We start from the raw sequence: 144179 nt of genomic DNA on the forward strand, positions 1-144179 counted from the left end.
GAAGGTGTCTTTGTACCTTGAGGTAACAAGCTTACCTCAAGGCTTTGTGGTTTTCCTTTTCCTTTGGGGTCGGGGAAACAGTTTTCATTTTGTTCTTTTTTTCTTCTATTTAGGCTATCTTTTGTTTTGCTATTGGAATGGAGGAATTAACAAAATCATGGAGCCGCCTCGCACTCTTAGATGTTGAAGGATCATCTCTTCAGATTAAGGAAGAGGAGGCGGTTACAGACTTTGTTCTTGCAGCCAAGTTCTTGACAAAGAGAGCACTAAACATTGACGCTATTGCCAAAACGTTTACCACCGCTTTGGAGATCAAAGAATGGTTTCAAAATAAAAAAGGAGGGTGACCATATTATCCTCTTCACTTTTGATAACAGAGAAGAGATTGATCAAATTCTCGAGGCTAAGCCGTGGAGTTTTGATAAACACCTAATGGTGCTGCAACGGTTTGACAGGGAAATTGATGTTCTTGATATACAGTTTAACCGGATTACTTTTTGGGTACAGGTACATGGCATCCCGATTCGGTTCAGGACAAGGAAGGTGGCTGAAAAAATTTGTGGGATGATTGGGATAGTACATGAACCAGCTGAGGGTACAATTATGGAGGGGGATGGATTCATTAGAGTTCGAGTAACAATTGACATGTCTCGACCTTTGAGTCGGGGGAGAGTAATTTCTTTGGAGAGTGGTAAAGAATTATGGGTTTCGTTTAAGTACGAGAGGTTATCGAACCTTTGCTATTGGTGTGGAAGTCTTATGCATGATGATAAAGACTGTGAATTATGGATTGCAAGTGAAGGCACTCTTCCATTGGAATCTCAACAGTTTGGAGCTTGGATTCGGGCTCTTCCTTTTGTGCAATCAAGAAGAACTACTATTTTAGTACCAGGTTACTATGACAGGAAGAAGAAAACCAAACCGGTACCATGCTCAATACCGGCCAAACAGCCTCCTGTGGTGGTTAGGCGGGGAGGATCATCACCGGAGATTATAAGACCAAATATGGAAAGTCAGGCTGCCATGGAAAGGGGTAATGACGTTGCAGATTTTCAGGAGCAAAATCAGGTTGGGGTGAATCAAAACTCCACAAATCACGAGCTTTAAATGGAATCAAACCCCTCACATGCAAGTGTGGAGATAAGGAGTGTATCTGCTGAGCAGTTTGAGGAGCAAATCAAGGAATTAGATCATGATATCCACAAATTTGACCCACCACCAGAGCTGTTCACCAAAAATATGTCATGCACGGGTAAGGAAAATGATTTTGAATCTTTGACAATTAATGAGATTTTTGAATTGGGCAGATCTCAGGCATGTGGCCAGCCACTGGATCATTCAGTGCGCACACCACTCTCACATATACCCAATGTATCAAATATAACGGTCATGAACACAACTATGTGGAGGCGCCAAAACAGAAGTAGCACAGGGACAGATGTTATTATGGAAGACACAGTGGGGTCAAAAAGAAGTTCAAGCAACATGGGGAGTCAACCTGAGTTACAGAAGAAGAGAAAAACTGTTTCCCAGGGGGGCAAGAACAACACGAAGATATTGGCGGAGGCTGAATCCTAGCCCCGCCAGAACCAATGAGTCTAATATGTTGGAACTGTCGGGGGGCTTGGGAACCAACGAACAGAAGACCAGCTCGCAAATATGGTGTGGGCAAAAGATCCCTCCGTCGTGTTCTTAGTCGAAACATGGACGGATGAAGCAAGGCTAACTCATATTCAAGATCGTTTGAAGTTCAAAAATAAATTTGTAGTACCTAGAAGACATAAAGCAAGGGGGCTGGTGATCTATTGGAAGGAAGAGCTTGATCTAACAATAGAAACTTTTTCAAAGAACCACATCGATGCTACAATTAACAAAAATAAGGCTGAGGAATGGAGACTCACTGGGTTCTATGGCGAGCCAGATACTCAACTTAGACATGAAGCTTGGGCATGACTACAGAGTTTGAAAAGTCGAAATGCAGCCCCATGGATTTGTGCGGGGGATTTTAATGAGGTTGCAAAACAAGCAGAAAAATTGCGAGGGCGGATTAGACCTTATGGGTAGATGCAAGCTTTCCGGGACATCATAGATGAATGTGGCTTTATGGACTTAGGCTTTGTGGGGTCTAGGTTCACTTGGCATAAACATTTTGACAATTACACAGTATGGGAGAGACTGGACAGGGCGTTGGCGACAAATGATTGGTTCTCAAAATTTCCGGATACAAAAGTCTACCACCTAGACGTGACCACTTCTGATCATAAGCCCCTATGGATTGTGCCGGAGGGGATGGAGTGCAAACAAAAGCGGCCGTTCAGGTTTGAACAAATGTGGATGAGTGAGAGTGGATGTAGGGAAACCATTGAAGCAGTATGGCAGGGGCAATATTCAGAATCGGCTAGGAGGAAAATATTGAAGAAAATTGAAACATGTGGAACGAAATTGACTAAATGGAGCAAGAACAATTTTGGGAATGTCCGGAGAGAATTAGAAAAGAAGCGTAAATTGTTGGCTCAAGCTGAGAGGGTGGAAATTAATGGGGGATCGGTACAGAGAATGAAGAAACTTGAGCAAGAGATAAATGTGCTCATGGACCGGGAAGCAAAACTGTGGAGGCAGCGAGCAAAAGTTCAGTGGCTAAAGGATGGGGATCGTAACACCGCTTTTTTCCACAGTAAAGCATCACAACGAAGTAGAAAAAATTACATCAAGGGGCTGTATAGTCATGAGGGGCAACGGAATACACATCCTGGCCGAATTGCAAACACCATTCTACAGTTTTATCAAGATTTGTTCACTACTTCTAGCCCGGATAGTTGTGAGGAAATTTTAGAGCAGATCCCACAGGTAGTATCTACGGATATGAACCAAGAATTAACTAGGGAATTCATGGCTGAGGAGGTTGAAATAGCTCTCAAACAAATGGCCCCATTGAAGTCACCGGGTCCGGACGGTATGCCGCCTTTTTTCTACCAAAATTATTGGTCCTTGGTAGGTAATGATGTAATTGAAGCTATTTTATCATATTTGAATTCGGGTACCCTCCCTGATTTATTATGTCATTCTTTTATTACTTTAATCCCCAAAGTAAAAAATCCGGAATTTATCTCTCAATATCGCCCTATTTGTCTTAGCAATGTCTTGTACAGGATTTTCTCAAAAGTCCTGGCAAACAGATTGAAAAGAATTCTACCACATATTGTCTCTGAACAACAAAGCGCCTTTATGATGGACAGGTTGATCTCAGATAATATAATGGTGGCTTTTGAAACATTGCATTACATGAGAAATCATAGTTCAAGGAAGGTAGGCTATATGGCAATCAAACTGGATATGAGTAAGGCCTACGATAGGGTGGAGTGGTCATACATGGAGAAGTTGATGAAAAAAATGGGGTTTGATGATGTTTGGGTCCAACTTATGATGAAGTGCAATTCCTCAGCCACTTACTCGGTGTTGATTAATGGGGAGCCACATGGAAAAATCACACCAACTAGGGGGCTACGCCAGGGGGACCCTCTCTCCCCATATTTATTCTTACTATGTACTGAGGGCTTTCATGGTCTACTCCGAAAGGCGGAGGTTGAGGGGGATATAAGGGGTGTATCGATTTGCCAAAACAGACCTAAACTAACACATCTACTTTTTGCAGATGACAGCCTTATTTTTTGCAGGTCTAAGACAGAGGAGTGTGCAAAGCTGTTGGAGATCCTTGCCACGTATGAAAGAGCATCAGGCCAACAAATCAATAGAGATAAAACAACTCTATTCTTTAGCAAATCCACATCTCAAGGAGTGCAGGATGAAATCAAAGATGCTCTTGGGGTTCCCGTTGTTCAACAATATGAGAAATACTTGGGCCTCCCTAGCTTTATTGGTAGAAAAAAGAAGGAAAGTTTTGATAATATTAAGCAGCAGGTTTGGAAGAAGCTCCAAGGATGGGAGGGGAAGCTTTTATCTCAAGCGGGAAGGGAAATCTTGATCAAGGCAGTGGCCCAAGCGCTCCCTACGTATACCATGTCCTGTTTCAAGTTACCAAGTGGTTTGTGTCACGAGATTGAAGCTTTAATCCGAAGGTTCTTTTGGGGACAAAGGGGGGATGGACGTAAAGTCCATTGGATAAGGTGGGATGATCTATGTAAGCCGAAGTCACAGGGGGGTTTAGGCTTTAAAGACTTATCTCATTTTAATGATGCTTTGCTTGCAAAACAAACATGGCGCTTGCTGCATGACAAAACTTCACTGTTCTATCGGGTTTTCAAGGCTAAATTCTTCCCCAACTATTCGGTCATGGAAGCAGCCAGCCCAAGTTCAGCCTCTTATGCCTGGAAAAGCATTATTAGAGGAAGGGAGGTAATCCGGAAAGGAGCAATCTGGAGAATAGGGAATGGAAAGTCAGTGGACATTTGGAGAGATAGGTGGCTGCCCCTCAAGCACTCGCCAAAAATTCTGTCACCAAGAAGGAACATGGGGAGTGAGGCGAAGGTATGCAGCTTCATTGACCAAGATCAGAGGTGCTGGAAGTTGGATGTTTTGGTAACAAGCCTTATGGCATTTGAAGCAGCTATGGTGCGTTCAATACCTCTCTGTCACACAGACCAACCAGATGTATTAATTTGGCCACACAACCCGAATGGAGAGTATTCAGTAAAATCGGGTTACAAATTTCTACAATTGGAAGAGACACACAGCAGACCGGGGCAGTCAGATTATGAGAACTTGAAACCGCTTTGGCAGGCCATTTGGAACCTGGCAGTACCGAGTAAGGTAAAGCACCTGGTTTGGAGAGCAGCAAAGAATTCACTACCTACGAAGCTGAACTTGGTGAGGAGAAAAATTATTGCAGATGGTTGTTGTGAAATCTGCTAGGGACACCAAGAAGACGTGCTCCATGCGCTTTATCAATGCCCAAAGCTTGAAGAATTATGGTCCTTAACGCCGTTATGGAATCATAGTAGCTTAAAGCAAAAGACCTCATTTCTTGATCTTATTGGCAGTATTTTTGTAGAGAATAGAGATCCGGCCTGTTTCTCTATGGTAGTATGGGTTGTGTGGAACAGAAGAAATAATCTTTGGCTTGGGAAAGCTAGTGGCATACTTGGACAGCTTTTCTCTCAGGCCAAAGACAAAGTGAAGGAATTTGCACTGCATAACGCCACCACGACCTCAGCTAGGAGAAGTATACCAGCATGTTGGACACCACCGGGTGAGGAGTATTACAAAGTAAACTTTGATGGGGCCTTGTTTCAGGCAGATGACTGTGCGGGGTTAGGAGTTGTAATACGGAATGGAGAAGGGCAGGTCATGGCGTCTCTTTCTCAGAATATCCCCTTTCCTTCGACGGTCATTGAAGTGGAGGCATTGGCAGCACGCAAAGCACTAATCCTAGCGCAGGAAATTGGTTTCACTAGAGTAGTGCTGGAGGGGGACTCTCAGACCCTCATCACTGCTCTCAAAACTGGTTCACAGGCTTTGGCTCACTTCGGACACATTGTTCAGGATATACGGTATTTAGCCTCTAGTTTTTCAGATGTAAGGTATTCACATGTACGTAGGCAATGCAATATTGTAGCTCACTCACTTGCGAGACGAGCAATCCTTTCCCCTTGTTTACAAGTCTGGATGGAAGATGTACCACCAGAACTTGCAGATGTAATTCAAGCTGACTTACAAGCTATTGAGTAATAAAACGCATGGTATTGATTCTCAAAAAAAAAAAAAAAAAGAGGTCCACCACCAATTTAATATTTATTTAAATTATTGATTATATATTAAAATCCAATCCCTTCTTTTTAAAATAGATAGAAAAGATTTTTATTATACTAAAAATCCACTTTTTGTTCTTATATTTATGGGCATTTTCATTTTGTTTTTGACAAAGTTTCAATATACAGCCATCTAACAAAATATGTTGACGTGGACGACAAACAGATTATACAGAAGTCATTTAATTATAACCAAAAATTATATTATTTAAATAATATTAAAAGTATCACACCCGGCTTTTTTTTTCAGAAACTATCACACCAGCACTTAAAAGGAAAAAAAAAAAATCACATAATAAAAAATAATTTCTTTTTTCGTTCACGGGTTTTTACAATTTCTCTATGATCAAACAGAACCAAAAACTCAAAAAAAAGAAAAGAAAAGAAAATCCCCAATCAGTTGCCTCTCTGTTGCCTACCATAAAAATCCCCACTCAAACACCACCGCAACCCTCCATTTGAAATTCCACACTTTCCATGAAGGTTTTTTTTTTTTTTTTTTTTTTGAGGGACACTTCCATTGAAGTTAAAAGAAAAAACTGTGAAGAAATTTCTCCTAATATGAAAATACACAAACATCTATATCTGTATCCTGATAAAGCTATCTTAAGAACTCTAAAGATTTTAATCTAAAAATTAAGCCTTAGCTAATCAAATTCGTCAACAATGCCAAGTCAAGATTCCTACATTTCAACACAAGCACTAAAAAAAAAAAAAAAAAAAAAAAAAAAGAGGAAAAAACCAAGAATTTACTTTGAACAAGGTAGACCTAAGGCCAAAAAAAAAAAAAAAAAAATATCCTTTGTGAAATATTTGAAAGGCCTCTTCAGTAGTGCCTTTTATTTGAGTGCTGTTTTAGTCACAGCTTGATACAAACTCCACTCCTATTGTGTGACAGATAATAAATTAAGGTATCAAACATAAGAGAGAAAATTTCAAACAATTACCTCTGATTCTATTTATGTAATCAGAAATTGAAAATGAGGAAGAAAAGTACAGACTAATTCTCATCTACCCTCTTTGATAGCCTTACCAAGCATGGTTTTAGAAGAACTAGCAGGTAAATTATCTACGAAACCCACCATGCTTGTACTTTCTGAATGGTCGTAATAGATGCTAACGGTTCCTCTAGCTGCAACATCATTTCTTAAGCTTGTTGTTTCATTAAATTTCCAGTCAGTCAGATATCCAGGCTTTGAGGTTACGGTGCTCACTTCAATATCTCCTAAAAGCATTGCCACCACTCGTGACATTGATGGCCGTAATGTAGGGGATGTTTGCGTGCATAAAAAGGATACTCCCATCACTCGTTTTACTTCCTCCTCATTGAATTCTGACAATTTAGCATCCACAAGATCGACTTCACAGTTGTTTTCATGTAGTTGCCAAGCCTGAGAAAGATACATGTGTTACCAGGCTACATAATGATAATATAGTATATAGGCAGCAACAATGAGCATTCTATTCTTTGCAATGAGTTAATTCTCTAATGGTTTTCAGAATATATATAGTACAAAGGTGGTGGAAGGGAGAAATCCAATTGTTCAAATGTGTCAAGGAGTTCAGCATATTCTGAAGGTATTGGCTGTGGGTATTCTAATTGTCTCAATGAGAACTATATTTTTGTAAAACACCTAGACAAATCCAGCTGCTTTCATGATTGCACACTTGCATCTCATGCATCCATGCATTATAAAGTGCACTCTTGAATCTCAGGTCTTTGTGTGTGTGTATATATATTTACATGTTTGAAATGCTTGATTAGTTAGGCTTCATGTGTTGTTTCACTTTTTGTTTAATAAAAAAAAATTAGACAATGCTTTGTTTGTGTTGAATTACAATTATTTTAATTCCGATGATCTCTAGTCTTCTTGTAGAAATGTGATGTTATGATCATTTTTCTTTTCTTTTACAAAAAATTTATGATGTTATGATGCAGAAATGTGATGTTATGATCTCTAGGCAATACTATGAATAAATGTTATTAAGGTTGTTTTGTGGTAAATTGTTTATATAGCCTATAGACACTGGGAGACATGAGGACCGGGTGGGGGCGGGCAGGAGCGGCCCAAGGGGTTTTGGGGTTTAAGGATGTTTAAAATGAGACATTTTATATATTTAAATTTAATTAAATAATATATTTTTTTATTCAAAATCTATTCTTCAAAATTCTTTAGTTGCAAAAATTAACTTTTTTTTTTTTTTAATGGATCTCTTGTTCAATTGTGAGATGATCATTTAATTTTTTAAAAAAAAAACTTTTCTTGAAAACTTTTTTACTTGTTTATATATTTATTTATATTTTTACCTTTTAAATTATTATGTTGTGCGCAGTACTAGTAACAAAATATGGAGGGAACCCTTTTAAAACTTAATTAATTTTTTCACAAAACATAATTTTTTTGTTAACAATTAGTATATATATAAAGCTACAATGATTAAAATATAAATAAATAAAAAAAAAGAAATTAGTGGACATTGGTATGCATACACTTTGCTATTCTGCCACTTTTTTTTTTCTTTGATAATCAATTGAGTAATGCTACATTTATAATATTTTCACAAAAATTTCAGAACAAATTATATGTGGTAATATGTTATTAGTTCTAATTTGGGTTCACTATTGATATCACTTTTTTTACCTAATGATTTATTGTGAAAATATTGTAAACCTACTATTACTCTAAACAATTTCTTTTTAAGTAATGCTAATTAAGGACAGAAAATTTTCATAACATTTCTTAATTAGCATAACAAAAAATTTAAACTAGAGATTGTGGTGAGTATGAGCCCATGTGTCAATTGGCATGTTAATTTAAGAATGTTGTAAAATTATTATAATATTTTGTTGTATCTACTGCATTACTAATTTTTTTAAATCTATTAGGTAATATTTGGGGTCTAATTAATAATTTTATAGGTATAAAAATATTTCTATTGGTTAAAATTATTGTCCTTGATCCACTTTTTTTTTTTTTTTCGGTGCTGAAATTGTCCTTGTTCCACTGCGGGGCCTTAAACGGCCACTAATTGGCTTAATCATAGGGCCCCTGGGGGGCGGGATGAGGCTTACCCTTTCCCAATCCATGACTAATTAGTATCTGGACTGAAATAAGGAGACAGATTATAGGTCTTGTCCCATGTTTTGCTTTTGTCATTTTCTAATTTAAAATGTGTTTAGGACTAGATTATTGTAGCTTTATTTTTAGAATTTAATTATGATAAAAAGCCATTTATTTTCATCTTATTAGAGAATCAATTCTTCATTTTTCAATTTAGTGCAATTTTGCTAAAAAAAAAAAAAAAAAAAAAAAAAAACTAGCATTGGATAGCTACAAGACAGCATAAATATCTTTGAACTACATTGCATAGTGAAAATAATTATATATATTTATATATATATATTCTAGTTTTCTATCTCCAACTCAAATGACTATGCATGCAATCAAAGAAAGATAACATCCTTCTGTATGCAACAATACATAAAATATATATGGTTCATACCCATTCAAGAAGATATGTCTTTTCTTCTTCTAAGCTTGAGTCTGAATTTAGCCTCCCACTAACAATCTCTAGAGCCACAATGCCAAAGGCAAACACATCGGTCTTCTCTGTAAGGTGTCCACGCATGGCATATTCCGGTGCAAGATATCCACTGAATCAATAACACAATCATTAAATAAAATAAAATATTATATAATTCAAAGAGACGAGGAAACTAGCTAAGCTTTTGGGGTCTTACATGGTCCCTGCAAGGCCGGTGCTTATGTGACTCTTGTTATCATCATATAACTTGGCCAAGCCAAAGTCTGATATTTTGGGGATGAGATCAGAATCAAGCAAGATATTACTGGCTTTCACATCTCTATGTACAATTCGAGGTCGTGACTCCTCATGAAGGTAAGCTAAACCTCTTGCTACACCCAAGCATATAGCATAGCGTGTTGACCAATTTAGATTCAAACTTCTTTCCCCTGTCTCATGCAAGCATAAAAATTTAAACTGCTTACTATACATAAATATTTATGCATATAAAGTGAGATAGAGCAGCAACAAAGATGTGTTCATATACCAAATAATGCTTGATCAAGGCTTTTGTTCTCTAGATACTCATAAACAAGGAGTCGTTTATTTGCCTCAACACAACATCCATACAATTTCACGAGGTTTCGGTGTTGCACAGCAGATATAATAGCAATTTCAGTAACAAACTGGTTCTTTCCTTGGTGTGATGCAGCAGACAGTTGCTTCACAGCAACTACTCTTCCATCATTAAGTGTTCCCTATTTTGCATTGAGTTTCAAACACAAATATTAAAGAAAATAATTAAATGATAAATCGTTACGCATCAAGAGATAATTCTGATCTATTAGTGTATATAGAAAAATGAGAACCTAGCCAACGAGGGAGGGTGGGTGGCTCCAATATATGTAATTGACACTTCTTATCTAATTGATGGCTCAAATACAATCAAACTATGTCGAGCAAAATTGCATCATATATATTTATTTCCAGAAAAATTTACGTGGATAAAACTCAATGTTATTGTTGTTTTGTTGAGGGATGGCTCTTTTTAGCTTGAAATTGTAGGCAAAATCTAACTGTTGTTTTGTTGAGGGATGGCTATTTTTACCTTGAAATTGTAGGCAAAATCTAACTGTTTTTAATTTTTGACTGATACCATTTAAAGGAAAGTATTTGACAAGAGTAAAAACAAGAATTTATGTGATTCGGAAAATTACTTACCTCTACAGTGACAACAGAGAAATTTCACTATAAAAATAAGAAGATACAATACTACATAAGAACACTCAAGAAACCCAAATTTTGATTACACCCTAACTTTCTCTCACAAAAGAAACAATAAGACTAAAAGCTAATTACCTCTCTAATTCTCTATTTTCTTATGCAGCTATAGCCTACTAGGTTATTTGAAATTCTCATACAATTTCCGCACAAAAAAAACCTCTAATATATATACTAATATTAGACGGCTAATGTGGTCTACTATTACAACTTGTATCTAGTTTAGTTGAACGAATTGGGCTTGGCACTTCATAAACAAATGGGCCCACCTCAACAAATCTCCACTTTCGCTTGAATTGATCAAGCTACATGAGCAAACTCCTCCATCGCCCCCATCTTAGCCCTTAAGGGCTATCAATAGCTACAAACACCAATCAAATCCAAGTAATGCTTGAACTTGTCAATTGGAACTGTCTTTTTCAACTTATTTGAGGCATTCTCTTCCTCTCTTTGTGAGTAATCCTTAGCCATTAACTGTATCTTGAATTTTTTTCACCTTCATTTTTTTATAATGCTTCTTTCTTGCAGTATACCCACTTGCAATCAATAGTCTTCTTTCCCTAGGGCAATTTTAATGATTCCCAACTCTTATTCTTCTGTAGTGACCCCACCTCTTCTTCATCCTTGTAAGACGATGGATCTCCTCTACTAGTTATAAGAGTAAAGCTAACCATGTCTTCAAAACCATATCTCTGTGGTGCTTTGTGAATACATTTTTCTTTACCTTCAACAATTGAATAAGGCTCTTCTTGTTACTATTGTGAATTATTATCATTATCATCACCCTTATCACCGGGTGAACTATTCTCGTCAAAGCCCACCTCAACAGTTAATTTCTCCTATGAATTATCATCACATGTCTCTGCTTTATTTTGTTGCAACATAAAGACTTCATTAATATGACATTTTCTTGACTTTCAATCCAATTTAGAATGTTCTCCACTCTGCACATGCACATAAGCTGGACAGCCAAAGATTTTTAGATTCAAATAATCAATTGGTCTACCTGATCAAACCTCTTCTAAAATCTTGAAATCAATAGCTGATGATAGAGATCTACTAATATTTAAAAAAAAAAAAAATCAACTCATCACCTATCTTTTTTTTTATTAAATTTAGACCTATTGGTGATGATAATTTTTGTCACCAAGACATTGGACTTAGGTAACGAATGTTGTTTTGTCACCATATGTGTTTGGTGACGAAATAAGGTCATATTGTGACGAAAAGTTTTGTTACCGTAGTCCACTTTTGTTGTAGTGAATAATGAAGCTTACTATGTTGACTATCTCTGCCTAGGACACCTTAGGCAACCTTACATTCAATGTCATGCATCTGGCTCTTTCTACTAAGGTTCTATTCCTTCTCTCTATAACACCATTTTGCTATGGAGTTCCCTTAACTGTGAAGTGATGAGTAATTCCTTCTAATTTACAAAATCTTATGAATTTTTTTTTTATCTCTATACTCCTAGCCATTATTTGTTCTAAGGTATTTTATTTTTTTGCCAATCTGATTTTCAACCTATGCTTTCCACTTTTTAAATATGCCAAACACATTAGTCTTATGATATGATTCATAAAATAAAATCCATACTTTTCTTGAGTAGTCAACAACGAAACTAATGAAATACTGAGAACAACTATGAGAAGAAACTGAAACTGGACCTTAAACATTTGAATGAATGTAATCAAGAACTCCTTTACTTGTATGAGAAACTATCTTGAAACTAACTCTATGCTGCTTCCCATACACACAATACTCGCAGAAATCTAGCTTGCATGTCTTCACCCCCTTCAATAAACTTCTCTTGTGCAACTCTTTAATAACACGTTCACCAATATGACAAAGTCATATATGCCATAATTTTGTGTCATCAGTATTAGACTCTACTGTAGTAGTGACTACAACTCTTCCTATAACTGTGTTCCCAATCAATCCATAAAGCATACTTACTTTTTTTCCTTTCATCACTATCAAAGCACCTTTGGTAATCTTCATGATTCTACCCTTTGATGAATATGAATAGCCCAAATTATCCAATACTCCTAAAGAAATTAAATTCTTCCTAATATCTAGAACATGTTTGACATTACTAATAACTCCCACAACGCCATCAAATATCTTGATCCTCACGGTACCAATCCCAATAATTGGACATGTGTCAAACCAATCTTTCTTGGGGGTCATATGATATGAGGATGCGAATCTAAAGCCCAAGATTCTGATTGAACATTGTTACCTAATGAGACTGAAAGTAAATTTGCACTAACTTCACTCATTTGATGTTTCTTTAGCAACATTAGTTGATTCTAGGGGCTTCTTTCCCCTAAATGCTCCTTCAACTCTTTACACTGATTCTTGTAGTGTCATTTTTTGTGACAATAAAAGAACTCTACATCTTTCTTTGCACATGATCTAGGCTAAGATTTGTTTTCGTTGGATTTTGACTCGCTTCTACCCCAATTGCTCAACTTTGGCTTTACAATGAGTCCATCAGTCTGAGAACCATCCCCATCTTGCTTCATCTTTATGTGTGACAAAGAAAGCACTAGTCACCTCATCAAGTACTACAGTCTCTTTCTTGTACATCAATAATCAAAATATGTAGGAAGCGATGCTAATAAGAGTAACGCTTTATTTTTGTCATAATTGATGTCATGGAAGCTTGAAAAAAGTATACACCATACTCTCTTTAATGGACAGAAATTAAACTGTTAGTTTCAAGGTAGTAAACCTTAAATCCACGAAAGATTCCTTAAATCCATAAGGTGATAAAATTGAAATCCACCAGAGAAGAAAATTGACAAAATGTCTGTGTTTATTGATAATAATTTGAAAATTGAATTGCCTTTGGTAGCTACAATGCATTTAAGTAGTAAAAAGAGAATCTAGGGTGTCTAGAAACCCTAAGGCGGCTAGGAAAACCTAAGGCGACTACAAAAACATATAAGGCCCTAATTTGGCTAACAAAATTAAAAGCAACTTAAAAGAAGGAAATAAATAACCTAAATCTAAAAAAAAAAAAAAAAATTACATAAGAATGCTAAAATTAAATATTTACAAAAATTAGATATTAAACCATGTTTTACATCAATAATTCACCCCAAAACTTGACAATCGGGTGTTCAACATGTTAAATGTGTTGAGATGCTCCAACAGATATGAACCCTCATTCATATGCAAACTATACAGTTGCTTCTTCTCGTACAACTTGTTCGTTAGATTATTTCTCATATCCTTCTAGTTTTCCCAAATTTTCTTTGCGGTCTTTGCCTCCAAGATGTTGTGAATGATCTCATCACCTAGGTTGAGACGAATAGCGCTAGCTGCTTTCTTATCAATCTCTATCTATTCTTCATTCTTCATCTTTTCCAGTTTCTTCTCCTTCCCAAGCAAGGCCTTATGAACTTTTATTGAATTATTAGGAGATCCTTTATCTGCTTTTGGCAAAGGGAAAAGTTTCCCTTACCGCAAAACTTCTCTACATCATACTTTGTGCTTGACATCTTTACTGTATTTAACGAATTGAATCCTAATCTTACTCTGATACTACTTGTTGTGCAAATAGCACCCCAAGACTTAATCAATAACAGCAAAATAGGCGTAAATTGAATAATAAGCACACACAATGAACACAGAAATTTACGTGGTTCGGCAAATTGCCTACCTCTATGGTGATGACGGAGATATTTCACTATAAAAAAACACTTTCAAAAAACCCAAATCTTAATTGCACCCTAACTCTCTCTCACAAAAGAAACAATAAAAATAGAAACTGACTGCTTCTCTAACTCTCTATTTTCTTATGCCACTGTAGCCTACTAGGTTATTTGGAATTCGTACAATTTCCGCACAACACAAACCTCCCATATATATACTAATATTCTGTAGCCTACTAGGTTATTTGGAATTCATACAATTTCCGCACAACACAAACCTCTAACATATATACTAATATTAGTCAGTGGTGTCCTATTACAACTTGTATTTGGTTTAGTTGACCGAATTGGGCTTGGCAATTCATAGCCACACGGGCCCACCTCAATAGATAAGAAGAAGAAGAAACAAGAACAGATCGGGCCAAGAGAAGCATCCAAAGAAAACAAGAGTAACTGCAGATTAAAAGAAGAACAAAATGACTGTAGTTTTCTTATATGTTAACTAAAACAACTTGTAGTTCATTTGCTTTATTAGTTTTGTTATTAACAAGCACGTGTGATAGTTAGTTAGTAATCACTATTAAACACGTGTTTGTTAGTTTTTGGCTATTAGTTTCTGTTTTCTTCCTCTTGTACTGCTTATGTATAAGCTCTTGTATTGATTTGTTAATTAATCTAACAATCATTTTTACCAAAATATCTTATTGGTTTTGCTTCATGAATAATTTCTCATCTTCATTTGTGTGATTGTTTCGTTGTGTTATCCATACTGCTATTGAATTCAAATAAGTATACACTTGGACTTGATATTGATTAATTGGTTAAAATTAATAGAAAGACGATGTAGGGGTCTATAAATATAAGTTTGAATAACGATAAAAATAAAGGAAGGAATTAATGATATGAAAAACATATGATGTTGCATGCTGTCATCTGTTTGGAAACTGTAATATAACATCTCGAAGCTTTTAATAGATGGTCAAATTAAAGGCACAGACATGGACTCACTCGAGTTCTTAATAGAATAAAGAGTTACCTTATAGACAATACCAAATCCTCCCTCTCCAAGCTTGTTAGCAGGAATAAAATCATTTGTAGCTATCTTTAGTTCAGCGTAGCTGAAAGTGAATGGTCTAGCATCTAGTCCTAAGAGATCTGCAATTGAAACATAAAGACAAGTTGTAATCTGTAGCAACCATAGTGTCTTTAGCGGCTAGAATATATTGGAAGTTGCTCATACCCTGAGACTTTATCAGTACACACACAAGGGGGGCAGGGGAGATAGGGGGTGGGGAATATGATCAACAAGATGCTGCTTGTAAGTACATTATACTCACAGTTCCTGACTGCATGCATAGCAACTAAAAAGTTGAACATGTACCAGCAGTTTCTTCTATTTATGGTTCTTCTAAAAACTGTCCAGTCAGCTAATTAACTTGTATTAATTGTATTGTTGGGGAGATAAAAATCTTACGGCACTTCTTTGAATAATTATTATAACATATATAAACACATTTTAACCCAAAAAGCCTAAGCTTAATGAGTATGTGCTCAATTATGTTATATTAATCACTCATTTTTCTCAATATTATTCAATGTGAGAGACTTCACTCACATGTGTATACCCAACATGTATGACAAAGAGATTGAAAAGGTTTTAGGACAAATTCCTTTATGTAGTTATTGTTTGTAAATAAACATAAAATTGATACACCGGATTTTGTACTAAATAAAATATGCAGCATACAAAGGTCAACTTACCAATGAACTACTGAATTAAAAATATAGAATCACAACCACCATCATTGATGTGCAATATAAGATTTCTGGCTTACCATCATAATCATTGGTTTGAAGATTTTTTCTTCTTCTGGTGTTGAAGAAAACCACGAAAACAAACAGAAAGCTTAATACTCCAACAGCACCAACAAATATAGCCACAATAAGACCAATCTTATTCTTCTTGTTGCCCGAAGGTTTCTTACCAACATTGAGTAAAAAATCTATACAAAAGCAAGGCATGGTCGATAATATAATACTAGTATGTGACTTCATGTGAGGAAAAGCGGTGGTACATCTTCTGAATTGCATTTACAGACTTTTTACTATGTTACCTGGGGCTGGCGTAGCACTGATGGCTGAAATAGAAGGTCCATAAGTACCTATTTCAGGTATGCAGCATGTTCCTTTTCCTGCCCAAAATAGATGGATTTCAAGGTAGTTTTCTGATACCAGAACCTTAAAGTCCTTCTGAACAGCCCGGAAAGAGAGTCCATCGGCCTCTCTTTTTATGTCAAAATCCTTTAAAACAAGATCCCCCTGAAATAAACAAATTCAAAACTTAACTAGAAACACAGACGAGGATAAAAATAATAGGGGGGAAAAAGACACGATAGGGGAGTCTCACGTCAAAGTTTTCATTCAATACGCTGACCATTTGTTAGGTACACATTTGGAGTTTCAAAAGTAACTAGTCTGGTTGGGGTTTTGGAAATTAGTTAGGTAAATATTATAATTAAAAAAAAAACCCACAAGGTCAATTGCTATGAATCACTCAGCAACAATTCAGGGTAAAATTACACAGAAAAAGGTGGATATTGAAATGGTTCGAATCCTTTCAGGTCATGGTTTTCAAGATCGTAAGATTCTATGATACGGTACCGCAGAATCAAATTATTCGTACTAGAATATTACTTGTAAACTAGAATTGACATGAGATCGCGAGTTAGATCATAGGATTGTATAAAATCACAATCCTATACTAGTCTAGGACATACAAAGAGCACTTCCAAAAAGGAGTGTGAGTACAGCCATCATAAAGGACCTTGTTCTCGTGCTCTCGTTGGCCAACACTCTGCATGGACTAAACAATACATTGTGTGCAGTAATCTCATTGGCTCACCACCTACAGCCCAGAACCAAGGACAACATGGTCAAGCCTGACGTTGCACTCTCTTGGCAGCAATAACTAATGACCTCTGCTGCACCTATGATTTGGCATACTTGCCACCTACACAAGATCCAGCTGCCATCTTGCCCTATAAAACAAAGGGGAGCTAACCAAGACACATACCTTTTTGGCTTTTTCTGGGAAAGAATAGAAACAAAAATTGCATAAAAGAGAGAATAGAGAGCTTTTGTAAGAGACAACACCTCGAAAAAGTTCTCTCAAAACTCAAAAGTAAGAGTTTAAGCCTTACTTCACCGTATTTTTTAACCCCTTTTCCTAGGGATTTTCCATGTATATCTCTGTGCATTTGTCCCATTTCATAGTTCTTCTTTCCTACTTTATTTTGCATGTCATTTTTAATTAAGACAACGGTAACCTAAATATACTAGCGTCTACAGTTTAGGTGTTTTAACCCATTGGACAGTCCCTAAAACCTAACTCTTAGGTACATTTGTCATTGTATATGTAAGGGCACATCATATTATGTAGTGATTACTTATTACAACTATATACTAACAAACTTTTGTGAGTGTTTTTCTTCCACCTTTGTATTCTCCCTATTTTAGTAAGAATTCACTCCTGGACGCAGGCCTAATGCCAAATTACTTTAACCTTTATCTTCCCTTGTGTGATAGTTTATTTTACTTTTCTATTCTATTTTATTTTTTTTATGAAAACACATATAACTATAAAAACTTCTGGTATCTTAATGATCAACCTCCCAAAAAAGGATTTGGCTTATCTCTAGTATTTTTTTTAACTAGACACCTTCTTTTCTTTTAAATAACAATGACAAATGATAGTGGGTTTTAATCTTCACCTTTTATATAGTTAGTGAGTGATATGACAATTTCTCATTAAAAAAAAAAAAAAGATTCATTTTTTTAAAAGTACTAGACATAAGTCAAATTTCCCAAAAAACACACATTCTCTCTTAGATTCTTACTGTCGCTTTAAGAGTTTTTATGGCCATTATAATCCCATGCCACGCTGCAATGATTATTAAAAATACAAAACACTTAATGCTTTGTCCAAAGATATATACTTATAAGTATATATAGTATAGTGAAAAAAAAAAAATGTAACAAAATACAAATTTATTTTTCATTTTAAAAATAAACATTGTAATTCAACATTAACAGTTCAATATTAAGGTACAGACCTGGATATAGATATCAAAAACACGCCTCCCAAGACTTCTCCACGTAGCAGAGCTTGGAAAAGCTATTTCTGCAAACTGGAGAGTAACATTGTAGTTGCCATTCTTAAGTCCCAAACCATAGTATCTTAATGATGAAGGAGAGAGTCGAGCTGTCTGGAATAACTTTGAATCTAAAGTATTTGTGAATTCAGAATTATTCGAACTGTTGTATTGATATAGAGTAGTGTAGACCTCTGTTCCCCCCGTAAAATATCCAGCATTGGTAACTGCCCACTTTCTTGTGTTAGTCACATAATATGTAGTTTCATTAAGGCTGTCATTATCCCTCTCATATATAATCCCAGTAGATGAAGTAATCTGAGGACCACCACACTTAATTGCAAACTCAGAATCTGAAACTCGAAATAAGAGAAGAACTTACTGCTTTGTAGGCTAATAAAATATACAAGTTTGCATCACGAATTCTCGATTGTGTTTAGGAGCAAGTTTTGTATTTCAACATTGTAGAAACCTAATTCAAGTCTAGTAGTCCATTACCGAGAAAGTAAAATATAAGCTATAAAATAATGTAATACATTTTTAAGTTGAACATCTATATTAATTTTGCTAATCTTTTGATGCGCTATATCATTCATCTATTTTCAACAATTTCCGTTTCTTTTTTTTTTTTGTCTTTTTTCTATTATTCTTACCTTTTTGTGTATCTTTTTATTATCATAATTATCTCCTTTATAAAGTTTAGTTGTACCTAAAAAAATTTGAAAAACATAATGCATTATAATAGAAGATATTAGAAGAAATGGACCACCTCAAAAAAGAATAATAACATCAATTAAACACATCCTTTAATACTAAAATGATATATTTTTAGAGGCAGAGAAATAAAAAAATACTTGTAAAAATTTCTGCATTTTTTTTTAGAAAATAAATTATTTTCAATTAATTTTAGAAAAAAAAATTATACTTTATGCACATTACAAAATAATTATTATATATTTCCGCACTTCTCGGCTGTTTATAAGATATGCAAACCCGAGCACCACATCCTCTCTCATTGATCACTGTTAAAGGTTTCGTGGCAGTAGTTCATTTCTTTTCTGTTTCTCACATTAATAGATACTTATGATTAATAATTTCCAAGTAGCCCTTAAAAAGGCTAGATCCTATTTTCATGAGAATCATAGATTAGGGATGCTTCCTTGGTGTACTACTTTATCCATATGAGTGTTTGGTAAACATTTGAAGTTCGATCACTATTTGAAATCGTCTCATTGTTTTTCCTCAATAGTCAATACCTACTAGTGCTTTCCAATCTTGCAATCAGGGGTAAGATTTTTAGTTTTGAACTGTACTTACAAATTCCAGAGCCTCGATTGCAAGGAAAGCTCCGTTGAAGACAATTCAATCCTGAAGGAAAAGCACTAAAAGCAGAATAGAAGTGCACATTAGTTATTCAAACAGCTATGCATGATTGATAAATATGTTCATACTTGGGATTAAGATTTCATTCCTATAATGTGAAATAGTCCCTTGGTGATATGCAAATTAACATTTTCCTAATAATACTAACTCATGATTGCTCCATCATAATAGAATCTTTAAATAAATTACGAGTGGTGGTTGTCTACTGCAAGATAGTAATTGCAATAACAAGGAATTACTGTGTTGTGAAGAACATGAAAACCACTAAAAACAAGCAATACAAAACATAGAATTTAATGTAGTTAGACCCCAACTCTTGTAAAGTCAAACTAACTATACCATCAAAGATGGGAATTACAACTACAAAATTAAAAAAAAAAAAAAAAAACCAAATTTATAATTCTCTAAAACACAAACACAGAAAACTTCTCACAATCAGAAAAATTAAGCCAAATTCCAATCCATCCAAAACAAACTCTCAATACTAACTCACGAACTTGATACTCTCATTTTAATAACCTAAAGAAAGTACTAGACATATCTATGCTTGTATTCTAAAAAGACTAGTTAAGTTAAATTGTGACTCAACCTATTCAATTATATAACGCAGTTTGACCTAGTAAATACCTGATGTGGGACACAACATATGCCCACAAAGTACACTTATCAAATCAAATCCATACAATATGAAATATTACAATATCCCCCACTAAGTACATATTAAAATAATATAAATAAAACAATAAAATAATATAAACAACTAATGAAAATTCATTTCACTCTCTCTCTCTCTCTCTCTCTCTCTCTCTCTCATGTGCACCCAATAACCAAAAGTCACCACAAAGCCTAAAAGCAACAATAATCGGATCCAAAGAATAGCAAAACCCACACAAACAGATAAAACACAAAAAAACTACGAATTCAAATAAAAAACCCAAGTTGCCACCACCAACAACCTAGCACCCACCACATGCCAACAATTGCAAGAGAGCAAATCCACGATCTCAACCAACAAGCAACCACTACAACAACTAGCCACAAGAACCACCCACTACAATGAAACCCACCCATGAAGCCTAGCTACGAAACCCAAATCAAAACTCAACCATCAGAAACTAGATCGGACCACTGCCACTGAAATCATATCGGAACCACCACATGAGCCACAAATCATTGTCACAAACCACGATCTACAAGGAAGGAGACAGTGAGAGAGAGAGAGAGAGAGAGAGAATGATTATTTTATTGAAGGAAAAGAGAAATTAAATTTAATGTTTAGCTTGTGCCTACAAAAATCGCTAATAATATTAGTATTGATGGTGCTAAAAAGCTATATTTCCAATTTTAGCTACCAACATCACAAAAGAAGAGCTACATCAATGGTGCCATTGCTAAAAAATTTAACAACCTTGCTACAGTAAACTGCCAACTTTGGCAGTCTACTGTAGCAATAAAGGCAAAAATAAAAAAATAAAAAAAATGTTTATTCCATCCTATCTCTTTCTTTCATTAAAAAAATAGTGCCTCCCTCTTTTCCCTCTCATGGGTGGGTTTGTGGTGGTGGATTGGTGTGGTTTCGTAGTGATGGGTCGGTGTTGGTGTGGGTGGGTTCATCGGTGTGGTTTTGTGGGGGTAGGTGTGGGATCGGGTAGGTTCGTCGATGTGGGATCGAGTGTGTGTGGGTGGGTGGGTTTGTCAGTGTGGGATCGGGTAGGTGTGGGTAGGTTCATGGTGGTAGGTCGGTGGGTTTCGTGGTGGTGGCTACCATTTTTTTTTTCTCTGCCATGGGTTGTGGTATTGGTGATTAGTTGTGACTGTGTTGGTGATGGATTTTGGCTATGGTAGTGGTTGTTGTTTTTTTTTTTTTTTTTTTCTTCGTGTGATATGGTTATAGTTGTGATTGTGGCTGGCTCCTGATGTTTGCGGTGGATATTTTTATTATTATTTTAAAGAATTATTTATATTATTTTAATCAAAGTGGTAAAAAATTAAAACCATTGATATTGGGTGTGTTATAAAGTGGTGTATTAAAATAGATAAAGTGAGTTTTTAATAAGCTTAAAGCTAAAAGAATTTAGCAACATCAATGCTAATGCTCTAAGGTTAGTAGTTTATTGTAGCAAGTTATTAACAAATTTTAAATATAAAACATAGAATGTAGATAGTTTTTGTATTTGGTGTGCTAAAATAGCATTTTGGCTGTTTTAGAACACCCAATGCTAATACTCCTAGACTGTAGTGATCATTTTCCTAATGTAAGGCAACAATTTTTTTTTTTTTTTTTTCTTTCGCTAGAAAACACTAAAATAAGTATTAAGGAGTTTTCCACCAATAATTTGGGAAGAAGATGTGATAGCTTGAGAACCAAGGTACCAAACAAATGAACATTAATTTGTTATGTCTTGTTTATTTTTAAAGAAATGCTATATTCACAACATATTCATAATACTTTCACAACAAATCATATGTGGCAGGTTCTTAAAAAATTACCACCAATGATTTTTTTTGAAAGTATTGTAAAAATATTTTGAACGTAGCACTTTTATTATTTTATTGTAATTATGTAAATAATGAATATTGTATGTGCTAATTCAAATAAATTAGTTTGGATTAAGATGATTTAAATAAGTTATGATTTCTTTTGTTGATAAATTTAAAAAAAAAATTAAACTTTATTTTTACTTGAATGAAATAAACGTAGACAATAAATAAAGGTAGTCATGGCTTTCTAAAAAATTACAAATTGTCAATGTTGGGTTATAGATTGACCCTAGTTAATTAATTCAACTACTTAAGTTGATTAATTAGGTCAAATTACATAGAAATCATGCAGGCACCAACATATCACCAAATAAACTAATATGTAGCGGAAATTAAATGACACAATGATTTGTTGACGAATGGGAAAACCTCTTGTATGGAAAAAGCCCTATTGGGTGAATTTCAGGTCACTATTCCCAAGAATCCACTAATAAAAAACAAGCGGTTACAAGTATAACAAATCTTACCACTATCCTAGCCTATCCCAAAATACTAACCTACAGTTGAACTTTTACTCTAATCCCCAATTAGACTTGATTTTGTAGAAGACTTCTTCCATTGCACGGATCCTAGTACGTGACTAACTCCAAGTAACTGATCGATTGTTATTGGCTGCAAAGTTCTTTACTTCAAGGCACATTGAAGATCAGGAAGCACTTAGTTACAAAATCCTAAGGCGCACAAAATGCAGTAGCTTCTCACAGAGTGTATGAGTTCTCTAATTGAATCTCTGTTTTTTTAATGACTTTAAAATAAGCCTTTTATATGGTCTAGGGTTGTAGAGAGAGAAACCCTAATCATCCAAGTCATTATGGGCCGAAATTCAAATCTGAGAATTCTAAATTCGTAAGTCTCTATAGATCGAGCTTGTGTCGAACTTCTTCATTAAATCTCGATAATGCTGGTATCGAGACTAGTGTCGAGCTTCAATTGCTTTTCTTCACTTGTTACTTGGATCAATTTTCATATCTTTAATGATACCACTTGTAAAGTAAATTTCACATACTTGTTAATACATTTAATCTAACTTAGATCTACCCAAATACAAGTAAAGTGCATCTTGTCATAGAATAAGCCAATAAATAGAAAATGTGACCCTAACAGTCAGCATGCCTTTACTATCCAGAGAAGAAGTAGAGAACTTGCAAGTTCATGCAAGATCTAGCCGTAAGCCATGAAATGCATGATGACAATAGAGGGTCACAAAATAGTGGCAAAAACTAAGGGAACTACAGTTGTAGAAGCGTTAAAAAGCTTTCAAGGATTGCAAGTCAGTGCAACTAAAAAGTAGTAAAAACAAGTTTCAGACATAAAATTATAAAAATGTTGGTGAAAACACCATTATGGTTTTTACATTTTAGGGTTACAGTCAATTTGGTCTCTACATTTTCAACTTACAATCAATTTGGTAGTAGTCAATTTAGTCCATTTTATAGTTAATTTGGTCCCTACCATTGACAGCGACAAACCCACCATGGCCAATCACTCTCCTCCCTCGTCGTTCACCACCACGAGCCACCATCAAGGTGGTCTCCTTGCTCTCTCCCTTTATCTGTACTTTTCTTGGACTACTCATTTGGTCTCTCCTTCAATATGTGATGGTGTGAGGGTTTGAGTTTTTTTATGGTTCAAAATATGTCTTAGTTGTGGTTGAAATTTGGTTTTAGGGTCTGGCTGTGGTGATGTATGGTGGGGGTGGCGGCAATTCGGGTTTGGTGGTGGGGTTGGAATATTGGGGTGGTGGTAATTTGAGTTTGGTGGTGGTGGATCTGGATTAGTGGTGGTGCTAAACTGTCGAGGAGGTGGTGGTGATTTGGGATGTGGTAGCCTAGTGGATCTAGGTTAAGTGGTGATGAACCTAATTGCATGTGATAATGTTTGGTTACCAAAAAATTGCAAGAAAGTAAAAATGAAAATTGAAAAAAGATGTGAAAATCTATTTGGGCATTAAAATTTTGACACGTCAACATTAGGCATGCCAATAGTGCACACCATTAGCCACGTAAATATTTTCTATTAATAAGTTAATAGTGAGAACCAAATTGATTGTAAGTTAAAAATAATATGACCAAATTGATTGCTACCAAAATGTATGGATCAAATTGACTTTAACTCCAAAATGTAGGGACTAAAATGATTTTTTCGCTAAAAATGGTTCATCCTTTATACCTATACACCATTTGCTAAGGAAAGCTAAATGCTTGTCTTTAAAAAATAGAAAGAAAAAAAAATTTAAGAATGTAGAGAAAAGTACTTGGTGGAAGAAGAAGAACCTTGTGGACAAGGTTGGTTCATGGGAGAATATTCTTCCATAAATAATAAATTTTTATTAAAAATATTTTTACTCTATATACATGGAAATGAGTACAAAGAATTAGAAAGATCAACGATGGATATTATGTACAAGAGAGCAACTCTAGAAAATCTGTAATGGAGTTATAGTTAGTAAAATCCCACCCTTGATACCAATCAAACAACAAAGATCTAGTAAACAACAAGGTAAATTGTAAAGTACAACACTAAAATTTATGGTTATTTGAATTTTACGCCCTGAAATTTTAAAAATTGAATTTCACACCATAAAGTTTCATTCCGCTAGCAAAAACAGCCTCTTCGTTAGGAAACTTGTCTCAGCAACTAGCATCTAACATGTAATTTTCTTTGTCACCTAAGCTATCCCAAATCGACGCCATTTCACATAAAATTAAAATCCTTTAAAACAGTCCCCACTATTAATGTAGGTAAAACGTACATTTCGCAGAAATAGAGGTTGATGATTTATGCAACACATTAAGAAACACGTTCCTAAATATTTGGGCATGTTCAGAACCTGATGACTATGAGTGAGCCTCCAATACCAAAAGCCCCAATGCCATAACCGACAACTTAAGCTGTTAGCAACAGCCATAGCCATATTATGCCAACGAGAGCTTGACTCAGTTGGTAAGGCTCGGATGCTTTGTCTAACCCACTTAGATTTGAGTCTTGCTATCAGCAGTAGGCCGTTGGTAGGCATCCACACGAGTTGGCTGAACCTGTCCAACTCTAACGCCTTGCCCAAGGGTTAGTGTAACCTAGCAAACCCCTATTTTCTTTTACCAAAATTTATAAAAAAAAATAAAAAAATAAAAAATAAAAAATATATATATATATACAGCCATATTATAAAAAGATCTATAACATGTTAAGTTGTTAACTGGATTAGAAACGGCAATTTTTGTTTTAACACATTCATCACGGTAAAATTCAACCATTGAAAGATAGCATGGATAGATTTACCTTATGCCTGGACTCTCTGTTGTGAAATAGTTGCCAACTAAATTACTGCATAAAATAGCCAGTAAGATTTCCATGTCAGTTTCATTTTTAGTAAAACCAGAGTTTTCAAGCCTATATTCAAAATTCAAGATTTTTTATGGACCTTAGGGGGACGTGGCATTCCAGAGTAGCAGGATATAGAAAATTAGGAATACAAACAAATCAAATGGAAATCAATCAAATACAATATGATTGCTCAAAATTCTATTGTATTCGATTATTCAGAGATAAATAAACTGTAAAGGAGTTGCCTTTGTATAAGAGTGTAATTACAAGAATGAGTGCTGTACAGGTATGTTTGCAATACATGAAAAATAAATTGGACCTAAAGCCTAATGGGTTAGTACACTAACAACACCCGTCAAACTCAAGAAGGATGAGGGACCAATTTAAGTTTGTTAACTAAAGTATGAAAATGTGCCGTAGGATGTAACTTTGTAAAGATGTCGACAGATGATCTTGTGAATGGACAAAGAGCAGCTTTAGAGAATCCTGATGAAGATGCCTAACAGAGTGGCAATCAATTTCAATGTGCTTGATTTGTACATGGAGGACATCATCACGAGAAAGGGCACGATATTTAGCCTTGTTATTTAAGTAGCTCACTATAAATAGTTTCTTACTTCGTCAAGAGACAAAAATGAGTCAAGGAGGAAACAACATTGTGGACTGGTGATTGCTGGGGTCTCCACCCTAGTCATCATTAGAGTAGGCTCGCAAGACAAGAGAAGACTGAGCAAAAAAGTGCAGATTGTGGAAAAGAGTACCCTTTAGATATCAAAGAATGTGTAAGAGGACTGCATAGTGAGTCGATAGTATGGCAAACATGAACTGGCGCACCTGATGCATAACAAATGTTTAAACAGGTGAATGAGATATAGAATAAGATGCCAACCAATTGTAAATAGAGGGTAGGATTAGGCAATTATTCTCCAGAGGATAGTCAGAAACGCAATAAGCTCGGTTGGATAATCATCAATCTTATTGTCAGTAAGGCCAATTAGAGATAGAAGGTTGGAGGTGTACTTGGCTTGGATCAGATAGAAACAATTAGTAGAGAAGGTAATTTCAAACCCCAGAAAATAGCTAAGATTTCTAAGATGTTTCAACCCAAAGTGTTGATGAAATAAATCATTGAGTTCCTAAATGCCAATAAGGTCATCACTAGTGATGACTATATCACCAACATGTTGAAGAAGCAAAATGGTGTCTTTATTAGTGCAACTAAGAAATAAGGCAAAATCATAAGAATTGGCATAATAGAACAAGTGAGAGACTGTGGAGCTGAACTTAGCAAATCAAGTTTCGTGGAACCTACTTAAGACTGTAAAGTGCATGATGAAGCCAACAAACCATGTTTGGTGGATGAGAGAGAGCAATAGGAGGTTACATATATACTTCTTTACTCAAGTTCCCATTTAGGAAGACATTTTTCACATCCATTTGAAACAAAATCCAAGAGAATGTGAATGGATGAGAGGCGAGCAATCGAAACAAGGTATTTTCATAGTGAATGTTGTACACCTGCATAAAATATTTTGCAACAAGACAATCCTTGTATCTTTCAATGGATCCATCTATCTGACTCTTAATCTTGAAGACCCATATAAAACCAACCATAGATTTGACTAGAGGAAGATTAAACTAGTCTCAAGTATGGTTCTTATTCCGCTCTGTACAAAAAATTGGTTGAAAGCTTAGTTTATCTTATTGTCACTCGTCCAAACATTTCTTATAATTTTCACCAGGTGAGATAGTTCCTGTTTACTCTACAATCGACTCATAATGCTGTTGTCCTACACATTCTTCAATACCTTAAGTGCACTTCCACAAATCGAAGGGCAACTATTAGTTATTGTTTTCTTTCTAATTCCTCTATGATTTCTTGGCAAAGCAAGAAACAAACCCTTGTGGATAGCTCTAGCACTGAAGCAGAATATCATGCCCTTACTAATACCACATCTAAACTCCTTTGGCTTTGATAGCTTCTCAAGGATTTAGGTATGTCCACATCCTCTACCCCTCATCTTCATGAATAGACCAAACACATCAAAATTGATTGTCATTTTTTCTGTAATCATCTTGTCCATGGTGCTCTCTGGCTGCTTTTAGTCTCCACTTAAGATTAGCTTGCAGATATCTTCACAAAGTTGCGTTCTAAAGGATGTCTTCATGCTTTGGTTGACAAACTCAAGTTGGTCTCCCACCGACCACGAGTTTGAAGGGGGGCTATTATGTGTGATTTGGGCTTTAGGCACACTTCAATTGTCTTGCTTAGCCTGAGTACTTGTACTGCACATATATTACTCTTGTATTACACTCCCATGCCTCCTATGTAAGGCACTCTTATATATTTTATTCATTGAGGAATACAATACAATTGATTTAGTATTTATAACGTTTATCATGTCATTTCACATTTTTTTAGTGGGAAAATTTTGTTTTCAAGTCAACATCGGTTGGCTAGATAAAGGGTCTATTTGGTTGGAAGAATGGAAAAATGAAAATATAGAAAATATTTAGTTTTCTATCAACGTGTGTTTGGTTGGAGGGATGGAAAAATTGAGGAATGAAAATTTCTTTTATTTGGTTGAGAAAATTAGGAGGATAGAAAATGTAATTTATATAAATATAATCTTATGTCCTTATTACATAATATGTAGAATATAATTTCTTTGTACTCATTAAATAAGAATTAAGAAATATTAATTTATTAATTAAAATTAATAAAATAACATTTATATATAATATAATATATTAATTATTATTTCTTACTCATTATATTATTTTCCTTTGTTATTATATAAATTATAAAATATAATATATTATATTGCTAAATGGAAACCAAAAAAAGAAAAGAAAAAAAGAGAAGAATAAAATAAAATAAAATAAAAAAGGGTGAGAGATATGAGAAGAGCTGTGCAAAGCGCAGAGTGCAGATAAGCTACAAAAGAAAAGTAAGGAGATATGAATTGCATGGTGAAGGTGGCTAGAATTGGGGCAATTTGATAACTGTGCTGGCAACAGACTTTTCACCCCCTTTTTTTTCTCCAAATTCAAGAGATCAATTTTTGGTGGGTTTAGAGAGAAAATGTTTGGACTCCATCAAAAATTATCTCACTTTTCTCTCCTTACCAAACAATATCAAATCAAATCGTATTTTCTCTCATTTCTTTTATATCCTTCCTATTTTATCTCCAACTAAACATAGCCTAATACCACCCTCACGTGAAGGGACTTGTAAGAACCAAGTATGGGACCTATGGGCCTTGGATTACTTTGGACTCACAATCTATTTGTAGTGGGCTTGAAGATTTCCTACTATGGGTCGTTCTCGGCAGAGAGACTCAAAGCAACGCCCCAGTTGATACTCACTCCTTTACTCTCTTCCCTCTAATTTTCTGCACCCCTTTCTTCTCCCAACTTTCCTCTATTTATAGCCAAGGTTAGTGGGGAGATTGTGATTACAGCCACCGTTAGTGCTACTGAAGGTCCAATACTTTCTGATTAAAGTGGATGTTCAGGTGGGAGGACGGTGCGGCATTTATGATCTTGGAACTTGGTTCCATCGTGCCTGATCATGCTCGGCAATCCAGTTTCCTGTGCAAGTCGCACCTTCCCGGTAAAGGTTTATATACATGACCGGGAACTTTTGACCGACCACCACTTGGACCTCAATACCTTACACTTGTTTGTTTATCAAGGAAGCTTCAGGAAGGGCGCAGGAGAATTGGACCTTTCTAATGGGCCTGTGTCTAAGGCCAGCATAGGACTGGGCCTGGGGCATGCATGGGCCTGTGCCCAAGGACGGCATGAGGCTGGGCTCCGGGCCTGTATGGGCCCGGGATCCAGGTGCCGTACAGGACTAAAAGGTGATTTTCCTTTGGTGCACTATTGATCTCTGAAATTTATCATGTGAGTACAATTATTTCCTTAAATTTTAAATGAATACTATTAATTCCTTAAGTTTAAAAAATGAGCAATGTTAGTTTTTTTGTTAACTGCCATTAATATTAATGCATACGGGCTAACAGCACATTGATGTGGCATCCTTTCAGGTGATGTGACATTTCTTTTTATTAAAATATTAATCTTTTTGTTTATAGTATTAGTGTTTAATTCCTTTTTCTCATCATCAGTATTCAGTATCGCTTCAAGCTCAAAACTTCGGTCACCTACACTTAGACTAGCAACAGAGAGAAAAAGGAGATGATAACGATAATGAACAAGTAATGGGTTTCTTAGAGCATTCCCATCAGGTCTCTCATGAAAAATGTCATTTTAACACATCAAAAACCCACTTTATCATTTTAGCACATCATTTTACAACATACCATTTTTCAGATGTTCTATATTTCAATTCTATACATTAAAATAATATTTCCTATACATTAAAATAATATATTCCTCCTCCTTATCCCTATCACTATCATCATCACCAACGGCCACCACCGGCACAAACACCGACGGCCACCACCGGCAACAACACCAACGGCCACCAACGTCGCCTCAAAAAAAAAAAAAAAAAAAAACACAACCAGAGCGGCAATCAGATCAGGACAAACCCACCGGCACTATCATCATCATCATCACCAATGGCCACCACCGGCAACAACACTAACGACCACCAACGCTGCCTCAAAAAAAAAAAAAAAAAAAAAAAAACACAACCAGAGCGGCAATCAGATCAGGACAAACCCACCGGCACTATCATTATCATCATCATCATCACCAACGGCCACCACCGCAACAACACCAACAGCCACCAACGCCGCCTCAAAAAAAAAAAAAAAAAAAAAAAAACACAACCAGGAAAAAAGAAATCCCAAATCAAACAAACCCACAGCTCAGGCGGCTAGGTCGGCTTCAGGCGAGAGACATCGGCAGCGAGATCGGCTTCAGGCGAGATCGATTTCAGCGGCTTGAGGTGGCTTTAGGCGAGATCGGCTTCAGGCGACTTGAGGATGAGAGATGAAGAGAATGAGAGTGAAGAGGGAGCTGTGGAGGACGACTATGGCTCCGGCGAGATCGGCGGCTTCGGCGAGATCAGCGGCGAGATTGGCGGCTTCGGCGAGATCGGCGAGAGAGAAGAACGATGATGCAGAGAGAAAAGAATGGAACGCAGATGAGAGCAGAGAGAGAGAGAGTCTGAGTGAATAATGAGAGAGAAAGTCTGAGGGAATAAACAAATAATAAAAAAAATAGCATGGCTGTCCGTACCGTCTCATATTTGAGACGGTACTGTAGCTGTGTGCCAAAATTTTTGGCATTTGGAACATCTCATGAGGCTCCTGTTTTGGGGTTTGGTGTGCCAAATGCCAAATATTTGGCATTTGGCACACCTGATGAGAGTGCTCTTAGAAGCCAATGAACAGTGGTCATTATGAATTACAAAGAATTTCTCTATTTGTACGAAAAAAAATCTGCCTTCACTTGAACACCAGGCTACAAAAAACTTTGTTCCTTCTTTTTTATTTTTTTTATTTTTTTATTTAACGTGTGCTCCTCGTTTGCTCACAATCTGTCACCCCCAAAAGATCCAAATCTTAATAATAAAATAAAATAATTTCACACTTCATAAAACCATAAAAACATCCAAAAGAAAGAAAGTAAGATCTGGGGAGTTTTTGACTTTTTGGTGGAATGTTGCTTGAGATGGACAATCCAGCTTGCCTGGATGGGAGGTCACTGAAGAGAACCTGTCAGTGAAAATTGTTTTTTATTTTTTTAAAAACGTTTTGGTGTTTTACATTTTTATTTTAAATATGAATAGATTCTTAATTTAAAATTGACTTGTAAGTTTTTCTTCAAAATATCTTATGTGTCATAGTTACATGTTTGTAAAGATCTTGTAGTAAAAGTGTAAAACTTGCACGTTTTAGTATTTTAATATATAAAAAATGCCACATCAATAAAAAAGAAGACATCAATATTTCGTTAGCCACATAAGTATAAACACTAATGACAGCTAACAAAATGACTAATATCATTAATTTTTTAAACTTGAGGGACCAATAACACTCACTTGAAAAATGAGAGACCAATAACACTCATACGGTAAACTTTAAGGACCAATAATATAGTTTCATCTTTTTTTTTTTTTTTTTTTTTTTTGTTAACTCACTCCGTATTGGGTTGATCTTTTCTTTCTTTGTTGGATACTATGGGCCTTATCAAAAGCCATTTTTTTCCCATTCTTTTGTAGTAATATTAATAACTTTAGCGCTTTGTTTGGATAAAAAAAGGAAAAAGAAAAAAGAAAAAAGAGAGGTTTGGTTGAATGGGAGAAATCGGAGGAGAGAAAATAGGATGATTTATCTATAATCCTATTTAAAAGGTTTCTCTTATTTGGGATTCTCATTTTTTTGGTTAAAAAATGTCAATACACTCTTATGTTTTAGTAGAGACATTAAAGAACAATCTAATAAAAATATAACTCTAACTCCCACTAAAATATTGCTTAAAAAATAGGGCCACTCTTTTATTGATTTTCAAATTGTTTTATTCACTTATAAATTAGATTCTCAAAATAAAAAATTATATATATAAAATAAAATCATAGGTTTTTTTTTTTTTTTGGGCTACAAAATAAACATGTAATATTTGTTCATTTTAATTTTTTGAATCTAGCTTCATGACACTCCTGGTTGTATTAATAGTTCTAAATGCATAATATTAATGAAAAAAATGGGTGAACTTCAAATTGAAATAATTGAAAAATTATGACACTATAAAATTAAAGAAAAAAAAAAAAAAAAACCTCATATCACACGCAGAGTGCATGTGATAAGACTAGTTTGATTGAAGGGTGATACCATTTAAGTGGGACCCAACCTTTTGCCATCACCCCAAATTGGGCCGAAAGAGGAATTCAAATCTTCTGTCCCACTTTTCCTGCTCCACTCTATACTCCACCAATAAAAACTTGCCACGTGTTAACATAATTAATTAAATACTATAATTATTGACTTATTAATATTGCCATTATTAATTAATGATAGTATTTAATTAATTATGTTGACACGTGGTAAGCTTTTATTGGTGGAGTATCGAGTGGAATAGGAAAAGTGAGACAGAAGATTTGGACTCCCGAAAGAGAGGGAAAGAAAGAGAGACATTTCGCCATCACCCCGCTGCCAGTATTGATCAAAACTGGCTAGAACTAGCAGCGGTCCTATCTCGCTAAATCAGCAGTAACGTGAGAGAGAAAGGATAGACCACCACGACAACACACCACCACCTCTGCCCCTGTTCCGATGTCCAGATCATTGTTGAATCTGCTTTGATTCGTGGCTTGAGAGAGAGAGAGAGAGAGAGAGAGAGAGAGAGAGAGAGAGAGAGAGAGAGAGAGAGAGAGAGAGAGATAGAAGAAGAAGAAGAGACAGTTGAAGCAAAAATACAATGCTCTGATACATGGCTTCTTTTTTTCTTTTCTTTTTTTGATATACACTCTGATCCGTGGCTTAAGAGAGAGAAAGAGAGAGGACAAAGAAAGAGAGAAGAAGAAGAAGACAGAGGACAGAGAGAGAGAGAGAGAGAGAGAGAGAAATAGTTGAAGCAAAAATACAATTTTAAAACAAAATTTTAGCTTTGGCGAGGAAAGTGTGTAGCCACAAGTGGCGTGTCACTACTCCTTGCCAAGTATTTTGGACCAATTTGGTGAGATTGATATGTAACTAGACTAGTGCAAATGCTCTAAAATTACTAATATTTCGCATATGAACCAAAAATATTTTATAACTTAGTTTTTTTGAGGCTTAGAGCACTAGGGGATGTAAAAAAATACCTATTTTTCATTTTCAAACACTATTTTATCTATTTTACCAACCTATCGAACGATACACCTACCATCCTAGTTTTTATTTCTACATACAACCCAATAGAATAAATGAATAATATAAACTACCCTATCACTTATTCTCTCCCTTTCATCTTTTTTGTACTTTCATTTACTTTTATATTTATTTTTATGTCTAGCAACCATGAATAGTAGGTTGTATATATACATCCTTATTATTCATGGTTGCTAAATTTTTTACCAAACCACACCCCGGTGAAACTCAATTTGAGCGGATGGTTGTTAAAATAGCAATAGGTGGTTTTACAAACTTAAAAGTACATATTTTTCTTCTGTCTTCTTTTGCATGGTGCAAACCAAACAAATGAAAGATAATATATTTGGTCAGTCTTCCACATGCCTTGGCGGAATTTTTTTTCTAGATTTTCTTTTAATTTTTAACACTCTCTTTCTCTCTTATGTGACATGTGACATGTCTCATCACTTGTAAGTTTAATTATTCAACATTATTATGACAAAATAAAGACAATGAAGTAAGCAATGATAAACATACAGTCGTAAATTTGTTTCGTTGACCCAAGAAGGACGGTCTCCCAGCAGATAATTGTAAGACAAATCACTGCAGGCATAGTATATATAACAACAATGTTAGTACATGGTTGATTCGAAATTGTGGATTCGTAAATGAGGGATTATTCAAGTAACATTGATGCTTTTGGAATAAAATTTTGACACCGTTCCAGTCAAAAAATAAACTTTTGACACTGTGTTATTTGAAATCCAAAACCTCTAATTTTTCGTCTTTTCCCATAATGTCATACTTGTCTAAATATGAGACAAATAAATATTTAGTTAATTTGGTTAATATGTTGAATATATATATATATATATATATATATATATTTTTTCTTGGGTAGATTGAGAGTTTCTTTTTTTTTGGAGACAAAATTGAGAGATTATTTAAATCTTCATAAAATTTATTTTAGAAAGAATACTTTGCATAAATGCATAAAATGCATGTTAACAGAAGACATTACTAACATTATGATAATGGTGACAATTATGCAAAATAAAAATACCATTCAAATATGAATAATAAACCCATAAAAGAAATAGCATCAGTCATAAGAAATAAAAACAAAAAAAAAATTATTAAAAGGAAAATTTACAGTTAACTTAAATATACAATTATAAATTATTGAATAATTATTTATAACATCACCAGTTTTAACCATCAGTTCGACTTTATTCGGACAAGAGAGCCGGAAACTACTTCCTTTTTTGATTCTTTGATTGGTATGTTTTTTAAAATAATAGATAGAAGTACTGAAGGTGAAGGACTTGAGAAAAGATAAGGAAGTGAGAGAATTTAGAAAGGAAAATAATAAATAATAAAAAACACAGATTTGTAGTGGAGGTTAGTGAGTGGATACACTTCTTGGAACTTGTATTTTTTATTAATACCATTAAATGCTTGATTATTTACAGCAACAACATTTGTTTTGTTTTGTTTTTTCTTTCTTCAATAACCAATAGATCACTCTAGAAATTATCTTTTAAAAATTTTGATTAGATAATAAATTTAAAATTTTAACATAATTACGTATATAGTGCGTAATCTTGAAACGGTGCACACCAATACTAAAATATTCTATTCCAGTAGCTAATCTAGAATGATCATTGAAAAAAAATTCAAAACCTTGTGGTTAATACAAATATAAAACCAATAAATTGTTAAAGTTGACCCCCTAAAAATAATTTATAGAGTTGCCATTAGTCTAGAAAATTGGTTTCATCGAGCTAGATGGGTCTAACACCTTCTTATCTTATAACTTAGCCTTCGAAATTAGATCAATGGTTCATAGATTAAACTTTTTTCATATACTTTTCAATTTCTAAATTGTAACTAGGATTGAAGCCATATACCTTTTTTTAGATTGTATTTAGGACTAAAGTCATTTAATATTCTAGTCATTTTTTCAAGTAATGTACATTCAAGTATATCAATTAAAAAAAATGACCTATTTTTCATTATGGTTTCAAATTTTTCCTACTAATTAAAATATGTGGCGACACTAGTGTAAGACTCTTAATCTACAGGGAGATATAAACAGTCAAAACTCTACACTCTTGAAAGGCGTTAGCATGACTCCACTCATTCAGACAAGTTTGGCCTAACTAATGATTTGATGAGTTGAGGGCGCAGTCTCTCATAGAAATACTTTGAGATCAGCAGTTCCCTGAGCCCTTCTAAAAGAGAGATTGAAGATGATTCAATTATTGGAGAAGCATCTCTTCTTCTTCTTCACGTGAACACCATATAAAGCTCTAGGGTTGGATGGCCAATTCCATTGCCATAATGTGGATCTGAAGTGTGTGTTGAAGAAGCACAAGGTAAGAAAGACAACTAAAGGTCATGTATTTAAAATGGCTTTGTAAAACATCTTAGAAAAAAAGAAGAGTAGGAACTGGTGCATTTGTGTAGACTTCATTGACTTGAAAATATGCTTGCTTTAAGGATCCGTTTCCTCTATCAAAGATTGATCAGTTGGTGGATATGAATTCTAGCCAACCCTGGATGAGTTTCTTATACTCCTTTCAAGGATGTACCCTTATTCTCGTCGATCAAAGGAGAATGATTGCTTCACTGTGATGTCATTCAGCTTGAAGAATGCAAGGTCTACATATCATAAATGGCCACCTTGATTTTTGAAGGATTGATAGGCAAGACCATGGAGATCTAGATTGATAATATGGTCGTTAAAAGTAAAATGGATGTGGGGCATCTAGGTGACTTAGCAAAGACCTTTAAGGTTCTCCAAGCTTACAAGCTTCGTTTAATTGCTTCTAAATGCCAGTTTAACATGGGAATAAGAAATTTTTAGGGGTATTTAATGCAACAAAGAAGTATTGAAGTGAACCCTAATCATATTTTAGCCATTTAGAGGCTTTAGAGACTAAAGAATCCCTAGGAAGTGCAAAGACTTATCGAGATTATTGCAACCCTCAATTGATTCATTTCAAAATCAGCAGGCCTATGTTGATTGTTTTTCAAATTGTTGCGTAAATGGAATAAAGACGAATGTGGAGACAAATATGACCAAGCATTCAAAACTTAGAAGAAATATTTATCCACAACACCCATCCTCTCTTCTCCAAAACCTAGAGAGCCTTTGTACCTTTACATGGCCGTATTTGAGCATGCAATTAGTGTCATATTGATAAGAATTAAAGGGGATATTCATAGTCTGGTGTACTATGTGAGTGAAACGTTGAGTGATGTAGAGACTAGATACATGCCTTTGGAAAAGGTGGAATTGGCCTTAGTCCACAATATTAAAACACTGTCCCAGTATTTCCAAGCCTATACCACCATTGTTGTCATCAAATATCCGCTCTGAACACTATTGATTGCTTTAGATTTCTCTGAACAGATAGCCAAATGTGGGACAATAATAAAAGCATTAGACATGCAGTATTAGCCCAAAACAACAGTCAATGGCCAAGTTCATTTGAATTTTGTAGAACAATTCACTTCCAAAACAAAACCGAACATTTCAGAAGCTGAGGAAATCAATCCAAGAGTTCAGATTCAGAAATTCGAACAAGATTCCATTTGAAAACTCTATGTAGATGGGGCATCCAATGACTGAGAAGCGGGAATACCTCTGGTTTTAATATCTCCCATGGGGCTGGTGATTGAATAGTCACTACAGTTAAAATTCCCAAAATCCAACAATGAATCCAAATACTAGGCCTTACTAGCAGGATTACAATCTGGACAAACACTTAGCATCACAAAGCTGAATGTATACTGGGTTTCATAACTAGTGGCCAATCAATTGATTAGGGAGTACGGTACTCGGGATGACTTCATGGCTGCATTTTTAGGGGGAATCCAAAAGGGAAATAAAATAGTTCAAGAAGTTCATTGTCTCCCAGGTTAGCCGAGGATACAATAGACACGTTGATTACTTAGTTACCCGAGCAAACTCGGTGCTAGGTTATAAAGAACTAGGAAACACGGATATATTTGAGATAATTACACTTTACCCACCTGTGGTTTGCCTCTAATTTGACTTGCCTACCCGTAGTTTCAATTTTGACACTTTACCCATCTAAGGTAAGCTCTGTTAAGATTCCGTAACCCACCTCGTTACTTTTTCCGTTAAAACATAAAAAACATAACAAAATCAAAGAAAAGAAGATCAAAAAGTTACTTTTGTAAAAATATAGAAACCTGGCTCAAAAACTTCAATAGAACACAACATTTGCTCAAAGATTAACTTGTACCGTCAAAGACTCAAAATAGCTACTTGAACAACGTTTTTGGTATTCAACAAAGAAATAAAAAGAACATTAATCTAGACTAGAATCACTACTCTCTCTCTCTCTCTCATCCTAACTCTTTATCACCTCTCTCCAATCCTTCAATCTCTCTCTCTCTACGCTTTTCTCTCCTCCATCTTCCACAATCCAGACCCGCAGCTGAGCTCCACCCAACACCGATTATCAAGATAAAGTCACCAACCTAGGGCCGCTGTCACACCACCAAACCCACGAGCCACAGTTCTTCTACCATGGGCAGGGGCGGTGAACTAATAGAGGAGGACAAGGGGTGTGTCTGGAGGCAATGAAGAAACGGGGGCATTGGGAGTGGAAATTGGGGAGGGGCGTTTTAGGGTTTTGCAATTTGAGATATCTTTGAGAAGAGATGAAGATGAAGATGAAGATGATGAGAGATGTGGAGACAGAATTAGAAATGGTGGTTCTCTGCAATTTGCTTCTCTTTGATTTCTTTTTTATTTTTAATTTTAATTTTATTATGGGTTTTAATTTTCTTGCAAAGAGTTTTGAATGGTTTGTCTGAATTTTGAAGAAGTTTGTGATAGAGTTACAGTAGAGATGGGTTTGCTGTTTTCTTTTGAATACTGGTGTTATTAAAACTGGGTTTGTTTTCTTATTTTGCAGCTGCGATTTCTTATCTTCTCATGGTGGGGTCGTGGGGCTTGATTTCTTGTCTTGTTTTTAATTTTGCTTGATCTAGCTACAGAGTTGTTGTATATACAGATGGTTTATTTTTTTTGTTTTACTCATAATTGTATTCGACTCATAATTTGTAGACTTTATCTAGTTCTATTAAAGTTTTTGAGCCAAATTTCTAAAATTTGGAGAATGCAGATCTTCGAGTTCTTTTTGATCTGAGTTTTTTTATTTTTTTTGGTATGTTCTTCATGTTCAAGCTCCATCTGAATGGAGAGAGAGACAAATATCACCTTTTGATCTTCTTTCTCTTGCATTTTTGTGCTAGTTTTTGTTTTGGGAGGAGAGAGAAATAAAACTTGAGCAAAATACCTATTTACCCTTAATTTTAACAGAGGTGGGTTATGGATTAGTAATGGAGGGAATCACAGGTGGACAAAGTGTCAAAATTGAAATCACAGGTAGGCAAGTCAAATTAGAGGCAAACCATAGATGGGTAAAATGTAATTACCCCTTTTATTTAAGGTGTCTTACTTATGTTGTATCCGTGTCATACCTATGTCATAGCGGTGTCATACCGACTATTTTATATTATAATTTTTCAAAAATTGCTTATGTCACAGTGCCATATCCATATTCATGTCCATGCTTCTTTGTCAAAGAAACATAATAGTAGTCCCTATTGCAACCAAGCATCAACCAAGCTGAACTAGTCTTGGTCTTAAGTATCAATGTCGACCAAAGTTGGATAGACCCCCTAGTATCTTATTTGAAAAATGACTCATTGTTCAAAGATGAAAAGTATGACGAAATAATCTAATGAAAGGCTTCGAGGGTCTAGCTGTCATAAGAAAGCAAAATTTTTATCTGAATAAGGTAGTAGTAGATTAGTATTGTTATTTGCTTGTATTTAAATTGATTCCTATATTTTAGGATAGGATTAGTTTCTATGTTTTAGGATTTATTGATGAGGTTATCTCATGCTATGAGGAAAAGGGGGTACGGTTTGGTAGACTCTGCTGGTCACTGGGTATTACCATAAGAGAGAAATTGGTCTTTCCTGGTCGAGTGCTGCACCACTCTCCACATTGGATAGTTCACGCTTGCACCACACAGGACACGTGTAATCCTCCTTTAGGTGTAGCCTTCTCTGTCTTTCTTTTCGCACTGCTCACCATCAGCCTCCCAATCACTCTCCATGCAGCTGGTTTTCTCTCTCTTCCAGTAGAGGAATGGTACTATGTATTAATTGTCCTTAAGGTTTGTAGGGATCCAGGGACGGACCCACGTTGGGGCAGAGGGGGGCAATTGCCCCCCCCCCCCCCCCTTTTGGGAAAAATATAGCACTGTGTACTTAATGTAAGAAGTCATCCTTGACTCTTGAATTTGAAAAAAAAATGTGGTCAAATAAGGATAAATGAGATAAAAAATAAATATAAAAATAAAAATAATAAAAAAAAACTAAAAAATGGCAATAAAAAAGTAAAGCCTATGGGATTGGGAATTATGAATCAAATGTGTGTAGTGGTTAGTAATAAATGTTATTAATTGATAATGCTTGTTTATTGATTTATTTTATAAATTATTAACTATTTTTAGAAAATAATTTATTAACATTAATGTTGTTGTAGCGGGGTATGTTTGTTTGGTTTATTTTTTGGACTAAATTTTGAAACTATAGAGCTATATAATATGGAAATAATGAAACTTTTATTTGAATGATTGATGATGGGAAAATTATCTATAATATTTGATTTTTTTAAAGAGAAAAAATTACAAATAATTTGAAGTTGATAATGCAGCATTGCCTCTAGTGTTGATGTCCCAATTCATGAAAATTTCAAACAAAATTCCAAAAAATTACCACCAATTAAATCAGTATCAAACCAAATTGTGAAAATATGAGATTATAATGTTAATAAATGGGATGGAATTCAACAAAGATTGAGTAGATGTTAGTTCTGATTTTCAAAAACTTTTTTGTGTTTATACTTGCCCCCCCCAACTTCGAATCCTGGTTCCGTCCCTGTAGGGATCAATAGAAATTAAACACCTGTCCATGTACAGCCAGCAACATTCCTCATACTACAAAAGGAAAAGGTTGTTGAGCATCCTAGGTATTAGAATAGCAAAGAAGGGAATAGAGCAAAAGGGGAAGAGATGAATGAGGGAAAAAGATAGAAGTGTATAAAAAGAACTTTGTAAAATCGGTTTTCCAAAAGAAGAAATATGATATCTTTAGGGATAAGGACATTACAATTCTTAATCCCACTGTGGTTTTTCTACCCCGAATCATGGGGTTTTCCACGTAATTTTTTGTTGTTGTTTTTACTCTCCATTTAATCACAAAAATTAAATATCATTTTTACCATTCTTAGCAAAGATGATGTTTAAATGTACTGTTGAGTTTTAGAAGTTCCTTAACATCATTCTTCAAAACTTAACTTGCACGTACATACGTTAAATGTATTAATGAGAATTAAGCATAAAATTAACCCAAAAATGTCCATTTTCTCTCTCGAGCTCAGGAGATTGGTCATCTTGAGATGACTAACTCTAATTTACATTTTATATTAGAGAGTATATCGGAGAATATTGTCATTTCTATATGACTCTTGTGCACATTCTCAGGGGGAGAAATTCTATCTCGTGCACATTCGTAAAGGGAGAAATTCTTAGGGGAGATATATATACCAAGGGGGAGAAGACTTTTGTTTTCAAGAAAACCATGTTTTGTTTGTTTTCTTGTTTGCATTATAGTGCTTTGAGCTTCTGTTAGCATCTATGATTTTCTATTCTCATCGTATCGTGTTTGTGTGTTGGACATGCATACATCTTTATGCTATTGTGTTTTTTTGGTTGCATGTTCGGATGATTATTTACTTTGCTATGTAATCATTGTAGTCATCTCCATATGACTATCATGTGTTTGATCAAGTTGCTCATATGTTTTACATCTTGTTTACTTGATTGCATTTTACTTATTACATTATACTTGTCCTTTTATTACTTGTTTTACCTTGAAGGTCTAATGTGTTTTATGCAAGTGTTTCAGGAAACAGGTATTTGTGTTCCAAGTTTATCACAGATTTTATATTTAGATGTGAGTGAGTTTTGCCATTATTCCTAAACTCACGTTTAAGTTTAGAATCTATTATATGGTGATTTTGTCACGGAATAGCCAAAGGGGGAGATTGTTAAGTTATGGTTTTTCACATAACATTTGTGTTGGCTTTATTCCATGACAAAAAAATGTTGTAATTGCATTAATTTATTTCCTTGTATTTTTTGGGATTTTATTGTATTGGGTTTAATATTAAGTTGGTGAAAAATAAAGCTTGCAATAAAGATCAGTGCAGTTTTGTGACTATCTCGCGAGAAGCTCGCAAGTAAAGGTTCTTGTGAAAAGGCCATGTGTGAAGCACATGATTAGAAGCTTCATGCCAGCTTGTTATTTCACGAGCACTTCGCGAGAAAGGCCATCTCGTGAGGTTTTTGGGAAACTCTCTGCTTGGAGGATTTTAAATATGACTCTTATACTCTTCACCCATATTATATATACCCTTATTACCTACAAAAGTGTAAGCAGACTATTTAGAAGAAACCTCTAGAGAGATTTTTACAATACGCCCACCTTTTAAAAAGAGAGCTACTCATCATTTAGTGAGAAATCATTATAGTCTCTTCTCCTTCCTTCTCCCATTGCTATACATTGAAAGGAGATTTGTACCCTCTCTCACTGTTATACATTGAAAGGAGATTTGTACCCAAACATAACCCGCACCTATTTAGAGTGTAGAGAGTGTTTTGGAGCTTGGTAGCATTTGGAAATTGCCAAAAGAAGCCAGTGAGGTTTGGCGGATGCAATCGGACAGTATTGTAAGATCCAGATAACTAGTGAAGACAAGACTCCAAGAAATCCGTTAGTAGCTGGAGCTTGGAAGGTTAGGCTTAGAGGGTCTTTTTGATAATCATGTACTCCAACTTATTCATTAGTGGATCGATTTCGACTTGGAGGGTCATAGAAATATTTTTTGCCAAGTTCTTCAGTTTTTTTTTTTTTCGATAACACATTCTGGTATTATCTTGTGTTTACATTTCTCTTCCCTTATTTTTTAAGCTTTATATTTATTGTTGCTTGCTTGTGGTTATGGCTTAGAAAGTAGTTCTGGTTATTGTGTATCTTTTACTCTTGTTCTGCACTTACATAAGTTAGAGTAAAAGCAATTAAGCCATAATTTTAATATTGGGGTCTAAACAAGTTATAGTATTTTCACACTAATTGAGCTTTCACATTTAGTAAATTATCCTGGTTCACAACATTTTTTATATCAAAGCCAATGAATCCATCCTGATTCTTAAAAGAAAAAAAATTCAATCGTGTTCTCACCCCACACTATTACACTATCCTCCTATCTACAAACCAAGGAAAACAACAGCCACCATACTTCCTAGGTAGCCACTGCAACACCCAACCAAAAAACAATTCTTGTTTTGTTTGAACGTTACACTTTTGACCCTACCCAAACATCTCCAAAAAAAAATAAAAAAGGATGTATCTACCTAGCAAGAGTGTTAATCATAGCAAACAAAGAATGGATCAGAGCATGTCAAAGATTGTCAACCGAATGTTAGATATTACCAAGGACATGCCCAAAAGCATAGCAAGGGTGCAAGATTTGTGGGATCAAATGATAGAGATCTTAGATAAACAATCCAATGTAATTTTGGAAATCAATGAACAATCAAAAGTTGAAGGATCCAATGAAATTTTGGAGAATCAAAGTGATGTATTCCAAGCATCACCAATAATTCTAAAGAGTAATATGTTGGAGGATGCACCTTCTATACAAATTGTGTTTGAAGATCAAAGGACTAATGAGGTGGAAAAGACGGATCAAAGGGATCTTCTCGTGATTTCGAATAAGCATAGTCTAATTTCACACGTTAAATTTGTCATTCCTGATGAGTTTAAGGATGTGAAAATCAAGGCTTTTCTATTCACAAAAATACTTAAAGAATTGGTGCAAGTATCCATGGTTTGAATTCTTATTCCTCAACTCTTAAAAGTTCGAGGCCAAGTATTCTCTAATCAATATGAGCAAGCATCAATTTTCATATCTCAAAATCTTGAGCATAAGATTCATTTGAAGGGAAATGGAATGTTATGACTCGAGATAATGTGTTGGATAAATTGTTATTTGAATTATAGGTATTTAAATTTAGGCTTAGTGATAGATCTTTATTTGAATAAGGTAGTAGTAGACTAGTATTGTTATTTACTTGTATTCAAATTGATCTCTATGTTTTAGGATAGGATTAGTTCCTATGTTTTAGAATATGATTTTTTTTTTTTTTTGGAGAAAGTGTTTTAGAATATGATTAGTTCTTATATATTTTAGGAATTGTTGATGATGTTATCTCATGCTTGACTATTTATATATGTTAATGCATTAATGAGAATTAAGTAGAAAACCAAAAAACCCAAAAATGTTTATTTTCTCTCTCAAATTTATGAGATTAATCATCTCGAATTGACTATCTTTTATATTCAATAAATTATCTTGGTTCACAACAGCATTTATGGCTGTGAGACAGCTCAGTCACTCACTTACCAAGCAATCATACATGGATACTGATGGCCTAACATTTAGATATATGCCCTTAGCTATGTTAAGAAATGTTATAAAGGCTAGAAATTCGCCTTAAACATCCATCTGCTAGCCAAGAACTTGAAGCTACTCTCAAGCTCTTCAATAGTGTTGTTTACTACCTTAAAGATGTTTGATGCACACACAAAGTAAAGTAAAAATTAAAAAAATATAAGGAATGCAAGAAGTAATGGATCCATTGGGATTCTAATAACCCCACCCTCGTTGCAGGATACTAGGGGGATAATGACCAAGTCTTGTCCTCGTGTAGGGAAGAGCTGGTTATCGTTTAGATGGTGAAATCGTGAAAGTTAACATCCTCGGAATCATGTATTTCCTCCTAACTAGGCCATGCTACCCTTGGTATTCGCTAGATGTGAAAACTTACCCATTTGGGGGACAACAAACTACCAAACTAAAATCGAAAAAAAAAAGGACTTTGAAAAAGAACCAAAGATAGGAAACAAAACGAACTTATTGGATTTGCTAAAAGGGATGAGTGCTCGGGAAGAGAGAATCATTGTTCAAGAAGCAAGAAATGGACTCGAGAGGTGAGAATCAAAAAGTGAAGAATGGGGAGAAGGGAATGCAATTTATAAGAGAAAACTGCCTTGAACCGAATATCAAGAGGTCAACCAAGTAGCTACGTTATCATGGCAGTGAATGTCTCCTGGGAATGGGATAACCAGATAGAACGTTAGGATTGACAACTGCTATACTCACAAATCATGTTTGTCCAATCCATTAAATGGGAAAATACACTGGGATCCATCCTTATGTGAGAGGGAAGATTCATGTATCCGATGTATGATATACCTCTTATATTAAGTAAGGGGTGAGTTAGGTGACATCATCCAAAGAGCAATGGAGCAGGAGGGGATCCGGCATACCACTAGGACTTCAGTACTCCTAAGAATTAGGGCCCCAAAACCACATGTATTTAATCCCAAAACTTTTTTCTCTTTATCCAAATTAAAGGGAAAAAGAACCCATAATCGAGATTTGAAGTAGAGAAACAGTGAAATACCAGCAACTGAGCAACCTTCTTGTGTGTGTGTCTGGAAAGATTGAGTGTCCTGTTTATAATATTCTTTGAGAGAATTGTTATTCCTCCGTCTTAAATGTGGTTCTCTAAAATTGATATAATATTTTTGGTGAGTTTATTTCCACTAACCACTCCAATTCCTTTACAAGATGTGAAGATGAAATACTCGTTCTACACAAATATTACCCTAAAATAGCATAATGCCTATAAGTGATTGGAGCAGGTACAAGGGATTTCTAAATACAAACCTTTTATACTAGTTTTTGTGTTTTACTTTATATTTTACCAATCACAACTTATTGTGTGCTTTTTTTTTTTTTTTTTAATTATTTTAAACTTTGTCTATTTTACAAAAAAAGTCAAACAAATACTTTACAAATTGTGATTAGTGGAACACAACAAGTGGTATACGGGGACATCTTGAATTAGAAAACTAATTATTTGACTAAATGCAAACAATTTTTCCTAACTTTTCTTTTTTAATAAAACAACGTCTCCAGTACTTACATGTAGATGAGAGACCGATTTTTTCGAGTAGGCAGAGTGCCATCTAACTTATTGTTTCCAAGAGACCTGACAATGAAGACAATATTCATCAATACAAAGAGGAATCTGTTGAGATGTAAACATGCTCAGTCAAGAAAATGTGGTACATTACAAGTGAGTGAGAGAACTCATTAGGAAAAGAGAGTCTGGAATTTTTCCTTTTATACTGTTGAAGCTCAAATCCCTAAAAAAAAGATAAGTAATATTATCACATGGGCAGAGAAGTCATTAGGAAATGGTTACATGATATATATAAAACTAGTAGTCTACAAGAAGTGGAATGAGAAGAAGATTTTTAAAAAATAAAATAAAACATTGGTCCTTCATTCGAATCATTTTTTAAGGGTATTTTACTTGTCAAATTTTAATATTGACATCCTCAAAAATTTTATGAGATTTTTAATATTTAAAAAAAAAAAGACTTTATTTTATAATTAGTTGTCAAATTTGTTTTTTCAAAAAAATATATCAATCTTCACGTGTATCCCAATAGTCACCCTCCAATGGGTATTACTTACAACTGTCTCAAATTTTGGTATCCCCCAATATTCAATGGAATTGAATCAGAAATGTTGTTATTCCTCAAATATCTGCAACAAACGTAACTAAATTGTTATACCATATTCTGGAAGGGAAACTAAAAAGGAATGAAAACATATTTAAGAAATTCTGAATCATAGCCCGCTTTCCTGTTGCCTTACAAGACACTTATCGACTTCATATCTTTCATAAATGCCAGTGAAGAACCCCCATTAGACACATCGCTTATCATCCTACAACATCACACATGATATTGTTACTATTACGCATTTGCGAAAAAAAATAATAAACTAAACTTTCTAAGAAATGTAGACACTCACAAGTGTCTCATAGAGGTCAAATTGGAAAACGTTGACGGTATTGGACCTTCAAAAGAGTTTCCTTCAAGCCTCCTATGGAAGAATTTGGGTGTCATAATTTATAAAATTGTACTCAAATTTTTCTTTTTAAGTAGAACAACAATTTTTGACATTGAGTTTGTAGTGTAACAAAAACTTGAGCCTAATTAATCATGATATTCAAAATTGACTTACAAAAAAATAAGCGATGACCAATTCCCTATGAATTCTGGTATTCTGCCTGTGAGTTCATTGTCTGATGCCCACCTGATACCAAACGAAGTATTTCCTCAAACAATTCTCAAGCATGTGAAACTTTTTTCATTAGGGTTTACATTGTACTTGTAATATAAATCTTATATTGTAGACTAGACAAGTATGTATAACGTAAGATTTAATTAAATTACTAATACAATGTAAACTAAGAATTTTCTTTTTGTTAATTTCTAAGACACCCCTTGAAGTTTAAGTGAATTTTCATTTTTGTCCATAAAAGTTTCATTTTTGTCAAATTCATCCTTCAAATTTACATTTGTGATCAAGTTAATCCTCCACTGCCATTAGAAAGCCACCCAATAAATAGCTTTAAAAACAATGTTGTTTTGCTAAGAACTCTATAGCTCAATTGGTTGACATTTTCTAGTGTTTTCTTCTAAATTTTTAATATTACAAAAATTATTACATTTTTTAATGGCACTTTACCGACACGTCTCTCTCTTGTAATTGTCGTCAAAGAAAATCATATGCACTGCAAAACAACTTTGACCAGGCCGACTTAAGACCTAAGCCAGTTAGACCCCCGCTTGTTCCAAAATTTTAAAGGTTTTAATATGTCCATTAAATAGACAAAAGGCCGCAAAATTTTTGTTAAAAAAAAAAAAATACAAAACAAAATCCTATCATTATAGAATGATTACTGATTTTTTTGAATGAAAAATATATATATATATATATATATATGTATATATGGGTATCATATTTTTTTTTTTCTCTATCTCCAAGCAAACCTCTAAAATATTGAGCTAATAGAAATCTAACACTATTGAAATCCTTAACTGTTAAAAGGATGTAATGAGTTTGTTATGAATGTTTCGAATAATCATTGAAAATCTTTCTTACAACTTGTAAAAGAGATTAATAAAATCTAAATAGAAAAAATATATTAGTAATTTTGCTTCTAAAAAAATGAACACGATTTTAAAACATATATATTTGATTAAATAATATATTAAAAAAGCTGCTAAATTTAATCGTCCTAGACCTCATAATGTATTGACCCGACCATGCGTTGACATGGGGTTTGCTACTCTCTCCCAATCCTTCTATGACCTAGACTTACTCCTTTGACCTATGGTCTCTCCACCACGCCAAACACCATCCACCACTCCAAATACCATCCGTCTTAACGAGTTGATTGCTGCAATATAATCTCCCTTCTTCCTTTCTCATCCAATACAATCATAGTTGCCATTGTCGTATCATGTATCATACAATAATGGCAACTATGATTGCAATAGTGCATTGTATTTACTACTCTTTAATTAAAATGAATTTTAGTAATCTTTTAATATATATTTTTAACAGCTTTGACTAAAATTTAGTATTTAAAATTTTTTTAATATAATATTCAATGTTTCTAATGAAAATGGACAAAAGAACTTTCCTGACAACTAAAACAAACTTAAAGGATGAATATTTAAAAATATATATATTAGAGGCGAAAATGAGAATTTATCCAAACTTACAAGGTATAATTTGATTTAATTTTTTTAAAAAAATAATATTTACCATTATCTAGATTTTAGAAAGTTTTCGATGGAGAAAAGTTGTGAGCTAGTTCTTACACAAACTGAAGGTTTTTTAAATTGGAAAATGTTGAAGGAATCTCCCCGCGAAATCCACAACTATCAATGTATCTGTCAAGGTAAACAATGTACATGTAAATTTACTGACAATAATTAAATAATTCAACAACTGAAAGACAAGTCGCAACTCTCAAGCCATTATTCAACTCTCATTTAATTTGCTAACTATATCAAGATTGTAACTCACATCAGAAAGAAAGAAAAGAGATAAAGCAAAGAAGAAAGAAACGAAGAAATGAACTTTCAGACTAAATGACACCAGTGTTGTATAATTGTTGTAGTTCTGTGTTTTTAGTGTCTAAAGCTACATGTAATTTATAATATATTTAAGTAGGAGATGTTCACACGTGGAGTAACTAACTATCACACGTGCTATAACTGTCCCTATATAATTTGGGATATTTTTCTTGGCTCTATTTTTGTATTTAGTCACAGAGATTGTACAAATTCATTCATTCAGTTGAAATCAATATTTTCTTCAACTTCAATTCTCTCTCTAGCACTTTGTTTCTTCTTCAAGATTCTTGTGCTTTCTTTTATGGTATCAAAGCTTGAGCCTTTATCAATGGCGTCAAACACTGAAACTACCTCATCTACTTCTTCACATGGCAAGCTTTCTCCAATGGAAGATCCTTGCAGTCTATTCTTTCTACATCATGGTGAATCTCCTAGTGCGATCCTCGTTGCTCAACACTTGACTGAGGATAATTATCCAACCTGGGCTAGAGCAATGGTAATGGCTTTGGATGCTAAGAGTAAACTTGGTTTTGTTGATGGCTCCATCACTGCTTCAATGGCAGTTACACTTCTCGAGAAGCAAGCTTGGTCAAAATGCAATTCAATGATCTCATCTTGGAACTTGAATTCTGTTTCACCTCACATCAAAGCTAGTGTCATTTACAGAGACACAGCTCTTGCAATGCGGAATGCACTAAAGAATTGCTTCCAACAAGCCAATGGACCAAGAATTTCTTAACTCCAGAAGCAGATCTCCACTATAATGCAAGGAGATTCTACAGTGACAACCTTTTTCACTGATCTTCAAGCTGCTTGGGACCAATTGTTGAATCTCAGGCCTTTGCCAAGCTGTTCATGTGGCAAATGCACTTGTGGAGTAAATGATAAGATTGCACATCTTTATCATCAAGATTCAATCGTGCAGTTTCTCAACGGATTGAATGATTACTATTCACAAGTCAAGAGTCAAATCCTTATGATGGAGCCTATTCCATCAATAGATAAGGCTTTCTCGTTGGTGATCCAGGAAGAAAGGCAAAGGTTTTCAACCTTTAATGGTACTCCTTCTGTTGAATCAGCTGCACTTGCTATTAAGAACTAAGCTTTCAATCAAGGTTCTTCTTCAAACAACAGTAATGGCAAGAATTTCACGGGCAATGTTGGCAAAGGAAGACCTGTGTGCAGCCACTGTGGAAAGCTTGGTCACATCATGGAGAAATGTTACAAGCTTGTTGGATTTGCTCCAGGTTACAAGCAAAAAGGAAGGATTGCCAAGGCCAATCAGGTTATGGTTGATGATGATCAAGGTCAATCTGAATTTGTGCATCAGAATAATCCCTTTCCTTTTACTTCAAAGCAGTATCAACAGTTGCTTTCTCTACTGAACTCTCATGCATCCACTTCTGGTAATTCCAATGATGCTATTGCCACAGCCAATTCTGCTATTTCAGGTAATCTTTGTGCCTCTTTTCAAGATTCTGTTTGCTTGAATATGCAACATTCCATTTTTGCCACAAATCCAACCAATAAAACAATTTTTGGTAAGCAAACTTGGGTTCTTGACACTGGAGCAACATATCATATTGTCCATTCTGTCAAATTATTCACTAAAATCACTAGTTCTGTCTCATCCTTTGTTCAACTACCGAATGGTGAAAGAGTTGTTGTCACACACATTGGCACCATTCAAGTCACAGCTAGTCTAGTCCTTGAAAATGTGTTATGTGTTCCTGCTTTCACTTTCAATTTGATCTTTGTGAGTCAATTGACAAAAAGATTATCCTGTTGTTTCATTTTCTTGTCCAATCTGTGTTTTATACAGGACCTTTCTTGTTGAAAACAATTGGAGTGGGTAAACTACATAACTACCTCAACTTGCTATCTACAACTTCTTGCAAATCTAATTCTGCAGCATCTTCCATTCTAGATTCTGTTTTTGGTACTTTTGTTAATAATGTTTCTGATGCTCCTGTCATAACGAAGCCATATCTTTGGCATCTTAGACTAGGACATGCTTCAAATGCCAAACTTCATGTTTTACATGATTGTATTCCTGATGTAAGCAGTGTTCATAGCAATAAAAATTGTACTCTTTGCCCATTGCAAAACAGAAACGTTTACCCTTTCCTTTCTTAAATCATTTGTCTGCAACTCCTTTTTGATCTTATTCATTGTGATGTATGGGGCCCTCTTGCTAAGTCCACTCATGATGGTTTTAGATATTTTCTTACCATTGTTGATGATGCCACTAGATCGACATGGGTGTACCTTATGAAAACTAAATCAGAATCCAGACTCTTGTTAATTTCCTTTTTCAACATGGTATCCACACAGTTTAACACAAAAATCAAGGCTATTAGGATTGACAATGCTCAAGAGTTTATTCTAACAGAATTTTATGCTAATCATGGAATTCTACATCACCATTCAGTTGTAGCCACTCCACAACAAAATTCAGTTGTGGAGAGGAAACACCAACACATATTGAGCATTGCAAGAGCTTTAAAGTTTCAGTCAAATATGTATGCCTCTTACCTTTTGGGGTGAGTGTGTTTTAATTGCTGTGTACATTATAAATAGATTACCTTCTTCCACTCAAGGCAACAAAACACCTTTTGAGAAGCTTTACAACAAAATTCCTTCCTATGATCATCTAAAGGTGTTTGGATGCCTTTGTTTTGTCTCTACTTTGTCTCACAATTGGTCTAAATTTGACCCTAGATCTTTACCATGTGCTTTTCTAGGCTATCCTTATGGGGTTAAAGGTTTCAAGGTGCATGATTTAGCTACCAAGAAAATTTTTGTTTCTAGGGATGTTCTTTTTCATAAGACTGTCTTTCCTTTTATATCTTCCACATATTCTTCTTCACCTCATTCTACCATCACTTTGCCTCATATTTTTCCTTCCCTAGACCTTTACACTAACCCTTTACCTTCTGTTTCACATCCTATTACTCCTGTCACCACTCCTATTATTGATCCACATAGTCATCCTGATTCTACATCTGTTTTGTCTAATTCTGACTTACCTCCCACTACTTCAAATTTATCCAATTCTACACCTACACCTACACCTTCCCTTGATCCTATTCCTACTAATTCTGCAGACCCCATACTTGCTCCCATTCCTGATTCCACACCTGCTTCCATTCCTGTTTCCCTTCCTAATTCAATTCCTATTTCTATTCTTGCTTCCATTCCATCCTTAAGGAAATCTACAAGAATCAATAAAGCTCCTGCTTATTTGCAAGATTATAAATGCAGTAATGTTGTTCATGCTTAGTTTGATCATTCCAATCTAGCCATCAAGTTTGGTTCCACCTCCTCCATGTCAGGCACTAAATATCCTTTATCTGATTATGTTAATTCTTCTAGTCTGTCATCCTCTTATGCCCATTTGTGTTCCCTAATCACTGCTATTTCTAAGCCCAAATCTTATTCTAAGGCTGTCAAAGATCCTAAGTGGCAGCATGCTATGGCTAATGAGATTGCAACATTGGAATCTAATTAGACTTGGACTCTCACTTCCCTACCTTCTCACAAAAAGGCAATTGGGTGCAAATGGGTATATAGGATCAAGTATATGGCTAATGGGACAGTGGAGAGGTACAAAGCAAGACTTGTGGCCAAAGAATTCACCCAACAAGAGGGTTTAGACTTCACAGACACCTTTTCTCCTGTGGCAAAGATGACTTCAGTGAAGACTTTACTTGCCATTGCTGCTGTGAGGGGTTGGCACCTTATTCAACTTGATGTAAACAATGCTTTCCTCCATGGTGATCTCCATGAGGAAGTTTACATGCACCTACCTCAGGATTTTCATAGGAAGAGGGAGCATTTGGTGTGTAAGCTCAATAAGTCATTGTATGGTCTTAAGCAGGCCTCAAGACAATGATACTCCAAGTTTTCATCTACCATTTTGAAGTGTGGGTTCAAACAATCTAAGTCAAATTACTCTCTGTTTACCAAGAAGTTTAATCAGTCCTTTATAGCTCTATTGGTGTATGTTGATGACATCCTTGATGTTCATGCTGTTGAAGAACTTAAGGTGTTTTTGGATCAAGAATTCAAGCTGAAAGATCTTGGAAACCTGAAATTTTTCCTTGGTCTTGAAGTGGCCAGATCAGAACAAGGCATTTCTTTGTGCCGAAGAAAATATGCCTTGGAGATACTTAAAGATGCTGGGATGACAAGTTGCAAACCTAGCAAAGTTCCTATGGAACAAAATTTGAAGTTAAGCAAGTTTTGTGGGGAGTTACTACCTGATCTTGGTGTTTATAGGAGATTAGTAGGGAGATTGTTGTATCTCACTATAACCAGACCACACATTGCTTACTTAGTACAAAAAACTAAGTCAATTTATGTCCAAGCCACGAAAACCTCATCTGGATGCAGCCTATAAAGTGTTGCAATATCTTAAAGGAAGTCCTGGTCAGGGTATTCTTTTGTCATCCAAGTCAGATTTGCACTTAAAGGCATACACAGATGCAGACTGGGCATCTTGTATTGACACTAGAAGATCCACCACTTGATTTTGCATTTTCTTAGAAGACTCTAATTTCATGGAAGACCAAGAAGCAATCTATAGTCTCTAGATCCTTTGCTGAGGCAGAGTATAGAGCCATGGCAGTGACTACATGTGAAATAACTTGGATTCTGGCCTTGTTAAAGGATTTAGAAGTATTTCATCCAAAACCTACTATGCTTTTCTGTGATAATCAAGCAGCCATTAATATATTGGTGAGAACCCTGTGTTTCATGAGAGAACCAAGCATATAGAAATAGATTGCCACTTGGTTAGAGATAAGGTTCAAGATAAAGTCATTTGATTGTTTTTCACTCCTACTCATTCATAGCTAGCTGATCTTCTCACAAAGGCTCTTAGTGGTCAACAATTGAAAGCATTACTTACCAAGATGAGTATTGTGAACATTCACAATCCAGTTTCTCATCTTGAGGGGGAGTATCAAGATTGTAACTCACATCAGAAAGAAAGAAAAGAGATAAAGCAAAAGAAGAAAGAAACGAAGAAATGAACTTTTAGAGTAAACGACACCAGTGTAGTATAATTGTTGTAGTTCTGTGTTTTTAGTGTCTAAAGCTACATGTAGTTTATAATATATTTAAGTAGGAGATGTTCACACGTGGAGTAACTAACTATCACACGTGCTATAATTGTCCCCGTATAATTTGGGATATTTTTCTTGGCTCTGTTTTTGTATTTAGTCACAAAGATTGTACAGATTCATTCATTCAGTTGAAATCAATATTTTCTTCAACTTTAATTCTCTCTCTTGCACTTTGTTTCTTCTTCAAGATTCTTGTGCTTTCTTATAAACTATTCAAGAGAACAATGTTAAAAAATTCTCATGGTATGTATGCTCGAACTAAATATCTAAAAAATGTGATTGTTTGGCATCAATTCTTTGCAATAGCAGTATAATATCCACAAATCACTCTTGTGGTTACTAATTTACTATACCATATGGCTAAGAAACTGATGTAAGGAACATAATAACTTTTACAATATATTGCTAACATAATTTGTAGTGGTTTCAGTAATATCATTTTCACTTGGCGGTTTATCATTGGCATCGTTTTTATCATACACCAATCACAAGAAACCCACAATAAACCATGTCAGTAATAGTAAAATACAACTGAATAGATTTGCAGCACTAACAGTACTGAAAATGTAAGTCTAGCATTATAATGAGATAGAGGTTGAAGTTGAGTTCAAAATCCATTTTTTCGTCTGTAACTCATCAATTTAAATAAAAAATAAGGGACAATGGCAGAGATCTTACATTAAGTCTAATTTCATTAAATTCCCAAGTTCAGCTGGTAGAGAACCAGTGAAGTTGTTTGGCCCCAAAAACCTAGAAAATCAACAAGTAAAAAAATAATTACATTATGAAACCTAGAAGTTGTCTGATAAAAATAAATAAACCAAGAAATTGATTCTCATTCAGATCATCGAGGATCGTATGAAATGCGGAAAGCAACAGAATTGATATACACTCGCATCAGGGTCAGCACTACTAGATTACAATATTTGTGGGTCTTCTTCGCAACTATTATGATTGTGTATATATATATATATATATATATATATAGGGAAACTTACAATCGTCTTAAATCAGTAAGATTTCCAAGTTCCTTCGGAAGCTCCCCTGATAATGCATTATCCCCAAGGTTCCTAATTTATTAAGCATCAAGGGGGGAAAGAAAGAAAGAAAGTTAGTTAAGAAATATTATATGTACTATGTCCTATGAGTTTCAAATAAAAATCCAGATGTACTTACAGGTTTTGTATTTGCTTTAGGTTGCCAATGGATGGCGACAGTTTACCTCTCATGTAAGTTTTTCCTAGATTTCTGTGAGAAATGGATGAAACTTAGCACGTTAAAAAAGTCAAAAGAGAAATGCTGTGTCATATAATGCAAATTTCAAGGTCTAATCTCAATCCGAGATTACATGAGGAGAGAAATTATTTCATATATTGGAAGGAGGATGTCAGCAATGTCTATTGGTCCTCATATATTGCCAATGAGTTCAATCTAATTGATTAATCACCCATCTCACAATCATCATCCAAATCTATATATAATAGCAGAAACCTTTAAAAAGATGCTACCATGTTAAGAAAAATGATGATAAAAATACTACCACGTATACAATTTAATCTTAAAAAAACTGCACAGTACACCGTTTGAGAGTCTTCGTATCAATCTTCTTTATAAAAACACAAACCCAAACGCCGCATTCCCAGTGAAAATCTGAGAGAATCTGAGAAACAGAGGGAGAGTCGCAAAGAGCGAAGAAAGAGAAAAAACTAAGAAATCTGGAGAGAGAGAAATCTGAGAAATCTGTTTGCCAACTGCATCAAGCCGTAAGACAATCCAAGCCCAGATTCTTACCGGTTGGAAGGATCACATATCATTCTAAACTTAAAGACCTGTTTCAATCTTTGTTTCCAGACATTCTGATCAAGGAAAAAGAGAACTACTTCCCAGTAAAACGACCTTTTTGGTTTTTTATTTTTCCAGAAAAATAAGTAGAAGAAGAAGGCATACGAAGTCGACTAAAAAGAGTTCCCTCTAACTTTTTGGTTAACAATGACTCTGACGGATAATTCTTTCTCTGAATTTTTTTCCTTCACAAATTTAAAGTTAAATTAGTTCTGTTATATGTTTTCAGCATTAAATTAAAAAAAAAAAAAAAAAAAAAAAAAAAACAGGGGAGGTAAAATGGAAAACAAAGAACAGAAACTCACAGGCACAGTAGAGGAAACTTAAGTTTTAGCCGCTGATAATTTGATTATACACGGGAATGAAATGGGTAATTAGCCATAATTTCCCAACTATTTAGTTAGTAGTTCTAGTTACAAAATTATATTATTTACTAGCATTTCGAGTCTTTTAGACTTGATTTTGGCCTATAAATATTTTGGTCTATAAATCGAGCATCAAAGACTCAATTTCTATGCTCTAATTACTTCCGATATGGCATATTTTTCCACATGGTTATATAGAAATCGAGTCTCTAAGACTCGATTTCTAACCCTTATAAGTAAAAACAAATTAGAGAGGAACACCAGAACATCAGAGGGGAAAAAAAAAAAACCAGAAACAGAAACAGAGATCGAGATCGGAGTGGGTGGCTTCAAACCACCGTGCGCGACCCAGGTAGACCCAGGCCGCGTGCGACCCATGCCGCGTGAGCCTAGACCACGCGAGCCCAGCCGTGCGCAACCCAGGCTGCGCGAGCCCAGGCCACACGACCCAGCTCTTTCTCTCCCTCTGATCTGAGTCTTTCTCTGCCTCTAAGCTCTTTATCTCCCTCTTATCTGAGTCTTTGGGATTGGGATTGGGATTGATGTGTTTAAGATTTCTTAAATTTGCTTTTGGGCATTTCGTCTTGTCCATGAGACTTAAAATTTTTTTTAAAATTTTTAGGTTAGAAATCAAGTCTTAGAGACTCGATTTCCAAGTAGGCGCCACCTGGTAAAAAAATCCACATCGGACATGATCAATCCATAAAAATCGAGTCTTTTAGACTCGAGATGCTAGTAAAAATATTAGTTTTCAAACCTTAATTACTAACTAGATAGTTTGAAAAATTAAAATAGTTACCTAAATTCCCCTTATACACAGTCTGAAACTTTCAAAGATAAGATGAAGAGAAAGTTTAAAATTTTTTTATCCAAAGAAAATAAAAGGCCAACAATGAAAGTTTGAAGCACTTTGCATGGATGTTGTGCTACCAACACATTCTTGGAACTTGATCACTTTTCATTTTATGTTAATATTTTTTACTTTTCTTTAGTAGCTTCCTTGGATTGTCCGCCCACTTAACTGGAGACTCTTTGGTTAAGGAAATAAAATCATATAAGAAGTGAGAACAAGATAATATGGGTTAAAAACTTAACATATTATTAGACTATCAAACTTCAATATCTTTATAGGCTTACTTAGAATTTAATATTTTTATTTACCTAAAATTTGTGATTTAAAATATATTTGAAAGATAGATTTTTATATTTATTTGGACTATTTTAGTCAAATTTTCAACTTTTACCAATTTAATATATTTATTATATTTTAAATAATTATTAAATTAATTATGATGTCATTAAATTCAACTTTGATTCGATCTCGGTCTGACCTTAAAAACTTTGAACATTTTCTTTATCCGGTTCGTTAAATGGTTAAATATTTATTTGCATATGAAATATATCAAATTTGATCTTCATTTTCACAAAACATTAGGTATCATATTCACAAAACTTCACTTAAGGCTTTCTTTTTTTTTGAAAAAATTTCAAATCCATTCAATGAGTCTGTCTATTCTTTATTCATTGTTGATTTTTTTCATAGTTAATAGATTTCCCGAGCATCGCACGAGTTAGCAACTAGTATATATAAAACCAAAAACCTCATGTGAGAGAGCATAAGATTCTACTAAGTGACGCATTGTATGAAATTCTTTAAATTTAGACTTCTACCTCATCTAATTTAGAATTTATGTCAAACTATTAAGTAATTGTAGATGCATTTATTTCAATGTATTAATAAAATTCAAAAAATTCATATATATTTATAACTTTGAATGCTTTGGATTAATATGGATAGATCTAAAAAGTCATGAGAAAGGTAGGAACTTAGAAAACTTTTCAATTTCTGACATAGGACTAACTTCAATGCAAAATTGCAAGAGTCGGATTCAATAAATTAGATAACATGATATCATTATTTGTCTCCATATTTGTCCAATATAAATCCTCATTTGTCCACATTTGTCCAATATAATTTCTCTCACAATATCTTTGGTTCCCTTTCTAATAGGTATGTTAATTTCCAAAATATTATGTTCATCTTAAATATTTTGTTTAGATTTTATGTATACGTTTTTATTGATGTGGCATTGTAATGTGTTTAGATTGGCCTTTTCATATTGTGTATCAATTTAAATTTATGATTTTTCGTATGATTCATATATATAGTTGGCAGGGATTTGCAGTATTTTTAGTGTTTTGGCTGCTTTTAGGGAGGTTAAATCGTGATATTAATATGTCACTATGACATTATTGTTTGTGTTGTCATATCATGAAATTATAGCAGTTTTTATAGTTAATTGATTAAAATATCATTCTTTCAATTTTCATCCTATTATAATTATGATCTTAAAAATCAAACTTTTATTCAATTAAAATGTTAATGTGCCTTAATTTTATCTATCATGTCAATTCTGACACTAAAGAAAAGCTATTTTGAATGACATAAAAATTATAAATGTTGAAATAGTGGAGATAGAGACTTTAGTGGCATAAGAAATGTAGAAGTTAACACCATAGAATCTACAAAGCATAAATCATACAAGATAAACACCTAGGAATCAATAAGTTTGTAGGTGACAATGTTAACTGCGAGTCTGTGACTAACCATAATAGTATTCATGAAATTAATAGGTCATAAATAATTTTTTATAAAATTTATCAAAATGCACCACACTTCATGCGAAATATTGGCTAGTAAAACATAAATAAAAAGTTTTATCATCACTACCATTTCCCAATCTCTAGCATAGTCAACCACCACTCACCGTCTCCATCTCTAGCACCAAAAGGATGACAAGATCTGGCTATGAATTGCCATGTTTTCGACACCAAACATCTCCAACAAAGTCATGTAATCAAAATAAAGACGCCAATGTCACAATTGTCCGAAAAACAACCTTATAAACATTGAAGCTCCAAAGATTAGCCACTGACTGTAGGTGTACGGTTTACCATAGGGTATTGCTTTCTTTTTTATGACTCTCTCATCTCTTGGCAAAGCAAGAAATGGATTATTTTGGCTCGATCTAGTAGTGAAACAAAATATCGTGTTCTTGCAGACACCATGACCAAGCTTTTGTGGCTACATTAGCTACTACAGGATCTTGGAGTTAACTGTTCCACTGTAACTCCAATTCACTGTGACAATTTAAGTGCTATTCAAATTGCCCAACAATGACGTCTTTTATGAATGTACCAAATATATTAAGATAGATTGCCACTTTGTTTATCATCATCTGCTTCAGGGAACACTTAAGCAACAATTTGTCTCCTCACTATACATGATTAGTTAGCTGATATCTTCACTAAACCTAGCCTTCTCCACTAGTTTGCTTTCGTGCATTGGCTTCCAAGCTAAACTTAGTCTCCATTTATACAACAAGCTTTTGAAAGGGACTGTTAGAATATAAGCCCAACAGGCTTAGTCCCATTGTTCTAGGTTTTCTTGTACTACACACATATTGCTTGTAGATTGTTGACACCTGTTTAGGCTAACCCAAGCCCAAAGGCCCAATGATAGAAAAAGCCCAAACTAGCTCAAAGAGGGGGTTAAGAAATGAAAACGGAAAGCAATTTGGTCATGCCCCAAGAGCCTAAAAAGTAAGCAAACATGGCCCAAACGGATAGAACACCTTTGAAGAATAGTAGATAAAGCCCATGTCGAGCCCATTGGCCCTCTTTAAGATGAGGGCAGAATATGGGAGGCAACCATAGCGGGATGGCCCTCATTGAAGAATGAGAGTGGTTATAGAAAATTCCCAAAAAGGAAATGATGAAGTAAGGCCTGAGAGGGTCATCCAGCAAAATCTAATGAGAAATAAGAAAGAGGACATTAAGAGCCAATATGATCAACCCAGCAAGATGAAATGTAGCAAGCCCAATGAGCCCACATTATTTCTATACAAAATGAATGAGTGAAAGCTACAAAATAAGGAGTAGCGAAACAAGACAGGGGAGCAACAGCAGGAAACACATGGGAGGGAAGAAGATGAAACACAAAGAACGAAACAATAATGTAATGGCTGGAGCACCACTAACCTATAACCCAGCCAATGCAAGGAGGTGGGACCTACTGCTAGAGAGACTACAGAGGGTGTGGTTTGGTGGAGTGGGAAAAAAGCCTAGTTCCATATCTTGCCAGGACCTTTTTCGGGAGAAACTCTGTTGGGAAAGCATCTTTACCAAAATTGGTAGTAGACTGGTTGGGACTATCTAATGCATGCTAGAGGGAAAAGGTGAAGAGGGACCTAAGGTTTTACCATTTAGGAAGAGAAAGAGTGAGAGAGTTATTCACGACAAAATGTGATTTACACAAAATAAGTTAGAATCTATCGTGAAGTGAGTAGTGGAGGAGAGAGAAATCCTCTACCCACGGTCAAAAGGTAATAGGACTAAACCCATTCACATACAGCCAGAAGGCAGTGGGCACTCTCCTGACTTAGTAAGTGTCTACAGTAGACAAAAGTGTTTAGTGAGGAACAAGGGTAAAAGGGAGAAATAACATGGGCCTGATTTAACATATAAATAGGAATAGTACCCATAAGGGGGAACAACAACGGTATCCTAGGCAACCTAAATAAAAATTGAAAGTGAAACAAGAAAGAAAAAGAAAGTGTGAAGTGAAACATGGGAAAAAAGGTGTTAAGTTATGGTTTTTCACATAACATTTGTGTTAGTTTTATTCCATGGCAAAAAGTATTGTAATTGCATTAATTTATTTCCTTGTATTTTGTAGGATTTATTTGTAATGGATTTAGTATTAAGTTGGTAAAGATTGCTCAAGAAGTTGATCTCGCAACTTGTCTCAAGAGTGGTGCAACCCGCGAAAGTCATATGAAAAGCACATGCTGAAAGCTAAAGAGTCAAGTGTCAGGCTGTATTTCGCTAGTCACTTCACGACTCAAGCCAAGTTACGAGTGACCCGCAAAACTCTCTGCCTGGAAGATTTTTAGTGTGACCTTTCATCTTCTTGACCACACAATATATACCCTCATTATTCACAAAATTGTAAGCAGAATATATAGAAGAAAATCCTAGAAAGCTTTCTACAACACCCACCTTGTTTAGAGAGAGCTACTCATCCTCAATAAAGAAATCCTTGTAGTCTCTTTTCCTTCCCATCTCACATAATTATACCTTGAAAAGAGATTTGTACCCAAACACAACTCATACCTATTCAGAGTGTAGAGAGTATTTTGGAGCTTGAAAAGCATTTGGGATTTGCCAAAAGAAGCCAATGAGGCTTGGCGGATGCAATCAAATGGTATTGCGAGATCCGGATAACTAGTGAAGACAAGATTCCGAGAAATCTGTTGGTAGTTGGAGCTTGGAGGGATCAAGTTTATTTTGTAGATTAGGCTTGGAGGGTCTTTTTGATATTGTTGTACTCCAACTTATTCACTAGTGAATCAATTTCGATTTGGAGGGTCGCAGAGAGATTTTTTGCCGAATACTTTGGTTTCCTTTTCAATAACATGTCTTGGTGTTATCTTGTATTTGCATCTCTCTTCCCTACTCTTTAAACTTTACATTTATCACTTATTCTACTTGCTTATGCATTAGAGTAGTATTCTGGTTTATTGCGCTTCATTTACTCTTGTTCTGCACTTAGATAAGTTAGAGTAAAAACAATTTAAACTATAATTTAAAATTTGGGGTCTAAACAAGTATTAGTTTTTTCAAACTAATTGAGCTTTCAAAAAGAAAAAAAGTGATTATGGCAAAAATAGCATGCATCGCTCGGCAAATCTTTTCCCTTCCTCATGTAACAAACTCACATTTAATTTTGTAACCTTATTGGAAAAAGTAGCTATTCAGACCTATCCTCCAAAGTATGCAACTTTATGGCATCATAGGGTAATAAGGTTGTGTAAGATGGAGCTTGGGCTAAAAAGGTTGTGTAAGATGGAGTTTGGGCTCTTTTTAGCCTACTTCCTGCAATGATTCCTTTTTTCATTTACATCATATCTACCACTCTAACTATGACTAATTGTTGATAGATTATTTGGACTAACATTTATTTCTGCTACTATATATGTATATTCTATGTTTTGGAGTGTCTTATCTAGTGCACAAACTGGTTCCAGAGGAATCCGCAGAAAGATCCAAGCTCAACTCCCTTACCCTTAGCCCAAAAGCGCAAAAGGCCCCTACATAGATCACACGTATTTTGTCTATATGAATTAAGTCAATTTCACACCATAGCAACTAATATGGCTTACTGTACTAGTACTGGTACTAAAACTAGTACAAAAGCACTTATACTGGACATGAGCTAAACTTATGAAAACATCTTTTCATCTTTCTTCTTGGGCAAGATTTTTCTTCTATTTGTCTCCGCCTCTTTTTCCTCCTTACACTAGCAACAAGAGATGCCAATTGGTGGTGAACAAAGGCGTTATTGAATCATTATAGTTAGATTTTTATATGTTGAAAATCAATGCTAAAGGGGGGAGAGAGAGAGAGAGTGTGTGTGTGTGTTAGTAAGTGTTTGGGTCTAATCAAACCAAAGATATAGCACCACTAGTGGCAACAACCAACAACAGTCACTAACAGTGGAAGAGAAGAAGCTTTTCCTTATTTGGCCATAGAGGAGTTTTGAGAGAGGGGGAGAGAGATAGAAGAGGGCTTGAGTTTAAAAGGCACCAAGATGGTGGAGAGTGGTGGCAACCAGTGAGAGGAGCTCGGATCTTTGGCCATGGAGGCCTTGGTGTGAGGAAGGGTTAGACGGATTTACAATTTATGATGTTTGGTATGTAGGTGAGAAAATGAAAACGAAAACTTAAGAAAAACGTTGTTAGGGTCATATTTTTTTATGTGTTGGCATATCCTTTGACAAAACACACTTTACTTGTATTTGAGTAGTTCTAAGTGGTTTCTAGAATATTACGAAGTATGTCTTAAGACCTTATGAAGTGGTATTATTGAAGACATGAAGACTACACAAAAAAATAAGTGAAGAAAAGTTGAATCTACAAGTCTTGATACGTCATCGATACTTGTCAATCTATAGAGATTTAATGAAGCTTAATACCTGTCTCAATACCTCTTTATCTATCAAGCTATGGGATTTCAAATTATAGCCTACAATGTTTGGATTCTAATTGGCTAATGTTTATGGGTTTGTATAACCCTAATAGCAATAGGAGAGCATAAGGTTTGTGTAAACCTAACAGGAATAGGAGGGCTCATTCAAAAAGCTCATTAAGCTCCTATTTAAATAAGGTGGTAGAGAAAGAAAACCCTAGCTAACCCTTGAAAGCTTCATAAGGTTTTCTTATTGATACCCTAGCTTCCTCCTACAAAAGAAAGTGATCTTGCTACAACTCTTATGCGCTTTTGGGTTCTGTACCAAGCAAAGTCTGTAATGTCCTAGTCACCAGAAAAAAAAAAAAAAAAATAGAAAAGTCAAATTTTTTATGGGTCTCACGTGCTCCCACCTACCCCACCCTTCCTTACAACTCATTTTTCACTTTTATCTCTTTATCTCTTTGACTGGCTAAAGCTCCTCACCTCAGCTTTCTTTCTTTCTTTTTCTTCTTTTTCATTTTTTGTGTAACACTCCTCTCCACTGTCTCACACTCTCCCACCAGCACCTCTATGCCACCATCTCCTCCATCATTTTTCCGGCAATGTCACCGGAAAATCCTTAGGAACCTCTAAGCACCTTCAAATCTTTTATTTGAGGTAAATATTTCTAATCTTTTTGGTGGGTTTATATGCTTTTGCTTGAGGTTATTTTTTTAGCTAAACTTTAATAATGACACCCATGTGATTTTTAAGCATTAGAAGTAATATTTATGTGTTTATATGTATAGGTTTTGAATTGGCGGAATTATTTGATGAGTGGGTTTATGGTTTGTGCTAATGATGACTACGTAAGGTTTATGTATGGTGGAAAATTTGGGGGTTTTGAGCTATAACATGTGATGGTTGGTAAATCCAATTTTTTCATTGCTATTGGGTTTATTTGAAGTTAGTTGAAGTTCTAAATTTCTTGTCTTAGAGGATATTTTGATTTTACTTTTATGGGTTTCTTATTGATGTAGTGTAAATTTTATGGAAACTAGTCATAATGTTGGAGATGATACTAAATGGGTTAACTTTATAATTGGAGTTTATGCCTTGTGAATCAATTTGTTGAGAAACTTTGGAAGTGGAATATATTATTATTGATGAGGCTAAATACTAGGCTTGCCTAATTAAGTGTTTATTTGACAATTCCTAAATTGGAGCTAGATATGCTTATTGTGTTAGGTTTGCTTGATATTGTTGAGGTTCTAGCTAATCTCCTTTGGAGCTTATAGAATTAGGCTTTTTGCAGGTTGCAAGATAAGCAGCTTTTTAATGGCATTTTTGAAAAATAATCATGTTGCATAAATGTTGTTTTTGGGTTAGACACACTTTTGGAAACTACCTATGGAAACTATATTTTCCTAAAAACTATTGTGTTGTAATCTTAATATATATATATATATATATATGAAAGTGCATCATATTTGGTATTGCATTTGGGGAAATGCATGAATTGGTGATATGGAAAAATGAGAATCTTTTATATAATCTTTGATAAGGAAATCATGGATTTTATGGTATATTAGAAAATTTGAAGATGCTTATCTTGTCTTATTATGTGGGAAATTGATAGAAAATCTCTTGACAAGAATGAAGTTGAAAACCTTACAAACTTTGTAGAAATTAGATTATTTAAGGTTTTTCTGAAACTACCTATATATGAACTATGTGTTTCAAAGTAATGTAACCTGTGAACTTATGTGATTTTAACACTATGCCATGTGTGATTTCCTGGTGATTACCCGATTTGGTTGCTGTAGTTTTTGTGACAACGGAATCAGATCTAGGTCAATACCCTTTCACTTTGGATTCCCTGCTACCCATGGGAAGAAAAAGTTCTTTGATTGTGTGTGGGTGAGGCTGCTGCCCATAGGACCAAGAGACCACATGCTAAAGAGGTCCTATTTGACGCGCTCTTTCTGCTACCCATGGGGGAGAGAAAAACCTTGAGGGTATAGGTGAGGCTGCTGTCCATGGGGCTAAGAGTCTACATACCAGAGAGGACAATATCATGCCAGTTGTGAATGGGAGGATCCTTTAACCGGTCTATGTGGTAGTATGGTATATTTGTGATAATTTACCTTATATTAGATATTATGACTTTGGAAATTATATTGTTGGTGCTCACAGATTATAGTATATAATTTCAAGGTATTTACTTTGAGAAACTTTGTGTTTCATTATTTAATTATTCTTGTTATATTATTATTATTGAAGATGAAACTTGTATTTCTCCCACTCCCATTAATTATGCTACTTACTAGGCATTAGCTCATCCCATCCTCTAATAATTTTTTCAAATTTATTAACTATACCTTAGGTATGGAGCTTACATCATTGGTGATGATTAGAGTGCTACGTTAAATTTGGAGACTGTTGCTATAAATGGTTGGTGACTTAATCTTGCTAAGTTCAATGATGCCTTAATTAATTGTATTGGAGGTTGGTCTCTTGAAGTTTGTTAGCCTTTGGCGTGGTAGGCCTAGACTCGATGTTAAGGTCCTTATTCTTGATAAGATTGTCACTTTGTGTAATTTAATCAGAGTTTGTAATATATTCATGTATTATGTGGAGACACATGATTTTTAGTTATTGTTTGTAAGTGTGTTATAGAGCTCTGACTTGTAATGTGGAGATTTTAGTATGGTTTTATATTTTTATCCTGTGGAAAAGAAAGGAAAATAAAGATTTCCTATAGTTTGATTTGCCAAAAGGAAAAATCTACAGGTACGCTTGGTATGTATTTCTCATGCTTTGGTACCTTTTGGGTTCGGGGCATGACAAAGTCTCTAGTACTAACAATTAAAGATCTTATTGTTGTTTTAATGTGAAGCTACTGCAAATCAACTTTAATAATCTGTGCAAAGAAGTTAGTTACATACTAAGATTCGTACAAAGGGAAAAGTCTTTACAATATCAAGATCAATTGGAGATTGGCGGAAGGATTTAATTGTAGGTTAGTACTCTAGTATAGACCAAGTTGGGGTAAGATTCCTTGTACTTCTAATCTCTTGATTTTGATTAGTGATTCTTGAGAGTAATGATCTAAAAATCACCCAATGGATTTTTGCCTTTTGAGAGGTTTTCCCCATTAGTCAACAAATTATTATATCAAATATAATTTTTGCTACACTCTAGTTTATTTGGTGATTTGTTCGTGCCTCCACAATTTGTATCTAATTTGACCTAATTAATCAACTTAAGTAATTGAATTAATTAACTGTGTTCAATCTATAACTCAACAAATATAAATATAAAGGGGACTTGGTGTCTAGCGGCTAGTTAAGCACTTAGAGTTTTGGTGTTTATGTTTTTTTTTTATTAAAAAAATTAATTAAACTTTTAAATTTTAGAATAAGTGAAAAAAAAGAAAAAAAAAAAAGAAAAAAAGAAAAAAAAGAAGGGTATTCATTAGGTACCCAACTGATTTATCCATTTATACTCATTTAATTGGTTACCCATTTGGGTCTTTAACCATTTAATCCTTTTTTTTTTTTTTTTTGATAAGATTTAACCCAAATCTTTAATTAATTGGGTTGGGTCAAGACTTACCAAATTAGATGGATCAAGGATGGGTGGATGGATTTTGGTAAAAATGCCACCCCTAAAGAGAGTGGAAGAGAACTTAGAAGAAAAAGAAATTTGAAAGTGAAAGAGGTAACAAGTGGTGTAAAAAGATAACGTATGTGAAGAAATAAGACTCCTGCAAAAATTGGATTCAGGATGGTAGGTAACTGGGCATTAGGCGTGGAATAGAAAAAAAGAAAAGAGTAAAAAGAAATAAACGTGGGGTAGATGTTTCAGGCATGTGGTGTGGTTAAAAAAGAAAAGAAAAGAAGTAGTAAGTAAAGGTAAAAGTAAAAGTAAAAGAAAAAAAAAAAAAAAAAAAAAAAAAAAACTCTAGGAAGAGAAAAATAGAATAGGAAAAGTGTTGGAGGTTTATTTTATTTTATTTTATTTTATTATTATTATTATATATAAAAGGGCTTGGGCCAATATTATGTATGTTATGTAAAAAAATAAATACAAAATTATATTAATGGTCCAATTATTAATAAAAATATATTAGACTTGTAAAAGTTTATTTTGAAAAGATGCGTAGTATATATTATTAAAACCATTTTTTATATATTAATTATATTTATTTATAAAAAACAGCGATAGTTTCAAAACGGTTAAACCGTATTGACTAGTTTCGAAACATATCATTCTCTTGACCAAATTAACCAAAGCAGCCTGTTGTACATAATTAACTCCCTATAAATAGTTCCTTAAATATTTTTACATAGTCTGATACGTAGTCGATCTTTTCGACTTTAAAATCAACAATTCCTACTGAAAGTTCACTAGTCTAATTACTAGAGCTAACTAAGACCCCCAATTTTTAATTATTGCTAAATCCAATTTTAGACTAAACAAAATTAAAGTGGAATACATGTAATTAGTCGATTAATTAAATCAAACATTCAACAATTGCATGGACAAACATAAGCATGCAAACTTATAATGTAAAGGGAAGTAGGGAAAATAATATCAAACTTAAGAAAAAACGCAATGTGTTATTGAAGAGGAACATCGAAAAACTCAATATAAAAACATCTTTGTGACCCTTCAAATTGAAATGATCCACTAGAAAATATGTTGGAGAATAAGGATAATCAAAGAGACCATCAAAACCTAATTTATCCAAAGTACTTGAGCTTTTCAAGATTCAGCTATCAACGGATTTCTCAGAGTCTTGTCTTTACTAGCTTTCCAGATCTTGCAATACTGCTTAATTACACTTCAAGCCCTACTAGCTTAATTTGGCTAAGCTCCAATGCTTCTCAATCAACCTAGAAACACTTAATTTGTGTGTAGATGTTGTTTAAGTAAAATCTCTTCTCAAGGTATAACAATGGAAGAGGGGAGAGGGAAGAGAATAGACTACAAGGATTTCTCTCTTAAAGATGATCAGTAGCTCTCTCTAAAATGTGGGTATTTCCAATCTATGAAATCCTCAATTTGTCTATAGTTTTATATCTGATAGTCTCTTTACAATTTTGTAGATAATGAGAATATATATAGTGTGCGTGAAGGATAGGAAGAGTCACACAAAAATTGTAGTTGTTGGAGCATTTCATGGGTCACTCGCGAGTTACACGCGAAAACGAAACACAATGACATAAAAAAACATTTGAACTTCCATCTTGTGCTCCTCATGTGATCTTTCGTGAGTGTTGTAGTAGGGTGCTAGTCACCAAATCTATTGACTTTAGCAATTCTTCACCAACTTAAGGCTAAACTCAAAACATTTAAACTTTTATCATATGCTTCTCACGTGACCTTTCGCGAGTGTTGTAGGAGCTTGCTAGTTGCCAAATCCATTATCTTTAGAAATTCTTCATCAACTTAAGACTAAACCCATGTACAATAAATTCCACAAAATACGAGAAAATCAATTGATGAAATTACAACAAATTTGTCACAAAATAGAGCCAACATAAACGTTATGGAAAAACATAACTTTACACCTCCAAATCACAGTCTTTGTATCTTCCTCCTAACATGCCACAACTAATCATAAGAAATAGCTGTAATGATTCCTATCCATGATCAGGCTAGCATGCATCTCTCTTCTAGGCACTTATCTTATGCCTAGATGACCTATGTCCGCCTTCCTAGACCCAGGCTTTTCAAGAATGCAAAAAAGGGAATTTCATGGTCATTTTAAGGTCTTTATTGACGGAACCAAATTGCATTCAGTGGCATCAAATACTTCTTTTTCTACCGGATGGTCTGATACCACTCAGAAAAGGGATTATCAACTGAAATATACTTTAATGTATCTTAACAACGCCGGGTTCACTTGATGGAATCCAACTACTTACTGACATCGAGCTGACTTACGCTAGATGTAGTAGTCATCCCAAACCAAAATACATGGTATTATATTAACGAGTGGAGGAACATTACACATTGCTGACATGGTTCTCCTAGCGTGTTTGAACAATTTCTCACAAGGGGATTAAGCTAACCATTTTTTCATGCAAAAGCCATGTAAACAATCATATATAAGGAAGAAGAAACCATACAGATCGGTGAGGAAAGTCAAATTCCATAGTGCTTCTGGGATTTCAGCATTAATATCTTGGCCGAAAACATACCTGTTAAAAAAAAGAAAAAAAAAGAAAAGAAAAAAAAGATAGTAAAAAGCCATGAATGTAAACGTAAATATACTGGAGATGCTCAAAAAAAGATAGATATACTGAAGTTGATCTTTATATTTTGAAGTATAGCTTATGGGTGCTTATTATCATTAATGGGTGATGTGGAATCCCGATAATGTGACCCAATTTGGCGAATAACAAAATGCCAAATCATTTAAGAAAAAAAAAAATTTCTCAACTCTACGTTAGCAAACTTGTGTGTTAAACAAACCTCATCCACACAAAAAATGAAGTGTTAATTACAATAAACCTAAATGCAGTTTGGCTTAAATTCAGTTTTGCCTACTTATGGTTTGAAAAATGTTACTTTGTCTACCTGTGATTTGCTCTATTAGAACTCCACAACCGACCTTTGTTAAAAATAAAGATAAATATTAATTTTTGCTCTCATTTTATATATCTTTCCTTTTAAAACATAAAAAACAAATAAAAAAGAAAACAAAATAAGATCAAAAGTAACCATTTTAATTCCAAGCCTTAATATCAAGGTTTGAGAGACAGGCGAAGGATATATGATAAGTAATTTATTAGATTTTATCTCTCAAACCCATTCAAGGTTTGAGAAGAAACCCATTTGAGTTCATACCATGAATTCCAAAAAAAAAAAAAAAAAAAAAAAAAAACCGAGGAAAGGAGGAAACCCAATTTACAATCCTCCAAAACCAAGTGGAAACCGAAATATTTGTGCCTGAAAATGGGTCTTTTATGAGATTCCAATAAATGGTAGTGGAAAGACATTCATGATAAGAAGAAGAGAGAAAGGAGTTGCAATGAGGCCAAGGCACCGGCGAATGGCAGCAGCTGTATTAGAGAAAGAGAGAGAGAGAGAGGGTTATAATTTGCACGGTACTCCATCATCAAATTCCTACATCTAGGAGACAATGCACCACCAATGCATTTTGGCTAGCTTACGTAGCTTGGTGCTTAGCTTTGGTTGCTCTTATTCACAATATGTGACAATAACATTTATTTAGCTTGGAGGCTTATCATTGAGAGTCCCTGTCACACGCACTTGCGTATGATTGTGAGTGAAAGACAATAAATCTGCGTGGGTTAGTATATGTGTGGTCAGGGATGGCAATGGGGCGGGGCGGGGCCGAAGGATGGGGTCTTCGTCCCCGCCCCGCATGATTTTATCTTACCCCATCCCCTCCCCGCCCCGCATGACGGGGAATACTTTCTCACCCCATCCCCGCCCCTTGGGGCCCCACGAAGCCCCGTCCCACCCCGTAAAACTCTAGTTTTTGTTAATTTGCCCTACAACTAGTACAATTTTTTTAATAAAACCTATTTCATTAATAAAAATATACTTGAAATTACAACTAAATTTATCCCATCAAATCAAATCAATTTTTAGAAAAAATTAAATAATATATCCAAGTGTTTATCAAGACAATCATTAAAAAATATATATATCTATATATATATATATATATATATATCTCATAGTATAACGCAACAAAATAAAGGCAGAAAATCACATTGGGTAGAATAAAATATGCTAATATTAATATGTTTGTTTAAATAGTAGGGTTTTAGGGTATGAAAATTTCACAATTATAACTTTTAGTAACGCGGGGCGGGGATGGGGAGGGGCGGGGTGGGGTGGGTCTAAAAAGCCTAAACCCATCCCCGTCCCGCCCCGTGGTGCAGGGCTAAAATCTTGCCCCATCCCCACCCCACCACCTTTGCGGGGCGGGAAAAACCCGCACGGGGCGAAGCGGGGAGGGGCGGGTTAAGCGGGGCGGGGAAAAATTGCCATCCCTATGTGTGGGTGTGTATATTTTGTTCTGAGTTTTGGCATTGTATTTTGATAGATAAAGTGGGTTTGGTGCTTTCTCCTGTATCTTCCTCTATTTTCTTTGAGCTTGGTACTGATTCTGTTCCCTTGCCTTGAATGAATGAACGAAAGTTCAGTTTCCAAAAAAAAAAAAAAAACAAAACAAACAAACAAAGATAAGGTGGGTTTGTGTATTGATCTGTGTGGGTGTGTTTGTGTTGGTGTCTATGCAAAATCCAAAGACTGAATTGGGTTTTGAGAGCAAAAACAGAGATGGATCTGAGTTTTGTGTCCTTGAGTAAGTTTCTACCATTTTTTCCGATGACATTTTTTGATCTTATTTATTTATTTATTTTTTTGAGAAGAGAAGGACATAAAAAGAGAGTAAAAATACATATTTATCCTTAATTTTAACAAAGGTAGGTTACGGAGTTCTAATGGAGTAAATCTCAGATGCGTAAAGTGACACTTTTTAAACTACATGTAGGTAAAGTGAATTCGGACCAAATCATAGGTGAGTTTACAGTAATTATCAAAAAAATTAAATAGTATAAGTATCTGATAATAAAAAGAAATCATTATGCAGTGGCTGCCAAAGATACTTCACCTACTCTATCTTAGCAAACTTCATGTACTTCCAACTTATTTCTATTTCTTTTTTTCTTTTTCCTTTTTCCTAATGAATAAAGCTTCAACTCTTATTTTCTAAAAAAAATGTCACTCTTATAAAACATAGACATAAAAGAGAGGGACATACAAACTAGTTATGTGGCAAGAAGAGTAATTATCATAAGAACAGTCGCATGTGATATAGGATTTGTAGGCCGCCTCCTTGCATGGTTCCACAGATGACAACTCTGGGACTATCCTCCAATATTCAAATATTTCACTAAGAGCTGTCACTGCAATCAAATGTATAAAAGAATCGATTATAATGACTAAGAGAATTCACAACAGGATAGATAAATGAGTTTTATATCCAAAATTTAGCAAGATATTCTTAAAATGCGTTGCATTATAAGGCTTGGTTTTGGTTGGCCAATATATGAAAAATACTAAAGTAATTGCCCGAATGGTAAAATATTGTAGCTCACCATTTTTTTTTATTTTAAAATTCTCTCTCTCTCTCTCTCTCTCTCTCTCTCTCCAGTACGATGATCTACACAAATTCATGAAGATTGACGATAAGGATGCATGATTGTTTGTCTTTGGAATTTCATGATGGCTAGCAAAGGCAGAGTCATAAATTTTTGTTTGCAAGGTTCAAGGTAAAATTATTATATTAATTTGTAATTCAAGAAAAAATCAAACCACTACATACATACATACATACATATATGTCTCAGTGCATGACATTGAAAAACTCTCTCTCTCTAAATAAACTCTATAGAGTATTATTGAAAAAAAAAAAAAAAGAAGAAAAAAATTATCATAATTACAATTGGGAGACTTTATTCCTTATATAAACAGAGTAGGAAAAGAAAGAAAACAAGTATGTTACTAACTTATTCTAGCTGTTATACAATGTAACAGATTTCGAATTAATTACTAGTCCTATTAAGGAGATCTAACCTTTTAAGAATGATCTTTTTTGGAAAGGCTAATGAGGAGAATGGGGTTTGATCAAGATGGATTGATCTAATCATGGAATGTGTAAGCACAATTTTCTACTCTATGCTTGTTAGTGGAGAGCCAAAGAGGATGATCCATCCTTCAAGAGGGATTGGGCAAGGGGATCCACTATCTCCCTTCCACTTCTTACTATGTATTGAAGGACTGCATGGATTGATTATGCAAGCCACAAGAGCAAAGGAGATTGATGGCTGCTCACTTTGCAAGAGAGGTCCAAAGCTAACCCTTTTTTTTTGGCAAATGATAGCCTCTTTTTTTGTAAGGCATACTTCTAAGAGTGTGGCAATTTTCTCAAAATTCTCTCAAGTATGAAGCCTCATTTGGTTAGAAAATTAATAGAGAGAAGACTGCTCTCTTTTTCAATAAATCCACTCAAGAAGAAACTAGACAGGAGATAAAAAGAGCACTGGGGGTTTAAGAAATAAAATTTTATGAGAAGTATTTGGGACTTCCAGCCTTGGTTGGTAGAGGGAAGAAAGCAAGTTTCAATTACATAAAAGAATGGGTGTGGAGGAAATTGCAAGGGTGGGAAGGAAAATTATTATCTTAAACAGATATAGAGATTTTGATTAAATCAGTGGTTCAGGTTATTCTTACTTATGTCATGGGGTGCTTTAAATTGCCTTTGGATTTGTGCCACTACATAAAAGCACTTATTAAGAAATTTTTTTGGGGACAGCAAAGAGATAACAGTAAAAACCATTGGCTCAAATGGTCAAAATTAACAAAATCTATGCATATTGATGGGCTAGGTTTCAAAGATCTAGCTTTGTTCAATGACTTTTTACAAGCAAAACATGCTTGGTGACTTATGCATAACATGGATGCCCTCCTTTACCGGATTTTTAAAGCTCGTTTCTTTCCACATTGCTCTTTCATAAAAGCTGAGGAGTTGACTTCAGGCTCTTATGCTTGGAAAAGCTTTCTGAAAGGGAGGGAAGTTATCCGTCGGAGCTCTTGCTTTTGTATTGGTAATGGTAAATCGGTCAAAATATGGCAGCATCGTTGGTTGCCCATTAAGCATCCAACTAAAATGGCCTCACCCTTGATAGAGTCCATGGATGAAGCTACAGTGGACTGCTTAATCAATGTAGAAACTAGAGAGTGGAATAGCGAAAATGGTAGATGGGATTTTTGCCCCTGCTGAAGCTGAGCTGATAAAAGCAATTCCCCTATCCCGAGTTGAAGCAGAGGACTCCCTGTTTTCACCACTATCAGCTGATGGCCTTTATAATTGCAAAATGGGATACAGATTCTTAAAAGAAAAGGAGGCAGATAACATTCAAGAAGAACCTCCAGATAATGACAAACAGCTAGGGAAAGGTATTTGGACTATGGAGATTCCAAATAAAATGAAAAATTAATTTGGTTTAGAGAGCTTGCAAAAACTTTCGTCCCACCAAAGGAAATTTAGTTCGCAGGACTATTATCACATACCCAAATTGTGACAAGTGGTTAGCTTTAACTGAGGATCCTTTCCATGCACTTTGGTCTTGCACCGAGTTAGATGAAATATGAGCTGATAGAGATTTATGGGAGGTTCGGTCATGGGAAAGGTTCTCAAACTTCAAAGCTCTTACAACTTGGATTTTGAATAACGGTAAAGCTCCAGACTTATTTGCTTCAATTGTTTGGTCAATCTGGAATCAACTAAACAAGGTTCGCCTCCATCAATCTTGCTTCTCCACAGAGCAAATTGCCCAGCTAGCTAAAGATCTGTTGGAGTACAAAACTGTGATGCCCTCGCCTACAATTCACCCACACAAGCGGCGAGCTAAATGGCTTCCACCACCTCAAGATTTCTTTAAAATTAACCATGATGGAGCAGTTTTCCCTGATGAAAATAGGTCGGGCATTGGCGCAGTGATTCGGAATAATCTGGGGTTAGTTAATGCGTCCTGAGTACAACAGCTACCCTAAGCTTACCAAGCTGTTGAAGTTGAAGCAATGGCTGCGTGCAAAGCTTTAGAGTTTGGTAGGGAGATTGGGGTGGCGAAGGTTATTGTTGAAGGAGATTCAGCAACAGTGGTAAAAGCTCTGAGTTCTAATGATAAAAGATTGGCCTCTTACAAAATGCTAGTTAAGGATACAACGCTTTTCTCTAACTTCTTTTCAGAATTGTCTTACTCCCTTACTAGGAGAGAAGGCAATATAGTTGCATATAGCCTAGCTAAACAAGCTATGTTTTTTCAAGATAGTATAGTGTGGATAGAGGATGTTCCACTCATCACTTCTTTTGTTTAGATTGATAAAGCTGCCTTATGATTCTTTTGAAAAAAAAGTGATCTCTCTCTCTCTCTCTCTCTCTCTATATATATATATATATATAAATATATATATATATATATACGCACACCTTATCGATTTCAATTCAGGAGAAAAATGATATTAACTTTTTATATAGAGTAAATGGTAAAATAATAATTTCATTTATTAACTGTATAAAGAGTGTTACATTTTGGGAGATCAACAATTTAGGATAGAGAGAGTATAACAAATACATTAAGGCCTCGTTTAGAAAGAAGGAATGGAATAGAATGAAAATGAATGAAAAGAATTATTTTAGAATATTCTTCTCCTCCCTTGTTTGGAAGTTCTAATTGAGGGAATGGAAAACTCATTCCCTTGTTTGATAGTTTAAATGGGAGGGAATAGAATAGGTAGGAAGGAACACTCATTCCTCTTTATTCCCTTAAAATCTCAAATTTTTATTCCCCCCGAAATTGGGAGGAATGGGAAGAAATGAAATTAGATTTAATGATTTTTTTATTTAAACTTCCAAAATACCCCTATATATTCAATATTTTATTTTAAAATAGAGGTCTAATAGTAATATTGTCATAAAATGATTCCATTCCATTCCCTCTATGTTGTTCTCAAACAAGATTAATTATATTCCATTCAGTTTCATTTATTTCCATTTCTTTATTTCAAAACATCCAATCAGGATTGCTTAATTTCATTTTATTCCATTCCATTCTTTTCCCTTACTTAAACACATTCCATTCTTTTCCCTGACTTAAATACATTCAATTTCATCCGATTCTCTCATCATCATTCCATTCTCTTATGAACTCCCAAATGGAACCTAAGGGTCCGTTTGGTTGGAGAAATGTAGAAGAATGAAAGGATAGAAAATAGAGAAAGGATGTAAAAGTGAGAGGATAGAAAAGATTTTAGTTTACCCTATTTGTGTTTCTTTATGGCTTAAAAAATGGAAGGATGAAAAAAAATGTTTGTATAAATTTACTTATATGCCATTTATTAAAAAAAATGATGCCCACTTAAAAAAAAAAAAAAAAAAAAAAAAAAAAAAAAAAAAAAAAAAAAAAAAAAAGGCAAAAAAAAAAACCAACAAAAAAAAAAAAAAAAAAAAGGAATAACCCAAATTTATTTTAAAAGAAAAATCAAGCCATTAAAAAAAAAAATCACTTCCAATTAAACCAAAAAAAAAAAGAAAAAAAAGAGCAAAACAAAAGAAAGTACCCACAAAAGAGAAAGAAGAGTTGTGCATGTATGATGTATCATAGCCAAAAAAGAAAAAATAAATAAATAAATAAAGAAGTAGAAGAAGCAAGCATCATGTAAGAGGAGGATGGGGTAGTTCAGTCATTTGATTGCAACTTTTATTCCTCTCCTTCTATTTTATCCCCTAATTGGGGAGATAGAATTTTGACGGGTATGAGAGATAACACCTATATTCCTCCAGTTTTCTCCAATCAAATATCCACAAAAACTAATTTTTTATACTTTTATCTCCTCTATTTTTCATCCCTCTAAAATCTCTCAAGCTAAGCAGACCTAAAAAAATTCAAATTCTTTATTCTACTTTATATTCATCCAACCAGAGCATGATATGTGTTTAATTTTTTTTTTTCTTATATTTAACTTTGATTATTTTATAAAAAAAAATGTCAAATAAATATATGCGGAATGAATACGATACAAATTGTGATGCAAAATAAAAAAGTTGAATGTATTTCTCAACAACCATCTTGAAAACAACTCACCATCTTTACCAATCAAATTAGAGCATGTGCCTAAAACAATTACAACAGTTAATCGACACGTGCTGATCAAGGGCACACCAGCATTGTAGCTATTGCTACGGGCTACGGCATCGCTACACGCGCCATTTAATGCAGTGACGACAACGTTTGATATTGGATTCTTGTTCTTCTCACTTTTAGTGAGACGACGCCGTTTGCAAACACTAAATATGTGGTTGATGAAAGATTAAGAAAAACTTGAAGAGTTGTGGGTACACGTAGCCACTAGTGTGACCCACCCAGATGTGAGTTAAAGTTTGTTGTGAAGGGACGATTGGAATGAGGCAGCTATGGCTAGGGCCTGTGGGGCTTGGTGGTACTGAAAATTGAAGAAGAAGAAGAAGAAGAAGAACCAGATTCTTCTTCCAAAGACTATGGGCCAGTGGACTAGCTTATCGGCTCAGCCCAGATCCAAATGAAAGGAAAGATACTTGCAAAAGAGTTCTCATGAGTTCTCACCTCTCAGTAGTGGTATGTCCCTACTTTCAATAATCTCCTCACTTCAGCCAAGTGTGTGTAAAGCCGAACTGAGATTTGAAAATGATGGGTTGAAATTGAAAGTTAAAAAAAAAAAAAAATTCAATTTCAATTATTGAAAAAAAAAAAAGTTAAAATTAAAAAAAAATGAGAATTTAGTAAAAATTGATGTAAAGCCTATGTTTCAACTATATATAGATGGCATGCATTGAGGGCTAAACCCGGTCCAGTTAACCTCCAGCGGACTGCCATCGGTAATGGGTTGCTGATGTGTTTGGCTGTGGGTGAGAGAAACTAATCAAATCAAGCAAGGATGTATGAATATATATGTGTGTGTGAGAGAGAGAAGTGTCTAGTACACATAGCTGCAATACTTGAAATTGTGACTTAAAAGCACAGAGTTGCATTTTATCCTTTATAAAATGCAACTCTGTTTATATATCCTTGTAAAATACCTTACTGCTATCTCTCTCTCTCTCTCAAAATATATAAATATATATATATATATATATATATATAAATAAGTGTGTAAAATAAAGGAGTGAGATATAGCGTATGTTGTAAGAAGTGGATAAATAAAATAGAAAAATTGTTGTTTTTTTTCTTTTTTTTTTGGTTACTGTGGCTGTCGTTGTTATAGGTAAGATAGAATTTGAAATTATAGTGCATTCCAAATGATTGCTATTTAATAACATGCAGCTAAGATACCATTTGGTTCTTTCTGCACAACACACACTGACACACAGAGAGAGAGAGAGAGAGAGGAGGCGCACCTTCATCTGGATCTGTACGAGGTTCAGCAGCTGCAGGTTGCGGTTGGTATGGCTGGTTCCTGTCAAAACCAGAATAAGGTTTGGTCCCCGAATCATTTGGATATTGAGCGCCGTGAGCTTCCAAAACAAGGCCAAAGATGCTAGCAGCACAAAAGGTTAAAACTAGAATTTGTGGTAATCCCACCATGACTGATGACTCTAAGATGTTGATTAAGAAATCAGAGCTATGAGAAAACTTGGACCAAATGCATTACCAGAGTTGCAAAATATACAAAAAAGGCATCTTCATCCTTTATGTAAGTATATAAAATTAATGCTGCTAAAAAGCTACCAACTTTCTCTCTCCTGAGAAAATGGATTATTATTGTGCAATTTCGGAGAAGTATTCCGTGCTCTGTGGACCAAACAATAATTTTCTTGAGAAAACGACAAAACAAATAGAGGAATCAAACAATCACTGAAAAGCAAAAAAGAAAAGAACCTGACAAAACACAAAGGGGGACAAAACTTTTTAAAAGGGTCCCGCTTCTTAAAGAACCACTAAACACGTCCAGCAATCACAGTAAAAGTATTATTTGACAGGGATGCTGTCGTTACCACTTTTGTCATAATTTACTTAGAAGTTTGGGTGGTGACCTTGTTTTCCAATACGGATCCGTTACTTTCACTTTATTACTTACCATTTGATATATAAGTAAATTATGATAAAAATTGTGATAAGAGTTATACTCATAGAATTTTCTATTATTATGTTTATTATTGGTTTGATTTTTCTGTTATTTTATATTAATTCTGGTCCTCAAGTTTTTTTTTTTTAAGATTTTTATTTTGCTCTTGACGTCATCTAAATGACATAACTTGATCACGTGAATAACAGAATTCTCATGATACACATGTAACCAGCGTTTCATTTATTTTGAACTTTGAAGTAAAATATTTTTCATTTTTTGGTATTTATTTGCAAGAAAAATATAGTTAAATTTGTAAAATATTTTTGTTGAATATAAAATTCTTTATTAAAAGTTGTAAAATATTTTACTTCTGAAAATTTGGTAAAATATTTTCTAAAAACACACAGTTGTTTTCTCTCTCCCATCTGGTTACTAGATTAGTAGTTCGATGGCTGGAGACACTGCTTTAGCAACTGGTGCCAACGGTCTGGTGGCTGGAGACTCCGCTCCAGTGACTTGTGCCAGCAGTCTAATGTCCAATGACTCCACCTTGTAATCGGTGCCAACGGTTTGGTGACAAAATACTCTGCTCTAGTCATTGATGTCGGCAATCCAGTGCCTAGTGACTCCACGCCATGATCGGTGCCAACAGTCAGGTGTTCGAAGACTTCATTACACTGACTGATGCTAGCGGTCTGATGGCAGGATACGCCTCATCAGCGATCAGTGCCGACTATTCAATGCCCAAAGACATTTTTTCAACTAGTGTTAGCGGTTTAATCATTGGAGAATAATAAAAGATTACTTTACTACTATTAGAAAAAGCCAAATTAATGTAGTAATGAATTAAAAAAACAATGTAAAAAAATGATGAATATAAAGAAAAAATAATTATTATTATTATTTTTTCATTTTCTTGCACTTTCTTGATAACCAAATACAATATAAGCAAAAACACAGTAGAAATACCAAAAGTATGAATCATCCAACACAAGTATTTTCTTGCCCTTTATGATAGGCCAAGAATGTATTAACCCCTTATAAAGAATTAACCAATTAATTAGCCAAGTTAATTAATTAATTCAATTTGCATGCAATAAGATGATAGTACAAACAAATCACCAACTAAGTTAAAGTGCAGCGGAAAATAAATTGATACAGTGATTTATTGATGAATGGAGAAAACCTACACAGCAAAAACCTCACTGGGTGATTTTAAGATAATTTTAAGATCACCACTTTTGAGAATTCACTATTATCACAAGAAGTGGTTGCAAGTAAAGAAATCCTAGTACCTTATACCAACCTATAATTAAACCCTTATCCCAATACCTAATTGGACTTGTTCTGTAGTGAAAATCTCTCCTTTAATGCATGACTCCCAATATGTGACTAACCAATTCAATGCGTGAATCCTAGTATACGGCTTACTCACCAACTTGAGAAGGATGTTGGCTGCAAAATTCTTCAGTTCATCATAGGATGAAGATCACAAAACTCCTTGGTTACAAAATCTCACGGTATACAAATACAATGGCTTCTTGAATAGAAAGATGAACTAGGGCATATGTCTCAAGTTCACAATATACTTGTGAAAAACTTTTGCATTGAGTTGCATCAGCTGTGATGGCCCTTAAAACAATCCATTTATATGTTTAGGGTTGTGAGAAAAGAAAGCTCAAACATGTATTCACAGATTGAAATGAAATTAGCTCTGAAAAACTGATTTTCACAAACCACGACAAATAACCTACCTATCGAGCAGCTGTCGAGCATCGGGCTGAAACAGCTTTTTAAACCTTGATAGATACTACCTGTCGAGCTTTAAAATCTAACACTTCTTCACTTGATTCTTTGATAGACTTGCATGACTTTAACACTTGAACTTGAAACCTTACTCCTTGAAGCATTAAATACAGACTTACAAGCAAAGTGCGTTTTGTCAAAGGATTAGTCAATTCTATATTGACATATGTTCCTAACAATGATTCGCATATATCCTAACAATCTCCCCCTTTGGCAATCTGTGACAAAACCATAACAAACAAATTAACATATAAGAGAAGACATAAATCACTCAACTCATACTCATTTATTGAATACAATAAAATCTATTCTAACACAAACTCTTGAAAAATTTTGCAAGAAGAGAGTTCGTGGCAAGAAAACTTTGACAACTTGTATTTCTGAAACACTTTAAACAAAACTCATCACTGCATCTTAGTGTGAAACAGAAATAAAAGATTGCATACAATATATAAGAAGCATGTGCATAAAGAGAAAAAAGAAACAACACATGTAAAAATAGGTGAATAACATACATCAATATATATAAACCCAAATATAAGTGCAATGTATGTCAAATGGTCACAAGACCAATATACATGAGGTAAATGTAAAGAAAGAAAAGAAAATACATAAAAACCTCACTACGTCCCTCATAGTATAAACACTCCCTCTATCACAAAAATCTCCTATACTATCTTTCCCTCTATGTATATGACTACTTTCATATCAAAACTACTCCCCATTTTTGTCACGAGTGACAAAAGGTAAGTAAATCAAGTAGACATCTCATCATCACTAGGCGAGCTAGCACCATCGTCCTTATCAACATTATTACAATCGGAGCCATCATCACTCTCATCTCTAAAGCCGATGGAGATGGAGAGGTATAAGCAGTGAAACCACCCATGATAGCTTGTCGTCATGCAATACGACAAACACGGGTGTTCACTTAACTCAACTCATCACTGAGTGTGTCAAGGCGAGCATCCATGCGCACAAGCTGTGCCATGATGGCCTTGAGAGTCACTCCACCCACAGAAGACAATGGAGCAGAGGTGGAAGAAGCAGAAGAAGCTGGAGGAGTCGCTGTCTCGGTCCATGGCCGCCTCGATTGAAGCTGGGCCTCACTTCGTCTAACGGTAGCAGTGTCTATGACACTCATAACCATAAAATGAGGAGACTCGGGAAAGGAGACAGAAAAATGGCAAAGAAGCCTCGTGATAGCAGAAGAAAAATGAGCTTATCACGAGTCACTGTGTCCCTATAAACATCTATAAAGAATAAAATAAAGTGAGAAGGGAAGTCAATAGAGATGTCCTCTAAGAGGGATAACAAAAATCTAGCACGAGGCTCTGTGATGGAGTTATAGTGCGATAATGGATGACAAATGAATGTCATCACCATATTAAGGAATCTCGGACCTTTTGCAAAGCTTGAGCAAGGGTTGTTTTGATGATCACCCCAAGATAAAGGTGTCTTATAAATTAGAGACAAGAGTTCGTCTTTGGACACAGTCTTCAAAAGATCGCAGCCAGAGTAGTCAGGATGCACTACCCTAGGAACATCTAGTACCTCAGATACAATATCCGGAGTAACTACAATATGCGTACCTCGAACGTGAGGGACAAAATGAGGTACTAAGGTATCAAATCCGTGCATGTTGGAGTCAAACTCCTGTATGATCATGGAGGGACAAGTGACCGGGATGTCACACAATGACTTCCAACCCTGACTGTCGATGGGTCAGTATCGGAAAAATTCGATAGAATGACTTGGTGTTCCGAATGAATGCCTCATCGAGAAAAGTTCTCCGAAAAGTCCTTACAGGCTTTACCACATAGAACTGTACGTGAGAAGGAGTCATGTCAGAAGAAGAAGATGCCTCAAATCGAAGAGGGTTTTGGGATGGAGTGGATTTTCGTTTAGGTACCATAGAGAAACTAATGTAAGAAAGAGGGAGAGAAAGAAACACACAGAAAAGTACCAACAATATCAATATCAATAAAAAAATAAATGAAGGTAAGTATGCATGAAAATGCATGAGCATGCGATATGCAACATAAAAAGCATCATAGGCTTAGCCTAATCCAAACCTACCGGCACACATCATTGCAACAAAGTAAACACACATCTAAAATGCATGACATATTGTTATAATGCAGATGTAATGCAATACATGATGTTTTAAAACTCATTTAAGCAAAACCCAACCAAAAATTTTGCAAAAACCTCATCAATTTTGAAAAACCCCAAAAACTTTTCAAAAACCCAAAACTTAGGTCAAAAAATGAAATGCATGATACAAGAGAGAAATAAGATCATACTAGATGAAGAAAACTTGATTTGGGTTGAAGATCAAGTGGGGAAGTGAAGAGGTTGAGTTTGAGGAGTTTGGGAGAGACATAAGTGAGTTTCTATCGAGAGAGATTGGAGAAAATGAGAGAAATCTTGTGCTGAACCTATATATAGAAAATCATAAAGCTCGATGGATCGAGAGGTGTTGAGATTTAAAAGGTGAGAATTAGCTATCGAAGAGCTATTGAGGATCTGTCGAAAGGTGTCCGCAGCAAAAGGGGCTTGATGGATCGAGAAGTTATCGAGCATCTATCAAGCATCAAGAAACTTCCTCGAGGATCGAGTAGCTGTCGAGAAGCTATCGAGAATTCGATAAAAAGAAGCTAAAAGGGCTCGATAGATAGCCTAGCTATCAAGAGGTGTCCAGAAGCTGTCGAGATTGCTTGAAAATAGTTTTTCAAGAAGAGAAAAACACAAATATAAATGCAATCAAACATGCTACACAACTAAAGATCCAAACAACATTTTAAGCTCTCAAAAATAATCTTTCATCAAGAAAAATTTCAAGCATGTAGATCCAAAACACACACACACACACACAACAAGTCTAACTAATTTTATATTTCAAAAACAAATTAAGACAGTTTAGTGAGTATACATTAACACATGTATTCCTTGTGATGGCCAAATGACATTGTATTTGCACATGTATCAAAAGTAGCTAAGAATATTGCGTATTGTGTGTGAAAAACATTGCAAGATTGCATAAGTATCTACATGTTATGACGATTTGAGATATGAGAAAATCACTTTAACTCACACACAATCATAACTGTTTGATGGGGGCTATCACCTTTGAAGTACATCCTATAACTCCCACATCTCCTAGAAGACACACTTGCAATCATATATAAAGCATTTTGATTCTTTTTGCTTTTTATTTTTCTTTGCATATTTTTCTTTTAAGCAAACCATGCATGAGCATATAAGAGATAGAAAAGAAATACCCAATGATGTTAAGCATTTGACATTCCACTTTTGCTATGCCAAAGCATACAAATGTCATTTCATGATTGGCGAGCAATAGTGGTGAGGTGGTTATTTATACCTTTCTCTTAGGATTTTCTAGTCCTTCCTGTCAAAAAGAGTGATACGAGTGTTAAGTACAAGAGACTACTTAATCTTACTCAACACAAACACGAGCCACAAAGCTCACTTATTTAGTTGTGCATTGAGATGCTCATCTAAGTTATAAGAGATACAAAATTTAGAAAACTTTTTTTCAATGTCCATCCAAGGTACACAAATACCAATGTACACAAACACACACTGTTTTTGTATTTTTCAAATTTTTCAAATTTTTTTATTTTTTTATTTTTATGAAAAGCAAAATAAAACAAATTGAAAAAATAAACAAACAAAAACATGTTAGACATAGCAATGCATAAAACTAGATGCGAATGCATGAGGAATGAGAAGAGATCAATCCATTGAGATAACACCAATGTTTTGGCGAAGGAATTCAAACCATTTGCTATCAAGAGATTTGGTGAACAAATCAACCTTCTAATCATCAGTGTGAATGAACTCAAAAGTGAGAGTATCATCTTTGACAAGCTCCCGAAGGAAGTGATGTCAAATCTCTATGTGTTTAGTTCTAGAATATTAAACTGGATTCATAGAGATGTTGATGGCACTGGTATTGTCACAGTAAATAGTGAGATGCTCTTGACAAATACCATAATCAAGGAGGAGTTTTTGTATCCAAAGAAGTTGGGTGCAACAGCTACTGGCAGCGAAGTACTTAGCCTCTGCAGTGGATAAAGAGATGAAATTCTGCTTTTTGCTCATTCAGGAGACAAGATTATTACCCACATAAAAAACCCCCCCTGAAATACTCTTTCTATCATCAGCATTCCCAACCTAATTTGCATCACAGTACCTAGCTAAGACATCATTTGTGTCCTTACTATACCACACACCAAACTCGGTAGTGGTTTTGACATACTTTATGATTCTTTTCAAAGCAATCATATGAGACTCTTTGGGATTAGCTTGATATCTAGCACACACTCCTACACTGTAACTAATGTCAAGTCTACTAGCAGTAAGGTAAAGAAGACTATCTATCATGCTTTTATAGAGAGATATATCAACACTCTTACCCAACAAATCAACAATGAGTTTAACATTTGGGCTCATAGTGGTTTTAACAGAACTAGCAGATTCCAAACCAAAATTTTTCACAAGGTTCTTAACATATTTAGATTGAGATATGAATATACCTGACTCTCACTGACAAATCTGCAACCCAAGGAAGTGATTCAACTTTCCAATCATGCTCATCTTGAACTCGACTTGCATGAGTTTAGAGAAGCTATGAGCAAGTTCATCCTTTGTTGATCTGAAGATGATATCATCGACATAGACTTGAGCAGCTATCAACTCGCCATCTTCCCTTTTGATGAAGATAGTTTGATAAACTTTCCCTCTTGTGAACCCATATGACACCAAGTATTGTGTGAGCCGATCATACCAAGCTTTAAGGGCTTGCTTTAAACCATAGAGTGCCTTCTTGAGGTACAACACATGACCCAAAAAGTGGGGATCAATGAATCCTTTTGGTTGAGCCATATAGACATCTTCTTTAAGGAACCCATTCAAGAAAGCAATCTTTACATCCATCTGGTAAAGCTTGAATTTCAAATGTCATGTTAGGACTAGGAGAATCCTGATGGACTCTATACAGGCTATTGGAGCAAATGTCTCATCATAGTCTATTCCTTCCATTTGAAAGTATCCTTGAGCTACAAGACAAGCCTTGTTGCGGATCACATTACCCTTCTCATTAGTCTTATTGTGGAATATCCACTTTGTGCCAATGATGTGCTCACCCTCCGATCTAGGTACTAGAGTCTAGACATCATTCCTTTGAAACTAAAGTAGTCCATCATGCATAGCTTCAGCCCAGCTTTCATCCTGTAGAGCTTCCTCAACTTTAGTGGGTTCAACCTATGACAAATAACAAGAATAAGACACAAAGTTCGCAATACATTTATCAACTATACGTTTCCTTAGTGTTAGTTCATTCATGTTTCCCACAATAACTCCAGGATGATGATTCAATTTGATCCTAGAGGAAGGTCATTTCACTTCATGGGATTCAGAATCAGGTGAAGTAGGTATGTTTGCTGAACCTTCTACAACACTTGAAGTGCTGGAAGTACTTGGAGATTCGGGCTCTTGATCAACAATTTCTTGAACGTCCTTGGGCTTGGGAGAAAGAATTTCTTTAGGGATTTCCTCACTAAATTTCTTAGAATTGGACTCTAAAGATTCATCAATAACAACATTCACAGTTTCCATTACTTTCTTGGTTCTTTTGTTGTATACTCGATACGCCTTGCTTGTAGAGGAATATCTCAGAAATATTCCTTCATCCCTTTGGGAGTCAAACTTTCCCACATTCTCTCTATCCTTGAGAATGAAACAAGTACTTCCAAAAATTCTGAAATACTTAACATTTGGCTTCCTTCCCTTCCACAACTCATAGGGAGTATTTTTGGTATTGGGTCTAAAATAAACCCTATTAACTGTATGACATGTAGTGTTGACAGCTTCTCCCCACAAGTTTCTAGCCATATCCTTGTTGTGTAACATGGCTCTAGCCATCTCTTGAATAACCCTGTTCTTTCTTTCTACTACACCATTCTACTGAGGAGTAATAGGAGTAGAGAATTCTTGAGATATACCTGATCTAGTGCAAAAGGACTCCATGTATGAGTTCTCGAATTCTTTACCATGATCACTTCGAATTTGATTAATCTTCAAGCTCTTCTCATTTTGCAATCTTGTGCACAAGGCTTTAATGTGCTTAGAAGCATCAGACTTGGATTGTAGAAGGATAACCTAAATGTGCCTAGTGAAGTCATCTACCACAACCATGATGTATCTCTTTCCACCAAGAGACTCGGTTCTAGTTGGACCCATGAGATCCAGATACAGTAGCTCTAATGGTCTAGATGTAGCAGATGTCTGAGTGTCCGGATGTTTTGCTTTCATCTATTTTCCAAGTTGACATGGTCCACACACCACATTGTACACTTTACTGAGCTTTGGTATCCCCAAGATTGATTGATGCTTAGATACTATTGAAAGATGTTTGTAACTAGCATGTCCCATCCTTTGGTGCCATAGATCTTCATTTAGTAAATGAATGCTATTGCACACAATATCAACATCAGGAATAAACCATAACAATTGTCTAGTGTGCAAACACCACTTATGAGTTTCTTCCTAGACTTATCCTTGATAAGGCATTTCCCTTTTAAGAATAGTACCGTGAAGTCTTGATCACATATCTGACTTATGCTCAACAGGTTCACTTTCAAACCTTCTACATATAGAACATTTGCAATGTCTGGTAGTCTAGGTAGAGAGATGATTCCCTTTCCTTTAATCTGTGATTTGCTCTCATCACCAAAAATGACATTACCACCTTTCTTAGACTCGAATACCTTGAAGGGAGATCGGTCTCCAGTCATGTGTCTTGAGCAATTGCTATCAAGGTACCACAAACACGTATTCATAACCTTAAATGCAGACTTCAACATGAAGCACACTTTGTGCTTAGATGACAGGTTAGTGGGAATGGTGTATTTTCTCATCTGCCTTTTGTGAACAAAGCCTTTAACTTTCACTCTTCTCAGATGAACTCTTTTGCACATTTTTTCATTCTGAGACAGTCTAGTTTCTTCTTTGTCAAGCTGAAATCTTTTTCAATAATCATCATGATAGAATTCAAATAACTTTTAGACTTGTATTTTTTGATACACTCAAACAAGTAGAGATTAGAAAAACAAGATGTATTTGAATACAAAGATATTTTTAAGCAGGTTGCAACCATGGCAAATAGGGGTCAATGGATCACATAGCAAATATTAAAACCTAATTAGAGTGTGCTTGCTCTGATACCACTTGATAGGCCAAGAATGTATTGACCCCTTGTGAAGAATTAACCAATTAATTAGCCAGGTTAATTAATTAATTCAATTTGCATGCAATAAAGTGGTAACACAAACAAATCACCAACTAAGTTAAAGTGCAGTGGAAAATAAATTGACACGGTGATTCGTTTACAAATGGGGAAAACCTACATAGTAAAAACCCCATCGGGTGGTTTTAAGGTCATCACTCTTGAGAATTCACTATTATCACAACAAGCGGTTACAAGTAAAGGAATCCTAGTACCTTATATTAACCGACAGTTAAACCCTTACCCCAATACCTAATTGGACTTGTTCTGTAGTGACAATATCTCATTTTAATGCATGGCTCTCAGTACGTAACTAACCAATTCGATGCGTAGATCCTAGTACGCGACTTACTCACCAACTTGAGAAGGATGTTGGCTACAAAGTTCTTTAGTTCATCACATGATGAAGATCACGAAGTTCCTTGGTTACAAAACCCTACGGTGTACAAAAACAACAGCTTCTTGAATAGAAAGATGAATTAGGGCATATGTCTCCGGTTAGAGATGGCAATTATGCCCCGCCCTGCTTTGACCTGCCCTACCCCACCCCGCATGGGTTTTCCTTGCTCTACAAAGGTGGTGGGGCGGGGATGGGGCAATATTTTGTCCCCACACCCCGGGGCGGGGTGGGGATGGGTTTAGTATTTTTATCCTCGCCCCACCCTGCACTAATAAGGACTATAATTGTAAATTTAGTAAACCCTAAATCACTAATATTTAAAGTGAAACATAAGACATTAGATAAAATATTTTTTATTCTAAACCTACTGCTATTGCTGCTTAATCTTCTCCCTTCTCTATAGCCTATACTCGTTTTTCAATTTTAAGCCAAACTCCACTCCAAGTCTCTAAGTCCAAGACGTTGCTTTTTACTTTTTAGGTTTATCTCATTCCTTTTGTTTTAGTCTTTCTTAAATCTATTTTTTTCAGTTTGAATTTTGGTTCTTTTTTTCTATCTAAAATTAGTATTTTTGTTTATAGCTATTAAAGGAGCACAGTTGAAAGGAAAAAAAGGCTAGTCACTTACTCACTTAGTGCTTCCAGTAGGCAGTAGGTATGTTTCTTATCATGTTCCAAATGTTTCAATTTAAAGGGGCACAGTTGAAAGTTCAAAAACGTGTACAAAAACACCTTTGAACGTTTAGACCCCAAAAAAAAAAAAACAACTTAATCAATTCAAGCAATATGTCAAACAACTAGTGTGCGGAAACTTAACATATGCTATCAAACGAAATTGATTAAATACTATCTAAGCCATAACAGATTAATATCCACAGCAGATAAATAAAAAGGCAAAGATAGAGAGGAAGGAAGATGCAAACACAAAGACAACACGCGATGTGTTATCGAAGAGGAAACCGAAGCCCTCGGCGAAAAACCTCTCCGCCGCCCTCCAAGCGGTAATCAATCCACTAGAAAATATAGTTGGGATACAAGGACAGCAATAGACCCTCCAAGCCTAATCTACCCAGTGCACCTAAGCCCTCCAAGCTTCTTGCTCCAACGAGGTTACGCCGAACCTTTTTCTTATCTAGCTTCCCAGATTCCGCTACTAGACCGTAGCATCAACCAATGAAGATTGGTTCCTTCCTAACTGCTTCCCAGAAATCCAAACAGCAGTCTCACAATGATGATGATGGTGAGAACCTGGTTTGGTATAAAGCCTCTCAAGGATTTGACAATGGAGAGGAAGAGAGTTGAGGAATTTGAAGAGTCTCTAAGGTATAGATTGTGTGTGAATCAATCTAGATTTTCTCTAGGGTTTCTCTCTCAAAATTCTCTCTGGAAGCTCTCTTTCAATCGTGGGTAATAGGGGTATTTATACTGGAGTGGAGAGGAATGTGAAACGTCAGGTTTTTACAAAACAGGGGTGGCTCGCGGCTTGACCTCGCGGCTTGACTAAGTCGCGAGATCCAGTCGCGAGATAACCGTATGGCCAGTTGTCCTGTTTTGTCCTGTAGTGCTCCAGCTAGCATGACTGTTCATCTTCCAGCATGCTTGGCACGTGTGCAGCTTTTGGCGGCTTGCAGCTGCGAGTCACCCGCGAGTCCCAGCCGCGACACTCTGTTTTCTTGCACACTCTTGAGCAAACTTCACTCTATCTCACTCACTACCCTTACATCAAACTCACCTAAATACAGGGTTACTAAATGCTGAATTACAAGCAAATTTGGCACGGAATAAAGCCAATTAGATGGTTGAATAAATTCAACCTTACATAATCACGTGCGGTCGACTCTACATAGACACAATGCATGCCGATCGTGCAAACTTGATCATGTGGTATCTTTCAATCCGATGGTCTGATTTCGAAACCGGACACACTGCTGTAACCGTTAGAATCTCAAGATCATTTTTATGGTATGCAATGAATGAATTAATGCAATCATGATTTTTGGGGGTTCATAGATGGTCATTCCAGTCATCTTCCTTGATTAAATCATGGGTGCAAAATCGAGTGTCTACAATCACATAGATATCAAGACGTTTCCCATGAAGATACAAGTGCATAGATAACAAGTTAAACTTATTAATTCATAAAGCCATTAGTAGGGAGGTACAAGACTAAACATGCATGTGACAATACACAACACCGCCGATCAAAATTTTTGGATTTTATTCTTTTTATGTGTTTTTTGGATTTTTAACACAAAGCAAGTAAAGAATGATAAAAAAAAAAAATAAATAATAACCAAAGCTTTTAACAACAAAAACAATAAAAACATGCTTCCAACAGAGTAGTGTGTGCTTTACTCAATTAAGATCAATTCAAGATAGATATGTAAAACACATAACACACATCAAATTCAAGGAATGATACTAACACTGATGTTCTTACGGAGCAATTCGAACCGAGGACCATCGGGAGGTTTGGTGAAGATGTCAGCCTTTTGGTTGTCCATGTGGATGAATTCAAGACATACGATTTTATCTCCCACCAAATCACGGATGAAGTGATAACGAATCTCTATGTGCTTGGACTTTGAGTGCTGAACAGGATTCTTAGAAAGATTTATGGTGCTAGTGTTGTCACAAAACACACTTATCGTTTCTTGAGGAATCCCATAGTCATGAAGAAGTTTCTTCATCCAAAGCAGTTGAGTACAACAACTCCCAACAGCTATATACTTGGCTTCAGTTGTAGATAAAGATACCGAGTTCTACTTTTTACTCATCCATGATACAAGGTTGTCTCCAAGATAGAAACATTTGCCCGAAGTGCTCTTTCAGTCATCAACATTTCCTACCCAATCTGCATCCAGTAACCAGATCGTTAAAGTCTTTTGAGTACCATAGACCATACTCGGGAGTGCCATTAATATATCGTATGATTCTCTTCATAGTCGTCAAGTGAGACTCTTTCGGAGCTGCCTGATAACGAGCACATACTCCCATACTAAATGCAATGTCCGACTTGCTTCCAGTGAGATATATGAGACTTTCAACGATGCTCCTATACAAATTTGGACTTACTTCTACCCTGGAAGAATCAAGACTAAGCTTGGTAGATGAACTCATGGGAGTGGAGGCATGCCTTTTGGAATCTAGTCTAAACTTCTTGACAAGATTTCTAGCATATTTTTTTGGAGAGATGAATATATCGTCCTTCCTTTGTTTAACTTGAAGACCCAAGAAAATGTAAGTTCCCCCACCATACTCATTTCAAATTCCTTCTTCATTTCTTCAGAAAACTCTATAGCATGGGTGTCTATGGCGGCTCCAAACACTATGTCATCAACATACACTTGAGCTATAAGAAGATAGTTCTCATCTTTCTTCACAAACAAGGTCCGGTCGGCATACCCTCTTTTAAATCCTCTATCTAAGAGATAATTTGTAAGCCGATCATACCATGCTCTAGGTGCTTGTTTCAATCCATAGAGTGCCTTCTTCAATCTCAAAACATGATCTGGGAAATGAGGATCTTGGAAACCTTTAGGTTGTTCAACAAAGACTTATTCATTAAGGAACCCATTGAGAAAGGCACATTTCACATCCATTTGGTAGAGTTTGAAATCCATAATACATGCAATGGACAAAAGGATGCAAATAGACTCAAGTCTAGCTACGGAAGCAAAGGATTCATCAAAATCTACTCCTTCCACTTGAGTGTTACCTTAAGCCACCAACCGAGATTTATTTCTTATTATCTCACCGTCCTCATTGGTCTTATTTCTGAAAATCCATTTGATTTCGATAACATGAGTGTCTTTGGGCCTTGGGACAAGTTCCCATAGGCCATTCCTCACAAATTGATTCAATTCTTCATGCATTGACTCTACCTAATTCTCATCTTGAAGAGCTTCTTCTACCCTTTTTGGCTCAAATTGAGCAAGGTAGCAATGATAAGTCATATGGTTTGCAATAAGTGTGTTCCCTTTTCTAAGACGTAGAGCTTCATCTAGAGAACCGATAATGTTACTTTTCGGTTGATTTTTAACCACTTTAGATGATGGCTTCTTTGAGGTGGACACTTCATCATTCTGGGAGATAGGAGGATGAACTTCCGAACGGGTGAGAGGGCTTGAGGATCTAGACAATGATATTGTCTCCATTCTAGAATTCATGGGAGTAGATTCTCTTTCCGGTGAACATTCTTCCACTTCAACATCTTGGGCTTCAATCTCAACAATAGCTTCTTTGGAGCTTATTCCTTCTACACTATCATCATTTGCTACTTTTGTTATGGCATCATCAATGACCACATTGATGGACTCCATCACTATTTTTGTTCTCTTGTTGAAGACTCTATATGCTTAACTAGTGGTTGAGTACCCGAGAAAGATAACTTCATCACTTTTTGCATCAAATTTTCCAAGGTTCTCCTAATCATTTAGAATGTAACACTTACTCCCAAAGACTTGGAAGTATTTCACTTTTGGCTTCTTCCCACTCCAAATTTCATATGCGGTCTTCTTTGTTCCTACTCGGAAGAATATTCTATTACCAATGTGACATGAGGTGTTTACGGCTTCCCCCCAAAATTTTTAAGGAATTTGCTTGTTGAGTAGCATAACTCTTGCCATTTCTTGATTCACCCGGTTCTTCCTTTCAACCAACCTATTTTGTTGAGGAGTTTTAGGAGCTGAAAACTCTTTTTTGATCCCATTCTTCTCACAAAAAGACTCAAATTTTGCATTCTAAAGAGATTCGCCTTAAGCCCTTTGATATATAGAACATCTTTCAATATAGGTAGCCCTGGTATCTAAATAGTCCCTTTGCCAAGAACTTGAGCATAGCTTCTATCCCCAAATGTTACATAGTCACCAACCTTCTCTTTGAGAGACTTAAACAGTGATTTATCTCCTGTCATATGATGAGAGCATCTACTATCAAGATACCATAAAAAAGAATTGAATACTTTCAAAGAGGTGTGCACAAACAAGCAAGCAAGAGATAAGCACTCTTGATCTAAGAAAACCATCTTCATTTTCTATTCTCTTACTAGATTGAATTCTCTTTTTAAGGTGATCAACCTTGTCACACAATATTCTATTTCTTCTTTTATACTTCTCAATCAATGAATTTGACTCACATAGACTATTGTGTAAGACATGGTTCTTGTGTTCAAGATACTTTAGCATATGAACAAACATTCTAGCATGTTTCTTTGCTTTTAATAACTCTAGGAGTTCATTTTTAGGACAATCTTTAAAAATACTCATAGAGTCATTATCACAAACATTTGCACCACAATTCAACATGGACTTTTCCATAGCTTCATCCATAGCTACAAGGGGTCTAGGATCACACTGAGGATATAAAAATCCGTCAAATTGTACCTGCTCTGATACCAATTGAAAACTCACTTAGTGTATAAAACACTTGTGAATGTTTAGACCCCTAATTACAAATTTTTCAAAGCAAGCTTATATTCAAACAATTGGTGTGCAGAATGATAGATATAAGCAATACCCAAATATAAAAACTACTCTTAACCATATTTTAATCATAACTTAGCAGTAATTAAAAGCAAAAAGTAAGGGATAGAGAACCTTCTCAAGCTTACCGAATCCCGCAATTAACCCATTGCATTAACCAATATGAATTGGTTCTCTCTTGAACTGCTTCCCAAACACCAAGAACCTTCTCACTGCTATGAATTTGGTGAGGTAAGGATTTGGCTTAAGATCCTCTTATAGGTATGACAATGGAAAGGGTAAGAGTAGAGGAATTAGGAGAATCAAATGTATATGATTGTGGATAAATTAATCGTGTTGTTCTCTAGGGTTTCTCTCTCAAAATTCTCTCTAGAACCTCTCTACATTTCGTGGGTATAAGGGTATTTATAGTAGGGTATGAAATGGAATGTGAGAAGTCAGTTTTCAGCAAAACAGGGTATACTGGCGAGTCACTCGCAGCTAGGATGAGTCATGAGTTCCAATCACCAGTTAACAAAATGACTAGACTATACTTTTTGTCCTGTATTGATCTAGCTGTCTTGACCCTTCAACTTCCTACATGCTTCACACGTGTGCTAGATTCTGGCGAGTCACCACTTACGAGTCAGTCGTGAGTTCCAGTCGCGATTCACCTTTTTATGCACACTTTTGATCAATTCTTCACACTCTCTCGCACACAACCCTTACATTATTCCCACCTAAATACATGGTTTCTAAATGTTGAATTACAAGCAAATTTGGCAATAAATTTTAGACTATTTTGGCCTAAAACGACATTTCGAGCATAATTTTAGACCGAAATCAAAAACTAGGCTTCATTGCTCTTTCCACTGATGAGATATACTATTCACTTCTTCTACCAACAAACAAAATTGATGACTAGGGAGAGATTTGAAACCAAAATACAAAATTGATGAAATTCAAAGCAACCAAATCGACGAAACAGTACCAAAATGTTGCACGGCACGAGACAACTATGGAAAGAAGATTTTTGAATTCTAACTTGAGAGAGAGAGAGAGAGAGAGAGAGAGAGAGAGAGAGAGAGAGAGAGATTTTGAGGATCATAAAACATTAAAAGTTAAAAAGTTAAAATGACAACAATTCATGTGTGAAAGATTTTATTGACCTTTGGGAAATGTGTGGAGAGGAAATTAGGGAAAAACTTCTTGAAAGTTCTGACTTATAAATATTGAAAGTTCAAATAGTGTATAAAACACTATGAACGTTCATACCCCTAATAGCAAAATTACCAATTCAAGCTTTATGACAAACAATAAGTGTGCGGAAAATGAACACAAGCTATAAACAGAATTGGTAAACAATCTAAGCCAATTAAAATCACATCCACAGCAGAAAATAAAAGGCAAAGATTAAGGGAAGAGAGATGCAAACACAAGGACAACACATGATGTGTTATTGAAGAGGAAACCAAAGCCTTCAACGTAAAACCTCTCCGCCGCCCTCCAAGCGGTAAGTAATCTACTAGAAAATGTAGTTGGGATACATGACCAACAATAAACCCTCCAAGCCTAATCTAACCAGTGTACCTAAGCCCTCCAAGCTTCTTACTCCAACGAGATTGCGCTGAACCTATTTCTTTTCTAGCTTCCTAGATTCCGCTACTTGACCATAGCATCAACTAATGTGAAATTGGTTCCTTCCTAACTGCTTCCCAAAGCACCAAACAGCCCTCTCACAGTAATGGATATGGTGAGAAAATGTTTTGGTAAAAAGCCTCTCAAGGATTTAACAATGGGGAGGAAGAGAGTAAAGGAATTTGAAGAGTCTCTTATGTGAAGATTGTGGATGAATCAATCTTGTTTTTCTCTAGGATTTCACTCTCAAAATTCTCTCTGGAAGCTCTCTTTCTTTCGTGGGTATAAGGGGTATTTATACTAGGGTGAGAATGGAACGTGAAGAGTTAGGTTTTTCAAAACAGGGCTGGCTCGTGACTTGACTGAGTCGCGAGTTCTAGCCGCGAGGTAACTGAATGACCAGTTGTCCTATTTTGTCTTGTAATGCTCCAGCTAGCATGACACTTCAACTTTTGGCATGCTTGGCACGTGTGCAGCTTTTGGCGGCTTGCAGCTGTGAGTCACCCGTGAGATTCAGTCGCGAGTCCCTGTTTTTCTTACACACTCTTGAGCATTTCTTCACACTATCTCACTCATTACCCTTACAAAAATCCCACCTAAATATAGGGTTACTAATTGCTGAAATACAAGCAAATTTGGCACGAAATAAAGCCAACAAGATGGTTGATTAAATTCAACCTTACAAATATAGTTTTAAAATCTTGTTTATTTACAAGAATACCACAATTGCATTGTTCCCTTTTAGTATAACTTTGGAGTTGGCTTAGTGGTCCATAGGGTCTCATGATATCCATAAGATTCTAGGTTCAAAACCCCTTGGTAGCATCTTGAGGCCATCCCCATGGTATTCCTTTTTGTAATAGCCTAGTGCATGTGGGATGGAGAGACTACATACACCCAGGAGAATAGTCAAATACTTAAAGAGGTCTAAACACCCTCATTTAAATAACGAAATTAAAAAAAAAAAAACTCTACAATTCATTTGTTTTTTATTCAATACTTCACTCTAGATTATTAATTTAATTTGAATAAATTACATTGAAACTTAAGTACTCTTCAGATGTATTTCTTTCACTATAATGATACAAATAATAATAACGTAACATATATATATATATATATATATATCTCTAGTTCATAATCCTGAAATGGTGTAGCAGAACACACCAGTATTAAAGTATTTTGTTCCAGTAGCCAATCCAGAATAGCTTGGTGTAATGGAATTAAAAACCTTGGTCCCAATATGTTATATTAACTTCTCAATTGGACTCTCCCCAAGGTGTTAGCTCCCCAACAAGTCGTATCAAAGTCCACGGTGTTGTGTGGTAAAGGTGATAAGGTATTTAGGGTCCCTTTCTAGTAGGGACAGAGCAAGCCTAAAGGGCCTACACAAACAATCTTGGAGAAAGACCCAATAAAGGAATATTGTTAATAGTTCTAGATCACGGTGAAGTGCGAAGTTCCAATGGACAAGATTGTGGGAGTTAGTTCCCATGGATGGTGTACAAAGGGTCCATGGATGATGCACTAGTGATGGTAAAAGCCCATAAGCAAGGGAGAACGAGTAGGGACTTGGTCAAAAGCCACAAAGAGGCAGAGACTCACGTGTGGGGGTTGGGGGGGAGATTGTTGATAATACACGTGTGAGTGAAGTTCCACATTGAATAAGAATGTCAATAATGAGTGGTTAATATAATGTAGTTCGCCCAAACTCATAAGCTTAAATCTTTGGGTTCAACTAGTGTCCCTATATGTTATATTAACTACTTAATAGAAGCTTTTCAAGCAGTTATCTCCCAATTAGTGGACAACTGGATGCCTTTGATGGTGAGTATTGATCCTTGCTTCTTGGTGGGAGACCCAAGTATGAGGCAATGATAAAAATGAGGCCCTCTCTTGGAATAGAGGATTTGTTAATCTGATCATTGTTGTTAAGGAAGGAGCAATTGAAAGATGCCACCTTGAATCCACCTCCACCAATTTAATCTTCACCAAGCTTGAATGAGCGGTTGAACAACAGTTGCCCTCATTTGTCTGTCATAAAAAATACCTAGGTATGAATTATCCAACACAAGAAAGATTTAAGTAATTTTCAATTTTAGAGAGAGAAAAATAGATAGTTATGCTAGGTTTATTTTTGTTGGATTTGATAGTGTTTTTCGGGGTTTGATTTTGGTGAGGAGAGTGATTTTGGAGAGAGAGAAATTTAAAGACACCTAGATGTGTACTGTTTGGTTGCCAAGAGAGGACAAGATTAGAAGAGACAAGAAAATAAATTATGGGTTCTTGTGCTTATCTAAAATGTTTGAATGTTGGTGAGTGTGATTAATACACCTTCAGTTCTTTTCATGTCGTTCATTCATGAACTCATTTTTCTTTGAGCTTCATTTCTCATACATTATGTGCCTCTTATGCTTCTTTATACTCGTTATTATCTTCATATCTTTCCCTCATCATTGCTTTATTTGGCTGTTGTGGACATTTTATTAGGGTATAATTTTCATAGGAGGAGATGCAAATATCAAGGGAGAGAAGACATCTTGTCAAGGGGTGTTACGATCACTTTGAAAAGACTATGTTGATGGGCTTTATTTAGTGACAAATTTGTATGTACTTTGTTTTAATCATTTTAATATATATTTATGGGACTTAATTGTATTTGAGCCCCTCTACATTTGTGAAAGCTGCATTCAAAGTCTACTTACGACCTTAGGTGATTGACTCTGCTCATGAGTGACACCTGACAAAAAGCCAGGAATAGAGTGTTGATTGGACAAGTCGTGTCCAGCAATATGGTGACTTAGGAAAACTTTTAAAACAAACTGTTTCATAGTAAAAACTTGTAGTACTTACTGACATGACCACATATAGCTCCGAATCCATAGACTCTTCTATTCTCAATTGATATCATACGAACTCTTCGTTTGTGACTTCAAGAAAACCACTTAAATATTTAGACCAACAACTTTGATGTAGACTAGATTGCTTTATGACTTCATATAAGATTTGCACTATGGCATCAACAACACCTTGTTGATTTTTCTCTATTTGCTCTTGAGCTTTCACATATTGAATAAATGGAGGCTTAGATCTATTTTCTAAAAAGTTTAGGGTTTTTGCCTCTCTAACCTCTTAAAGATTGGATCTCCATAATTAATTTGTGGTTGGAGCTTTGACTTCAACTTCTTCACCAACTGATCTTCAGATCTACTTTGTATGTCTCTGACATGGTGAAATTAAGAGAAACATAGTTATACAAACCCCAACCACACAAAACGGTGATTTCACTTGCCAAAAACCCTCTCTAGGGATAGCTTATGATGTCCTTTAAATAGCGCAACAATTAGATCACAAACCAGGAAAAAAATAAGTTGTGTTATTACGTGTACTAGATTTTTGCTAATACGTATAATTTCAATCATCAAACTTATAGTCGACCTGGAATCGAGATTATAGAAACTTTGTTTTTCTTGCGTTGAACTTGAGTCCTGAGCTGAACTAAGGTTTTTTTCTTGGACTTTAAAATACACCTTAAACACACTCAAGACTCACAAAAATATGAGCCTAACATGATCTAAACGTGATTCTACCACTTCAAAGTTCATCAATTTCCCCACATTAGGCAATTGAGAATATTACTACTTAAACTAAAACTGTTTATATTCCTTTACTAATTGTTCTATTAATCATACCATTCGAGAGACTAATTATGTCACCCATAATATTGCTAGGTAGCCTCTTTTCTATTTTTATTTTGCATATACTTACTATTATTTAGTTAAACAATATAGAAGTATCAAAGCTCTGCTATATCACTACTGCACACTCTTAGTGCGATAGTCATTCTATAAGTATAAGTTATTGTGAAATATAGAGAGTAAAGACTGGGATTTAAGTCTTCAGAAGGAAATTTCACATACGTATACATTTAATTTAGATTAGAATAAAATTTATATCTTACATTAAAAAAAAAAAAAAAAAAAGCTTACGCTATATCAACGACATCTTTTTCTTTTTCTTTTTCTATTGGGGTGTGCGTGTGCGTGTGCGCGTGCGCGTGCTGTTGAATGTGAAATGTAAAGCATTTGTTTGTTTCCGTTATAACCGTCACCTCATTAATTGCTCTTCCTCTTTTGTTTTTTTCAACGAGTAATAGGCTATACTGATGTGCTCATTATTATGTAAACCAGGTTCCTTCAGGAATTGAGCCTGTCGCCTAGTTTAAGACTATCACCCGTTAATTTCATCCATATTGCTGCAGAGGAGAGAAGGAACGAAACAAATTTGAAAAAGATGTCCCATGGTAGACATGATTGAACGCGGAATTTCTCCAATTGCTGAAATGGAAATGGAAATGCTAAAAGTGTTGCTAAGGTTAAATAATTTGGGCGGTTCTATGAGACAAGTGTAGTTGGATCACTTTAATCCCTGCCTTCAAAAGTATAGACAATAGTTTGTGTGATCTTAAAGCCAAAAGAACATTTTCTCATTGGTGTAATGAAAGTGAAAATAGATACAAATATAAAAGGTATCGCAAAATGTTTCATTAAATAAAAAAAAAGGTACGGTAAAATGTAAAAGGTATGGTTGTTGTGGTCATAGTTCAATGTTTTTTTTTAAAAAGAATTCGATGTGGTCCTTTCATGGAAAATGCGTTGAAGACTCATAAAAGCTTGATCTCAAGAAGCTTTCCGGGAAATAACAAATAAAGCTTTTCTTAAACAGTTAATATAATCTAATGATTTGATTAAACTTTAATCACCCTAGGCATGGAATATTATGTTACGTTCTCCTCAATGCATTTTACTATTCATTAAAAAAAATAAACCCTAATCAACCACTATAGAGATGCTTAGCAAAAATTACCATTAACCCTACCAAATTCATTGGAATATCCAAAAATTAACCAAATTGCAATTTTCACTGTGGTGTGTATTCCCTCCTCTGAATTGTAAAGTGTACAATAATGGCATAATCTTTTATCTCATATGAATCGATCGTCTTACGATAAATTTAATTAGTAAAATTCACTATTATGTGAGATGAGAGGCAGAATCATTATTTTTACTCACGAGTATTGTATAATTACTTATGGTTTTAATAACTATAATGCTTAAAATGTGTTTAGTTGCCAATGGAGTCTAAATCAACTGACACTTCTCTTATAAGTTCTTGTGGGAGAATGAGATCGTAGGTGGAAAATTATTGAATACTCCGATAGTATCATAAATGCATATTCTCCCCTCTCACATGAATTGTGGATCTCACTATAAATTTAATTAGTAGGACCCATTATTATGTGAGATGGAGGAGTACGCAATTATGGTATTCTGAGAATATCCAATAATTACTCATCGTAGGTTCAGAATCCATTAAGTTCGCATGTAACTTATGAATTAAAAGAAAAGAACTATTAATAAATGCATTAAATTTACATATCTTTATTAGCTGGCTTATTTAGTTTGAAGCTTAAGGTGACAATTTTAAGTAAGGCATTATTTATATTTAAATTTTAAAATTTTTTTTATTTAAAATCCATTCTTCTTTCTTTTTGAGATTCAAAATTAATGCATTCTTCCAATTTTAATTTTAGTTTTGAGAGAGAGAGAGAGAGAGAGAGAGAGAGAGAGAGAGAGAGATTTTTTTAAAAAAATTTTAAATTACTTTTATAGTGAAACTAATTATTAATCTAAAATTTTGGGTCTTTTTTCCCAATAGAGGGGTCTAGGTACAACCTAAGTGGCCTGGCCTAGCTAGGAGGCTCGGAGCTCGCCTTAGTCATAACTCACTTTGGGTTCAGTCGGCCTGAAATTAAGAGGCAGTGAGAGCAGCTTGAACAATGAAGGGGTTAGCCTTTTGGAACAGAGCGATGGGCTTGGGCTTGGGCTTGGGAGAAGCTTCTGGAGATAGTGGTAGGAAAGGGGATTTGAAGTAGCCGTGGCTCCGGCAGGCATTGGTGGAAGCACGAGGCTTTGGGCTTAGGAAGACAAACCTAAAGTTGTACTTCGGGTCATATCATACAAGAAAAAGGGGTGCGAAGAAAGCAAAAATTAAAGATCTTTTCAATCAAATATTATATGGGAATTTAAGATTAAAATACGGACTTTTTAGTGTATCTCTACCTTGTAATTTCAAAAAAATTTATAATCCATTTTCAAATAAGACATCATCAATATTCAAACAAAGGTTAAAGTTAAAAATTCACCTTTTGATTTTATATTTATGGGGGCACTTATAATCCATTTTCAAATAAGACATCATCAATATTCAAACAAGGTGTTTTTGGTTTTCATAAGTTTTATTTGTCCTCCAATTTTCTGAAATAGTTTCAGGTTATTTATTTATTTTTTATCTTCTTTGCTCACCTTTCATTTTGCAGGTTTTTACAATTTCTCCATGATCAAACAGAACCAAAAACTCAAAAATGAAAATACCCAATCATCTAGGGCTCTGTTGCCCAACATAAAAATTCCCACTCAAACACCACAGCAAACCTCCATTTGAAATTCCTTAATCACCATTTGAAATCCCACACTTTCAAGGAAGTTAAAAGAAAAAACTGAGGAGAAAATTTCTCCCAATATGAAAAATACACAAAATTCAACGTATCATGATAGAACTATCTTAAGAACTTTAGAGGATTTTAAGAAATTAAGAGTTTGTTTGAGATGTGATGAAAGGTTCAATTTATTTAAGTTTTTAGTTTATTTTTAATATTATTTATGGATCTCATTGCATTTTTTAGTATTATTTATTAGTCATATTGTACTATTTAGCTAGTTTTTAATTTTTTTTTCCATATTTTTAGCAAAACATTTTTAGTTTTAATTAAATAAGTTATTCTCAAACGTACCCTAAGTGTGTGTTTGGCAAAAATTATTTTTGCCAACTTATTTTACTGTTCAGCTTATTTTTGCTACTATTCATGAGCTCCATTGCAATTTTTGGTATTATTCATGAGTCTCATTATACTATTTCAGCTAACTTTTACCTTTATCTACATTACTTTCAGTAAAAAAAATTTAGTTTCAGTAAAATAAGTAAATCCCAAACAGACCATTAATCTTACCTAAGCAAATTTCATAAAACTATGCCCAAGCCCAAGATTCTTACATTTCATCACAGACACTAAATAAAAAATAAATTTAAAAAATCCCAGAACTTACTTTACTTTTAACAAGGTAAACCTAAGGCCAAAATACAAATAAATCTCCTTTGTGAAATACACAAAAAAAAAAAAAAAAAAAAAAAAAATGAAGAAGAAGAAAGCTGTAAAGTGTAGCACACGTCCTTGTCTAGTGTGACATAGTACTACTTCTAGGTACTATAACCTTATCTTTTACGGCATAAATGATGGCAGAATATATATATATATATATATATATATATATATAAAAGAAAAATATTATGATTAGATGGAATTTTGGTGTGAGATAAGTAGACAATTATGAGATATTTTCAATAGTTTTTTCTTCTGGTCGGGTACCGTTATAAGTCTTTTTTTTAAAAAATTATTTGATTATTGAGTAAAAATATTTGGAGATTGTTCTAGGTGATATCTAAGGATTTTAGAGGTAGTGTTATGGAAAAGTTTCTTTTGGAATAACTTTTGGAGGTAAGTAACCTTATCTTTGCGCATTTTAACTACTGAAAATTATTTATAGTTGTTATAATTTATTTCTATTGTATTATTGATTTCAAGTAAAGAATTATCACAAATATATCTGATTACTAAATATATGATGTATTTTATTTAATTGTTTTTAGTTATACTGATTCAAAGTAAAAAATAAATAATTTCCACCAATAAATATGAACATTGAATATAAGATTTATTTTATTTAATTGTTTCTTTAGCTATATTGATTTAAAGTAAAGAATATAGAAATATCACAAATATATTTGAATATTGAATATACGATTATATATGTGTATATATATATGTATATGTATGTATTTGAATAAGATATCTTTTTGTTAGAAACTATGATTTCATATATATGATTATGGACAAATTGACTATGAATTAATTCTAATACCCAAACTAATGGGGGTTATTCATTGGTACTCTGATATCCAAATCAATAGGGTTATTCATTGGTACTCTGATACCCAGCCAATAGAGGTTATTCATTGGTATTCTGATGCCCAGTTACGAGGATATAGCGTGACCATAGTCATAAGATTGTTAAGAATATGAATTACGTTTGAATATTTAACTATTTTGAGTCATTAAAATAGCTTATGTATTTGTTGGAACCTATTGTAAGTTATAGCTTTTGTTAGATGGAAAACTAACTACTTTCTAAACCATCTATGATATAATTGTAAGATTAAAGTTTGTGATCTATTTGCAAAGTATTATTTTCAGATTATGAAACTTCTTTAGCTATTTTTGAAAACTCATAGCATATTATAACTTTGAAGATTCATATTACATCTTATTACTTTATAGATCTATTGTTGGATAGAACTTATTTGGATTTTGGTTATTTATTGAGTTGTCAACTCACCCGCCCTCTTTCTCCTTTCAGATTTTGATCAGGAAGAGTAGCATATGTTTGGGCATCCACTGGGATGTGCGCATGAGTGAAGTTTAGGAAATCAATGGAATAAGATTTGAACTTTTATGTTTAAGATTACCATTTGTGTAGTCCTTTAGATTTAAAGGATTTAGTTTATTTTTATTTGATGTTGGAAGATTATTATTTGGAGATCTTTTGAGAATTTCTTTATTGAGGATATTTTTAAATTTATTGATGAAATTTTCTTGAGGTTAATTCTTTAATTGTTAAGAGGGCCTTACACACTCGTAGGGTGTAAACTTTATAAGTGTGTGGTTGTTGTCACGTGCTTAGCTCTTACTTGGGTTCGGGGCGTGACAGGTACAATGTAAGGTTTTATATAGTGAGAAAATAGGGGTTTGGAACAACTCCCAGATGATGTGAGATTCGTTCCAAATCTCAACTTTAATGTAGAAAACTTGCCTTTCATTGTTTTTGGAACCCTAGCATGCATACACATGCCCGTGTATGCATACGCATGCGTACATAGGTCTGGATCATGAGTGCACATACGCATTTATGCGTACGCATGCCCTAGGGTTGCTGTGGCCTTCATTTTTCAAAAATAGCTTTATTTAGTTCACAAAAGAGTAAAATTTTCCAAAAATACTCTCCTCAAGTCAATTTTAATTTGATTGGCCCCTAAGGCTTTAGAATTTCAACATCATTGGGGAACGGGGGCTTAAGTTGAACTAGGGGTATAGAAGATTTATTTCGATGGAGCTATGAACCAATATGGAAGTGGGATGGATCCCATATACCTTTGGCAATCAAGTTGAACTTAAATTGTGGAAGGTGAAAAAGGAAAACTTGAAACCTTATCAGCAATATTTAGAGAATTTGACCAAAAACTTTGATAAGATTGACATAACCCTTTGGAATAGAACAAAGTTATAAGTTGGTACACAAGGAGAGGGCAAAGTCTTTAGTTTTGGCTATAGAATAAGGAGTCCCTTGGTATCTTGAGATCATGAAATTCCTGGAATTGGGAGTATATCCAGACAGTGTTGATAAGAGAGAACATTGTTCATTTAGGATGATGGCAATGCAATACATCCTATGTGGAGGTCAGCTCTATAGGAGGTCCTGTGATGGCATACACCTTTGTTGTCTAAAGAAATAAGAAGTCGAAAGAGTAATGGAACAAGTCCATTGAAGGATTTGTGGCCCTTATATGAATGGGAGAATGTTGGCCAAAAGGATCCTAAGGATGGGATACTATTACAAAACAATGGAAATGAATTGTGTGAACTTTGTGAAGTGTTTCCACGATTGACAAACACATGCAAATTTGAACCATGTACCACCTAGTGAGTTGTATAGTTTAACCTCTCCTTGGCCTTTCTAAGAATAGGACATAGATGTGATTGAGAGAATAGCCCTTAAGGTTTCGAACGAAGATGAATACATATTAGTGGCGATTGACTACTTCACCAAGTGCATAAAGGGATCCTCCTACTCCATACTAAAAGCCAAGCATGTGGCTCGATTCATAAAGAACAACATCATTTTCCAATTTGGAGTGCCACAATAGATCATCTTAAATAGTGGTTCCCACTTTGAGGGTGAGGTTTGAAGGATCATTGAGTTGTACAACCTTAAGCATCACAAGTCTTCACCATACTAACCGTAGACTAATGGGGCTATAGAAGTAGCCAATAAGAACATCAAGAATATCCTAGCCAAGATGGTAGTGACATACAAATATTGGCCGAAATCTTCCATTTTCCTTATTGGGTTATAGAACTTCTATTTGTGCATTGACAAGGGCAACTCCCTACTCTTTAGTTTGTAGGAGAGAAGCGGTACTTCCCATTGTAGTGGAGATAAAATTGTTTAGGATGCTAGTAGAAACCAAAGTCCTAGAAAAGGTGTAATACCCCAATTTTTTTTTTATGATTATCATGGTACCTTACCATTTTAATATAGAGTTGATGTACTATATGTGTGTGCACAATAAGATAGGAGTAGACAATTTGGTGGTGCTACAAATAGGCGAGAAAAATCAAAGTTTTAGTGCATACAATTTAGTGCGGCAATTTAACTAATAAATAAAAGATGAAGATGTTTTATGGGCTTCTTGGAGATTAAAGAGATAAGCTCAAGTGGATTTTAAACTCCAGCCCACTACCCCACCAAGCCCACATCTCTAATGTGTCAAAATATAAGTTGGAGGAAAAAATAATTAGGGTTTTGGGATAAGAAGGGTTTCATCACTAAGGAGGCTAGGGTTTTATCAAAGAGGCTAAGAGGTTTTCCTTGGAGTTAGAGCATATACAATTGAAGAGGCAATCAGATTTTTTCAAGGTACGATTTCTCACCATTAGAATCAAAGAATTAAAAAGTTAGAATCTTATCATGGAATCGGTAGTGATGGGTAGATTGTTTAAAAGGGGATTGTTTACACTATAAATCTTAATTCGTGTAAATGATTTTATGCTCTTCATTTGGGTTATATAAATATTAATTCCTAGATTGCAAATCCTAATTCAAGGAAAACATGGCTTTTACGTTTCCTAGTGGTTATATAGATTAGATTGGCTTAACGTTTTTTTTTCTTTGGGATTACAAGCCACGGGTTAAACAGTTTAATCAGGTACATGGCTTTTACATTTCTTTGGGTTATATATATATATATATATATATATATATATTAATTCCTAGAGTCCCTACAGCTTGTATTCTAGAACAAAATTCAAGATTATAAAGCTTAAGTCATGTTTAAGGGTTTACTTTCGTTGGGGTATATTTATCAAATCTTAAGTTTACAATATATTAGTTACTGCCTCTAAGGTTTGATAAATTCAAGGAAATATTTTGGGTAGAGATTCCTTGCATTAGTGTTATTAATTAGTTCAGCAAAGTATTTTCATAGTGAGTTAGTTTGTATAATTCGATAAGTTTTATATTTTGTCGAGGATATTTAGTAATTTCCATGATTGATTATAGGTCCTATTTAAGAGTGTTTTGAGGCTTTTTGGAGGTTGTTTCGGCTGGACTATCAGAGTGATTCAAGTGCTGTAAGTAATTATGCATAATATGCACAAGTTTTATTCTTTAGGTTCTTAGAAGTCAAAAGTTTTCAAAAGTTATGTTTCTAAAGCTTACATTTTCGAAAGTTTATCGAAAGCATTATTTTTAATCATTGAAAGAGAAACTTCAACTTTTAGACAATGTTTTAAAGATTCTTTGAATTTTAAATGACGTTTTGAATGTCCCAATCTCATTTAAAAGATGATTTCTAAACTAAACTATTTTCTGAAAATAATTAAGTTTCAAAGTAAGTCTTCTAAAAAGGTTCTTGTTCTTTAAATTTGTTAAAACCATGTGATTTTAGTGATATTCCTATTCTCCAAATGGTATTTAAAATGTTTCTTTTAGCCAATTAAATTTTCAGATTTACTCAAGAATTGTAATATATTTATATAAACTCCTCAGTTTCTATTCATTCCCCAAGAGAGTCAAGCATCCTTTGATTTATGTTCTATTTGATATTGTGATCTTTGATATGCCTCTGTATTTGAAAAGAAATTGTTAATATCAAGTAAATTATTATATTTTGTATAAACTTTTCTTTGTGATATGTGGCTCAAAATAAGTGTTTTTAGAATTGATCAGACATATCAGATATATGTGTAAATCCGCTCACAGGATTGTATGTGAGAATATGTGTTGATCCCTCACCAACAAGAGTTAGATGTTGGTATCCGCTCACAGGATTGTATGTGAGAATATGTGATGTGTATATGTGAAACTGTGCTTTGATCAATTTTATGTATGTGATTTCAAATGATTTTAAGATGTGATTACATATGTATTAAGTGATTCATTATATGCTTTGTGGAATAATTATTTTTGATATCATTGAATGAGTTTGCGAAAAAGTAAAATACTCGTGCTTTGCTTGACTCTATTCCATTGTGTATTCTGTATAATTACTTACTAGATGTGTGGCTCACCCCAACAATTACTATTTTTCAGATTAAAGTATAGTTGGGAATATAGAACCGTTGGGTCGCTTTGTAAGGTGCAAGGTAGAGCATGGAAGTTGTAGGCGACTTCTGTATGAATTGAAGACTTATAGAATTTTAGTTACCTTTATTTTGCAATTCATGTTTTTGTTATGGTGGAGATTATTTCCCATTTGTGGACTTTAGACTTTTTGTAAGAGGATTTTAAGAGTATTATTTCTTTGGAGTATTGATTTATTTTGGATTGATTATGTTTATGGAATTATATGAGTTTAGCAGGTTTGTCATGCATCTAAATTCATGTTCCATGGATTTGGGTCGTGACAAAAGGATTGGATAAAAGAAAGATATGAACAGTTGGCTTTGATAGATAAGAAGAAAGCTAGAGTACAATACGATGCATAAGTGTTTGTTCATTTAGACCCCTTAAACTAGATTGTTTAACCTAATTAATTAACCAAGTTGATTATTAGATTTATTATTCAGATCTAGGTTGTTAGGAGATATGTGATTCACTTGTTAGGAATATATGTCAGTATTTTATGTAATTGGCTAATCCTTTGACAAAACACACTTTACTTGTATTTGGGTAGATCTAGGATGTGTTTAATACTTCAATAAACTGTGTTTGAAGATCAAGTGTTGAAGATATGCAAGTTCGTCTAAGAAACAAGCTAAAGAAGTGCTTGTCATTAAAGCTTGACAGCTAGCTCGATAGCTAGCTATCCATCGAGCTTAAGAAGTTGTTCCAGCCCTGTGGCTCGACAGCTGCCAGACAACATCTCGATAGACAGGTATCTGTTGAGCTTTATGAAAAATAGAATTCTAGTTTTGTTTAAACTCCAATTTGGTTTTATGTGTTTAGGCTTTCTTTTCTCACAACCCTAGACATATAAAATGATTATTTTAAGGGCTGTCAAAGTGTTCACAAGTTGCATAAGTGTTGAGCAAAGTTTGTTCAAGCAAATTGTGACTGGAGACAAAATTTGCCCTAGTTCATCGTTCTTGAAGAAGTTGTTGTGTTTGTACACCGTAGGGTTTTGAGACCAAGCATCTTCTTGATCTTCATCGTTGGGATGAAGAAGAACTTTGCAGCCAACAACCTTCTCTAGTTGGTTATTGAAGTCGCATACTAGAATCTGCGCAATTAGTTAGTCACATACTGGGAGCTCTGCATCAAAAGGAGAAATTTTCACTATAGAACAAGTCCAATTGGGTATTGGGGTAAGGGTTCAACTGTAGGTTGGTATAAGGTACTGAGATTCCTTTACTTGTAACCGCTTGTTGTGATAATAGTGGAATTTCGGGAGTGGTGACCTTAAAATCACCCGGTAGGGTTTTTGCTATGAGGTTTTCCCCATTCGTAAACAAATCACCGTGTTATTTATTTTCCACTGCATACTTAGTTTAATTGGTGATTTGTTTGTGTTATCACGCGTTTACATGTTAATTAACTTAATTAATTCAGTTGGCTAAATTAATTGATTAATTTATTACAAGGGGTCAATTCGTTTTTGGCTTATCAAGTGGTATCAGAGCAAGCATACTTTGATTAAAGTTACTCTTTTCTGTGTTTGATCCATTGACCCCTGTTTGTCATGGATAGAGGACAATCTTTAATCATACCTCATTTATTTGATGGCACTAACTATGCATACTGGAAAGTACGCATGAGAGCTTTCTTGCAGTCTCTAGATGAGAAGGTGTGGCAAGTTGTAGAGATTGGCTGGACTAAGCCAAAGGAAGCACCAGTTGACTGAGATGAAGCCAAGATCAAGGCGGCAAACTTCAATAGTAAGGCATTGAATGCTTTGTTCAGTGCAGTCACTAATGAGGAATTCAAGAAGATATCCTCAATTGAAACTACAAAGGAAGCATGGACCATCCTCCAAACAACCTATGAGGGAACCAAGACTGTCAAGGATTCGAAGCTACAGAGGCTCACTACAAGCTTCGAAGAGATTAAGATGGAAGAGGATGAGTCGTTTGATGAGTTCTATGCCAAACTCAAGGACATAGTGAACTCAACCTTCAATCTTGAGGAAACCATTCTTGAACCCAAGATTGTGAGGAAAGTGCTCAGATCTCTACCCAAGAGATTCCATGCAAAGATCACGACGATCAAGGAATTAAAGGATATTGACAAGATTCCATTGACAGAGCTGGTTGGCAATCTACAGACCTACAAGCTAGGGTTAACTAGAATTGGCAAATCGGGTAAAGGCAAGAGCACGACATTGAAGGCCAAGAGCAGTGACACGGATGAGTCTTCAGACGATAAAGATTCTAAGATAAATTCCTACATCACCAGGTAATTCAAGAAGTTCATGAAGAATGCAAATGGTAAGGGTTTCGACAAAGACTGTAGGCAATCTAGTTCTTCTCAGTTTAAAAGCCAAGACAAAGGGAAGAAGGATGCTAGGGATGGCAGTCAGTACACTGTTCTCGCAGGAACTAAGTGTTTTGGGTGTCAAGGCTTCGGTCATATGAAATAGGAGTGTCTTACATATCTCAAAAGCATTGGAAAGAGCAAGGCAGTTGCTGCTACCTTAAGCGACACCAAGCTTGAGGATGATTATGACAATGAGGATGACAGAATCTTAAATGTCTTTACTGCCACTGTCAATCCTACTGAGGGGATTGTTGAAGATGTGGATGAAGAAGAGGAATTGGTGGAGTCCAAGTTTGAGAAGATGGATGACCAAGATGACATCCATACAGGCTATGCAAAGTTGTACAAGGTCTTAGAGAAGCATGAAAAGATGTATAGGTTGGCCTCCAAGAAGCTTAGTGATGTGGAACTCGAGCAAGAGGAGCTTTCCACAAATTTTGATGAAGCTAATCAGACTATTGCAGCATTGAGGTTTGAAAATAATTTTTTGGCTGAGAAGACTAAGAAGCTTGAAGCGAAGCTGTTTCAAGTCAGAGCTTATTTGGAGAGGGCTTTAAATGCAAAGCTTGATGAGATGCTCAGTCTTCAGAAATCTACTTCTGATTGAACCGGTTTAGGGTATGATCTCTCCTCCTCTAATACTACTTCTACCAGTACTACTATTTTTGTTCCTCATAGCAATAATGTTGAAATTGAGAACAATGATGTTAAAACTGATTTAGCTAGTGAGAACTTAGACAAATATAAATCTATCTTAGGAGCACCCTCTAAGGAAGTTAAGAAGGAAGGTAAAAAACCTAGGGCTAAGAAGGCTAACTCTCAAAAGCCTAAACAGAAGAAGCAGCATCTCTGTCATTATTATGGAGTTATGGTTTACACTCGACCAAATTGCTATAAGCGGTTAGCCACTCAACAGAGCAATGACATGATAGCATCTGGAAGCCAGAATCAGCTTCAATCCTCTTTTGCTCCCCTTGGAGATCTTCTCAAAGCCCTCATGTTCTTTTTAAACTTGAATGGTTTTAATTCTTCCCCCTCATTGCCAGTTCAAGGGTTTAGTCAAAGGAAAGGTTCTTCCAAGGTATGGAAGGAAAAGGGCTCCAAATGATTCTATCACTTTCTCTCTTTGAGTTTTTGTTTTTGCTTTGCATAACTTGTGTGTTTTGCTTTTGTTTTGAGTCAGTCTAGTTTTATACTTTGTTTTGTTTAACTTGTTTTTGTTTGTTTTTAGCTTTGTTTTGTTTTTGATATAAAAAAAATTGAAAAATCAGAAAAATACAAAAACACTGTGTGTTTTGTGTATATTGGTACTTGTGTACCTTGGATGGTCATTGAAACAAAGTTTTCTAAATTTTGTGTCTCTTGTAGCTTAGATAAGCATCTCTATGCATAACTAAGCAAGTGAGCTTTGTAGCTCGTGTTTGTGATGAGTAAGGTTAAGTGATCTCTTGTACTTAACACTTGTATACTCTTTTTGACGGGAAGGACTAGAAAATCTTAAGAGAAAGACATAAATAACCATCTCACCACTGTTGTCTGCCAATCATGAAATGACATCTGTATGCTTTGGCATAGCAAAAGTGTGATGTCAATGACATTTGTGTGTTTTGGCATAGCAAAATTGGAATGTCAAATGCTTAACATAATTGGGTATTTCTTTTCTCTCTCTCATATGCCCATGCATGATTTTCTTAAAAAGAAAAATACGCAAAGAAAATAAAAAGCAAAAAGATCAAATGCTTTAAATATGATTGCAAGCGTATATTCTAGGAGATATGGGAGTTATAGGATATACCTCGAAGTTGATAGTCCCCATCAAACAGTTATGATTTTGTGTGGGTTAAAGTGATTTTCTCATATCTCAAATCGTCATAACATGTTGACACATTTGTAATCTTGCGATGTTTTTCACACACAACATGCAATATTCTTTGCTACTTTTGATACATGTGCAGGTACAATGTGATTTGGCCATCATAAAGTTTTACATGTGTTAATGTATGCTCACTAAATTATCTTAACTTTTTTTTTTAAATATAAAATTGGTTAGACGTGTTTAGTGTGTGTGTGTGTTTTTGGGATCATTGTGCTTAAAATTGTTGTTGAGAGATTTCATTGAGAGCTTATAATGTTGATTGGATCCTCGGTTGAGTTGCATGCTTGATTGCATTCATATTCGTGTTTTTCCTTTCTTGAAAAATGATTTATAAGCAATCTTGACACCTCCTCGATACCTCCTTGACACCTGGCTATCTATCGAGCTCTTAAGCTTTTTCTTATCACAATCTCGATAGATCCTCAACAGCTAGGTGAATTGATTGAGAAAGTTCCTGGACCCTTGATAGTGTCTCGATAGTTGGTGGATTGATCGAGCTTCTCTTCTTGTGTCTTTGCTTTGTTCCTCGACACCGTCTCAACAGCTGCATCTATCGACATTTTTTTCTTGACACCTTCCTTGACAGATGTCTTGACACCTTTATCTGTCGAGAATTACTGAGGATCTATATATATGTTCTTCGCAATTCAATTCTCATTTCCTCGATCTCTCTCGATCTGTCCACACCTGTTCATCTCCCAAACACTCTCTATTTCACTTCTAACCTCTTCCTTAAGCATTTTTCAATATTAATCAAGTTTTTCTTCACTTGGTAAGCTTCAATTCTCTCATTTTCATGTATTTCATTCTTTGAAACCTAAGTTTTTGGGATTTTTTCAAAATTTGGGGTTTTTCAAAATCACAGAGTTTTTTGTAAAATTTTTGATGGGTTTTGAAGATTCAATCTTAAAAACTTCATGCATTGCATTCCATGTACATTATAACTGTATTTTCATGCATTTAGTTGTGTTATACATGTTGAACTGCTTGTGTATTGGTAGGTTTGGATTGGGTTGAGCCCATGATGCAATTTCTTTTGCATATCACATGTTCATGCATTCCCCATGTATGTGTACTCTCTTTTCAATATAATTGTTATATTTGAACTGTTTGAAGCTTTTCTGATTGTCTCTTTCTTCCCATTCTCTCTCTTGTTTACGTTAGTCATGTCTATGGTACCAAAATGTAAATCTACTCCGTCCCAGAACCCTTTATGTTTTAGGGCCTCCACTTCATCTTCTGATCCTATCCCTTCTTTTATTCGGTTCCGTGATGAGGATGCCTGAAAGGACTTCTTGGAGAAATTTTCTCGATGAGGTGTTCATTCGGAACAACAAGTCATTTTGGGGGACTTCATCGACATTGACCTATTCAATGTCATTCACAGTTGGGGTTGGGAGTCACTGTGTGACGTCCCTGTCATATGTCCTTGCTAATTCAGGAGTTTTACTCCAACATGCATGAAATTGATTCTTCAATACCTCTCTTTTCTACTCGCGTTCGAGGTACGCGCATTTGTGTCACATCGTAGCTTGTTGCGGATGTGCTTCATGTTCCATGGGTAGAGCATCCTGACTATCCTAGATATGATTGTCTGAGGACTGTGTCCAAAGACGAGATGATCTCTGCTTTCTGCGAGCGCCCTTCTGATTGGGGTGATCGTCAGTTTACACCGTGTAAGGCCTTTGCTAAAGGTCCTAAATTCATTAACATGGTGATGACTTTTGTTTTGCACCCACTCTCTCACTATAACTCTATCACAAAGCCTTGTGCTCGATTTTTGCTTTCTTTGTTAAAGTAGCTCACTATAGATTTTCCTTTACATTTTATTCTTTCCATTATAGATTTGTTTAAGGATATGGCTACCCGTGATAAGCTCATTTTCCCTTTGGCTATCACACGGATTTTATGCCACTTTTTAGTTTCTTTTCCCTTTTTCGACCATTTTTCTTTCATGTGTGCCATAGACGCTGTTACCGTTAAACGTAGCGAGGTGTAGTTTAGGTCATGGCAGTCAGATTCAGTAGCTCCTCCCTCCCGTTCAGCTCCATCTCGATCTGCTCCATCCACATCTGTTCCCTCCTCTTCTACGAGCGATGTGACACTAGGGGACATCATGGTGTATCTATTGCGCATGGATGCTTGCCTTGATACTCTCTCTACAGAGCTGTATCAGGTGAAAGTTTGTGTTGGTCGTATTGCACGACGGTAGGCGGCCATGGGTGGTTTTGCTCTTGAGGCATCTCTTCCACCTCTAGTGGCTTCCGATTCTTAGGATGAGGATGATGATGATGGTGATGACGATGATGCTTCTGATGATGATGATGGAGATGCTAGCTCTACCGATAAGATGTCTACTTGACACTTTTACCCTTTGTCACTCGTGACAAAAAGGGGAAGTAGTTTTGGGATATGAGAGTAGTCATTCTTAGGGGGAGAGTTAGTATTGAACATTTTCTTAGGGGAAGTGTTTATATTTTTTAGAGATGTAGTGAGGATTACATGTACCTTTTTCTATTCTCTATTTTAGATTTATTCTTGTACGTGGGTCTTGTGACCATTATTGATATACATTGTACTTATTTTCTTTATATGATGATGTATGTTTCTTTCATTTATCCTTGTATGTGTTGTTTCTTTTCTTTCTTTATACACACGGTTCTTATTACTTGTATGCAATCTATTATTTTTGTTTCACACAAAGATACATTGATGAGTTTTGTTTAAAGTGTTTCAGAAATACAGGTTGTCAAAGCCTACTTGCCATAAACTCTCTTCTTGCAAGATTTTTCAAGAGTTTGTGTTAGGATAGATTTTATTGTATTCAACAAGTGAATATGAGTTGAGTGATTTATGACTTCTCTCATATCTCATTTGTTTATTGTGGTTTTTTCACAAATTGCCAAAGGGGGAGATTGTTAGGACATATGTGATTCATTTGTTAGGAACATATGTCACTATTTTATGTAATTGGCTAATCCTTTGACAAAACACACTTTACTTGTATTTGGGTAGATCTAGGATGTGTTTAATACTTCAAAAAACTGTGTTTCAAGATCAAGTGTTGAAGACATGCAAGTCTATCCAAGAAACAAGTTAAAGAAGTGCCTGTCATTAAAACTCAACAGCTAGCTCGACAGCTAGCTTAAGAAGCTGTTCTAGCCTCGTGGCTTGATAGCTGCCCAACAGCATCTCGACAAACAGGTATCTGTCGAGCTTAATGAAAAAAAGAATTCTAGTTCTATTTTAACTCCAATCCGGTTTTATGTGTTTGGGTTTTTTTTTTCTCATAACCCTAAACATATAAAAGGATTATTTTAAGGGCCGTTAAAGTGTTCACAAGTTGCACAAGTGTTGAACAAAGTTTGTTCAAGTAAATTGTGACAGGAAACAGAATTTGTCCTAGTTCATCGTTCATGAAGAAGTTGTTGTGTTTGTGCATCGTAGGGTTTTGTGACCAAACATCTTCTTGATCTTCATCATTGGGATGAACTGAAGAACTTTGCAGCCAACAACCTTCTCTAGTTGGAGATTGAAGTTGTGTATTGGGATCTACGCAATTATTTAGTCATGTACTGAGAGTCATGCATCAAAAAGAGAAATTGTCATTATAGAACAAGTCCAATTGGGTATTAGGGTAAGGGTTCAACTGTAGGTTGGTATAAGATACTGATATTCCTTTACTTGTAACCGCTTGTTGTGATAATAGTGGAATTTCAGGAGTGGTGACCTTAAAATCACCTGGTAGGGTTTTTGCCATGAGGTTTTCTCTATTCGTAAACAAATCACTATGTTATTTAATTTTCGTTGCATACTTAGTTTAATTGGTGATTTGTTTGTGCTACCATGCATTTACATGTTAATTAACCTAATTAATTCACCTGGCTAAATTAATTGGTTAATTTATCACAATAGGTCAATTCGTTTTTTGCCTATCATAGGTTAAACAAACATATATCATATTATGCACAAATGCGGAAAAGTAAATAACACCACGATATCATGACTTATGAAAACTAATGAAATGAACTGTTTCAAGGTAAAAACCTGGGAAGGATTTGACCTAGCTATCCTCAAGGTAAAGTAAATTCACTATAAGAGAATCAAAGTTTTTGCAAAAGATTTAACCCTAAATCTAATGTAGTAACTTATTGACACGACCACGTGCAAGATCCAAATCCACGGACTCCTTCTCTCCTTGGATTTACACTAACACAAGCTTTCTTGCTTGTGAGTTTGAGATCCCACTCAAAGGTTTCAGATCACAATCAGTAATGATCTTGTTGCAGCAATTAGATTCTACGAATGCTTAACTGTAGATCTTGCTTTGGTAGATTCTTGTGTAGTTTGAAGGTACATAACCTCTCAAATCTCACAAAGAGTAACACACAAGTCTTCTCAATAGTCTACCAAACGTAGTTAGGGTTTCCCTTTTATATGTGGACAAGTTAGGATGAATCCCTAAATGTTTTCACAGGCTTGAGCCTGATTTAAAATCTGCAGAATTTCTTTTGCTACGATTTTTGATCAATCGAGTCTAATTCTCGATTGGTCGAGCAAGGCAAAAGTTGACTCCCTTTTTCTGTAGTCAACTGAACTTGAAGCTTGTAACCAACACCTTTAAGCATTGCCTAACACATAGACTAGACATATTTTGTTCTCGATTTGACAACACATTTAAAAATATGATTCTAAACATTTAAACCTAAACCTTTAGAACCTAACAATCTCCTCATTTGACAATCTGTGACGAAACACACATATACTGAAAACAAACCATAAATGCATGTGTGGAAAATATAGTAACACAATCAAAGTAAAAATCTGATCTGTAATTCACAAACCCTATAAAGAGATAGTAATATCAAAATGAATAACCTCATCATCAATAAATATCATAATCAATAATCACATCAATGTTTGTGAAACAAGAACAAAAACACTAAACATATATAAACAATGAAGAAAATAAACATCAAAACCAAAGAAAATACATCAACCTCGTCCTGAATACAATAATTCTACTCCCCCTAAGTACAAAAAGTCCTAAACCTACTTCCCCTTTTTGTTACAATTTGCCAAAGGCAATATCAATCATGAGAAGGTGGAGGAGCTGGAAATGCACTCCTATACTCGGCAAAATATGCTCTCAATGAAGCAACCTCAGTTAACAACTCATCCAGAAGCTGCATGTAGGTTGCTTGAGTAGTAATGAAAGACTCCATCATGGCACAAAGCAATAGAGGAGGGGTAACAATAGGGTCAATGTCATCAGCACCGCCAGAAGGATCCACAGTAGCAGTCAGATCCACAAAAGTCTCCTCAGTAGTAGGCATAGCACTAGAGGTAGGAGTTGCAGTAGAATCTTCTCCTCATGATCTCTTTAAAGTCCCAGTGCTTGGTTCAACACTCTTCATCTGTGTCTGTCATTGTTTAAGAAAGGTGGCTTCTATAAGGGTAGTGATGTGAACTAACTCTGAGGGAGGAGAATCAGACAACCCTAGAAACCTCAAAATCCTATATATATATATATATATATATACTAGGAAATAATAATTTTTGATATTTACTCTTACTCCTGCAAATATAAACAATGGTTTGAATAAACAAAGAGGGAAAATACATAGAACCATTAGTAATAAGAGCATAAAGAAAAACACATCTATTTATAGGAACTGTATGAACATGGGAAATAGGATAGATGTTATGATAGGAAATTTGTAAACACAAAGAATTAAGCTCAGTAAACTCACAAGAATTGATTCTTGGTTTATTTCCCCAAGAAAAAAACCTACCACAGTGTAAGGACATCATATCATCAATAGAAGGAAACTCAATGTATGGATATGTGGGTTTAGGAACTAAAGGCATTCCTAAAGCTTCATAAACTATTTGCATAGAGATGGTAAACTTTTGACCTTGAATCTAGGAGGTCGAGTAATGACCACCTGAACCTCAGAATAGACAGAGTGGTTTGAATAAAACTTTCGAATCAAAGTTGCAGGAGGAGGATTAGACACCTTACATAGAGAAACCCAGTTCCTAGACACAAAGTTCCTATAGATGGAGGGATCTAACTCACTCAACACAATCTCCCTTTCACCCCAAATAGACCTATATTTAGTTAAGGTCTCATAGGTCTCCTCACATTTTGCAGACAAAAACCTAACTCTACCAACTAGAGCTGAACCAGAAGAGGAAGACCTAGGGTTCCTATTTTCTATTCTTAAATTTTCTACTAACCTTAGGAGCTATAACTAAAAACAAAAACAACACAACAAAAACCAAGGGCAGACTACGTTAAAATGGGTTAGAGAAAAGATAACATGGAATTTCTGAAAAATATATGATGCATGACATTAGAATACACATGATGCATGATCCAATGCTCCAAAATAGTTCAATTTTAACACAATTTTGAAAATTGAACAAGAAAATTAAGAATTTCACAAAATCCCCAATTTCGAAAAACCTAATTTTCAAAAATTCTTATATTGATCATTTGAACAATTTAACGAGTATAAAACATGTTATAATCACTCAATCAAACAATATTACAAGCCAATTTTACCCAATTGAACAAATTCCCCAAATCTCTCAAGAACATAAGAACCCTAATTTGAAAAATCTTTATAAACCATGAAAATTTTGAGGTTAAAGCATGGAAATCATGTTTAAATGATGCATGAACAAAAACCCATAAGTCAGATTTGACCAAAATGCACAAAAATAACAAAAACCCTAATTTCTCATTTATGCAAAAATCCTTGAAAAAATGCATGAATGCATGTAATTTGATAAAACTGAATTTTGTTTTGGCCTTTTCAATTGGTCAAAAAACAAACTTGATCGATCAAATCCTGAAGAAATAGAATTTTTTGAAAAATCTAGAAAACTTTTCTGTAGAAACATTTGAAAAATTGTTTTTATGATATGAGATGCATGTTCATGATTTCAAATGTTTTACAAAACCAAAATTTTCTAAGAAAAATTCAAACCTTAGCAAATATCATCAATCCTATCTTTCCTCGCTCCCCCAAAATGCATTAAACACATCATGAAGTTAAATTTTGGAAAGCTACAAAACTTAACACACAATCACATGTACAGAGTTTAACAAGGACTTGCTTGTGGTGTGTGCAACTAGTAAGTGTATGAAATACTCACAAGGTGATATGTAAACAGAAAATAAGCACAATTTCTACATTATCCATCACACAAGTTTGAAAGTGACTATTACCTAAAGAGTTACATCATATAACTCTAACATCTCCTAGAAAACACGCTTGCAACCATGCAATTTTTTTTTTTTTTTTTTTAATTTCATTTGCTTTTTCTTTTTCTTTTGAAGCATATTTTTCTTTGTTTTTCATTTTGCTTTTTGATCCTTTTATTTATTTTACAGCAACACCTTAAATATCTTGTTGTGCAAGTGTTACACCTTACTGAGCACGTCTTTTATAATTTGCACATAGGTGTTCGTGATTGGCGAGTAACAGTGGTGAACTAGTTATTTATGCCTTTCTCCTAGGGTTTTTTTTTTTTTTTGGGTCCTTACAATCAAAAGAACGTGACTTAAAAATTAAGAGCATGTGAATAAAAACCATAAAGCAACTCACATAATATAAGCACTACATAGCACAAACTAGCAAAGTGTAGAAAAATAAATCTCATCAAAGCTAAACAAGGTACATAGTCATGAAATGTAAATTTCATAGGCCAACCTTAATTCCACATCTTGAAGATGTATAATATGAAAACCTTCTCCTCCTTTTGTTTTATTTTTAGATTTTTTATTTTATTTTATTTAAGAAAATTGAAAAACATCAAAAACAAACCAAGAATGAAATGTATGAATGTAGTGCAAATGTAAATCCTAAAGAAAAAAAGAAAAAAACAATTTTGGTTATAATAGATTGAAAGAATTTACATAAAGACCTTGTCGGAAAGACTTATTGAGGCTAAGTCTTTTGCATCTAAACTCTTTTAGATGCAAACTCAAAGTTGGGATTTCTATTTGAATTGGCCCTAATTTTAGCTCTAGTATTGGCATAAAGGTTAAGAACCTTTACCAATTCATGGATAAGTGTCATAGGATCTTGAGATTTTAACATAGGAACTTTTTGTTTAGATGCTTGCTTTGAAGCTTCCAGCTTAAAACAATTTGGCCTAATATACTGAATTCCACCAAAAAAGTGACAAACTGAGGTTTGTGGTGTTTCTTGCTTCTAGATTGATTGTGATTCTTAGGTTTAGACTCACTTAGATATACCCTATTTCTTTTAGAAGCTAGATGTATCAAGTACAAACTTGGGAGGATTAACAATAGAAGAAGATCCACTCTCAACAAACCCTAGTCCTGTCTTACCTAAAACAAATTTTTGAACATTTGACATATCATCCAGTTTAGAAATATAAGTCCTATCTATTTGTTCTCTAACAACAAATAATTCTAGTTCTAAACCTTTAACTTTTTCAAGCAAAGTCATGTTCTCAATCTTAATAGAATTCAAGAGTTCATTGGCATTTCAAACAATTTTAACAACAAATTCTTCTTTTCTTGTTCAAGAGTGTTTATCTTTTTCAACCCTAACTCAACACTCATAGCATCTTTGGCTGTAATCTTGCATAGCTTGTTATAAGCCTATTTCAAGTTAGCATCCTTGGAGAGTTCCCCATCAGAAGGCTTCTCATCAGTAGTCTCAATTTCACTTAATATTGTAGTAGCAGTAAAAGCCATAAAATTTCCTTCTTGATCACTTTCGGACTCATGATCGGAAACTTCATCATCACTTAAAGTAACAGCCATTGCTTTACCTTTGGATCTCAAGAAAGTTGGACACTCAGATTTTAGATGACCATAACCCTGATAATCATAACACTGTTGTCCAAAAGAACTTTTGGAAGATTGACCTACTTTATCTTTTGATTTTTCAGAATTGTTATTTTTGGCAGTGTCATTCTTCTTCACATTCTTAGGGTTAACATTGTTTCTAATTCTCGCCCTTCTATTATTATTTCTCAGAAAATTTCTAATGTTCTTGGCAAGATAAGCAATCTCAGTAAATGAGAGTTCATCATCAAATCCATAATCATCAACATCAGCAATAGATTTCAAAGCCATTGATTTGGATTTGTTAGTTTTTGATAAGTCAGATTCATAGGATTGAAGTGATCCTACAAGTTCATCTACAGGAATGGAGTCCATATCTTTACTTTTTGTTATGGTAGTCACTTTAGGTCTAAAGTCCTCAGTTAATGATCTTAGTATTTTCCTAACAATTTTAGGTTGATCATAAACTTCACCTAAATTAAAAGCGAAATTGACAATGTCATTCAATTTAGCATAGAACACATCAAAAGACTCATCATTAGACATTCTAATACTTTCAAATCTAAAGGTCAATTGCTGCAATTTATTAATCTTTACTACTGTAGTGCCTTCACGCACTGTTTGTAAGATGTTCCAAGTAGTGTGAGTAATCTCCACATTTGAGATCCTCTTGAATTCTTCCATAGAAATAGCGTTGAATATAGCATTCATAGCCTTACTGTTAAAGCTAGCTGCTTCCTTTTGGGCAGTGGTCCATTCACTTATAGCAGTGGTTGGTCTTTCCTAACCGTTTTCAACAGACAATCATACTCTTTCATCAATAGATTTCAAGAAGGCTTTCATCTTAACCTTCCAATAAGCATAGTTATTCCCATCAAAGTATGGGGGGATCATAAGAGAGTGACCATGTTCCATGACAGTAAGGGTTAAGGATCAACTCTAGGTTAACAAAACCTATAAACACGAACTAACTTGCTTTAATACCAATTGTTTGTTCATTTAGATCCCTTAAACCAAATTGTTTAACCTAATTAATTAACCAAGTTAATTATTAGGTTTATTATTCTGATCTAGGTTAAACAAACATATATCATATCATGCACAAATACAGAAAAGTAAATAACACCATGATATGAAGACCCAGGAAAACCAATGAAATAAACCGTTTCAAGGAAAAAACCTAGGGAGGATTTGACCTAACTATCCTCAAGGTAAAGTAAATCCACTGAAAGAGAATTGAAGCTTTTACAAAAGATTTAACCCTAAATCGAATGCTACCTCATGTAGTAACTTACTGACATGACCATGTGCAAGCTCTAGCTCCACGGACACCTTCTCTCCTTGGATTTACACCAACACAAGCTTCTTTGCTTGTGACTTTGAGATCCCACTCAAAGGTTTCAGATCACTATTAGTAATGATGTCGTTGCAGTAACTAAGTTCTACGAATGCTTGATTGTAGATCTTGCCCCAGTAGATTCTTGTGTACTTAGAAGGTACAAAACCTCTCAGATCACTTAAAGAGTAACACACAAGTCTTCTCAAAAGTCTCCAAAACATTGCTAGGGTTTTCCTTTTATATGTGGACAAGTTGGGATGAAACCTTAAACATTTTTGCGGGCTTAGCCTGATTCAAAAATCTGCAGAATTTCTTTTCCTGCGATTTTTGATTGATCGAGCCTAATTTTCGATCGATCGAACAAGGGAAAAACTGACTCCCTTTTTCTGTAGTTAACTGAACTTGAAGCTTGAAAGCAACACATTAAAGCATTGCCTAACACATAGAATAGACATGCTTTGTTCTCGGTTTGCCAACACATTTAAAAATATGATTTTAAAGATTTAAACCGAAACCTTTAGAACCTACGGAAAAAGACCATGGGCATGGCAAAAATTCCCACAAGGACATCATGGGAAAAAGTTACATGGCATAGAAAAAAGAAAAGAAAAATAAATACAATAAGCAAAGATAATAAAATGGTTGATTCTCTTATTGCTCAAATTAAAATATAACAATTTGTTTCCATAAGGGATTTGGAACATCCCAATCCTTTATTAAACTTAGAAGAAAAGACGTGAGAATCATAAAGTGCAGAAAAGTAAAATTTGGGGCATATCAGGCTAGTCAGTTGGTCATTTCCCTTTTGTTGTACTTCTTGTAAGCCTTCTCTTCCTTATGAACCAAACTTATTTCATTAGATAGCCAGTCATTGTACCCCAAAGCTAGATGAAGGAATTGAGGAAGGTGGATGTCCTTAGTTATCACCCTCTACGACCAGGTGTCACCGATTCTACCCAAGACCCTTTCAGTATGAGCCAAGGTATGGAAGGAACCACTATCACTAGGAACTCCTTGACGGTCACAAAATTTCCTCACAATGTGACATGTAGAATAGTAAGAGCAATGGTGAAGCCTAACCAAAGGAATACAGTTATCCTTGAAGCACAGTTGACCATATACGTGATGCACCACCATTCCACCACCCATTGGACACCTAAAATGGAGAGACACTTTAGGAATTCAATGAACTCAGCAGGATCCATCTCCTTATTTTTGGGATTACAATTACGATAATGCTTTGGTTGATATTTACTAGGAGAGAAAATGGCAGGATGAAGCAACTGAAGCCTCTTAAATAGCCATATCTGAAAGAGGAAAAAATAAGAAAGAGAAAAGAAAGCATGAGTGTTGAGTGGAAAAAGGAGAGATAAACAAGAGAGAGAGAGAGAGAGAGAGAGAGAGAGAGAATTTATGTGTGAAGATGATATAAGAAGCCTTGATGGGTTGGAAAACGAAAGGAAATCTATGCAAAAATTAGAGGAATACCGCTAGGTTGAGAACCTATGCAAAAATTAGGGATTATACCTAAAGGAGGAGAGTTTCAGCTAAGTTGCTTCCCCTCTATGAATGGCATCCAAGCCATTGAGAGTTTCAGCCAAGATGATGATAATTGGACTTTCTCTCCCTAGATTGTTAACCACCAAAAGAATTCTTAGGTCACCACGAGGTCTCATTCACCAAGAAGTACCTCGTAAGAATGTATAGACAAAAAGCATTAAGATATTGAGAGTGCTTCACCCCAGCCAAAGGGACATTCTACTGAGAAAAATACTTGAAGACCTTATGAACACTCAACTTATCAAATGTGCACCATCTTTTGGCCATAGCTAGGGGAACCCCCAAAAGTTGATGAACCAAGTTAGAGAGATTCTCCTTAAGAGTGGGGAGAATGATGGCACCAAGGTCAGGCTCACCCAGATGGCACCAAACTCTTCAAGGGTGGGGCATAATTTCACATCATTGAATTGGAAGACACGCCAGATAGGGATCCAAAATTTAGTGGCAGGAAAAAGAAAAGGATTGTTCACTCTAATTGGGTGATATAAAGGAACATAATAAAGAACAAGAGGAATGGGAGATTCTTTGAAACTTGGGCCAAGCTTTTGAATCCATGCCGAGACCTCTAAAGGAGTGAATTTTGCTATTCAGGGACCTTACAGGGAATTTCTAGAGCTTAGAATACATTTTATGAATGTTTGGAGGCCTTTTACGACTATTTTATACTAAGGAGAGTTGGCTTGGGTTTTTCTACCTTGTGGCATGCATATGCAGGGTCAAAGGTGCGTACACATGGTCAATGCCTATATATGCATGCGCGCATAAGCACATGCAAGCAAGCACACAGATTTGTGTTTCTTTTCCTATTTGGAGTATGTTTATCTACCATGACATCCCTCATGATTCCTATGACCTAGAGGACTACTCAAGACATACTCAAGCTCAAATTCTCAAGCATCAATAAAAAAGGAAAATCAACATAATATAAAAAAAAAAAAAAAAATCCCATGAGTTGTAAAATAAGAGCATGTCCTAAATAAAAGTAGAAATGTAAAAGATGTTCTTAAATACAACCCGATGCCTTAAATAAAACCTAAAGTGCATAAATACATGCTAACAAAGAAAGAGAAAAAGGAAATAAAAATATGTTGTGTGTCTATGTTTGACTCGCAGGATCATCACTGAAAGTACCTCTTCCTCAGCTGATAGCTCAGAGTCATCTCAGTGTCATCACCACCACCACCACCACTACCACCATCATCGTCATCATCATCATCACCCGGGTGGGCAAACCCTCCAGGACCATAGATTTTCCTGGAATACTTGGTCATCTCTAGCTTAAGGTTCTTAGCAAGCCAAATGAGCTCCTTATGCTCCTCCATAGTGGGTTGGATTATGAAAGAGGGCAGTGTAAGATCAAGTCTTGAGAAAGACGAGAAAAGAAAAGACAAGACAAGAATAAAAGTGGGCTCACCACTTGTGTACCATTCAGAAAGGGATAACCCATGACATTCGAGTTACGTCCCACAAGATGCTCCCAAGCAAAGCCATCAGGGCCATAACCAAAGATCGACCAAGGTAAGATGAGGAGGGTCAACAAGGCCGCTAGCAGTAGGACTAGCCTAACATAAGCATCACATTTAAGTGTCACCATGTGTAGAAAAATGCAAGAGATAAGAAATGAAAATAAAAAGGCAAGAATACATACTATTAAGGACATATTTTATGTAATTAGCTATCCTTTGACCAAATGCACTTTCCTTGTAATTAGGTAGATTTAGGATGGGTTCAATACTTCAAGAAATAAGAGTTTAAGTCAACTGTTAAAGCCATGAAGAGCTGACCAAGAAAGAAGTAAAGAAAGAGCTGTTCACTAAAGCTCAACAGAAGCCTCGACAGAATCCTTTCTATAGAGATTTAATGTTGAAACTTGACATAAGCTGTTTCTGTCGAGACTTACGGAATCAAAATTTCCAGATCTAATTTTCAGCCTAAGCAAATGTGTATGTGTTGGGTTTCTTTTCTCACAACTCTAGACATATATAAGGCTTATTTTATAGGTCGTCACACATGCATTGAGGGACCTAGTGCCTTGTTCACTTTGAAAGAAGCTACTATGTCTTTATGCCAAAGGGTTTTTGTAACCAAGGAGCTTCTTAATCTTCATTGTGCATAAAGTAAAGAATTTTGCAGCCAACAACCTACTTTAAGTTATTGGAGTTAGTCACGTACTAGGATTCATGCATCATGGGTTAGTCACATACTGGGATTTGTGCATCATTGGTTAGTCACGTACTGGGATCCCACCATTATTGGTTAGTCATGTACTAGGATTCGTGCATTAAATAGAAAGAGTGTCACTACAAGATTATGTCCAATTAGGTATTAGAGTGAAGATTCAACTGTAGGTTGGTAATTTGGGATAGGCTAAGGGTAGCTATAAGATTCCTTTTACTTGTAATCGCTTGATTATTGATTAGTGGATTCTTGAGTGTGGTGACCTTAAAATCACCTGGTGGGGTTTTTACCTTGGTAGTTTTCTCCATTTGCAAAAAAATCATCGTGTCAAATTTGATTTCTGCTGCATTTAGTTTAGTTGGTGATTTGTTTGTGCTACCACACCATTGCATGTAATTGAACCTAATTAATTAACTTGGGTAATTAATTAATTTGCAAGGGGTTAATACATTTTTGCCCTATCACAAACCTCTGTAGAGAGGGAAGGCATGACATGAGTCTTGCTAAACTCATCATAATCCATCTCATCCATGAGCCGCTCAACATAGGGAATGCCATTCCTCCATAATTGGTACTCAACATCAGTTATGGAAAGTGGGGCAAGCATGAACTATAGAGGATTCATTGGAACCTATGGTGCATCCATGCCCACCAGCTGGCAACAAACCCTCTTAGAAAGGTAGAGGACCCTTAGACAAGTACCCTCTATTAACTAGGTGATCCTAGAAGCAATGATGGCAGCCGCCTCGAATTTTGAGTTCGCAATAGGAGGAAGGCCTGCCAATGGACTCCATATGACTTGTGACAACACATAGGTTTATAAGAAGAATCCTATGAAACATGCAAGAGAAAGTGAATTCTTCTCTTTGATTCTTCTCTTTTTACCACATTTTCAAGATAGTGTTCTTGCACCCAATCTTCCTCTCCTTGGTTCCATACTTTGGATTTGAGGTTTAGGGGTGTTGATATAGCTTTTTAGCTATAATCCACACCATTTATTTTTATAGTTTTTTCTAGATTTTTCTTTTGTTCAATAATATGCTTTATTGATTTTCCTAGCATGTTCTTACTTCTTAGCATGCTTTATGTTTTCTCTAGCATGATTCCTTGCTTTTGCCATGATTTATCGCTATAATGTTGTTGGCTAGCCTTCTTGGGCTAAGACATGTCTAAATTTAATGTTTGTGCTTAGATCCACATGCTCTTAGGCTCCTTGCCATGTTTATGCTTAGATCTACAAGCCTATGTGTTCTTCACCACGCTTTTTCTTAGATCTACATGTTTATGTTTAGATCTACATGCCAATGCTTAGATCTATGTGTTTATGTGCTACATGCCATGTTCGTGTGCTTATATCTATATGTTGGTTGCTACGCCATGTGCTTCCATTGCTCTTTTGTCCCTTGATGTCTCTTTTTATTGTGTTTTGGCCCTTATTGGTGGGGTGTAGATCTAGAACTTGTGGTCTATGCCTACATTTGCACACTTGGGCTTATAACAAAGGGTTTGGACCATTTCCTAATGCATGTCTATGTTTGCTTGCTTGTTTTTATTCTTTATGTTTATGTTTGCCTGTCTAGATCTAGGCCTTACCATACTTTATGCCCTCCATGGGCTTGTGCTTGTTGGTCCTTCGGGCCACTTGCTTTGCGTGGTTGCATTCGTCCCTCCTAGGGTTTTTTTTTTTGGATGTAACCACTTGTGAGATAAACCTTTATGATGTTACTGTGCTTGATACACACCTTTCTCCACTCTGTGTGATGTTGATGTGCTTGCCTTACTTGCTTTGTGCCACCCGTTTGGCTTTTTTCTCTTTTTTGCATCTTTGCACGCTTGCCTACTTGTTCATGCATGAATCTGTTTGTCGTCCGTACTCCAATCCAATGGAACCATGGACACTTGATCCAAACCAACATTTTCCCTCCTAAGACATTCTCCTTTTGTTTGATAACATGCTTGTTTTCCCTTTTCATATGCTTAGCATGCTTTGTTTGCCCCCGTTCGGCTCTCTTTGTTAGTGTGTTCTTGGCATGCTCTCCCTTTTTCCCTTATTTCTTCCTTTGCTTGTTTGCTGGCTTATTCCTTTTGTCTTTGCATGTACACGCATGGAGCGTGGATACTTGGAGCAAGGGCGTGACCTCCTAGGCACAAGCAAAAAGGGCAAGGATGCAAGCCCACTAAGGCCAATGTTCAATAAATTAGGTGGCCTAGCTCCTCTAGAGTGGTTTTCACTTTCTCTCTTTCTCTGAGCCTTTTCTCTAGAGCATGTATTAGGGTTCCCTCTCTCCTTGTACTTATTTACTTTTCCTACTCTTTGCTTAGGCTGTGTTTCTTGGGTATGACAATGTTTGTTTTACATTTCCTGTATCTTGCTGGGCCATACCCTTGGAACATTGACAATGTCTGATTTACTTTCTCGCTCTGTGTGGTTGCATTATGCATGATATACATATATGTATATCTACTTGTAATTGTGCACTTTGTATAATGGACTCTCGTGGCTACATGAGTGACTTTCTCTAGTCTCTAGTCATGAGAGCTCTTGACCTTGTAGTGTGGGTATGTGCTTAAGGCGATTGTCGTAGGTGCATATTCATGGTATATTGTGTGCACGATCATCGCGGTGTGATTTTCCCGATCCATATCACCTAGTGACACTGGTTTCCTTGTGTAAGTGACAAGCATCAACATGCTTGATACTTTGCTTGGGGGAGGGGGGGGGGGGCTTGGGCTCATCTTAGTATGAGCATGCCGATACACGTCGTATACACAGATGCAAAACCCTACTGGTGCACCATAGTGCACCAAATGCGAAATTCTTCCGGATTTTCACCGTGAAAGTGGGACATCCCCATTGTTGTATTCTCACGGTGAAAGTTTGGTGAGAATAGCGTTTTAGGTGCTATGATGCACTTGGGGCGAAGCGTTGCAAGATTTCTGCCAAGAAAATAAGGTGAAATAGTATAGAATTTTCATCGTGGAAATTTGGCATCAATCCCAAATGCATTGAGAAAGCATCAATTGGGACCATGCCCATTCCAAAATCAAACCTCAAAGCCCAACACGTTCTCCACAAGTAAACCAGACTTCCGAACTTAAGAATCAAGGTTTGTTATCCATCCTTATTAAATTAGGAAAAATGACCTTTTCTTAACCTGGGAACGGTAATAAAATCAAATCAAGTCAGGTGACCAATCACACCTTAGAAAAAACCCAATGATTGGCGATGACTTCACTTACCCTTGGTAATTTCCTTAAGATCGACTCATATTCCAGTCACAAACCCGAGGTATGACACACCTCCATATTCTTGCACCAAGAGAGGTGCGCGAGCGTTGTTGTGATGGGTGGTTGAGCAGCTATGAGGCATCGACAAATTGGCGACTTCACTAGGGACACTTAGAGAGTTTAGCCTTTAGAGCTTTTGATAAAACCATAATCTTTGGACATTAGCTTTCAAAAACTTTGAAATTGGCATTAGCCTCTAGGGTTTTCCTTTTGAAAACTACTTTTGCTATATCCTAGTAAACTATTTTACAAACTCAAAAATATTTTCCAAAAATTTTTTCAAAATGGTTTTCCAAAAACCAGATTTTAGGTATTTTCGCATGTGTGAAGCTTTATTGCTTTCTTAAAGCATGCTTTACAGCTTTCTTCACATGTGCAAACCTAAGGTAGTAAGATTTAATTTCTACCACACCTTTATCTGTGCTTATATCCGTTGTGCTTGGAAAGTCTTTCCCCTTTCATTTCATAATGCATGACATCACCCCTCATATAGGGTCAAACCTAGACTCAACGTTGAAGGCTAATGCTAGGTGTATATACCTTAGATAGTTACTAGATGTCGAATTGTAGGCTCTTCCTAGGTTAATGGGTGGACAGGATTATGTTGAAAAGGCCCCCTTGATCTGCTTTATCCCAAAACTTCTGTGAAGGGAAGGATTAGATGATCATGCTTCCCCCATAAGAATAGGACCAACTTACTAGTTAAGCCATGTCTCATATAGTTAGCCTAGACTACATCAAACTTGTGAGGACTAGGAAGAGCCAAATCTAAGTGAACATCCCAACCTAGGGTAGGATTTTAGCCTAGACTACATCAAACCTGTGAGGACTAGGAAGAGCCAAATCTAAGTGAACATCCCAACCTAGGGTAGGATATACTTCATAGGATTGTTTTCAAAAATGAGTCAATGGGAAAGTGTCTAGTTTCCGTTTGTAGGTTTTCCCTTTTTTCTTGCATCAAAAAGTCATGCTCTACTCTAGGTTCTATCTATCCTATTTACAAGCATTTGTTATTAAACCCTAGGGAAAAGCAACCCGTTGCTTGAACATTAGATCATACCTGGTCCCTAAGAGTTTCCAACCCTACAAGGGCATACACGCATACAGTAATGGCCCTGTCATGTAAATGAGTATGGATAAAATTTGTGGCAAGTGGCCGAAACTCTGTGCCAAGGAGGACATTGCCAAGAGTTCAAGATCTTCTCTGAAAAGGCAAGACCATTTAGAATGAAGTCTTTTCATTATAAGTTTGAATTTCCTTGTATTGTAAAAGGCCCACTGTTGGAGCCATTATCTACAGCCCATGAGTTTGGGACATTGTAAAAAGTCAATCAAAAGAGAAGGGTCCATCCCACAATTTCAAGCATGATATGAAAGTTCAGGTTACTTGCCAAGTTTACGCATTAATTCTACATCACTATAGAAACTTACCATGATAAATAACCAATCAAAGGTCCAAGCCAATATTTTGAAAATGATAGGTGTATTTTACATAAGCAAGAACCTAAACTAACTTCGTGTTCGTTATGTGTTTCCACATTGTCAAATTTTCAAATGTACCCCATTTTTGTCCCATCCCATTCTTTTCCTTTCCAAGTTACCATCACACCATGATCTTGTCATCTCTAGGTCTCATGCTAAATAGATATCCACTAGTGGTCCTTCTCTCATTGAGGAAAACACTCATGAGATTGCTCACTTAAAAGAGCAGATGGCAGAAATGAAGCGCGTGATGTAACAACTGGCTGTAGGAGGGAACTGAGAATCATTTGGCCCCACTTTAGAGGGCTCTGCGCCCCATTCTAAAAATAAGAACCAGCCATTGCTAGATCTGAATCAAGGCCACACCATGCCCCCATTCACCTTACAAGGGAATAACTAAGAAGTGGATCCTTCTAAGGATAAGACCTCTGAGTCTGGCTACGGTCAGGTCAAAAGTCAAGTGGAGACCCTGTCTAAGAAAGTATGTATCATGGAGGGCTCCGGCACTCAAGGATGTGTCGATCTAGATAGCCTAACCAATTTCCTCTAGGTCATTATGCCTCTTAAGTTCAAGGCACCCGAGTTCATCAAGTATGATGGCACTAGAGATCCTTGTGCCTATCTACGTATGTTCTATAGGAAGATGACACCCTATGGAGACAATCATCCTTTAACCAAGAAAGTGACATTGTTCTCAAGAACATAGGAGCTCCAAGTTTTGACTGGGAAGTCTGCTTATTCTGTCACAGTGACGATCGACATGCCTTATTTGATTGTACAGTGCTCTGAGCACAAGTTCCAAGTCTAGACGACCATGGTATCATTTGGATCAAAAGAGAGAATAGCCATAGTGTTATGACAATAGAATCAAGGAAAGACTAGGATGAATACTTGCAAGAGCGCCTTTGTAAGGTTCTTCCAAGGATGAGGACACTAGCTCCTTTAACTAAGGTTGTCATTGAAGAGATGACTAAGGTTATCATTGAAGAGATTATCGAATCACCTATGGATTTTAGGAGCACTAGATCTAAAGAAAGGAAAAACCATGCTAGCCATTGAAGGATTCACTCCTTTGGTCTTAGCATTGCCTGCAATCATCAAGCCATATCCAGGATTTGTCTAGAAGGGAACCCTTATCGTCCCTACCATTTTAGGTTTTGATCCTTTAGTTCTGCCAAGGTCCATCCAAGGAATCTCTAGGGCTTTTGTCCCAAAAGCTTTAAATACTACTCTGCCCAGCCCAGTTATCATCAGTCCAAAGATGTTCTCCTTGGCGCCAAATCTGCAAACTCAAGAAGGCATGGTCATCCTAATGCCAAAACCTTTCCCTTACAAAGATAGCCATTATGTCCCATGGAAGTACGATATGGATTTGATCTCCATTCGAATTGGAAAAGAGGAGGTTTGCTCTAATATCTCTTTAGGCTTAGCCAGACTCACTAGGAGTGGTTGATGTTACACTCCTAAGGAACTAGAAAAGAGGAGGAAAGAGATTGGCAAGAGCACAGTCAAGTAAGTCAGGAATATGGTCACCATTGAAAAAGCTGAGGAATTCTTGAAAACCATCTGAAAGGCCGATTATAGTGTGATTCAGTAGTTGAACAAATCTCTGGCTCAAATTTCTATTTTAGCCATGTTGCTATCTTCTGAGGTCTATTATGAAGCTCTATTAAAGGTGTCAAAGGAAACGCATGTTCCAACCGGTATTACAAACTCTTCCTTCAAGGGTATGGTATCATTGGTGTTGGCCACCAACCAAGTCTCCTTTTCAGATGATGATTTGCCTCTAGAAGGTAAAGATCATACCTTGGCCATGCATATCATAGTTAAATGTGAAGACATGATTGTTGCAAGAGTATTAATCGACAATGGATCAGCCTAAAATGTGTGCTCAATGGCCATTCTTGAGCACCTAAAGGTGGATATGTCTCTTATTAAGCCTAGCACTAGGATCATTAGAGCCTTTGACGGCACGCATCACGAAGTGCAAGGTGAAATCAAGTTAATGATTGAAATCAGCCGAAGGTCCTCCATTGTCAACTTCCAAGTGATTAAGGTTGACTCTACATACAACATGCTTTTAGGGAGGCCCTAGTTGTATATAGTAGGTGCAGTCACATCTACCCTTCATCGAAGACTTAAGTTCATCTCCAAGAATTAGTTGATTACTATTATGGTTGGTCAGGATACCGGGATCTAGGAGACGTCTATCCCCTACGCTTTTCTAGAAGCGTCTTTCCATAGCTTCAAGCTAGTTTCCCTAATTCACATTGCTTTAGATCTTGAGTCTAGTTGGCCCACAGCAATTTTGATAGTTGCAAAGGAGATGCTTAAGTTTAGGTACAAACTAGGCCAAGGCCTCGGAACCATAGGATGTGGGAGCCCTGCTCTTGTTGAACTCTCAGATAACAAAGGAAGATTTGGATTGGGGTATGAACCTACTTATGAAGAACTATTTCAAGCTTCTAGGGGCAAGAAGAGGAAGTGCCCCACTTCAGGGATGTCTATTCCCCATATTAGAACTTTTCAAGGAATTGGAAGATGAAGAGACTAATCTGTCTTGAATTATTTGGCTCTATCCTAAGGAGTTCTCTTTGAATGCTATCATATCTTCCAAAGAAAATCCGACCGAGGATGCCAGATGAGACGATTGGACCATCGAGCCTTGCTTTATGGTTGCATCGGCTGAATAAGGAGTATTCCATAATCGAGTGATTGGGCATCCCAATCACCTGAAAGGGTTGGAATAGCATATCTAGTTTGTTTTGCATGCTTATGTTATTTCCTAGTTTATTTGTATTCCTTGTTCATTTCCACGGTTTGTTTTTGGAAAAAAAAAAAAAAAAAAAAAAGCATTTCCCTTTTATCATCATCAAGCATGAACTTTATTTTCTCCTACCCATAATCCATTAATGAAATATTCAGCATTTTACTTAAGAAATTCTTGCATCTTTTTTTTTTTTTTCCTATGAATGTGTGTGCAAATTATCTTATGTTTCTTTGTATATGTTCCACTCTATAGAATTTGTTCTGATTCCCAAGTGGGTACATCGTCCCTTTGCCATAACGAGGGTGCAAATGATGTGAATGAGACAACAGAGTTGGATTATGATGTTAAAGGAATGGAAGAGGTCTCAAACCTACCTCGAGACATCCTAGAATCTCTAAATAGAAAGGACAAAAGGTCCAAGCCAAATATAGAAGAAATAGAGGTGATAAACTTAGCCAATGAAGGCGAGATAGAGAAACCTGTCAAGATTGGGGTAAACTTTCCTAAAGACATAAAAGATGAGCTCATAGCTTTGCTGAAAGAATTCAAGGAAATATTTGCTTCTTCTTTTCAAGATATGCCTAGTCTAGATATCGAGATCATTATCCATAGGATTCCAGTTAAATCTGAATGCCCCCCCCCCCCCAGTGTGACAAGCTCTCCGAAGGATGAAGTTAACGATTATTTTGAAAATCAAAGAAGAAGTAGATAATCAGTTGAAAGCTGGTTTTCTTACCGCCATAGCCTACTCTGATTGGGTTGTCAACATTGTTCCCATGCCAAAGAAAGATGGGAAAGTACGCATGTGTGTCAATTATAGGGATCTAAATCAGGCCAGCCCGAAAAATAATTTTCCCTTGCCACATATCTATACCTTGATTGGTAACACCATAACCAACATGTTCTTCTCTTTTATGGATGTATTCTCGAGTTATAATCAAATTAAGATGGCTGAAGAGGACAAAGTTAAAACGGTGTTCCCCACTTATTGGGGAACTTACGCCTAAGACATCATGCCATTCAGTTTCAAGAATGCTGGGGCAATACACTAGCGAGCCATGGTAACCTTGTTACATGATATGATGCATAAGGAGATTAAAGTCTATGTGGATGATATGATTGCCAAGTGACTCACTCCTAGAGATCATTTGATAGATTTGAGAAAGCTAAACAAGCACCTTGTCAAGTATAGGTTAAGGCTTAACCCAAACAAGTGTGTCTTCGAAGCTAGTTTAGGGAAATTTCTTGGCTTTATAGTAAGCCAGAAAGGAATAGAAGTGGACCCAGCAAAAATCCAGGCCAATAAGGACATGCTTGTGCCAAAAACAAAGAAACAAGTTCGAAGCATCATAGGAAGGATCAATTATATAGCTGGCCTCATAGCGCAGTTGACAACCACGTGTGACCCCTTGTTCAAGCTCTTGAAGAGGGATATGAAGATAGAATGAACAGATAAGTGTCATGTGGCCTTTGACAAGATTAAGCAATATTTGTTGAATCCTCTTATTCTGGTTCCCTCAACGTCGGGACATTTGTTGATTCTCTATCTAGCGATGCAAGAAGCATCCATGGGTTGCATGTTAGTTTAGCTAATTGAACCCGACCAAAAAGAGAAAGTGATTTACTCCTTGAGTAAGAAGTTCACCAGTTGTGAGATCAATTACATTGCCATTGAAAAGACATGTTGCACCCTAGCATCAACCTCACAAAATTTACGATTGTACATGATCTACACCACGTAGTTGATTTATCACATGGACCCCATCAGGGAAGATCTCCCGTTGGCAGATGTTGTTATTCGAATTCTTTATCATGTTTGTAGTGCATGGCCAAGCCATAGTTGATTACTTAGCAGACCAATGGTTGAATGATTCAGATTTCTTTGAATTCCTCTTCTCGGATGAGGATGTTTTGGTAATAGAGGCAGAACCCAACAATGTAGAACTATGGCGTTGGAAGCTTTATTTCGATGGAGTTGCCAATAGCACTAGAAATGGAGTGGGAGAAGTTGTAGTATCCATGAGGGGCTAGTAAATCCCTGTTTTAGTTAAGCTAAATTTCGATTGCACCAATAATGTCATAGAGTATGAGGCATGCATAATGGGCCTACAAGTTGCCTTAGAGTTCGGCACATACAATCTAAGCGTCTTGGGAGATTTCTTGTTGATCATTTCCCAAATAAAGGGAAAGTGGCTAGCCCGAGATACCAAGTTGATTCCATATCAAAAGTGCATCAGTCACCTAATCCTAATGTTCAAGGACATTACCTTTAATTATTTGCCCTGAGCACACAACCAGATTGTAGTTGCTTTAGCCACCATAGCTAGCATGTTTAAGTTGGCAGAAGGAGATGAGATGCGACGATTGTGCATAGAGCTCTACGGCGGCCTACTGCATGAACATTGAAGAATGCATAAGCGTCGAAGCTAAAATCAATGGGAAGCCATGATATCATGATATCAAGGCTTATATCAAAAACGGTGAATACTTGTCTGGAGCCATGGATAGTGAGAGGAAATTTATTAGGTGCATGGTGTCTCAATTCTTCTTGAGTGGGGAAGTCTTGTATAAGAGGAACCACGATACAACTTTGCTTTGATGCATAAATGCCCTCGAGGCTAGCCATTTGATGGAAGAGATGCATGAGGGCCTTGTTGAAGCCTATGCCAGTGGACCTCTGTTGGTCCAAAAAATCATGAGAGTCTGCTACTATTGGCTCACCATGGAAACTGACTGCATTAAGCATGTGAGAATGTGTCACCGTTGCCACGTCTACCAGAATAGAAAGAATGTTCTCCCTCAACTCCTGCACTTTCTAGCAGTGCCATGGCCTTTTTCAACCTAGGGAATGGATGTTATCGGAATTGAGATTTTGAAAGCCTTTAATAGGCAAGTGTATATCTTGTAAGCTATCGATTACTTTACCAAGTAGGTGGAAGCCGCTTCCTACCAAAGTGTCACCCAAGTTGTGGTGGCCCGATTCTTGAAACAAAACATCATTTGCCCTGTGGAGGTACGTAGGCTACCTTGGCCTGGTCACATTTTAAAAGAAAAGGTAGCCAGTCGAATTTGTTTGGGTTTATAATCAAGATCAAGGAAATAACTCATGCACCCTCTTGGGTTACTCCATGTTTGCAACACGCATGGCTTGCTATGGTTTTGTTCAGAGATTTTATGGCACATGTCAATGGAAGATGTACTCCAGTGGGAATGGGATCGCCTATCGAGACATAACCTGTGGAAACAAATTCAAGATTGATTAGTAAGCCCATAACACTTGGCAATGCAAGTAAACAGGTAAGTATGGCTAGCCCTACTACCTAACACATATCATGCATGTTGATATGAAAATGTAATGTATTCTTAAAAATATCAAAATTTTCAAAATACCTCTCTCTTGGGATTCAAATTCGGCAATGGCTGTTTAATCCTATCTCTTTTGCCTTAAAAGTATTAAAATTTGAAAATACCTCTCTCTTGGGATTCAAATTTGGCAACGACCATTTAATCCTATCTCTTTTGCCTCAAAAATAAAAAAATTTTGAAAATACCTCTCTCTTGGGATTCAAATTCGGCAATGACCATTTAATCTTATCTCTTTTGCCTCAAAAGTATCAAATATTCAAAATACCTCTTTGTTAGGATTGAAATTCGGCAATGACCATTTAATCCTATCTCTTTTGCCTCAAAAATATCAAAATTTTCAAAATGCCTCTCTCTTGGGATTCAGATTCTGTAGCGACTATTTAGTCTCATCAAGATTCAAATTCGATGGCTACCGTTTAGTCTCATCGGGATTCAGATTCCACAGTAACCATTTAACCCTATATCTTCTTCGAGATTCAGATTCAGTAGTGACCATTTAGTCATCGAGATTCATATTAAGTAGTGATCGCTTAATCCTATGCCTTCTTCAAGATTCGGATTTAGTAGCGATTGTATAATCTCACTGGGATTCAGACTCAGTAACGACCATTAAATCCTATTTTTTTCGAAACTACCTTCACACAAAATTGCACTGTTCTCATGCCTATGTGTTCTTTGCCATGATTTTGCTTAGATCTACATGTTTATGTTTATATCTACATACCTATGCTTATATCTATGTGTTTATGTGCTCTCTGCCATGTTTGTGTGCTTAGATCTATATGTTGGTTGCTACGCTATGTGCTTCTATAGCCCTTTTTTTCCTTTGAGGTCTCTCTTTCTTGTGTTTTGGCCCTTATTGGTGGGGTGTAGATCTAGATCCCATGGTCTAGGCTTACATCTGCACACCTAGGCCTATGTCAAAGGGTTTGGATCATTTCCTAATGCATGTCTATGTTTGCTTGCTTGTTTCTATGCTTTATGCCTATGTTTACCTGTCTAGATCTAGGCCTTACCATACTTTGTGCCATCCACAGGCTTGTGCTAGTCAGTCTTTAGGGTCACTTGCTTTGTGTGGTTGCATCTAACCCTCCTAGGGTTTGTTTGGTTGTAACCACTTGTGAGATACACTTCCATGGTGTTAGTGTGCTTGATACACACCTTTGTTCGCTCTGTATGATGTTGATGTGCTTGCCTTGCTTACTTTGTGCCACCCGTTTGGCTTCTTCCCTTTTATGCATCTTTTTGCACGCTTGCCTACATGTTCAAGCATGAGTCTGTGCGCTGTCCGTACTCCAATCCAATGGAACTAGGAACACACAATCCAAACCTACATTTGTCCTCCTTGGACACTCTTCTTTTTTTTGATAACATGCTTGTTTCCCCCCTTTATATGCTTTGCTTGCTTTGTTTCCCCCTGTTTGGCTTTCTTCGTTAGTGTGTTCTTAGCATGCTCTCCATTTTTCCCTTGTTTCCTCCTTTGCTTGTTTGTTGTCTTGTTCCTTTTGTCTTTGCATGTACATGCATGAAGCATGGATACTTGGAGCAAGGGTGCGACCTCCTAGGCGAAAGCAAAAAGGGCAAGGATGCAAATAAGAAGATGCAAACCCACCAAGGGCAATGTTTAGTAGATTAGGAGGCCTAGCCCCTCTAGAGCGGTTTTCTCTTTCTCTCTCTTTCTAAGCCTTTTCTCTAGAGCATGTATTAGGGTTCCTCCTCTCCTTGTACCCATTTACTTTTCCTACTCTTTGCTTTGGCCTGTAGACATCGCATTTTGTACCTTTTACGTCTCGGGCACCCGTTCCATAATGATGCCTAAATTCGAAGGTCTAAGGTTGGTTTAGGGCCCGATCAGATGTTAAATTGACTTGAGAGATGTTAAAATGAAAAATACAACTTTTAATGAGCAAAAATCTATTTTTGGAAAATAAAGGCAACAGAAAACTCACAATTAGCGTACGCAGGTCATACACCTACATACGTAGGCATAAATATGTGTACGTAGCTAAGGTTTCAGAGACATAATAAAAGGCAAGTTTTTTGCATTAAAAGCTAAAGTTTGGAATGAATCCCACATCGTCTAGGAGCTGTTCCAAACCCCTATTTTTCAATTATATAAAGCCTTACCTGGTACCTTTCCAAAAGACGGAGAAAATCCAAAGGGAAAACCTAAGATTCACTAGAAATAGTGAATCAAAGAGGTAGTTTTTCACAAAACATCCTCAAGTCAATTTTATTTGATTGGGGCCTTTTCTAGCCTTGATCCTTTGAGTTTAAGATTACTAATCATATTTCTATTGATTTGTGAATAGATTGACTAGGGGAATGGTCAAAATCAAGCTTGAAAAGCTTTTTGTTTGAGGTATTGAGTTTAACTCTTTCTTTTTATTTTCCTTTTCTTTTCTACCTTGTTATATTTTAATATGTTTCTTTGCTTAGTTTATATTTATATATGTTTGTTTAGTTTAGTTTTATTCTTTCTTTATATTTTAAACATGTTAGGCTATTAGATTTAAGCTTTCAAGTCCTGTTCTATTTTTCTGCTTGTCTGTTTTTTGGGTTAGGGTTTAGGCGTGTCGCGTATGCATACTTTTGTATGCACATGTAGGCTTATGTATGTGCACGCATACTTATGCCCTGAAACCCTAAATCTGATTTTCTTGTTTCTTTTGCTTTGTTTGTTTTACCTAATATGTTTCTATTTTAACCTTCTTATATGCTTCTGAGTTCCTTTTTCTTTGTTCACATGTTTGTTTGTCACTGTATGCTAGATTAGGGTTTACCTTTTTGTTCCTTAGTGTTAATGTCATTCATTCACATGCCCATTCATTAATGCCATAGGTGCTGTGATGCAACGAGGTAAGTAAAAGTAAGTCATGCATTCATATGTACATGCATATTGTTTAATAACATGTTCTGGTGATGAGTATGAATATGTCTGGTTGGATAATGCGTTCTTAATGATCTTTATGTTCCCAATGTGATTTTTTGATGTTTACTTGTTGCTGCCTTGGATGAGATATATGATATGATGCTAGATGTTTGTTAGGTGGATGGTACGTATGATGACAACATGTTAGGGTTTATGATGTGATGATATGCATGATTAGATGAATGCTAGGGTTTATGCTTCAATATGAGGTGCCATGATAAATGGTATGCTAGTTTGATGAGGTGTCATGATAGATGTATGCTAGGGTTTGTACATATGTGTGGTTGGGTTTCTTATTGCTTTATAGATAGATAGGTATGTGTTTTGGGATAAGAATGCCATGTTGTATACTTAGATATATGCTAGTGTGTGTGTGTGTTAGAATACAAGTATTGAACATGCTTTTAATAGGGTTAAGATATAGGACACAATGGTAGGAGGCTAACCTCAAGGTTGGGTGGTCTTGGATGCCTAACACCTTCCCAATAATGTACCCAAACTCCAAACCCATACTCTAGTAGTAAGATCAATGGTTCTTCCTCCAAAGGACGATATATTCATGGTTCTTAGACCATATAACTAGGTGGTGACTCCGACACTTTTCGTTGTGTCCACAATGGCGACTCCACTAGGGATAATGAGTTTAATTCCTATATGTCATATATCTTAACCTTAATAAAAGCTATATCAATACTTGTTTGCACACACATCACTTGGTTTTTTTGTCCCTTAACCTCGGTTGGTGGTGAGTGGGAAGATGGACAGCTCCATTTGAGCCCAAATCTTTCAAAGTTCATCTCACCAACTGACAATCGATGCAATCACCTATAATGGGCTTTGAGTTTATTAATGGTTTGCTACCAATCCATTATAAGGTCCACTTTGGCCCTTGGTTGGAATCATAGCCCACTAAGTTGTGAGTGACCTACTTATATATTCCTTTAGCTTTAAGAAGCTTACCCAACTAGAGAGATCCTAGATCCTATAAAAAAGGATACACTTTATATATCTCTTGTTTGTTCTATTAGGATTAGTGCTCTTAAATCTTATTGTATGATATTATGTATGACATTATGTATGACTTAATGTTGTAATTAATAAAATTGTTTTATTATTATCCAAAATAATGGTATCATGAATATTTAGACATTATCATATAGTCCATGGAATGCATAGTATGCGATTTATGTGATTTAGTCACAGAATATATAAGTCACAAGTTCTTTGTAAACTCAAAATTTTAGTTTATAGTCGGTGATGAAATTGGGCATTTCATGTACGAAGACTATAACATATCAACTAAGATGATTTGTGTTGATCATGAAAGTGGAGACTTTTAGTTGATATGTTGATATGTTTTAAGAGTTAAGACATATTGAACTGGACCACTGTGAGATTTATTATTCTCCTAATGACTGTTAAATGAATAATAAATCTTATGACTTCTATTTACATGAACTCTTAATCCTGAAACAATAATGGATCTGATCGTGAAGTGTAGGTTGCTTTGATACATCAAGAGTGAGATCTAAAGTCACGTTCAAAACCTTAGTATGTTGGGCAGCCACATATAGTGTTGATGAAACATATATTCTCAAGATGGAATTCATAATCCCTTAACAGAGATATAAAACATTCCCTTGAGATAAGTTTAATGGGTTTTGTTATTCAGAATGTTAGGCCTAACCACTTTAGTAAGAAGTTACTAAAATATATATTTATGAAATTGGATTTCATAAATATATGATGAATAACTTAAAGGATTGAACCGGGTACTCAAGGATTAAGATGTAGTAATCTTCAAAGTGGCAGTTTATATTCATGACTTTGTATTACTATGAATATTTATGAAGGGGTTGCATGTACAATAAAGTTTTGGGATATAATTTATTAATAAGGCCTAGAGTGCAGTTATATTCATATAGTCGTATTAAATATAATTAATGGTAATTTTGGACTTGTTAAGAGTTGACAGAAAAGCCCAAGACCCATTGGAGCTAGTGGTTTATTTGTTCCCTTTTGGCACTTTAGAAGAAAATCAAGAATTTCAAAAGTCTAAAGAGAATTTTGAAATAAATATTTCAAATTTCAAAAATCCAAGAGAGATTTCAAAAATGTAAGAAAGTCTTTAAAGGTGGATGGATTTGAATAATAATGATTTTTTTTTTTTTTGAAAGAAAAAGAAAAAAAATGAAATGATGATGTATGAATGATGAATTCCTAGATGTGCGATGTTGAGTTTTTTGAGCATTTTCATAATGATGTGATTTTGTGATGCCATGTTGATACGTTTATGATGATGATTTGATGATAATGTGATGTGTGATGTGTGATGTGTGGTTTGGCTTAGGATAGTAGCCATCCTTTTTATGTTCATGATGTGTTGTTGATGTGATGATAAATGATATTATGTGTTGATGTGTTTCTAGCTTAGGATAGTAGCTATTCTTGTTGTGTTTCTTTGATTCTAAGTCCAGGATAAGCAAACTTACAATCTTTGATGTGGAAATCATGGGTAGAACCAACACAAATTCTCCAGTGAGTTAAGATCATCAACATAGAGGAACTTCCCCATGGGTCCAAGGCACAAAGCAACCTTCCCAAAAGTTGTAAAGAAAACTTTCCCCATGGGGTCGATAGACCCCCCTTACGGGTAGGATCAACACAAACTTTAGTGAAACATGAAGGAAATAGAAGGATTCTCCCCAGTGGACCATACATCTCCAAAGATTTCCTCGTAGGTCACAATCAATCCATCATATTCCCCAAAAAGTTAAGACCATTAATCAAATCCCAAACAAAATTTGGTATCATAGAAGGACTCCCCTATGGGTACAAAGGCACAAAGGCAACCCTCTTAAGAGTTGCAAAATAAAATTTCCCCAATAAAGTTGATAAAACTCCTTCATGAGTGGGATCAATGTCAATCCCTAGAAAGTCAGAAAGAAAAAGAAGTATGGTCTCCCTAGTAGGCTACACTCCACCAAACTTCTCGGCAAGTTATCTCTCCCTAATGGACCACACATCATCATACTCCTCAGTAAGTCTATCCTCCTACTCCTTCGCAAGTCAATCAACCTACTCCTCAGTGAGTCCATCATCCTACACCTCTATGGGTCCATCACCATACTCCTCCGCGATTCCATCATCCTACTTCTCAGCGAGTCCATCACCATACTCCTCAACGAGTCCATCATCATACTCCTTAGTGAGTCCATCTCCATACTCCTTAGTGAGTCCATCACTGTACTGTCCATCACCATACTCCTCAGCGACTTTTTCCTTACCATCCCCAGTGAGCCATGAAGCAAGCAAAAGATTATTCCCAAATGGATCATATACCATCCTACTCTTTAGCAAGTTTTTCCTTACCATCTCTAGTAAGCATTGAAGGAAACAGAAGACTCTTCCCCAATGGATCATATACCATCCTACTCCTCAATGAGTTTTTCCTTGTCATCCCCTACTGGTGCACATATCCTCTGGGATTTGAATCTGCAGACATGGTAAAATAGGTAGAGATGGAGATAGAAAACGAGTACCATCCAGAGAAGTTTAAGGCAAGAGCCCCAAATGGATTCTTGTTTGTTAGGTTAGCTCGTAAGAGCATCCTTTGTTTTTCTTTTTAAGTGACTCTAGGATAGTGAGTCATTCACCTTTTGTTAGCAATTGGTAAAATAGGTTTTGGGATAGTGAACCTGTTGTTGCCCGTTTCCTCAGTAACTAAGGTGGGAATTCGGACATACGAATCCCACGCAACTCTTTGGAGTTATACCCTGCCCATGTATGTGTGATGTGTGACATGTGCGTGGGTTGGGCCAAAGTCGTACGTTGAAATGATATTTTTTGTCTCTTATTCTTTTGATTCTGTTAGCGAAGCTCACGAATCAAAAAAGGGGCATCTATAGACACCACATTTTGTACCCCTTACAACTCGGGCCTTGTTCCCCAATGATGCCCAAATTCCAAGGCCTAAGGTTGGTTTAGGGCCTAATTAGATGTTCAATTGACTTGAGAGGTGTTAAAGTGCAAAATACAACTTTTAATGAGCAAAAATCTATTTTTGGAAAATAAAGGTCAAGGAAAACCCACGGTTTGTGTATGTAGGCACAAACCTGCATACGCATGCCATACACTCGCGTATGTAGGCACAAGTTTGCGTACGCAGCTAGGGTTTCAGAGATATAGAAAAAAAGGGAAGTTTTTTGTATTAAAGATTTGAGGTTTGGAATGAATCCCACACTGTCTAGAAGCCATTCCTCAAGTCAATTTTATTTAATTGGGACCTTTTCTGGCCTTGATCCTTTGAGTTATAGATTCCTAATTACGTTTCTATTGATTTGTGAATAGATTAACTGAGGGGAACGGTCAAAATCAA

General features: G+C 35.5%; 1 protein-coding gene across 3 annotated transcripts; it reads right to left on the reverse strand.

Moving 5' to 3' along the window:
• Positions 1-6520: 6520 nt before the first annotated feature.
• On the reverse strand, positions 6521-78376 carry LOC115986869 (probable LRR receptor-like serine/threonine-protein kinase At1g56140). 3 transcript variants are annotated; one of them, XM_031110225.1, is made up of 24 exons: positions 77963-78376; positions 71789-71933; positions 69117-69188; positions 54935-55006; positions 54757-54828; positions 54437-54508; positions 48372-48443; positions 46723-46794; positions 46510-46581; positions 46351-46422; positions 46168-46239; positions 45762-45833; positions 45611-45676; positions 33978-34043; positions 25588-25632; positions 19702-19766; positions 18346-18737; positions 16348-16552; positions 16069-16236; positions 15270-15388; positions 9838-10048; positions 9508-9739; positions 9270-9420; positions 6521-7156 (listed from the first exon to the last, which is right to left on the reverse strand). In XM_031110225.1, exons 1-24 carry the CDS (start codon positions 78147-78149, stop codon positions 6773-6775), a joined length of 3156 nt encoding a protein of 1051 aa, XP_030966085.1. In that variant the 5' UTR covers positions 78150-78376; the 3' UTR covers positions 6521-6772. The 3 variants fall into 3 exon arrangements, with proteins under 3 accessions (XP_030966085.1, XP_030966087.1, XP_030966086.1); XM_031110227.1 differs by lacking the exon at positions 48372-48443; XM_031110226.1 differs by lacking the exon at positions 25588-25632.
• Between the last annotated feature and the right edge of the window lie 65803 nt (positions 78377-144179).

This window comes from Quercus lobata, chromosome 4, assembly GCF_001633185.2.
Source record: "Quercus lobata isolate SW786 chromosome 4, ValleyOak3.0 Primary Assembly, whole genome shotgun sequence".
Classification (NCBI taxonomy): domain Eukaryota; kingdom Viridiplantae; phylum Streptophyta; class Magnoliopsida; order Fagales; family Fagaceae; genus Quercus; species Quercus lobata.

What these genes read in the sequence shown, in the direction of transcription:
- LOC115986869 (XM_031110225.1), bottom strand. Translation starts at nt 78,149, where the DNA reads ATGGTGGGATTACCACAAATTCTAGTTTTAACCTTTTGTGCTGCTAGC. An exon ending in TTAATGAAATTAGACTTAAT is followed by an intron (nt 48,444 to 54,436) that starts GTAAGATCTCTG and finishes TTACCTTGACAG; the next exon opens with ATACATTGATAGTTGTGGAT. An exon ending in ATGAGTTCTCTCACTCACTT is followed by an intron (nt 45,677 to 45,761) that starts GTAATGTACCAC and finishes CTTCATTGTCAG; the next exon opens with GTCTCTTGGAAACAATAAGT.